Source organism: Helianthus annuus, chromosome 3 (genome assembly GCF_002127325.2).
Source record: "Helianthus annuus cultivar XRQ/B chromosome 3, HanXRQr2.0-SUNRISE, whole genome shotgun sequence".
Classification (NCBI taxonomy): Eukaryota; Viridiplantae; Streptophyta; class Magnoliopsida; order Asterales; family Asteraceae; genus Helianthus; species Helianthus annuus.
In genome coordinates, this window is record NC_035435.2 from 114,667,031 (window position 1) to 114,811,209 (window position 144,179).

Here is a 144,179-nt window from a genome sequence, read left to right on the forward strand (position 1 = left end):
GCACCCACGCGATGCTTAATGGATTTACATAAAGTTCCTAGTATATACAAGAGGAAAACAAAAAGGGGGCGCACTTGCCAACCTAAACCCTATTTCGTACCGCTGGTACCCGCGTCATCTCCAGCACCACCAGCGGGATCTTCCTCTTCTGCATCGGCATAGAGCATCCGCAGCCGGTCAACGTAGTCCGCAGCCTCTAAACAGTCGTCCAACTTCTCCACACAAGAGAGGGACGTATCATAAAAGGAGGCTACGGCCGCGTTCAGGCGACCTTCGGTATCCACGTCCCGAAAACCGGATCGCTCTTCGATAACACCGCCTATGGACATGACGTTCATATGGGAAATGCAACGACTATAACCAGCTTTAAAGCCAGCGTCACGAGCACGCTTCTTGACCAAGTCCAAACCAGCTGCGGTTTCAGGAGCATCCATAATGGCCTGAACAATCGCAAGACAAGGATAATAAAGTCAGCATATGGTCAACCTTTGGCTCAAACATCACAACATACTTACACGCGCGATGCCATGACTCCGCATCCACTCGCGATCAGCCTCCAGCTGGTTAAAAGAAGATGCCAAGGCATCCTTGGCCTCAACAGCAGTGTTAGCTCGCTCTTCTGCTGCAGTCATGCGGGCTGTGAGGTCAGTGACCGCGACCTCCCGGGTCTGAACCTCAGCCTGTCAAAGAGCAGGAAACAGTTTACTCAGTAAACATTCTCAAAAAGCAGGGAAGTATAAAACAAAGGTAACAAGTCATACCTGAAGGCTGGCAACAACCTTACCCAAGCGGGTACGCTCCGCGTTCGCCTCTTCTAGAGCCTTCGAAGTGCGGTTTTCCCTCTCTTTGGCCTCATCAAGGGCCTTCGCAGTACGGGCCCCCGTTTCCTTGGCCTCTTCCAGTGCCTTAACAGCCAGGGCCTCTGCTTGTTGCGCTTTAACCGCAATTGCCTCAGCTACAGCTTTCTCCTTGCCCAAGGCAACGTTCGCTGCCTTGGCATTCGTCAACTCCTGACGAGCACGAAACAGATTGTCATTCTGCTTCGCCCAAGATTCATTCCACTTCTTGTGCTCATTGGAATACTTTTCATTCCAACTCTTGCGTTCATCAGAAAGAAGTTTGGCAAGAGTACGAACCTGTTTCAGCTGAGCAGTGGCAGCCCACCCCGAGGTCTGCTTCTGCTTCTCAAAAGCAGCTCTATCCTTCTCAAGCTGCTCCGCACCCGCACGAGCAGCCTTGACCAACTCTTCCGCTTCGGCCCGCAAGCGAGCAGCTTCATCCTCTCTGCGGCCTAACACCTTGTAGTCTTCCAAAATAGCGTTAGCCACTATGGAACTTCCTACTACCAAGGTGGAGAGTTGATTGATGCGCAACTCACGGGGGGCGGCACGGGCACGTTCCACTTCAAAGGGGGTGCCCAAACCACCCAGAATCTCCTTACACACAGAAGGGTCGTTGGAAATATCATCCCCCTGCATAACAGTCCAGGGGGGTCGGTGATAAACAGTACTTCGAACCTGGGTATAGGTGCGGTAATAATACTCCAATTCAGACTCCCTAGGCTGAATTGGAGGCCCATCATACCCCACACCACCGGCAGACGAACCGGTACCCTTCTCACCAGCAGAAGACTTCTGCGGCTCAGCATCATGCTGCCGCACCTCAGCATCAGATTTCTGCTTACCACCATCTGAAAACCTCAAGTCCAATCCATCACCCTCATTAGGAGAGATCAGATTGTCAGAGGAATCCACAGTGTCGAATATCTGGTCAGAAGTCTTTTCCACCGTCTTCTCCACGGTGGGATCGCGAACCGGCCCAACAAAAGGGGCCGCAGGCTCCTTGGGCACAACAAGCTCCTTTGGTACACCCGCACCCGCAGCAGCGGTATGTAGGGGAGACGTAGGGAAGTCAAAGAAAGAATAACCTGCCTCTTGGGATTCTGCAACACAAAGAGCAACAATTGTTAATCCAACATATTGTACATCCAAAACAAGGAAAAGGGATACACTTACCAGCAGCAACCGCAGGTTTCTTTTGCGCCGGAGCAGCCCTTTTGGTCTGCAGTCTCCGACGCTTTGGTTCACCACCACCAGCAGCCTTCTGCTCTGGTCCTCTTTTCTCACCAACAATGGGGGGAACCGCAGCAGTTCCACCCGCAGCCGCACCACTACCTATAACACCCAAACCCTCAAGGGTGTCAGATACTACCACGTAATCGGTATATCCGCGATAACAAGATCGATAGGTACCTGCGGCTTCAGAAACTGAAGAAGGGGCAACTGAGCCTTCAGCCCTCCCCTTGCCACGACCCCGCGTGGTCTTCTTCACCGGTTTTTTCTCCGTATGCTTTTTGGGGATGCGCTTCTCAAAATTCCCCAAATCCGCAAGGACAGCTGCATTGAAACAATCAAGAAAACCAGTCAAAAAGATAAACTGGACAAACAGATGCAACTTACGACATACCTCTTGCGTCTCCCGGCACAGGGGCTTCCAGCATTGCGCGCGTCGGTACGCGGAAGTTGCTAACAATTTCTAGGTTGAAGCCTTTCTTCAGCTCAACCGCAACCAGCTCAACCCGGCCCTCGAAATCGGGCTCGAACATTCTCCACAAGCCAACCGCATCCACTGATACAACACATGCATGCAGGTTACTACAAGGCTTAGGAAATAAGAAAAACAACAGAGAGTAACAAACTTACCACCACTCTTTTCCCGCAAAACGGGCCTTGCCTTCCTATCCGGTCTAGTGAGCATCATCCGCAACACCCACAGCTGATTGTTATCCAACTTCTTGAGTTCAATAGGCCGCAGCCTAGAGAACCAATCCACAGTCTTTGCGGTGGCAACAGGAATATCTTCATCAGAAACTCTAACGTTGACATTCCTGAAAGACATGCTGGCATAGACCGCACAGGCTTTAACATAGAAGAATTTCTTCTTCCAGCCTGTCACACCCTTAGGAGGCGTCATCAACTTCAAGCTCCCATGCCGTTGAGTAAACGAGAAAAAACCAGTGTTCACCGTCAACTGGTAGAATCGCCGGAAATTTTCAACTGTAATGGGCAAGCCATGGGCACGGAATGTATATTCAAAGTTCCTGATTCGGAACATTCCAAAGGGACTAAGTTGGGAGATATGGAGATTATAATACTCCAACACCTCCGCAACGAACACCGTCACCGGCAACCTAAGGTTGCCGTCGTTGAAAAAATCAGCCCACAAAGTTATATAACCGGCCGGAGCATCGGCACCGGTATCCCCCTCTTGTGGGTAGGGGGCATCCCACTCGTCGGCCATCTGAACAATGGTCATCAGGGTTTTAAAACCACCTTTCGACCACTTCAACACCGGTAAGCCATGATGTGTGTAAAATGCAACATATAAAACACATCAATTAAGGCATAAAACTAACCCTTTTTAAGTACTAATGTTGGAAAAAGAGTGTTTTTGTCTTCCTTTTGTATTTTCAGGATGAAATGAGCTCAAAATCACAAAAGAAGCAAAAAGACCCCTAATTCTATCATAATTACAAGAAAAGGAACAAAAGCAAACTGCCCGGACCCTCAACGGCACCTCCCAAGACAAAGAGAAGAGAACAGAGCCTGAACACGCCCCGTGTCCAGTGAACACGGGGGCGTGCCCAGGAAGCAGCAGAAAAGACAAACCAGTAGAAGCTTCCATTGCTCACCACGGGGCCGTGCCCAGCGGACACGGGGGCGTGTTGAAAGTACAGCAGGCGCATTAATTGTAATTCGCAATTACAATTAATGAAGAGAGAGAATGTCAGACGGGCACGGGGCCGTGTTCAGCGAACACGGGGCCGTGTCCAGCGTTCTGTTCAGCCTATAAATAGAGGAGCTTGGCTTCATTCTCTCTCATCCCTTGGCACACCACCTCTCTCACACTTCATCCACCACCCACCACCACCATAACACCATCATCCACCACCATCATCCATTGTCCATCATAGAGTGTGTGAGTCGTCTCGGGATCCAAGATTGATCGTAAGAGTTCTTGACAATCAAGGCCATGTTTGCCTAAGTCTCTTACATCACTTGGTGAAGACAAGTGTTTAGTATAATACTTTTTATTTTTAACCTTTTGCACTTTTTATTTGGTTTTGTATTAATGACTTTAATAACTAGTTACTTATGTTGAAGGTGATCTTTCCTTATCGTTTGTCCGTGGTGTCTTGGCATTATTTTACTGTCTATATAAAATAAAAGATTTTCACCATTCATATCTCCACGGTCTATATGGAGGTATGTTGGCTACCTGGTCGGGGGTTAAGGGAACGGTTTGGTAAAGGTCTTGCCCTTGTTCAGCGTTTAGAGGTCCTGCTTGGGACCTGGGTCAAATTTAGTAGGATCTCCTTCAATGCCCATAGGTATTGGATGGCGGGGATCCAAACTCTTTGACCCCCTCATAAGCTAACTACTATTAATACTATAACCCGGCTATTTAGGACTGTATCCCTGCTGACTCAGACTACTTAGCCGAGGGTAACGTCACCGCCAAAAGCGGGGCCTACCATAATTTGCATTAATAACTTAATTCATTATCTTTCAATAATCCAACCCTTTAGGATTGTATCCTTGCTGACTCAAACTACTGGGTTGAGGGTAACGTCACCTCCGAAAAAGGGGCCTACTACAATAACTAAGATAATCTCTTAAACAAGTGCAAAAGTGCGAAAATAATCAAAGGTTATACTAATACACGTGTCGGATCCAAGTGATTCATCTTGTCTATCTGTTTTTATTTTATTTTATTTTTCAGCATTTAGTTAGTTTTTATTTTTCTTAGTTTAAAACATTTTTCTAACTTTTTGGTTTGATTAGACGTTGAGGATAAACCGGTATTAAAAGCTCTTGTGTCCTTGGACGACCTCGGTATCTTACCAACACTATACTACGTCCACGATGGGTGCACTTGCCCATATGTGTGTTTAGTGTTAGTAAATATCGTGTTTTATAAATTTAAAACTTGGCTAAAAGTGTAAAAAGGGCTTAAAAATATATCTAAAATTATATTACACTACACGCACATCAAGTTTTTGGCGCCGCTGCCGGGGACACAAGGATTTTAAGAAAGTTAGGAATCAACGGCCTAATCATCTTTTTATTTTTTTTTTCTTTTCTTTAATTTTTTTAGGATTTTTTTTAGATTTTTCAGCTTCTGCAGAGCTCAGCACGGGGCCGTGCCCGCTGAACACGCCCCCGTGCCCAATCATTGGAACTGGCAATCCTGTTTTATATCAGACAGTAGGCTGAACACGGGGCCGTGTCCACTCAACACGCCCCCGTGCCCAAGATTCAGTTGCTGAAAACAGAACCGTTTGATCCCGGCGGTTGGTAACTTCTGATACAAACATGAGTAATAGTGATTCTTTTTACTTTCGGCACTCTTATGGTTTGTGGTGTCAAATATGTGGAGGCGAACATGAGGAATTAAAATGTTTCTTCCTCACTTATAGGCCACACTATATAGACCCACCAATTCCTTGTAGCCTTAAGAGGGGCGAAAGTAAAAATAAACACTATTTCTCCCTCGAATGCGCCCAACCGGATATTCTAGGAGATATGCTCCTTGACGAGCTATTTCAACTAGAAGAACTACTTCTAAATTGGTCAAAAGAACTTAGGAAGGATTTCTTAGATCCATCCCAAGACGATGACCATGAGGAAATGTTGGAACCGCATTCTTACAACCTCGTTGCTCCCGAAAATACCTTTCTTCCTAGACAAGACGTGGACGATAGTCGTCCCTGTGCCGATTGTGCCGTGAAGGACTCCCCATCGACCTCGTTCGGTGCATACATAGACCTGAGCGATTCGGCATACACCTTCTTTAACGAGAGCCCGGGAAAGGGTTGGACTTGTCCACCTAGAATGAAAATAGGAATTACCCTCACCGACAACCTCTTGCGTTCTCGCCTTAGTATAGAACAATTAAGGTATCTTAGGCACTATGGGGTTGTTCCAACAAGTCAGGAGCCACCCGATAAGAAATAGCTCCTTAATAAAGACAAAACTTCATAAATCAGCTTTCCGACACGGGGCCGTGCTCGGCCAACACGCCCCCGTGTTCATCAAAAGATTCCCTTCTGATCATGACGTCAGAATACGGACAAACTGTGTCAGAATTTTCACTGCACACGGGGCCGTGTTCAGCGAACACGGGGCCGTGTCCAGCAGGCTGTCATTTTCTATAAATGCAGCCAAAAATCCTGCACATTTGGACCAACTTGGGACAGAGATTTGAAGGAATCTTCTCTCAAACAATCCTAGGTAAGTCTAAAAGAAGTTTCCAACAACTCATCTTGTCCTTTCCTCTTCTAGACATTTCCTTCTTCTTCATCTTTCTTCAAAAGCCACCATGAAAAGTTTGAATTTTCAATCTTTATGGTAGGAAACAAGGAGTTTTGATCATGGAATCTTGGTAAAAACATGTTATGTAACATTGTTTAGAGTTATTTACTGTCAAAAAGCGTGCACAAACTCAGAAAATAACTCGAAAGACCAAGGTTCCTTGCTCTAAAATTCTGCAGAAAGATGAACACGGGGCCGTGCTCAGTGAGCACGGGGCCGTGTCCAGAAACTGTTTCGTCTTATAAACTACTGTTGGTTTATTTTTCGTAGAATGGCGAGTGAAAACAGCGAAACATCATCCGTGCATTCCTCAAACAGCCGAAGGGGAAGGAGACCCTCCGTTGAAGCCACACTTGTGCACTACGTGATAGCACTAAGAGAGGCTCTCGACGAAATGACGTCCGTAGAGGAGGTCCTCATTGACCGTATCAACGATCTTACAATGGGATTGGAAAGCAGCTTCCAAGAGATTAACCTTTTGCACCAAAGGTTAAACATTTTGGTGGCACCTCCTATGGAACCAGTCCTTCCACAACAAGACTGGAACTTAGCACTCGGTGTTAACAACCCTATCGGGTGGGGAGACATACCCGCGGAACCTCCTATGGAAATCCCACAAGAAGTCCCGGCGGAAGTTGAAACTCCTCAAACAAATGCAAACGAGCCTTCCTTCCTCCTTCCAAGGGAGGTAGAGGAGTGGCTTGCCGACATATGAGGAGAAACACATCCGGAAGTTGGAGCTCTACAAAGCCTTGTCCAACCAGGATCAGTAGATTCTTGGAAATTTTGCTAAAATTAAAATAAAACATAGGGCTAGAACTCCATAAGCTTACTATTTATGTAACTTTTATCTTTATGTATTATCTCTCTCTATTAGCAATGTTATGATGGTTTTTATGATTTATGGACTCATGGTGGTAATGGATGAAAAAGGGAACGAGAAAAAATGGAACCATGCAGAAGAACAGAACAAACCGACAAAAATCTCAATAACAGAAGGCTCCACACGGGCCGTGCCCAACCAACACGGCCCCGTGCTGAGCCCCCTGCAGGAAATCACCCAGTTCAGGTAACTGGACACGGGCCGTGTTCAGCGAACACGCCCCCGTGTCCAGGCTTCTGTTTCAATTCTATAATTTTCGTTACTGGCACTTGACCACGGGGCCGTGCCCGGTCAACACGGGGCCGTGTCCAGAGTGCCAGTAACACAAATCTTTGTTTTTAAACACACTTTTACATATTCTAATCAACCAAAAACTCTATTTTTGGACACATTGTGGACAATGTGTAATTTAAGTGTGGGGGGGATGCTAAAACCTTGGAATTTTGCAAAATCCTAAAACAAGCCTTACACAAAACTCTATTGGAACCGCTAAACACCCCAAATTTTTTTCAAAAACTTTTTCATTTTTTTATTTATTTACTTGTCTTAGTTTAAGTTGGGAATAACAAGTTATAAAAGGGTTATATTTTTACAAACTTACAACCGATAGCGTCGTGATAAAAAGAACTAACATAAGAAAATTATGAAACGGTATAACAAGTCTAGCTAAAATTCGATTATATATGCTTGTTCACATTAAAAACCCATTCCCACAAAAAGTGAGTTTTGAGCCTTTATTGAGCATAAAAATACACATATTTTAGATTAAATGCTCATTTTTCGTTTCTTGTGTGAATAGCCGCTCGGTTTTTACAAATCTAGAACTTGCCACGACGATACATTCCCGGTCCTTACCAACTTAAACCCAAGTAAGTAAATGATGGAGGCATTAGGACTAACTATTTTTCTTTCAAAACCTTTATTTTTCATTTTTTTTTACCTACCCAAAATCCCCCTAGAAAACCCCTTTGAGCCTAAACCTTTCATTTCATTACCCCCAAAACAATTTTCTACCCATCAAAAACCTTTTCATTTTTTCACCTTTATTTTAGTAACATACTCGGTTTTTCATAAACATACCTTTACGTGATCAAAAAAAAAAAAAAAAAAAATTGTTGAAGTCAAAAACAAACATAAGCTACAAAAAGCTTGTTTGGAGAAATACTTCAAAAATAAATGTCACCAAAAATAAGGTATTTTACGAAAACCGACACTTGTTACGATTTTCGCCCTTTTTACTAACCACTAACCAACCACCCACCTTTAAACCCAAGCCTTCACCCCAAAAGACCTCTTGATATTTACAAAGGTAAAAAGTTAAAAAGGAGGAGGATTGATCGCTTGGCAAGCATATGGAAAATGTAAATCCGTGCCGCTCTCGAGCGATTCACTTAAATATACACCTTCGGCCGAGTGATTGAGTGATCTCCCGTGAGGTATGTGAACTTGTATATAAATGGAATTTTAATAAGGCATGCTATGCCAAATTAAGTAGTTTATCTTATGAAAAGTTCAAAATAAACCATGACGAATAAGATTGTAAATAAAATAAAAATAGAACCTATACAAACCTTGGATTCCCGACACTCTAGGACAAGTTAAAAAAAAAAAAAAAAAAAAAAAAAAAAAAAAAAAAAAAAACTTCTCTTCTACCTATTCCATTTGGGAGTGTAAGCCACATTAAAAGAGTTTTGCTTGAGGACAAGCAAAAGTTCAAGTGTGGGGGTATTTGATGTGTGTAAAATGCAACATATAAAACACATCAATTAAGGCATAAAACTAACCCTTTTTAAGTACTAATGTTGGAAAAAGAGTGTTTTTGTCTTCCTTTTGTATTTTCAGGATGAAATGAGCTCAAAATCACAAAAGAAGCAAAAAGACCCCTAATTCTATCATAATTACAAGAAAAGGAACAAAAGCAAACTGCCCGGACCCTCAACGGCACCTCCCAAGACAAAGAGAAGAGAACAGAGCCTGAACACGCCCCGTGTCCAGTGAACACGGGGGCGTGCCCAGGAAGCAGCAGAAAAGACAAACCAGTAGAAGCTTCCATTGCTCACCACGGGGCCGTGCCCAGCGGACACGGGGGCGTGTTGAAAGTACAGCAGGCGCATTAATTGTAATTCGCAATTACAATTAATGAAGAGAGAGAATGTCAGACGGGCACGGGGCCGTGTTCAGCGAACACGGGGCCGTGTCCAGCGTTCTGTTCAGCCTATAAATAGAGGAGCTTGGCTTCATTCTCTCTCATCCCTTGGCACACCACCTCTCTCACACTTCATCCACCACCCACCACCACCATAACACCATCATCCACCACCATCATCCATTGTCCATCATAGAGTGTGTGAGTCGTCTCGGGATCCAAGATTGATCGTAAGAGTTCTTGACAATCAAGGCCATGTTTGCCTAAGTCTCTTACATCACTTGGTGAAGACAAGTGTTTAGTATAATACTTTTTATTTTTAACCTTTTGCACTTTTTATTTGGTTTTGTATTAATGACTTTAATAACTAGTTACTTATGTTGAAGGTGATCTTTCCTTATCGTTTGTCCGTGGTGTCTTGGCATTATTTTACTGTCTATATAAAATAAAAGATTTTCACCATTCATATCTCCACGGTCTATATGGAGGTATGTTGGCTACCTGGTCGGGGGTTAAGGGAACGGTTTGGTAAAGGTCTTGCCCTTGTTCAGCGTTTAGAGGTCCTGCTTGGGACCTGGGTCAAATTTAGTAGGATCTCCTTCAATGCCCATAGGTATTGGATGGCGGGGATCCAAACTCTTTGACCCCCTCATAAGCTAACTACTATTAATACTATAACCCGGCTATTTAGGACTGTATCCCTGCTGACTCAGACTACTTAGCCGAGGGTAACGTCACCGCCAAAAGCGGGGCCTACCATAATTTGCATTAATAACTTAATTCATTATCTTTCAATAATCCAACCCTTTAGGATTGTATCCTTGCTGACTCAAACTACTGGGTTGAGGGTAACGTCACCTCCGAAAAAGGGGCCTACTACAATAACTAAGATAATCTCTTAAACAAGTGCAAAAGTGCGAAAATAATCAAAGGTTATACTAATACACGTGTCGGATCCAAGTGATTCATCTTGTCTATCTGTTTTTATTTTATTTTATTTTTCAGCATTTAGTTAGTTTTTATTTTTCTTAGTTTAAAACATTTTTCTAACTTTTTGGTTTGATTAGACGTTGAGGATAAACCGGTATTAAAAGCTCTTGTGTCCTTGGACGACCTCGGTATCTTACCAACACTATACTACGTCCACGATGGGTGCACTTGCCCATATGTGTGTTTAGTGTTAGTAAATATCGTGTTTTATAAATTTAAAACTTGGCTAAAAGTGTAAAAAGGGCTTAAAAATATATCTAAAATTATATTACACTACACGCACATCAGCCACCACCGGCAACATCCACGTCGTCCTCGTCATCTTCATCAGTATCCACTACAGGTTGTTCAGGGTTTTCACCCTCCACATTATGTGGATTTGACGGTTCAGCCATCAAGAATATAAAAGATGAACGCTAACAACCTCACCGGAATTTTCAACAAATATCGTCGGAGAAGACAAAGGAAAGGTTTCTCTCACCGGCAAATTTTTGAAATTTCGAACAAGTGAGGGGAAACCACGAACGGTTTCCCCTTATATACCCATCGCAATTAATGCGGAGGGAGAAAACGAATCATCACGTTCAAAAAGAACGAATTGCGCGACACCACGTGTCAAGCGCCGTTTTCGCTGACGGTTATCACGCGCGCGTGGCCGCCCATGCGCCTGACATAAGAGACGTTTACACTCTTTGCTACAGTGCATTTAATGCCTCGGGCAGTGCAAACGTCCTTTCATTTCAACACATGCCAGAAAGATCTCACCAACTTCCACCAACTCACACGTGAGATCAGCCACGTATGCAACAAAAAGCGACTACCTTATCCAATTACAAGCGGCATGCGGTTTCTCTGGTGTACCGCACCATAACCCATACCGCATATCGTTTTTTTTACATACCCCTAAAAATAGGCAAAAATATATGTCTTCACACTGTAAGGGGGTATAATACCTTTCCGCACTACCCACGAGCACACGTGGAATATGCGGAAATGACACACACGAGCCCGTTCAGGTGTGTCAGATACTCAGAACCAGCGTTGTTCTTTGGACTGAACCGCATCTCAGAAATAGGTAAACCGCATTGCCTTCATTCTCTTCAAGCTTCAAATCCCTCCTGTCCGGTTCACAACCGCAGAGGGTACATGAACACCTTCTTTAACTTGAAGAAGGAAGGGGATGTACGCACGCGCACATCAGCAACCCTGACTCCTGAACCTTCAAGAGCCACATCCGAGCAACACACCCGTTTCGAGCGAATATGGGAATGCAAAACCGCAGACACTCATGAGTCACTGCGGACATAACCATAGCTTCCGGAAATGGTTGCTACGGTGGAGCCACAACTAACTCCACATCGAGGGACGAAACTACTCCAAGGAAAACTCCTCGGTATTGGAGCGGGAAGGAAGGTGCCTAAGGAAGAGATGCGGACGAAATCCACAATAATCACACGAGCCCTTGTCGAACAACAAGCGGTCGAACAAGCGGTAACAAGTCTGATTATAACTTTGTTACCCTACTTGTACGTTGGATAGAATAAACAATGATAGGCATTACCATGCCTATGATCATGTTTATTTGACCGTTATCCAGAATCACATTGTTCGACCAAACATGGCCAACAATGACGCAAGTACCCAACGTTGCTCCCACAACCGTGGCCAACAATGTCAAGCAACGAGGTAACCGCAAAAGACGTGCGGTTACTTGAGAGCTAATGGGAAGAACATGAACACCCCACGAACGGAATCATCATTAGATATCCAATCATGGGAACAACATGCTCTCTTCTTCATTCACCACTTCAAAGGTTGGGTCGAAGTTTGTGCACACCTTCAACCACATCTCAAAGATTGGTTCGAAGTTTGTACACTTCCTCCAACTAATTCCTACAGTTGGTTCGGCACACCAACAGGTGGCAACCAGCCAAAGGCTGAGAATTTCGCATCAGACGAAACATTTTCACCGGTACGGAAGAGGCGTCAAATGACCCTTCCAAACCTCCAGCTTGATCTACAAACAGAAAAGACCATCCACATGGTCTAGGATCTTCTCCAGACTCCAAACTACCTTCTAAACACCATAGTCCAGTACTCCTCCCACATACAACTTGTATGTGGCAGCAACACTAGACTGGGGGGACTTGAAGGGGTATGGTCCCAGATCTCGCGTCAGCATCGACCGCGAGTGACCATTACCCTTATCAAAACCCCCACCAGTTAACAACCTACTTGTGCCCATGCGAGAACGCATCGACACAAGGGGTGAATCCAATCTATCTAGTAACGAAGGAGGACTTACATGGAACATGAGAACGGTAGAGTGATGCGACATAGCATCACATCTGGTGTATGAAAACGGAAGTATTCACAGCGATGCGGCCTCGCACCGCGTCCAGTGAACACTTCTATCAATACAAGGAAGCTGGATAACAGCAACAGTCACCACAGGCGACGATGCGGCCAGCACCGCATCTCGCGTATTTCTTGATCACTAGCAAGAGACGCGATAACATCAGATGTTACCGCAGACAGCGATGCGGCTAGCACCGCATCCTATACGCTCAACAAGTGGGACTGACACCACAGTGCAAGTGGAACCAATGGCAGTCACCTGTCAGATCTACGGAAGCGACAGACTGACGTGGCGTCGTCTCAACGGCCGACATGTCTGACACACCTGCAAAGGTGCAGCATGCCGTCAGTCTATCCATCCACCTCCTCCTTCACTCCTCGGCTATAAATACCAACCCCAAACCAGGTTTGAGGTATCTCTTCACAACTCCCTCACTACTACTACAATCTTACTTTGCTTCCCAAGCAAACTACTGATTCTCACGCCGGAGAGTGGTAACAAGGAGCACCCCCACCCCATCCTCCTTGTTACGAGTCACGGTTTGTTTCCTTGTGCAGGAGATCAACCCACCGGTGATCCAGCCAGCGATCCTCGAGAGGAAGGGATTAACCCTTCTTGACGAGACCAGTGAGTTAACCTTGCCCGGTTAACCATTGTTTCATCATACAATAACTAAGATAATCTCTTAAAAAGTGTATAAGTGCGGAAATAATCAAAGGTTACACGATACACGAGTCGGAGCCAAGTGATTCATCTTGTCTATCTGTTTTTATTTTTATTTTATTTTTCAGCATTTTACTTAGTTTTTATTTTTCTAGTTTAAACCTTTTTCTAAATTTTTGATTTGATTAGACGTTGAGGATAAACCGGTACTAAAAGCTCTTGTGTCCTTGGACGACCTCGGTATCTTGCCAACACTATACTACGCTCACGATGGGTGCACTTGAGCATATGTGTGTTTGGTGTTAATAAAATATCGTGATTTATAAATTTAAAACTTGACTAACGTGTAAAAAGGGCTTAAAATATACTTAAATCCATATACACACCAACCCGCATCAATCCCCATTTGTAGCCTAGTGGTAGAAAACTTAGGTTTTCCAATGGAGACTTAAGTTCAATTCCCACTTGTGTCATATTGGGGTAGATATTGGGCAATGATGGTGACAACCCACCGAGGGGGTTCGATCCTGAGCCGCACCCACGGTTTTCATCCAGTTGTTACTTCAGCGAAGCATCTCATGTGGAGGTAGTACGGTTTCCGAGAAAACACCGTAACCAAGTCAGACCAACCCAGCGTAAACCCAGTTAAAACATCGTAGTCTGAGCAGATCTTAGCTCTGACCACCGTTTAGACGATGTGACATTGAATTACTCAAAAATAAAGTCACCTTTAAAAAACTGAGAGAACTGGGGACATTACATTTGCTCCAAAATGAATGACAACAATTTATAAAAAGATATTTCTTTTTTCTAATATATGAGACCATTTTTCATTGCATACATTTCAATAAGATCATTTAATTATGATACGGGAAATGGGAATACGGTGAAGGAATAAAAAGAGGGTGTTTTATTCTAAATTTAGAAGTAGAATTATTAAATATATCTAATCATTACGAGAATCGAAGGTTATACCGAGAAACTTATAGATCGCTTTGCAGCGACAACAACTCGTTACAAATGGCTTATACAATTTTCTTTTGGTTTTTACACTATAACGACGTTGTGTCGTGGCGATAAGTTAGGCAGGATTCGCGTAAAAGTGTGCACCATTTTGTAACCATGTTGCATCGACTAGTCGTCGCAATAGAGTAAATTTATTTATTTGATTTTCTTTGTTTTTAAATATACCATAAATTAAACGACGCTGTTTGACTAGCTCCTGCTGAAACGACATCTCGTCGCGATAGGGTAACTATTTTTTTCCACTTAATCGTCATTGTAGTTTTTGTGGACCCTGTTATAATGACATGTCGTTGTAACAGTGTCACACCCCGTCTAGGTCGGGTTACCGTGGCTAATTGGTATAGGATATGTATAGCGGAATTAAACTTTATTTATTTACATGGCCTAAGGTTTTGATGTACAAGTCTAGACTAGACATATAAACATAGTCTACTAAATATAATACACATATAACTTCCATAAAAATTATTTTTTCTTCTTGGCCTTATATTCTCTATGCTCGCCACGACGCTCTATTATCGAACTCCCAATCTCTAACTACTTCTCTCCTAAGATGTGTGTTCAAAAATAAGATGAACTCAGTTTATACTAGTGAATTCATAAATTGATAAGGTTTAATCATACGCAATCACAAATTCTTTCCTTCCGTCCACTAAGGACAACCAACATAACCTAAAGCACACAAAGCACCTGAAGGTTTAAGACATATATATAGCCACCAACTTCTTTTTATGTTGCCGATTTCGAGATGTAGAGTCATTGGGGGATCTTCGGCCGAGGTTATGGAAGAAGAGCATGCGAGCTTAAACTTCGAAAAAGAAACTTCTAGTACGGTGGATCTCGGGATTCGTCTGGGGATAGGGGTGGAAGGTTTTGAAAACAATGTGAGAAAGTTGGTTCGAGGGGAGACGGAGACTACTCGTAATCAATGATTTTAGTTTCTTTCAATTTCTATGGGGTGTCGGATCTTCGGATTGCTTCGGTAGGGAGATCTGGGGGTTTGGTGTCGGTATGGGAGCCGGATGGAATTGGCTAGTTTTGCTTCCATAGGGCTGATTTAATTGCCTTTGTGTTTCTGTCGTTTTTTCTTTTTCTTGTTTTGTATCCCAGTTTCTAGCTGGCTCTTTATATATATATATAAAGTGATTTGCCGTTAAAAAAAATAAAAAATAAAAAAAATAATATCTGGGGACAACGTCCCTTGGGGATCAAACCCATAATAAATTATATCCAACCTCTAAAAATAATAAGCGGCAATTATATGTATATACATGCTTAATCATCTCGGAATTCGTACATCATCATATTTTTATCTATCACAATTATAATATATTTCAAGATGGCAACACGATATAAAACATTCCAATTTAAATACACACATCGTGTTTTGGAAATGTTTACAGGAACTCACCTTCCTAGATGCTTGTCCAAAATTTTTTATTTTTTTAATTGGGTTACACACTCCTTTTAAACTTGTGGATTTAAAACATCTATTAATCCTTAACTAGGATTTAGGATCCGCGCTTTACGGCAGGACTGTTATAAGGTAGACGTAAAAACGTTAAACCAAGTGCGTCGTGGCGTGTTAACTCGCAAAAAAAAGACCGAAATCTAAAACACAGAAAAGAATAACTAGGTCGACTTATGACCAGCGCGTTGAGAAGAACCCGTTAAAACCGTAAAACATATTGTGACAAAAGTTGAAAGTGGAAAAATGTTATGGTTAAAAATGAAAAATTACTTGGACAAATTTCTAAAAGTTAAAAAGTATAAGGGTTAAACATGAATAAATTCCTTGAGACACATTGTTAAAAGTTGAAAACTATAGAATTAGAAAGTAAAAAAAAAATGAATAGTGATTTTGTGAGTGATAAAAGGTTAGCAAATTATATATAGTCAATCAATTGATAATCAAACAATTTTTAAATACTACATTTAGTGCTTTTTTACAATATTTTTTCTACCAATATCCATACATTTATGAAATCATTTTTGATTCAATTTTCACTAATCGAATAGTTTTATTGTAAAAAGGTTTGAATAATAGTGACTATTATATCTTTACTACATTTAAGAAAGTACGTCATAGGATATTAAATCTAGGTGTTATACGGAAACATTAAGCTGCTGTTTGTTTTTTCTGCGGGAAAAGATCTGCAGTCTGCGAACCACATCTGCAGACATATGCAAGAGAAGAGGTGGACCAAATGTCTGCAGTCTGCAAGGAGAAGAGGGTTTGTTTTTTTTTTATACAAAAAGATCTTCACACACACTTCACACACAACACCACAGATCTCTCTCTCTCATCCCTCTGCCTTCATCTACCACCACCGTCACTACTACACCACCGTCACCACTACACCACCACCACCACCACCGTCACCACTACACCACAACCACCACCGTCACCTGCTTCACCGTCCACCTGCCACCACCACAACCAACAACCACCATCGTCACCACTACACCACCGTCACCACTACACCACCACCACCACCGTCACCACTACACCACAGCCACCACCGTCACCTGCTTCACCGTCCACCTGCCACCACCACAACCAACAACCACCACCGCCTTACACCACAACCAACAACCACCACCACGAACCAACAACCACGTCGGCTCTCCTTCTCTCTCTCTGATCTTGTCGCCGCTGCCAAACGAAGAGGGGGGTTGCAGGTGACGTGGGGGGTATGGGGGTTTCGTCGAGAGAAGAAAGGAGGTGGAGTGGTGGGGGGCTCGCCGGAGAAGAAGGGGAGCCGGCAACCGGCTCTGGTCACCGAACAGAGAGAGAAAGGAGGAGAAGCAAGGGGGTGCGGCTGGTTAGGTCTGATTAGGGTTTCCACAAGATGAGGGAGAAGAGGGAAAGATCTGGTGTGGTGACAGAGCAGGGGTGGGCGGTGGATGAGGTGGTGTCGGGGGTGGAGGTGGTGGCAGAGGAGGTGGTGTCGGCTGGAGAAGTGATGCAGGTCTGTGTTTTGGCAGAGAGAAGAAGTTGGAAGAGGTTGGGACATGTCTGCTTGGGGAAGAGGTGAGGCAGAGGTAAAAGGTCTGACAGATCTTCAAGAAAACAAACAAGCTGCAGGACCCAAAGGTCTGCGCGCGTCTGCGCGACGCAGACATAAGTGCTCAGAAGAGCTTTTGCCCGAAAAACAAACACCACCTAAATCAATTCTATATTTTATGAAATCTTCTAATTTATCCGAACATGCAACCAAACGTGACCGGGAATGTGATTTGTCCTATCGGTTTCACCTTTTTCCCCCAGTAAAGCCCCTGATAGGGGCCTGAATGGGCTTAAGGAGCGCCCGATCCTCTCTCTGCATGCGGTTGTAACAATGCTCGTAGATTATGTCTTTCGAGCTCCCCGTGTCAACCAAGATTCTTCTCATGTTATAATCTCCTACCGCCGTAGTGATTATGAGTGGATCCATGCAGATGTCAGTGTCCCGCTGTCGCGGACCAGCGTGGATGTCAACCGTCATCCATGGTTGAAGGATTTCGAACCCCCTCTTCGTTCCCCTTGTATCTTCGACATAGACCATGTTCATCTCGCGTTGTTTCTTGCTTGTCTTTCCATCTTCATCCTTTACTACCGGGGGACCTTGCTTGATATCCTTTACTAGGTGTGCCAGCTTTCCTGATTTAACATAATATTCAATTTGTTTCTTTAGTTGATAACAATCGTTAATATCATGCCCCCGCCCCTTGTGGTATTCGCAATACCTGGAAGAGTCTTTCCCAGCTGAATCCTTTAGGGGCCTAGGCGGGTTAAGCTTGAGGTTCTTGGATGCAAGGATCTCCGAGGGCGTTTTGCTCAGCGCGGGGAAATCAGATTTTGTTCCGCCTGAGTAATATTCACTTTTTGACGTCGTACTTCGGGGTCTGTTATATCTACCCTGAGATTAAGCGTGAGTTCCCCTGGAGAACCTTCCGCTTTGGCTTTTGATCTTGCTTCCGCGGCGGTCGGATTCTTCCGACGGCCGGTACGACTCCTTTTTCTTATTTGCTGCATGACTGGCTATTATGGATTTCTCCTGGCACACATAAATCTTAGTGATCCTCATGATCTCTTCTATAGTATCTGGAACCCCATTTCTATCGTGTAACTTTCTGAGGAGCTCGTCATCATTCACGCCTTGTAGGAAAGCGCCGCATGCCAACTCTTGAGTCAGCCCAGGGATGGCAAGGCTCTCCTTATTGAATATTGTTAGGAAGTTTTCCACTGTTTCATTGTCTCGTCGGTGTATGTGTAGGACTTCGTTTCTATCTTTGGTATGCCTTCGCTGTTGACTGAATTGTTGCAAAAACTTTGTTACCAACTCTTCGAAGCTATCTATTGCCCCGACTGGGAGGCTGTCCCACCACACGCGAGCCGATCCCACTAGGCTTTGCACGAACATATTGCACCACAAAGGCATTGGCCATAAGGCGACTTCCCCCGCGCTTCTATACAAATTAATGTGATCATCAGGATCACTAGTTCCATCGTACTTTCCCATAATAGGCGACATCTTTGGCTTTTTTTAATTGGAGCCTCCGCTATGCATTTGGAAAACTTTGACTTGAACGTGACCTCCACCGGCTTGTAAGGTCGAGTCAACTCATCTTCCTCTTCTTGGTCTACTGGTATTTGTAACAACCCTCAGAAAAGATCCATAAACAAAATCCGAAGGGTGCACGATAAAACTTCAAAACCTGATGGTTGATGAACCAACTGTAAGGACCTTCAAAAATGTCCCTAACCAACCTATAGATGTAAACCCGGACCCCTAAAACCCTACTGTACATGAAAAACCAAGAAAAACAAGAAAATTGGGTTTTAGGCGGGCCGCGTAAGGGATAGCTTAACCTCACGCGGGCCGCTATAACTTAATGATCAAACCGGATAAGTTTTATGGTTCTAGGCGGGCCGCGTAAAACTTAAAGGATGCTTACGCGGGCCGCGTAAAACCTAAAGGATGCTTACGCGGGCCGCGTCAACTTGAAATTCAACCGGATAAGTATCCGGGCCACGTATAACCCATCTGTCCAACCTAAGCCCATGACCCATCAACCCTACGCCTAGACTAGGAGGCCTCGAGGGCCGCGTAAGATATATGTGTGGGTTTACGCGGGCCGCGTAAAACCCAATTTCAGGCTATAAATAGCCTAGCTCAGGGGCTTTCATTCTGTGTCGACGAAACTTTCCAAAAACGAAGATATACTGTCCAAAATTATAATTTCATATAGTGAGGTGCTGCTATGATACCAGGTATTAACTCGATCGCTATTACGATTCAACATCCGATCGATTGAAACTATCCAACGAATGTTTAAGTGCTGCTCAAATTGGGTTTATACTTTGTCATTCGTCGTTAATTCGATGGATCTTTAAGTATCGCACTTTGTCATTTATTGTGAAGGTTTAATCTCGTGAATTGTCGTAAATGTTGTATTAGTTACTAACCCAGTTCGTGTGCATTGTCATTTAAATTAGGTTAAACAGGCTAATCAGTAGATTAAACTCTCCCCCGTATAAATCTGCAAGGTGAGTCATTCTCTTTTTATCAAATTATTTACAAAACTCTATTTATTTCAAAGTTATAATTACAGGGATTAAGTCTTTGTAATCCCCAAGTTACAACCGGTATGTGGGGTTTTGTATACATTACTTGATAACCGTCACCATTGGACAACGAGTTAGCCAAGGGGTGATATGACCATAGTCATAGACACCATTGGACTCCGAGGTTACCAATGGATGGTCGAGTGACAAATACTGTGGGTATATGGTTGATAAACAGAAACATTGTAATCGCTCTTAATACTGTAAATTATAACAAAATGCCGTTTTAACAAAAGAATGATTCACTCAGTATTTTCCGCTGACAAAACCTTTTTAAACATGTTTCAGGTGATCTGTTGTGATCTAAGAAAAGTGCCGTGAAGCACTACAAGCTTAAGGAAGTGGCTCAATATAAATAAATAAAGAAACATGTTTTGTGAAATAAGGATTTCCCAGTGAAATCACTTTATTGTAAATTACAAGGTTTTATCCCTAAATTATGTAATAAAGTAAACGGGCATTTTTAGTATTAAAAGATCCTGTATTAAAGACTTCCGCTGTCGCCTAAATTAAATACCACTGGGTTCCTGTCCCGCGGCTCTTGACCGGGTCAAACCGGGGATAGGGCCGTGACACCAACCCACACAAAAGTACCTTTATTAGACTCGCAATTATAAACCAAATCAACTGGAATGAAGACCCGAACATACGCAGCAAGTATCGACACGAAAATCGAGGAAAAATGCACGATTGGAAGAAAAAGCGGCCAAGGTCATGCGAAGACGACACGTGTCAGACCTACGTGGGACACGTGGCGACCAAAGCCAGGCCAACCATCCCCGCGCCACGCGTCAGGGACAAGGGAGGCCGGCGCGCCACACGAGGGGACCGAAAAATCAGCTATAAGAGGGCAGCAGTGGGACTGAAGTCTGTGCACCAGTTCGATCAAATTTTGACAAACTTACTCTCTCGTATCTCTGTTTCTTTGCACAACACCCCTAAACCCTAACTCGAATCACTGATATGATACCCTATCCGATCGATTAAAACTGATCCAACGGATGTTTAAGTACTGCCTGTATACGGCTATACTTTGTCATCCATTATGAGTTTTGATCTCGTGATTATCGTTAAAGTTGAGTTGAGTTGATACACTAATACGAGTTTCATTGTATCTAGAAATTAGATCTCATAACCAGGGAGCTGTTAAACCAGAATACTTAGTGATTAAGTAAACTTAGTAGTTAAGACAACTTAACAGTTAAGTAAACTTAGTAGTTAAGAAACCTTAACAGTTAAGTAAACTTAATGGTTAAGTAAACTCAATAGTTAAGTAAAATGGTTATGTAACACTTAGCAATTAAGAAAAGTTAGCGATTAAGAAACTTAATAGCTAAGGAAACTTAACAGGAAAGGAAACTTAGCAGTTAAGCATGCTAAGTAAGTTAATTAATCAGCTAATTATGTTATTTAATTAAACGACCAAGCAAATTAGTTGATTTAAACCGTTAAGGAAAATTAATCAAGTTAAGTATGATTAATTAATCAGTTAAGCAAGATTAATTAAGCTAAGAAAGATTAATTAAGCTAAGCAAATTAAGCTAAGTAAGATTAACTAAGTAAATTAAAAACCTAAATAGATATACATGAAAATAGGTATATATGGGGTAGGTATTATCTAAGGAAAATATGATCTAAGGAAAGTAATATATTGGGAAGGTTTTATCTAGGGAAGGTTCAACTGAGGAAGATAACACCTAGGGAAATTCTATATAGGGTAAGACTTATCCCCTTACCTATAAATAGGAAGCTTAGGATTCATTTTCCTTTGCTCATTTCTTCTATTCTTCTCTCTATACGTTGGTGTTCTAACCAATAATCACCGATGCGATATTCTGTCCGATCGATTCGGGAACCAACCAACGAATGCTAAAGTGTTGTCTAAATAAGACTATACTTTGTGAATTTCGTTCTGAAACGAATGCCAAAGTGCTGTCTAAATAAGACTATACTTTGTGAATTTCATTAAGGTTCTGATCTCGTGACCATCGTTAGGTTTGATATGGTTTTACACTAATACGTATTCCACTCAGTTAAACTATATGTTTAACTACCAGAAAACTCCAAACCATATACTTACAATCAAATAAGATGTTTAATCATCAGAAGATTCAGAACTATAAAAGTAGATGCTTATTTATCAGAAGATTTAGAATCAGGAGGCCTGTTAAATCAAGACTATAAGACCTACAAGGTGAGTCATTCTCTTTTTACCAAATTGTTTACAAAATCCTAAATGTTTTCCAGTTATACTTTACAGTGATTAAGTCTTTTCTAATCTTTAATTACTAGCAGTATGTGGGGGTTTTGTGCACACTACTACTAACGATTTATCACTTTAGGTGGGCGAGCCTAACTAGTGATATGTCCACAGTCATAGATTCAGTCGAGTGACAGCTGTACTAGTTAATTATAAGATAGGGGAAAATATAAAAACCCTTAATGCTGTAAATTGTAACAATGTGTCATTTTGTGCAAAATAAACGAACTCACCAGTATTTCTTGCTGACCAAATGTTTTTAAAACGCGTTTCAGGTGATTACAGTAGATTGGAATAAGAGTGATGATACAGCACCGAAAGGCTTAAAGAAGTGGCTTATTTTATCAATTAAATTAAATTAAGAATTCGGGTTTATCCCATATTAAAGCTACCTTTGTAAAATATGTGTTTATTCCCCTCTGTTTAATAAATAAAATCTGGTGTTTCAAAACTCTGGTATTTTCCTAACTCATGGTCCTGATGAAATTTTCCGCTGCAATATTTTCAAAACAACCACCGGTACCACTCGACTGCTCGCGGCTCCCGTCCAGGGTGTGGTCGGGGGTCGTGACAGAAGTGGTATCAGAGCCAAGCCACCGGTTTAAGCAATTAGGTGTTGTAATAATACCTAAGCTTAAACGAAAGAGTTAGGAAATTGTTATTTGGTAGCAACAAGGATAGTATTTAGACTTGAACTTGAGAAAGATACTTTAGTATTTACTTCGAGATAAGCTTGCATAAATAAAGTGTGATAGGTATTGGTATGCCGTGAGGATGATGACTAGAACGTTGCAAGTACGGTAGATAAGCAATAACACTTGGCCACTATTATTTCTTATTTATTGGTACTACTTGGTTCTAGAATATGATCCATCATGTGAATACTAATTACCTTGTTTTTTGATAAAAGCCCTAATAAAAGATTCATTTTAAATCATGAATTAAGAAGAGTCTATTTATGGGAAATACAAATTACCTCTCCGACGAGAACCGGGTAAGATGAGGTTACCTCTCCGGTGAGAACCGGGTAAGATGGGGTATATGAGACGTCAAACAAATAACAGAATTCCCTAAATAGTATCATGACCTAACGTCTGACTTGGTTTTGGAAATATGAATCTTTTAAATACATTAGAGGTTGTATATTATAGTATGTGAAATATATGATATGTATATCTATAAGGAAATCCAAAAACCATAAGGATTGATAATTTAAAATACATCACGAGCCTGTGTGTCAACAATAATTCTAGAATTCTTTATCAGGAATCTCTCGTATACATCTATAATTCCAATATCGAAAACTATTTCATTTGATCATCCGTCTCGTAACTCGTGCGACAAGATGAACGAGGTGAACCCTTTATGTTGGAATGCCATCAAAAGTATAAGAATTCCCTTTGCGTTACCTTAGATTATTAATGCATTAAGAAACCTGTAGTTGTGCTAGGCACAAAAACGTCTAAAAACCTACACTAATAAGAGACATTCTTCCTTCTTTAAGAACTCTTGCAAAAATAAAAGTAACCACGTCTAGATGCACTTACGAAGACTCTCTTCACCTATAATCCTTTTAAGATTACCAGTAATAAAAGAATTGTTGCAACAATACATGGGCTGCAAAGGACTAAAGTGGTCCACACCGTTAGTATATATGTTAAGAAGAATAAAGTAATGTATGCTTCAAAATTTAGACATTTAGATAGTGAGACCCGAGCTTCGAAACACATGGTCAAAACATATTCCATAAAGTGGAAAGAATGAAAAGAACTGACAGAAAGGAAATTCTGTTTGCTTCATAAAAAGGAACAAATGGCAACTGAGGTGATTGCTGAATTTGATTGAGATTTGCAAGCCAACAGGGAGAGTGACCACAATGAGACAAGACAGACCAACCGACAAAGTTCATCTCTATGATGAAAGCTGCGAGTTATGCACGAAAGTAAGACATAGCGTATATGGTCTCGGAGTTCATTAACACTGGGGACATGGAAATGAAAGAAATTCTGACCGACGTTCTCCCAGAGGATCTACTTAGACTATCACCCGAGCGTAAGGAGAAACTCAGAATTCATCTGCGACTAGGAACAACACCGATTGTTATATCACAAAGTTAAAACTAAGGTAGTAATTAATGCGTTAAGCCATAAGTTTCATAAGAAGCCAAATCAAGTACATGCTCTTAGACTAAAATTGTGGATAGATAGCAAGTTATGTCTCTAAGTACTTAATCTATTAGCAAGTTAAAGCCGAACATTAGAAACCTTTAGGTTGACTTCAATGATTAGACGTGTCAATATGGAAATAAGATGGATAACAATGGATATTGTTGCCAAAGTACCCAAAAAAAGAAACAACACAATCTGGATGTGTAACGCCCCAAAACTCGAATATTTAAGTTTGCTAGTGTGTTACCATGTTTGAAAGAAAGAAATATAATAACTAGGTTATTAAACCTAGTTAAATGCCTAGCAAAACAAATAAGAAATGAAATTTGGGTCAATCAAGATTAAGTAACAACTAGGAGGGCCAAGGTTACCAAACGTGAAAACTTGTATTTAAATTAAAATAAAAACCCAACACACACACACATTAGGTGTGTGTGTGTGTGTGTGTCGAGTAATACGACCAGGAGAAGAAGGAGAAGGGCCAAAACCCTAGTTCATGAAAATCTTCAAAATGAGGGAGGAATTTGGCTCAAAACTAATGCATGATCTGAGAATTATGATCAATCAAGTATTCTTCACATCAAGTAAGTTAAATTTTATGTTTTGGTGAATGTTGAAGAAGTGGGTTGTGTGCAATTCGTAATTATTTTATGGAATTGAACATGAATGTTAAATAATATCTATTGTAGAAGTTGTATTGTACTCAGTTTTGATCATATTAATGATTTGTGGTAAAACCCAATTGGAATTGTAGAATGGTGAAGATGTTAAATTGTGATTTTGTTGATACATGAGATGTTACATGATAGTTTTGATAGTTAGACATGATGTGGAAGTAATGACAATGTGATTTGTTTAAATGTAATGGTTCATGAGATGAATTTGGGACGAATATGCTTAGGTCACTTGTATATTATGCTTAGAAAGTGGTACGCACACCAAGTGTTTGATGAAATGCTTAAGTGAAAATGGTAAGTGGAATTGTATGCTAACAATGGATAAATATATGTAGAAAAGTGATAATGATATAATAGATAATAGATTTGCATAAGAACGTGTGTTAGATGAATTGCAAATGGGAAATTGGTTTGATAAGATAACATGGTAAGAAACATGAATTAGAATGTTGTAATTGATGATTGATTGTGATATGAATGATGATCATTGAGTTATGTAGATTTGGAACGAAGTGGTTGAATGAGTATTTTCATTATGAGTATACCATATGCTTGTGACTAATGAAAGCATTAACATGTGGGAGCATGTGTATGTGAATGCATATGTGACTATAGTTAGGTGACTGTGTGGTTGTAAGCCTATTACATCATGATTTTTGATATGTGTATAGTGATGTTTATATAGCCTCATATAGTGACACGAATAAACGAGGTTAAGTCGTAAGTTATATGTTAAAACTATTGACTTCTGAAAGTCAACTAAGCGTCTTTGCATAAGAAGCATGATTTGACTTATTGTCATAAAAGTAGGATTTTAGAGAGTTGTATGGAACATGTTAAATCAATACGTGTAGTATGAATGACATAACGAATTATAAGAATTTGAAAGAATGGGAATTTAGGTATATGTCTTACGCTTGTCAGATTTGACTAACGAGAGTCAAAAGTGAATTATGTGATCGGTATGATCGTTAACACTTACAATTGTTTATGCTAATAAGAATGTGATTTCGATGACATGGAAGTATAGGAATCATGTCTAGATGGAATCAAGCATGGAAGGCTAACGGGTCAAGAAGTGTCGAGGAAACGGATATGAACACGGATGCATGAGGTAAGTGATTTCCGCAATCACTTCTTAGTTGTTTACGTAGAGTTATGTGCTAGTTAATTAAGCATAATAATTGAGACAAATAATGGATGGGTTGTATGAAACCAATGATTTTCACTAAGTAGATGTAACGGGTCAAAAATGAGGTCTTGATGTTATAATGGAATGAAGAATAAGAAATGTCTACGGTATGATAACCGGGTAACGGGTAGGATTGCAAACCACTAAAAGTCTCTCTGTGTTTGGAAAGGAAAGTTAAGTCCAAGGAATGTCAAACCATTAAAGTAACTAAGCAAAGGAGACCAGTAACCTATCAGCTACATGGCAAGTATACATGATACATTTCATGAAATACTTAGAAATCTTTAGTTATACCTCTTCACGATATAGAAGTAAATGCAATCTTAATTGAAAGACCTTACAAGTCAAATATGAGAATTCCAAAGTATATGAGATTAGTTCTGGTCAAGGTGAAATAGGATTTAAAACGTGGACAAGAATATACTTGGGAATCGAAGATAAGACGGAAGTAACCACACTTGTTCCAACAAATCTTGAGGACGAGATTTAAAACAAGGTAGGAAGGATGTAACAACCCTCGGAAAAGATCCATAAACAAAATCCGAAGGGTGCACGATAAAGCTTCAAAACCTGATGCTTGATGAACCAACCCGCACAAAAGTACCTTTATTAGACTCGCAATTATAAACCAAATCAACGGGAATCAAGACCCGAACATACACAGTAAGTATCGGCACGAAAATCGAGGAAAAATGCACGATTGGACGAAAAAGCGGCCAAGGACATGCGTCATGCGAAGACGACACGTGTCAGACCTACGTGGGACACGTGGTGATCAAAGCCAGGCCAACCTTCCCCGCGCCACGCGCCAGCGACAAGGGAGGCCGGCGCGCCACGCAAGGGGACCGAAAAATCAGCTATAAGAGGGCAGCAGTGGGACTGAAGTCTGTGCACCAGTTCGATCAAATTTTGACGAACTTACTCTCTCGTATCTCTGTTTCTTTGCACAACACCCCTAAACCTAAAACTCTGCTCGTAATCAGAGTACTAACTCGAATCACTCATACGATACCCTATCCGATCGATTGAAACTGATCCAATGGATGTTTAAGTACTGCCTGTATACGGCTATACTTTGTCATTCGTTGTGAGTTTTGATCTCGTGATTATCGTTAAAGTTGAATTGAGTTGATACACTAATACGAGTTCCATTGTATCTAGAAATTAGAACTCATAACCAGGGAGTTGTTAAACCAGAATACTTAGGGATTAAGTAAACTTAGTAGTTAAGACAACTTAACAGTTAAGTAAACTTAGTAGTTAAGAAACCTTAATAATTAAGTAAACTTAATGGTTAAGTAAACTCAATAGTTAAGTAAAATGGTTATGTAACACTTAGCAATTAAGAAAACTTAGCGATAAAGAAACTTAATAGCTAAGGAAACTTAACAGGAAAGGAAACTTAGCAGTTAAGCAAGCTAAGTAAGTTAATTAATCAGCTAATTACGTTATTTAATTAACCGGCCACGCTAAGTAAGTTAATTAATCAAGTTAAATAAAATCTGGTGTTTCAAAGCTCTGGTATTTTCCTAACTCATGGTCCTGATGAAATTTTCCGCTACAATATTTTCAAAACAACCACCGGTACCACTCGACTGCTCGCGGCTCCCGTCCAGGGTGTGATCGGGGGTCGTGACAGTATTGCTGCAGGAGTCCCCTGAGTAGCGGGGGGTGTCGCCATTTGAGTTACTGAATGTGGTCCCATTTGACCATAATTTGGTTGTTGCACTTTATTAACTAGACCCCCGCCAGGTGCGGGCGCTACCGTATTTTGACTGGGCATAGCGTATGGGTCGTATCCCCCGTGCTAGAATGGAGGTTGTGGGTGTTGAAAACCCCACTGAGCCATCTGGTTCCCCTCATGTGGGGTTCCATATATCTGGGGAGGCGTGTACCCGTACGGCAGCATGTAATAGTAAGGCGAGATGTAAGCTTGATTTCCGGGAGTAATTGGGGCATTCAACATAGCCCTTGGCATTATCACCAGTTCATGAGGTGGAGTGGATATTGCTGTAGAGAGCGCTGCCGAGTATAATGGAGGGAATTGAAAGTTGTCACCCAGGGAGAAATATGATTTCGCTGTTCCCCCTGCAGTCGTGCAAACCGGTTGGACTGATCGGTAGTGGTAGTTTCTTGATCCTGAGGCCAGCGTAAACACCGGTGAACTGGTGCTCTGCGCAGTCCCTGCGTCGAAGCGGTCGGCACAGTTGTTGTTGTCACGGCGGAGAGCTGTGTACTTCTCGATCCTGGGAAGAGAAGTCCCATTCTGGAAGATGTGGTGTGAGCGTGTCTTCCTTCGTATCCCAGGGGCAACACGGCATCAAATTCGAGTGCCAAAGATCTGGTGATTGCTGGAGTCGAAATTGTAGTTTTGATGTTCGTTGTAGTTACACTTGTAACACCCTGTGTTCCGAAAGTCAAAGTCAAAGTCAAGATTGAAGTCAAAGGAAGAAAAGATTGCTAATTGCGATCTGTCATTCCTTGCTGAACTACTATTTTGACTTCTTTGACTTGTAATCGAATCTTTTATTTTGTTTTCTTTAGTTGTATTATGTGGAGTATCTGTGAATAATCAAGGCTTAATCGATGTTATCGCTTGTTTATCGCTTTATCGCTTATCGCATCGCAATCGCATTCGCAACCCGAATTATGCATTTTGGTTATTGTTTTACGTGTGTGTGCTATAATGTGTTACTTGTGCGTGTTTATTTATGTTTATGTTTGTGGTGACTAATCAAAACGCAAAACGCAACTCTATCGCAACCGAATCGCAAACGTTAAACGCCAGTTATTTATGATGATTGTATGTTAGATATAGTATTTATGGGTTTATTATTAATATATCGCATCGCTCGCCCGAAATGCATCGCAACGCTCAACACGCGAATCGAAAACGTAAAACTCAACATGCCGAACACCTGGCCAAACGATCGAGTGGTAATCCGATCGAGTTAACATCCGATCGGTGACCAATCCGATCCATGTGCACTTTCCTCTTTTGGAAACCCTATAAATACCCTCCTGTCACATCATTTGTGATGTGACAGCTCCTCCACTCGACCAGCTCGCTCAAGCACTCATTTCTCTCGATTACTCGCGATTCTTGTAAGTTTTCAACCTAAATCTTGTACTTCCATAATCTACACGCACTCCTTCTTCTTTTTCACCTTTAAATCTTAACTTTTAATCGTGAAATCAGTGGATTTGAGATGTTCTAGGGTGATGTCATCATGGAGTTCTTGTGAACTTCAAGTTTTGGCCTCATTCCACTAAGAACAACTCAGATCTGAAGGATTTCCACATGATTAAACAACGATTTCGCATAGATCTACACAAGTCCATGGTTAAAAGGATTGAAAGATGGTTTTCTAACTTTCTTTCAACTCTTTTACACTCAATGCACTCAAAACCGATAGAATCAGAGCTTTCTGACCTTCTACTCTTTCTTAGTAATGCGTCGGTTCAAGATCTATTTTCTATCAAAGAGACAACCGACTTCGGGTTAAGCACGAACCACCATCTCGAACAGTTGACCAACCGGACTAGGGTGATTCCTGTTCGATCGGATCACCTGGGTCTTGACGAGGTTCTATTGTTTAGTACGTTGTCAAACAATCTCGAACACACCGCAAACTTTCAAAACAATCAAGTGCCAAAGACGGTCAGGTCATTGGGACGAATTGCCGTGTTTAAACTTTTATTGTGTTCGATTGCCATCCGATCGAATAGCCAAAGCTGATCGGATGGCTGTTCAAAACAATCAAGCACCTGTCGCCATGTTTCAATGGTTCGATTCGATTGAAGTCACCCTGCGTCAAGCTGCAAAGACGTCAACCATCGAGGAAACTTTTCTACTCGCTGCTGAGATAAACGACAAGCGAGTCAAAGTTGGGTATTGGGATAAAGCTTCCAAGAATCTGCATCATGCTACCACTGATGCAACCGCTGAAACCGCCGCCGCTCCGCAGTCTTCAAAGTCCTCTCGTCGCAAGAGGAAGAACAACAACAACAGTAGCAAAAATTGCACTGTCACCACTGCTACCCCGCTCCAAGCTGTACCTGCTCAACAACATCCTCATCACCGCCAAGTAGCGGCACCGGTTACCCAAGCACCGCTGGTCAAGCGTGCTTACACTGGTCCTCATCCGGCTTGCCCTACTTGTACCTATCACCACCTAGTGGGAATCGCCTGCAGATAGTGTGTGCATTGCAACATGTACGGCCACTTCACCGCCAACTACCGTACAGGTCCACGTCAAGCTCCAGCTCCAGCTCAAGGTCAAGCTCCTGCTCAACAAGCTCTACTTCCTGCTCCTCAAGGCCAACAAGCGGCTCCTGCACCCGCGATCCATGCTAGAGCTTGCTTTGTGGGTGGTGATCCCAACCACTTCACAAACATGTGCCCGAATCGAGTGGTGAAGCAAGAGCCACAACAGCAGCAGCCCCAACAACAGCAACAGCAACAGCCAGCAGCCCGCGGACGTACATTCAACATCAATGTCCGCCAAGCTCAAGCCGATAACAATGTGGTTAATGGTACGTTCCTTGTGAATGGTATTTATGCTTCGTGTTTGTTTGATGCTGGAGACGATAACTGTTTTGTATCGTTTGAATTCGAAAAGCTCCTTAACCGTAAGCGCGCCCATCTCCCCTCGACGTTCGATGTTGAAGTTGCCACCGGAAGAACCGTCGCTATCAATTCTATTCTACGTGATTGTACTCTCGAACTCAACAATCATGTCTTTCCTATCGACCTTATTCCGATGCAGCTCAGTAGTTTTGACGTCAAAGTAGGCATGGACTTTCTTCACGAAAACCACACTGAAGTTGTTTGCTTTGATAAGATGATTCGCTTCTCGCTTGCTAATGGTGACCAATTGTGTGTTTACGGTGAAGTCGCGTCGAAGAAACTCCAACTCATGTCGTGTGTCCAGGCTAGCAAGTATCTCCGCAAGGAATACCAAGCTTTCTTGGCGCACATTGTAGTAGCGGAAAAAAAGGAAGTTAAGGAAATAGATAAGGTGCCTGTGGTTCGTGATTTTCCTCTTGTATTTCCTGACGAACTTCCTGGTTTACCCCCGAGTCGTGATATCGACTTTCGTATCGACCTCATTCCTGGAGCCAATCCTGTTGCAAGAGCTCCTTATCATCTCGCTCCATCCGAAATGCGCGAATTCTCGAGTCAGCTCCAGGAATTGCTTGATAAAGGCTTCATTCACCCTAGCACCTCTCCTTGGGGCGTACCAGTCCTTTTCGTCAAAAAGAAGGACGGGTCGTTCCGAATGTGCATCGACTACAGGGAATTGAATAAGCTGACCATCAAGAATCGCTATCCCCTGCCTCGAATCGATGATTTGTTTGATCAGTTACAAGGTGCTACGTGTTTCTCGAAGATCGATCTGCGCTCAGGCCATCACCAACTACGCATTCAAGAGGAGGATATACCGAAACCTCTTTTCGCACTCGATACGGCCACTATGAGTTTGTTGTTATGCCTTTTGGTTTAACCAACGTACCCGCGGTTTTCATGGATCTGATGAATCGCGTGTGTAAACCATTCCTTGACCGCTTCATTATCGTGTTCATCGATGATATCCTGATCTATTCCAAGTCGAAAAGCGAACACGCACAGCATCTACTTTTGGTTCTCGAGCTACTCCGAGGGAATCGACTCTATGCCAAGTTCTCTAAGTGCGAATTTTGGCTGGAAGAGGTTCAATTCCTCGGTCATATTGTCAATAGTCAACGTATTCACGTCGACCCCGCGAAGATCGAAGCTGTCAAGAGTTGGGTTACACCTAAGAACTCGTCTGAAGTTCGTTCTTGTCTTGGACTAGCGGGCTATTATCGCCGATTTATCGAAGGATTCTTTAAAATCGCCGTCCCTCTTACTTCTCTCACACATAAAGACAAGCCTTTTGTTTGGGGAACCAGACAAGAGACTGCCTTTCAAACTCTCAAGCATATGCTCTGCAATGCCCCCGTTCTCGCTTTACCCGACGGAAACGATGACTTCGAGGTCTATTGCAATGCCTCGAACCTTCGTCTTGGTTGTGTTCTCATGCAACGGGACAAGGTTATCGCTTACGCATCTTGTCAGCTCAAGATCCACGAGAAGAACTATACAACCCACGACCTTGAGCTAGGCGCAGTTGTTTTTACGTTGAAGATTTGGCGACACTACCTTTATGGTACCAAGTGTACGGTCTTCACGGACCATAGGAGCCTACAACACATCTTCAGCCAAAAAGAACTGAATATGCGTCAACGCCGATGGGTAGAAATTCTCAACGATTACGACTATGAGATTCGTTACCATCCTGGCAAAGCAAATGTCATTGCCGACGCCCTCAGCAGGCGAAGCTACTTGCATAGTGTTCGTAATGTTCACGCCCAGCATCATCTCGAAACTCTGATTCGCGAAGCCCAACATGCTTGTTTCACCGAATGCACTTTGAAGAAGGAAAGGATTCTCAACGATGGAGCCCAGCTAGTGAATAAGTCGAACGGGATATTCCATTATCTAGACCGAATTTGGATTCCCAAGCGTACCGACTTGCGGCAAATTCTGATGGATGAAGCCTACAAGTCCCAATATTCTATTCATCCCGGTGCCGTAAAATGTACCAGGACCTCTGCTACAAGTACTGGTGGTCGGGCATGAAGAAAGATATCGCTCTCTATGTTTCGAAGTGCCTGACTTGCTCGAAAGTCAAGGCCGAGCACCAAAGACCCTCTGGCTTACTCGTCCAACCCGAGATCCCCATGTGGAAATGGGAGAGTATAGCTATGGACTTCGTAACGAAACTTCCGCGCACGCCATCAAGTCACGACAGCATTTGGGTTGTCGTTGACCGCTTGACTAAATCCGCTCATTTTCTGCTAATACGAGAAGACTACAAGGTAGAAAAATTAGCCCGAATCTACACCAATGAGATCATTTGTCGACATTGGACGCCTCGCGACATCATCTCTGACCGCGATGGTCGGTTTACCTCGCGTCTTTGGGAAACGTTTCAATCTACTCTCGGTACTACGCTTAATCTAAGTACCGCTTTCCATCCCCAAACCGACGCTCAGACTGAAAGAACGATTCGTACCCTTGAAGACATGCTCCGTTCGTGTGTCATAGATTTCGGTGGTAATTGGGATGCATACTTACCTTTAGTTGAATTCTCGTACAATAACAGTTATCATTCCAGCATTCAAATGGCACCGTTTGAGGCATTATACGGAAGAAAATGTCGACCGCGTATTGTATGGCATGAGATCGGTGACTCGCAAATAACCGGTCCTAAGCTACTGCAAGAAACGACTGACAAAATCCTCCAAATACGAGACGATCTGCTGAAAGCTCAGAGTCGTCAGAATAGTTACGCCGATAGACGACGCAAGCCCCTTGAATTTGACGTTGGCGATCACGTACTCCTAAAGGTATCACCTTGGAAGGGTGTGGTCAGATTCGGCAAGAAAGGGAAACTCACGCCTCGATATGTTGGACCCCTTAAGATTCTGGAAAGGATCGGCAAAGTGGCCTGCAGACTCGAACTACCGGAAGAACTTAGCAACGTCCACCCGACTTTCCATGTTTCGAACCTCAGGAAGTGTCAAGCTGAGCATGATCTACAAGTTCCACTGGAGGATCTTCAAGTGGACGAAACATTACACTTCGTGGAGAAGCCTATCGAGATCATGGACCGAGAAACCAAGAAGCTTAGGCACTCGCGCATTCCCATTGTGAAGGTTCGCTGGGAAGGCAAACGAGGCGCAGAGTTCACCTGGGAACTCGAAAGCGACATGAAGGCGAAGTACCCACAGTTGTTTGTTACGGCTAAAGCCAAATTTCAGGATGAAATTCCCTTAACTAGGGGAGGCTGTAACACCCCGTGTTCCGAAAGTCAAAGTCAAAGTCAAAGTCAAGATTGAAGTCAAAGGAAGAAAAGATTGCTAATTGCGATCAGTCACTCCTTGCTCAACTACTGTTTTGACTTCTTTGACTTGTATTCGAATCTTTTATTTCATTTTCTTTAGTTGTATTATGTGGAGTATCTGTGAATAATCGAGGCTTAATCGATGTTATCGCTTGTTTATCGCTTTATCGCTTATCGCATCACAATCGCATTCACAACCCGAATTATGCATTCTGGTTATTGTTTTACGTGTGTGTGCTATAATGTGTTACTTGTGCGTGTTTATTTATGTTTATGTTTGTAGTGACTAATCGAAACGCAAAACGCAACTCTATCGCAACCGAATCGCAAACGTTAAACGCCAGTTATTTATGATGATTGTATGTTAGATATAGTATTTACGTGTTTATTATTAATCTATCGTATCGCTCGCCCAAAACGCATCGCAACGCTCAACACACGAATCGAAATGGCGAAACTCAACACGCCTGACACAAGGATCGAGTGGCCATCCGATCGGTGATCAATCCGATCCATGTGCACTTTCCTCTTTTGGAAACCTTATAAATACCCTCCTGTCACATCATTTGTGATGTGATAGCTCCTCCACTCGACCGGCTCGCTCAAGCACTAATTTCTCTCGATTTCTTGTGATTCTTGTAAGTTTTCAACCTAAATCTTGTACTTCCATAATCTACACGCACTGCTTCATCTTTTTCACCTTTAAATCTTAACTTTTAACCGTGAAATCAGTGGATTTGAGATGTTCTAGGGTGATGTCATCATGGAGTTCTAGTGAACTTCAAGTTTTGGCCTCATTCCACTAAGAACAACTCAGATCTGAAGGATTTCCACATGATTTAACAACAATTTCGCATAGATCTACACAAATCCATGGTTAAAAGGATTAAAAGATGGTTTTCTAACTTTCTTTCAACTCTTTTACACTCAATGCACTCAAAACTGATAGAATCGGTGCTTGTTCTGACCTTCTACTCTTTCTTAGTAATGCGTCGGTTCAAGATCTGTTTTCTATCAAAGAGACAACCGACTTCGGGTTAAGCATGAACCACCGTCTCGAACAGTTGACCAACCAGACTAGGGTGATTCCTGTTCGATCGGATCACCTGGGTCTTGACGAGGTTCTATTGTTTAGTACGTTGTCAAACCGTCTCGAACACACCGCAAACTTTCTAAACAATCAAGTGCCAAAGACGATCAGGTCATTGGGACAGATTGCCGTCCGATCGGATTGCCATCCGATCGAACAGCCATCCGATCGGCTTACACTTGGTTCCATACTTAAACTTTTATTTCAACTTTTCAAGGATCCAAACGTCGGACGGATTTCCGTCCGTTCGGATTGCCATCCGATCGAACGACCATCCGACCATGTGACATTTGGAACTTCAACACTTAAACAATTTTCAACATGTTCAATGCAAAGTCAGTAACCAACGGATTGCCACCCGATCGGATTGTTATCCGATCGAGTGACAAACCTGCTGTGAACTTGTTCTCACTAAGTGTCCTACTAATCGGATCACCATCCGATCGAACCGCCGTTCGATCGATCGACCTGAAGGGTAGAGATACTTCCCTGTTTTCAAAATACTGCAACGAAAACTTCAAAGCCATCATAAACAAACACATCCTTACCAAACAAGATGTCAATCCAATCGAATGGCGATCCGATCGGATGACCATCCGAATGGATTGACATCTGATCGACTGGCCATCCGATCGGATTACCATCCGATACTTAGACACTTTGCACTGTTTTACGCGCCGCTCATCGTTATGCTATCGTTAACTATTCAGGCTAATCTCTCTCAGCGCTCCCTTCAATCCAAGACAATGTTTACTTGTTAAACGCTATCTGTGAGTATACTCGATCCCTTTTTGATTTCCGCACTTTTGGGTGTTCCATACGTTACTTATTCAAATCACAATCGACACACAACGCAAACACTATTTTATACGCTGACCGTTATTGCATGCTACGTGTTATTTGATGAATGCTTGTATGTTATGTTAATACTGCGATTGTTGCTTGACACCTTAGCAACGATAGTACTATAGTTTGGACTCAACACCTGTCATGGACAGGGGTTGTTAATGTCACACCCCAACCGATGGCGGAAACATCGGGATGCAAGCACTAAACTTTGAGATTGCTCATGAGAATTCCATAACACTATTGTTTCAATAAAAGTTAATTGATTTCATGCAATAATCTAAACAACGTCATTACAAATATCACATTACAAACCAAATCATAAATTGTTCAAATTGTTCAAAAGACTAAATTAACTAGGCGACGTTTCTAAGCATCTCCAAGCTTGATTCCCATGTTCCATCGCAACCTATCAGCATGCAACATGTATTAAAATATCAATACAAAAGTATTGGCGAGTATACAAGTTTGATAATAGAATAATAGATTAAAACAACTCATATCCACAACGTAAGTATAAAAATAGTTTCAGCCGTGCTAGTGTCGCAGTCCACGCAGTGATAGCCCAAGTGTCCCGATGCTTCAGTTGTTTACCAAAGAATCAATAAGGTAAACTAGAATCCTCCTAATAATACCCCCCGAGAATAATGGGAGAGGTGCATCTCCTATAGCGCTACTATTGTTAAGGCGGAACTACACACTCTGGACTAAACGTCACATAGCACAAAGAGTCAAGAATCAAGAATCACAAGTTTCACGTACACATAGGATAGAGTTTAAGTTTCCAAAGATTCAAGTTTAAGTTTCATAGAATACATATTGCACCCCAAAAGTTTAAAGTAAAAGGGGATCGAGTATACTCACAGTGATTGCTTAACTGTCGCAACTGTTATTGGATCAAATGGAGCTCTTTTTAGAATTAGCCTGATTAGATTACAATAGGATAAGAGTCGGACAGAATAACGGGATCGCACAAAGTGTCAAATCAGTCATTGGATCGGATGGATGTCTGATCGGATGGCTATCTAATCGGATTTCCATTTGATCGGGTGACTTTGTTGGAAGTGGAATGAGTGGCAGTCCGATCGGATGGCTGTCCAATCGGGTGGTCACTCGATTCAAGTGTCTAGTGCCTTTGGGTTCCTCTGATCGTGCGGCTGTCCCATCGGGTGGTCACTCGTTCAAAAGTTCCAAGTTTCAAGTGCCTTGGTCATCTCAATCGGGTGGCTGCTCGATCGGGCAACTGTCCGATCGGGTTGCCACTCGATCAAGGTTTCCTAGTTTCAAAAGATTCTAAGTGTCTGAAAAGTTTCAAAGTTTCAAGACTAAAGGGCAAGTGTCACCTGATAGGTTGGCTGTCCGATCGGGTTACCGCTCGATCGGGCGACCCTTGTTCTTGTTACCATTTTGTAAATTTTCTAAGTTTCCAGCTTAATGGTGACGGCATGACACGTATTGAGACAACGGTAAACTTTTCAGTACACAGGCATCCTGATTGGGTGGGAATCACCCCTTTCTGATAAGTCGTCTGTCCCTAACGAGTTTATGTCGGAATCCGTTGTCATGCTCGTCTTCACCGGTAATAACTCGGATTCAAGCCGACTTTAGACTACTTATCAAGTCTACAGTTCATTTAGACCCGGTTTCCACCGAAAAAAGTAAAAGTTGAAGAAAAGATGAAGAAAACTTAAGTTTTATTATCAAAACTCTTAGATCTAGTTTAGATTTGATGAAAAACGTATGAAATCACTTAGATCTTAGCTAGATCTTTCAAAGAATGACATCATATAGTAGTTTATACAAACCACCATGATGACATCATCTTCAAGGTCTTAGATCCGAGAGATTTCACGGTGAAAAAGGTGATTTCAAAGGTGAATCATGTAGAGGATGAAGTGTAGATCAAGAAAGTACAACAATCTAGCCTAAAACGTACCGGAACCGTCAAGAAAATGGAGGAGAAAGGTGTTTGTGCGTCTGAGTCGAGCAGGGTTGTCACATCAGTGAAGGACTGATGTGACAGCTCCTATTTATAGTGTGAGGGTGAAGAGCAGAGGAGACGGTGCAACGGGTCGGGTGGCGTTCCGATCGAGTGGCCACTCGATTGGGTGGTCATCCGATAGGGTGGTAATCTGATCGGGTGGCAATCCGATCGGATTGCCACTCTGGCCAATCCAATCTTTCGGCGTTCCCATCTTTGATTCGCGAGTTAGGTTAAGCATTACGTTGCGTTGCGTATAGTTCGGGCAAAAGTGTCTCGCAACTAGATTACATCATAAATGTTTCATAGATTCCGCCAGTGACAAGACTCCAATCTCTCGCTTAACCAAGAATCAAGTTTCACGAGTCTAAGGAGTCAAGCACCAAATAAGTTTCAAGAGTCAAGAATCATAGTTTCTCAAGTATCAAGAATCAAGAGTCCAAGTATCAAGTATCAAGAATCAATCATAAAGAATCTAGCTTTCACAGTATTAAGGATCAAGTATCTAGTTTAATCATTAAGAATCAAGTGTCTAGATTAAGCATCAAGAGTCAAGTATCTAGATTAAGTGTCAAGTCTCGTAGTGTAAGTATCATGAATCAAGTATCTAGAATAAAGAATCAAGCACCATATTGTTAAGCATTAAGTATCAATAAGATTCACACCAAAACTACCAAAGTATCAACATCACATAACAACAGGGACCAAAATTTCCAACTAATAGAAGTTCAGGGACTGATCTTGCCAAGAGTCTAAAGTTTAGGGACGCTGGGCATTACAGTCTCCCCTCCTTTAGGAGATTTCGTCCCCGAAATCTTAGATGAAGACTGCTCGAAGAGCTGTGGATACTTGGCCTTCATATCACTTTTCAACTCCCAAGTGAATTCGGCACCACACTTTCCTTCCCATCGAACCTTAACAATGGGGATTTTGTTGCGCCTTAGACGCTTGACAGTTTGATCCATGATTTCGGCCGGTTTCTCCACAAATTGGACAGCTTCATTTATTTGCAAGTCTTTAAGAGGAACCTGCAGTTCCTCATCGGCTAGACATTGTCGTAGGTTAGACACGTGGAAAACTGGATGCACGTTGTTTAGTTCCTGTGGCAAATCGAGTTTGTACGCCACCTTGCCAATCCTTTCAAGTATTACAAAAGGACCCACATAGCGAGTGTTTTGGTCAAAAATTACCTAAGAAATTTAGTGATCAAATTAGTTAAGTGAGGTAGTGTGCTAAGAATGTGTGTTGAAAATATGCTGAGTCGGTTGTTTGCAAAAACAGTTTTCAGGATATGGCTCAGGATATCGAGCTGTATCTACAATCAATCAATGAGCAAAAATGTAATGGGTGACACAGGATATACGAGGAAAGCCCTTGATCAATCTAGATTGCCGGCACAAAACCTCGGGAGCTGACAATCGCAGCTGCCTTGTTCTTCTTATTACTTCAAATGTCAGGATACAGTGCAGGATATCGATCAGATCGCTACTAAGTGTTACAATGCTTTTTTAGAAAGTGAGAGTTGCGAGAGAGTTGAAGTGTTTTGAGAGCAGTGAGTGTTGTGTCCTATTCGATCTGATATATTCGTCTATTTATAGCTATGAAATGAAAACAAAATCTCCTACAAATGGGGGATGCCATCGGATATTCTTTAGTTAATGTTGGAGACCAAGTAAAGCGGCTTCAACGTCTTTCTTCGAACAACTTGGACCGAGACTTCAGGAGAAGAGGTCTTCATGAACGTTGCAAACTTGAGCTCGTACTCCTGCACATAATCCGTTAGTAATCCTCAGGATACCATACCAGGATGTTACCAATATCCCGAGTCAGCATCCTGAGTACGAATATTTATCATACAGTCAAGATATAATTCAAGATATCATTCAGGATATGGGCTCATAATTTCACCCATAACAATTATCCCAAAAAATGTTGCCGTTGAGGATCTTGAGACTAACGGTTGCATTTTTTCACGATAAACGAGGCAATTAAGAGATAAGACCTTGATGTGACTACTTGTAACCGTGCAGCCTATATTTACTCATTACTTCCCTATAACTTCTCATCCTCATCTTCATTTAACCCTCACCAAAGAGCATAAAAGGTAAAATCCTCTCTTTCCCCTTCATCTTCTTCTCTCTATTCTGCACAATATTCCGGCGATAATATGGCGAGACAAACCAGATCTAGCTCCGGCGACTCCGCTCCTTCATTTATTCACCAGAATATTCTCCAAGATCCGGAGAAAGAAAATGCACCTTTGACAGCGCTCACTTGTCGGCTCTCAAAACCTCCGGCATCTTTCCGAAAGGGACGGTGTTTCGGCCGTTCGATCGGGAAATCCGATCAGACATGATTTCCGATGAGTGGTTGTGCTTCAATGCTTTTCCTTTTACCTTAGGGCTACAATTCCCATTTCCTGACTTTATCCCCGAGTTTTTCAATATCACAAAAATCTGTTTTAGTCAAACAATGCCAATGCTTTGGCGAGTCTTGCTTGTTCTTGATCAAATCAAGAACAACCATATCCCTGATCTTTCTGTTCACGACCTTCCCCTAGCATACCGGCTTAGGTGCCATGGCTCTTGTCGATTCCTGTTCCACTCCACCTCTAGCGATCCACTGATACTCCGAGCCACCAGGAATGAAGAGGAATGGAAATCCAAGTTTTTCTTTGTAAAAAGAGATTCAATCCCTGGTGGAACGGATTATCCGGTGCAGTGGTTGAGAAAGGGTAGGACTTAGGGTTTTAGGATGATCTTGTCTTATATCTTGTTTCATATCTTGAACTAACTTCTTTATCTTCTTGTATACAGCTGACTTTAGAAAGCTTGCATCTCCTTTAGCCGACTCACAGAAGAGAATCAAAGCCATCAGACTCCTCCCAGAGGCTGAAAGAAGTTTCAATCTGTTTCCAGCATCTCCAAGTCCACTCTCCAGTTCAAACATGTCTGGTAAGGATCCTGCACAATATCCTGCATACATGTCTTTATTTGATATGTTTAGGAAAGAGTTTTAAGTTTACTCTTTGTATGCAGATTCCAGCAAAGTTTCAATCCTCTTGGAGCTTGATGAGCTCGATAGTTACTCCACTCCAATCAACGTCAAGAAGGAAACTCCTGCCACTACCAGCTCCAAACCGGTCCTGGTTCCTAAGCCCAACCCGAGAACTCGTGCCTCCACCGCCAAGAAGAGGAAACGTTCCGAGGTCAGCACTCCAGGCTCTGAAGGGTTCTCTTATGAAGAACTCAGCTTTACTGACTCCTTAGAGCCAATGACATCCTTCCTTAACAAGGTAGTATCCTGGTACCATATCCTGCGTATATATCCTGGTTAGCTAGTTTTTAACTTATACCTGAATCTTGACTTGCAGGGTCTCCAGCATCTGCTCCATCTCTACACTGATGCCTGCAGTACAACCAAATTTCAAGAAGCCAGGATCAAGCAGCTTGAGACCACTGTTGCTGATCAGGGCACCATTGCTGAAGCCAAGAGCCGGCACTACGAGGATAAGCTGAAGAAGGTCACTCAGGATGCTGAAATAAAGCTGGCAGCCGTCCAAGTGGAGCATGAACAGGCCATGGTCTCCTTCCGGGAAGGGATCAAAAATTCAGTTGTTGTCTCTCTGATACAAGCTCGCATCAAGATGGCTTATGAGGCCAAGGAGACAGGTCTTGAGTGCTCATCCTGGCCGGTTGATTCCTGGGTGGCAAAGCTGAAGGAGCTTGGAGGTAAACCTGTGCCATATCCTGCTAAAGCTGGGGCTGGTGAAAGTTCCAAGTCAGCAGAGGTGGTGGACAAGGCTGGAGAGAAGAAGGATGTTGGGACGGATGCTGGTGAAGATGCTGGAGAGGATGCTGCTCAGGATGTTGAAGCTGAGAAGACGGAGAAGGCTGGTGAAGATGCCGCTGTGTGAGGGCATTCTAGTGGGCGATGATGGATATTGATGCCTAGGCCGGAGCCCACTTTTTTTAAATTTGAATGTTGGTCTATAGTCCTAAAACAATTTACTTTCCCTGCATTTTACTTTTCCTGCACTTGAACAATTTATATTTCCTGCATGCTTTTTGAATAATATAACAGTTGGAGGTGGATGGATCTCGGTTTGAGATGAAACCTTCAATTGTTATGTAAATATGACTAGGAACTTATTGTGCTTTTGGTGGATGGATCTCAGTTTGAGATGAAACCAAAAGCACAAACTTTTGTTAATAATATAACTTTCTTTTGGCCTTGTCCATTATAGTTATATTTTTATTGCCTAAGTTTTATTTTGAAAACACTTTTCTTTGAACATCCTTGAAAATATTTTGAGAATATATCCTGAGAGTATCCTGAGAGATATCCTGGTCAGGATACTGCCACATAACTTAGAAAACTTAAGTTATCTAAAAAAGGAGAGATCATACCAAAGACTCTTAGAGAGTCAATTCCAATCTTCCATCTTCTGAATGTCCCCAGTGCATATTCAAGAATCTGAACCCATCCTTCGAATTGTATGTCCCCTGCGTTCAGCATATTCGAAGACTTAGGAATTCTTAATGCAAACATAGCCATAATTTGTTCGAAAACTGCTCTTCAAACTTTTAGTGTTTCTGAGGATAAACCCTGAACATCCTGGGGATAAACCCTTAATATGCTGGGGATAAACGCTGATTTTCATGTGCTACAGGCGGGAGTGTATAAACTCCAAGACTTAGAAAGGTGAAGACCTTTACACCTTAGAGAGTATGAAAATACCCTTTCGTGAGAGAGGGTGGTCAATCCTCATATACCTTGAGGATCCAGGATATAGCCAATAGTAACGAAATTGTCGGCCACTTTTACATGAACTGGTCCTGCTACCTTGAACTATCCCTGGATAACTTGCACTCCAGGCGGGGTGTTTAAACCCAATTCGTAAGAAAGGTGAATACCTTTAAACCTGTGAAGGGATCAGTATCCCTTAAACGTGAGAGAGGGGGCCAATCCTCTAATCTTTCGAAATATCCTGAGTACGTATCCTGGAGTTATATCCCGAAGCATATACTGCAAAACAACTGTAAACCAAGGTGGATGTTAGCCTGGCTAACACCCTTCCGATGCTTAAGTCAGTATTGGGTTCAAAAGAATAAATAATATCAAATATATTAAAAGAGATAGAATTCATACCATCCTAAGTTAGAAATCAAATTCTAAACTCACTTGAAATAGAGCTTTAAGTGTATAGCATTCCAGGATCTTGGTAGCATATCCCCTTCCATATTCTTGAGTCGGTATGCTCCTTTCCCAGATTCTGATTCAACCTCATATGGTTCTTCCCACTTTGGAGCTAACTTTCCATCGGCAGGATTAGTAGTATTCTGAAAAGCCTTTCTTAACACCCAATCCCCAACTTGAAACCTTCTAGTCCTTATATTTTTGTTATATGCTCTGGATATTCTCTGTTGATATGTTGCCATCCTCAGCTTTGCTGCATCTCTTGTCTCATCCACAATGTCCAATTCCTGGCACAAAGCTTCAGGATTCTACTCAGGATCCCGGAGGTTAGCTCTTGCTGTAGGTATCTGTGACAACCCTCACAATCACAGGTATCCGTACGATTAATTAATATTTATTTTGTGCTTAATGACTGTGCTTGATTACAACTGTGATTAAACTGCTTTCTGATTTCTGTTACATACATACATATGCATCACATTTCATACTGTCACTCCATTTATTTCACACAAACTTTAGTGACGAACTTGATGCACAAAGCACAGTTAGCACAGAGAGCGGATAACCCAGAAAACATGCTGACAATGCCAGCACCTAGACAGACAATGTTTTTGAGGCCAGTATGAGCAAGAGACAGGGTACCTCACTAGTAGGGAGTGTAGGGAAGTGAGGACCATAAAACTGCGTCACTAGGTAATAGTTATAGTGTCGGGAAGTGCCTAAAACACACTCTAAATGCAGAATTCTGCACTTAATAACAAAATTCAGCATTTAATTATGCTAGTAATGTGCAAAAACTTGACAAAATGGTCTTGTATACTTTCCAAAGTGTCGGGAATTAATTGTGACACAAAAACTAATATAAAAGACACATTACGGATTAATTAAGCACTTTAACGGAACAACAACCAACCGAACAACCGGACATTACCCGAAACACAAAAATATTGTTAAAAACATTGTTTTTATTTTTCTGAGATAGTTAGGGTCCCCGAACACCCTAACACACTATATATTTAATAACACACCATAAAGCACTAACTAACCATTTGTTCCCAACCAAATCACTAACTAAATACTTGAAACCCAACCCTATACCCCCCCCCCCATTGGCGACGGTTACCATGGGTGTCCCCACCCATGGATTTGTTTCAATATTAAAATGGATCATGTTGCTAGATTAGAGACATGTTACCCATAAGACAATGGTATGTTGAAGTCTATAAGTATTACCTACAAGTCCACCTTTCTCTCACTTCTCAACACACACTTCACTCAAACACTCTCCTTCCTCTCTTTGCTTGTTTCGGCCGAACACAAGGAGCACCACCATCACCATCATTCAAGCTCTTTCATGCAATCTCTAGTGATCCAAAGGTGTTAGAGATCATACAACTAAGCTCGGTGTGTTCAGAAGCTCAAGGACCTCTCTCATCTTCTTTTATCCACCACTTTTCATCACTTGAACTCCCCTAGCCTTGAGCTAGTAGTAAGAACTTAGATCCCTGCATTTTACATGTTGTTTAAGTGGTTAATGAAGTATAATGATCAAAATGTTAAGAACCCTAATGAATCTTATGAAGAAGTCTTGAACATAAACTAACTTGGTGATAAAGTATGGTTAAAATGATGAAGAAATCATGATATTCATATGTTGTGATGCTTGTTGATTATTCTTTGCTAGTAGAAATGATATGGATCATCATATGGTCTTGCTAGATCATGATTAAAAACATGATCTAGCAAGATGAGAAAATAGAAATGTTGTAGGATGATGGAATCATCCACACATAAACTATGAACTTGAATGAATGAATGTTTTCTTGAAAAATAAAGATCAAAGTAGATTATAATCTTGTAGATCTAAAGATCCATGAGTGGTTTTTCGAAAGAACCAAGTGAAAAATATAAGTTTCGTTAAAACTTGAATCTTACATAAACTAACCTCATTTTTGGTGGATAAACAAGTGTAGAAACACTTGTGTAATAAGAAAATTTCACAAAGAAATATTTTTAGAAAATATGATTGAAAGTTCTGAACACTTAAACTCTTTAAAAATAAAGTTTTTAAAGAACTAATCACATATTTAAAGGTAACAAGACTTACTAAGTATGCTAGTAAGTTACTACATACTTTTATAAATTTTCAAGTTCATAAGTTTATAGTTTATGGTTGATTTTGACAAGTTTGGTAAATAAAGATTGTATGTTGTTGATTGAGAATTGTTTGAATGAATTTTTGAAAAGAAAATGATATGCTAGTAAGCATGGACGCCTCCATTTACAAAGGAAACTCTGGCGAAATTTTTCTAAAATTCCAACACTTAGAAAATATTTTTCTAGTAAGTGTTTACAAACATATTTTTTACCTTGTTTTCAAAATAAACTTCGCCATGATTTTTATTACAAGAATACTAAGTACCGGAGGTTGATTTTTGTAAATAAAATTTGATAAATATATATTTAGAATATATATTTTCTACTAAAACTCTTGTGTGATTATTTGTTTATTTTGTGAACTAGTTATATTATTTTTAGGGTAAAAATAATATAACTTATGTATACCATGAAATTACGACTCCAAAATAATACCAAAACTCTCACGAAATAAATATTTAAGTTACGCAATTATTATTGCAATACGAAACGTTAAAACGTCACTTATGTATTTTTTTAGGAAATACTTTTACACGTATATTTTTGATAAAATATTATTCTGGAAAATTTATGAAGTCAAATATAATATTTTTGGGAAAAATATATATATTTGAATTAAGATGTTTTAGACAAGTAATTTAAATATATTTTTTTAAGTTGGACTTAAAATATATTTTTCGGAATTACAAGTGTACATGTATAAATACCCCGATCCTTGGGAAGGGAATACACATATAAAATACTTGAGAAGTGTGGATACGAAATAATTACCTAACTATTTTTCCTAACAACAAAAGTTAAGTTAAAATAATCATTATTATTTTAACAAGTAATCACAAAATTGGGATAATATCAAAGTAACGCAACTCAAAACACTAATCCCTGAATCAAGGCACGACCCGTTCGTCTAAGAGACATTAGTACGTGTAGGTCGTCGCATAGCAGACCGAGTTTGGATTGACGATTCTATTCAGGAGACGCACTTCTGAGAGTTCATATCCCCCTTTTCTCTTAACTGTTTTCAGTTTTATACTTCGGGGGTGAAATACATGTTACAAATTATTACAGACATTTATTTACATGGTATGGTTAGCGTAGGGAGGGTTTTTACTACTAGATCATGTGAGGGGTGGGTACAACACTTAAGGCCATCAATCCTCGTTGTTAGGACCGAGGGACATGAGTGATAGATCTATTTGGGTGTAGCGAGCCCACACCCATGAGGCCGGGGCGGCCCATAGAGGTGACTGTGTCTTACAGCCGAAGCCCGGTAACAAATTTACTAGGTTTGAGTCTTCCTGCACCTTTTCACACATACCAGTGGCTTTGCAACCCATTGGTGTTCTCTTTTTCCTTATTGCTACATACCAGGGACTTTTACTCATACTTTGAAGGTCTATACATACTCACTTTACATGAACTCGCTCAACTTTTGTTGATTTTTCAAACTACATGTATTTCAGGAAATTAATGGATCTGGCGAAGTGTGCAATTGTGTCAAGTTGCGTAGTGAATAACGATGTCATCCAGGTTTAGGAGGTGTAACCCTTACCTGGACGGGTTACATGTCTTTAAACCACGTTTTTATTTAAGTCTTTTGTTGTGTCATGTGAACACGCTTTAATCATGTCATGGTTGTAACTTGTTTAATGTGTCGAGTTTTAAACAATGATGTTGTGGTAACTTTAAACTTAATGAATGGATGATCATCATGTAACAACCCTCACTAAAAAATTAATATTTAGTATGATAATTATGCAATAAGGAAACCCTAATTAAGTTTAGTATGATTAATTAATCAGTTAATCAATATTAATTAAGCTAACAAGATTAATTAAGCTAAGTAAGGTCTATTAAAAATAGATATATATAAGGTCGTATAAGAACGTTTAATATTAATAATAAAATATATTATTTTTTTCCTTACTCCGTTTTTAATGAAACTTAGGTTAAAACGTAGATAAAAATATGCTCGTTCTAAAGACATATTCGTCGTTTTATAAAACGTTATATTTTAAAAGTTATACAAGAAAAACGAGTTAAGCAGCTGAAATAATATAACTAAGCTAGCTAGCTAGCACGTCAAGCTAGCTAGCAAGCACGTCACTTGAATCCCACATCGAACAGAAAAGGAATTGAGCTGCCTGCTTGCTTGCTATAAATAAGAAGCTTAGGATTCATTTTTCTTTGCTCATTTCTCTTCTTCTTCTCTCTATACGTTGGTGTTCTAACCAATAATCACTCGATCGCTATTACGATTCAGTTTCCGAGCGATCAATATATCCAAAGAATGTTTAAGTGCCGCCCACATTGGGTTATGCTTTGTCGTTGTCGATAATTCGATAATGAGTTGAAGCATTGTACTTTGTCGTTGTCGATAATTCGATAATGAGTTGAAGTACTATACTTTGTCGTTTGTCGTTAATACGATAAATGAGTTGAAGTATTGCACTTTGTCATTCATTGTGAGAATTTGATCTCGTGAGTTATCGTAAAAGCTGTATTGATCATTAACCCGGTTTTTGTGAAATTCGTTAAGGTTCGAATCTCATGACTACCGTTAAGGTTGATTTAGGTTTTACACCAATACGTATTCTATTCTGTTAAACCACCAAAAAACACTCCCAACTACACCCTTACAATCAAACAAACAATAAAATCATCAGAAGATCCAGAATAATAAAGTGCATGCCTAATTATCGAAAGAAGTAGAATCAGGAAGTTTGTTAACTCAAATCCTGCATGCTGATTTGTGAGTTATTCTTCTTTTATAAACTCTTTTCTCACAGTTTGTGAGTTGTTAACTGTTTACAATACTCCAAATTATTTTCAGAATTATAACTTACAGTGATTAAGTTTATGTAATCACCAAATTACAGCCGGTATGTGGGGTATTGTGCACATTACTTGATAATCTTCACCATTGGGGCAACCATTGGGTGATATGACCATAATCACAGACACCATTGGACGTATGGGCCAATGGGTCGAGTGGTAAAGTACTGTGGGTAGATTGGTTGATATCAGAAACATTGTAAAAGATCTTAACACTGTGAATTATAACAAATGTGTCGTTTTCAGTAAAATGAATAATTCACTCAGTATTTCCCGCTGACAAAATCTTTTTAAAACGCGTTTCAGGTAATTGCAATAGATTGGAGTAAGGATTGGATCCGACACTGAAGGACTTCAAGAAGTGGCTTATTTTCAAATTAAGAAATATTGTTTTTATTAAAAGCTACCTTTGTAAAACATGGAATTTATTCCATCCATTTAAATAAAATCCGGTGTTTCTAAACTCTGATATTTTTCCTAACTCACGGTCCTGATGAAATTTCCGCTGCAATGTTTTTCAAAATAATCACCGGTACCACTGGACTGCTCACGGCACCGATTCCGGCCAGGATGGGGTCGGGGGTCATGACAGAAGGTGGTATCAGAGCTAAGCCACTGCTTTAAGCCTATAAGTGTTGTGATAACAATACTTAAGCTTAAATATAAGAGTTAGGAAATTACTATTAACTTAACTGGTAGCACATCTGATAGTATTTAGACTTGAACATAAGAAAAGATGCCTTAGTATAAGCTAAGCCACTTGTTTACGCAAATAGGTGTTATAATAATACCTAAGCTTAAACGGAAAGTTAGAAACTTAATATTATTTGATAGCACTCTGAATGATATTTAGACTCGAACTTAAGAATTTTGTCTTAATATAAGCTTCAAGATAAAATTACTTATATGAGTATAAATAAGTATAATTGGTATTCAATAAGAATAACGACTAGCAGACAATAGCATTTAATTGCTATTTATTCTTGTTTATTGGTATTACTTGGTCAAGAGTAAAAATATATTATGGAAATATAAATTTCCTTGATTCTGGATTAAAGCCCTAATAAAAAGAGGCACTTTTTGAAAAAGATACTATTTATGGGAAATAGGAAATTTTCTCCGGCAAAACTGGGTATAGAGTAGCAGACTCTCCAGCTTGTCCGGATATACTGAAATTACCGCTCCGGCGCGAACCGGATAAGACGGGATAAATGGTATGTCAAACCAGTAACAAGATTTCCCTAAATAGTATCATGACCAAATATCTAACTGGTTTTTGGGAATATGAATCTATTATATACAATTAACCCTATAAAAGGTATGTATATTACAACATATGAAATATATAATATAGATATGTATATCTATAAGGAATTCCAAAAGTCAATTAAGAATAAAGCACAAGCATATGTATATAAATTTCTTTATTAGAAATCTTTCGCATATATCTTTAATTTTGATATCAAACATTCTTTCGTTTGATCATCTACCTCGTAACTCGTGCAACAAAATAATACTGGAAACCCATTAAGTTGGGACACCATCAAAAATATAAGAATTACCAAAACGTTATCATAAATTATTAACGCCATAAATTATGAACGCAAGTAAGAAACATGTCAAATTGTGCTAATGCACAAGAAAACACATGAAACTTAAATTATACATCCACAGATGTCGAAGTTTATCACACACGACTTCCAAAGGCAAGATCTTTGAAAAATATAAATTAGGCACGATGATACCTACACTAATTCCATCAGTAAAAGAACTCCTAAATCAAAAATCGGCACTTTGCCACATGATCTTACAAACGATCAAAATGTCGCTGAGGTACGTTGGAACAATATTTCACAAACATCGGTGCATAGTCTAACCTGAGTCATAATTATTAGCACTACAAAAGAAGTCATATATTTTTGCAAATCCCTGATTTCATTTCACTTCATTCGACATTCTCTGATAATGTTATTTAACAAATAGTTATCACACAAAATTTCAGATAAGAAGTTCTTATATTTCTTTCGTTGCAATTCTAACTTCTGCCTATAATAAGTTGACTTTCGTGTTCTTTGAATGGTCATCATACCATAAAGAATTCTTTCATAATAGCAAATATTGATCCATTTCGTTTCTTGGTAAATCCACACGATACACATGCACTATTTGTTGCGCATGTGGTTCATTTGAGTTATAAGACCCTAGGAAGGCATCCTTTCAATTTGTTGTTTTATCAAAAGTTCAAATATCGTTCCGTTATACTTGATCTTTGCATTGTAAACCGCGTTTTTACAAAGCAATGACTCTTTAATATCGAATCAATGAATTTATTGAAAAACTCGATTTTCTTTTGAAAGGGATACATGGTTTCTTTGTGATCATGTTTGAACTTTCTTATTAAAACTCGTTTTATCCAAACCCAGTTAACTTGCTCGCAATACGTACTCAATTCAAAGTCCCATATGATGGATTGAAACCATCATATTCAAAATAGTCCTAACAAGCACTTCAATTCTCTTAAACCATAATATGCTTGTTTAGTCTTCGAATTCATCAAATCATCTCTTTGATCACGATCACTTTGTGATGACATTTTCACAAAATTGAAGATTGCGCTAATCTAAGATTTAATTATTTATTTATATTGAATCCGCTTTATTGATTTATTTTATAAAAGCAATCTTAACACAATTATGTGCTAAGATAATGATCCACCATTTCATGTCCTAATTCCGTAGTCCTTACAACCAATCGAGCCTTTCGTGATATTTCTTACCTTTCATTAATCGAAAAACATTGTATAAACTTAATTGATTATATATAGAAACTTACAATATAGTATTTCTGTAATTAAAATTTTTGTTAAAATCATTAAGGTAAAGAAATTATATTTTTACGTATAAAATTTTGTTTAAAGTATATTCTCATTTAAGTTTATGCATTTATTATTGGTAATTAATATTAGTTTTATTATTAGCAATAATATGTTAATAATAATAGTGTTAATATTATTTTTAGATACTAGAGTTATTATCAGGGGCATGTATTGGATAGCCTAGCCTTAGTTAGGCATGGACTGGCCACCTATGCTTAAACAAGGCAGCACTAACCAATATCCAACCATGATAATAACTAGTTAATATATATAAATCATCATACCTATTTAGTAAATTTTAATTTTACTTTATACTAAAAAGAGAAGACATATTTTTAGAAAGACTAATAAAATTACATAAATAATTATGTATCACATATTTTGTAGTAATTATGTACTATAACACTCTAGCAAGAAAATAACCATATAAGAATAATATAGTAGTCAGCGACTACATTGGGTTAGAAGAACATTGTAATACATAAAGAATAGTCACCACAACATTTGTAACTACATTTTACAACGCTATATGGTTTCGAAATAAAAATAAGTAATCACATAGAATTGACCCAGTGTTATATAAAATATTTTACAAATACTTTTACCCCTTTTATTCACAACTTTCATTTAAACGTTATAAATAATAGTGATTCTTTTACAAAATCATAATACTAAAATATTTTGTAAATGTAATAACTTCACTATAGTATGTTGTAATCTATATTACATAATAAATATAAGTTATTTTACATAGTATAATAAATACTAAAATAATATTTATTTGAAAATGGTAACCATTTACACATAGTAAAAATGCGAAACAAATAATATATATTACATTGGCTTTACAAATATAATATAATGGTTAGTCATGTCAAAACAACTTATTTTTTTTATTATATTTTCATCTCTAGGACATAGCATGAAAAATATAGTCACTAATAGTGTACTATCACATTATTTCACCATTTAAAACAATTTGGAACTCTAATACACTAACTCTATTGTCCTTTGGTGTATCTTTGCAATTCACTCATCTCAACACATAGAATTTCTCATATCATAATTTACTGTTTGACAAATCAGTTTTCATGTTTTCATTTCATTTTGAACCGGTCAATCTTAAGTCTTCCTTAGGTACCAATCAAGGTAAGGTTCCTTCTGACAAAGAATTTTACTAATTCCAAAAAGTTCTTCACATTCATTTTAAGAATCTATAGATCATATATCTTTTTGCTTAAACCCAATCCCCTTGAAAAACTATACCATTTCATCTCATTCATTTGAACATTTCATCTTTTGAAATATCTAGATTCGCTTCCTTGAAACTCACAATTTCGAAAACGGTGAATTTATTCGGTCATCATTATTAAATTCTTTCAATCACTACAAACCCTTTGTAGCATCCGAATAGAGTTATAGCCTATGTTAAACCCTATTCATAAGTCATTCGTTTGATTTGTAATATTCTTGGTACAATTATGTACTCAGATTACAATACACTAAATCCTGTTGTCCAGTACCATTTAAGTAAACAATACTGATTTTCGGATAATCATTAACAAATCATTTTCCATACTCCCATTCACAAATAGATATTTATCAAATCGGAATCTCCCTCAATTGATTAAAGTAAGTTCATTTTGAATATTAAATCCAATTGTTTCTATAAATCATTTTTTTTAAATGTTCATACCCCTCAAAATATCTTTTGATTCCATTCCACGCTACATTATTCCTCTTAATTAAAAGAAGAAACATAACCCCAAGAAAATATCATAGTTCAAATCTCGAGGACGAGATTTTTATTAAGGTGGGGAGGATGTAACAACCCTCACTAAAAAATTAATATTTAGTATGATAATTATGCAATAAGGAAACCCTAATTAAGTTTAGTATGATTAATTAATCAGTTAATCAATATTAATTAAGCTAACAAGATTAATTAAGCTAAGTAAGGTCTATTAAAAATAGATATATATAAGGTTGTATAAGAACGTTTAATATTAATAATAAAATATATTATTTTTTTTCCTTACTCCGTTTTTAATGAAACTTAGGTTAAAACGTAGATAAAAATATGCTCGTTCTAAAGACATATTCGTCGTTTTATAAAACGTTATATTTTAAAAGTTATACAAGAAAAACGAGTTAAGCAGCTGAAATAATATAACTAAGCTAGCTAGCTAGCACGTCAAGCTTGCTAGCACGTCACTTGAATCCCACATCGAACAGAAAAGGAATTGAGCTGCCTGCTTGCTTGCTATAAATAAGAAGCTTAGGATTCATTTTTCTTTGCTCATTTCTCTTCTTCTTCTCTCTATACGTTGGTGTTCTAACCAATAATCACTCGATCGCTATTACGATTCAGTTTACGAGCGATCAATATATCCAAAGAATGTTTAAGTGCCGCCCACATTGGGTTATGCTTTGTCGTTGTCGATAATTCGATAACGAGTTGAAGCATTGTACTTTGTCGTTGTCGATAATTCGATAATGAGTTGAAGTACTATACTTTGTCGTTTGTCGTTAATACGATAAATGAGTTGAAGTATTGCACTTTGTCATTCATTGTGAGAATTTGATCTCGTGAGTTATCGTAAAAGCTGTATTGATCATTAACCCGGTTTTTGTGAAATTCGTTAAGGTTCGAATCTCATGACTACCGTTAAGGTTGATTTAGGTTTTACACCAATACGTATTCTATTCTGTTAAACCACCAAAAAACACTCCCAACTACACCCTTACAATCAAACAAACAATAAAATCATCAGAAGATCCAGAATAATAAAGTGCATGCCTAATTATCGAAAGAAGTAGAATCAGGAAGTTTGTTAACTCAAATCCTGCATGCTGATTTGTGAGTTATTCTTCTTTTATAAACTCTTTTCTCACAGTTTGTGAGTTGTTAACTGTTTACAATACTCCAAATTATTTTCAGAATTATAACTTACAGTGATTAAGTTTATGTAATCACCAAATTACAGCCGATATGTGGGGTATTGTGCACATTACTTGATAATCTTCACCATTGGGGCAGCCATTGGGTGATATGACCATAATCACAGACACCATTGGACGTATGGGCCAATGGGTCGAGTGGTAAAGTACTGTGGGTAGATTGGTTGATATCAGAAACATTGTAAAAGATCTTAACACTGTGAATTATAACAAATGTGTCGTTTTCAGTAAAATGAATAATTCACTCAGTATTTCCCGCTGACAAAATCTTTTTAAAACGCGTTTCAGGTAATTGCAATAGATTGGAGTAAGGATTGGATCCGACACTGAAGGACTTCAAGAAGTGGCTTATTTTCAAATTAAGAAATATTGTTTTTATTAAAAGCTACCTTTGTAAAACATGGAATTTATTCCATCCATTTAAATAAAATCCGGTGTTTCTAAACTCTGATATTTTTCCTAACTCACGGTCCTGATGAAATTTCCGCTGCAATGTTTTTCAAAATAATCACCGGTACCACTGGACTGCTCACGGCACCGATTCCGGCCAGGATGGGGTCGGGGGTCGTGACACATCATGTGTTTTATTTTCATATAGCATTGTTATGATTGTTGCTATGGTATTAAGAAATCACACCAAATTAAACCCACGCTTCCGCAAAAGCCAGGGTGTGACAGCTTGGTATCAGAGCCTCGATCATAGCGAACTAGGATTCCTTCTCGAGTCTAGACTGTGATCACTAGGGCTCTTACGAAAACATTTTTACACTGAATACACTAAACGTCCAGATCCAGGGTACAAAACATTTTTTTACAAACAAAAAGGCACAAATACACTTTTCAAAATTTATATTTCAGTCTTAGAGACTGAGGGAGTTCAGTCTTAGAGACTGAGGGAGTTTAGCCTTAGAGGCTGGGGAGGTTCAGTCTTAGAGACTGAGGGAGGTTCAGTCTTAGAGACTGAGCGGTTCAATCTTAGAGATTGGGGATGTTTAGTCTTAGAGACTGGGAGGTTGGTCTTAGAGACCAGGGAGTTAGTCTGAGAGGCTAGGGAGTTCAGTCTGAGAGGCTGGGAGGGGTAGTCTGTGAAGACTATGGGGATTACTTGTTTGCATTATTGTGACTTACATGTTTATTTGATTTCATGTTGATATATGTGCATATGTGTGGTTGTGTTACAGACACCATGCCATCATCTTCAGATACTGGAGTATCGGACACTTTGGATCCTGTAGCGATCGTGTCGGATGACGAGATTCTGTCAGAGAGTGAGGTTTACACATCAGACACTACTAGCACGGATGAGGATGACTTCCAGCCGTTTGCTCTTCCTGATTTTGGAGATGATATTCCTATTGCTGATGGCCCTTTCGGTGGGGACCTCCCTCTTCTTCAGGTCCCTGCTCCTCTACCACTTGCCGCAGTTCCTCTCGAGGATCTGCCTCATGATGAGTTCGCCGATGATGACATTGATCTGTTCCTAGAGGGTCCCCCGGAGGGTGACCAGGATGGTGTGGCCCTCGTGGATGCCGATGTCCCTTTTGCTGATGACCCTGTTGTCGACCCTGTTGTTCCCTTGGCTGAGATTCCTGCTGATGTGCCCATTGCCGAGCCTGTTGCTCCAGTCGAGGCTCCCATTGAGGAGGCTCCTTTTGATCCGTTTGGTCCATACTCCTTCGATTCTGTAGCGTCCGCTTCACTGCACGCCCAGGGCGTACAGCTCTATTCCTTTGATTCCGACTCAGACATGGCGATGTCTGTTGCGCCTCTCGTTTTCCTCGACGATGACCCAGAGCCAAAGGTTGAGTTTTTACCTGATGAGCCTGCTCCAGTTGATCCGTAGCCGATCGTTGCTCATGACCCCGTTGAGGCCCCAGCTGTTGCACATTTACCAGACCCTTTACCTGAGCCTGGTCATGTCGATATACCAGACATAGCACCACCTGTCTGATGTTCCTGTTATTGATGCACCCATTGTTGCACCTGTAGCACCTGTTTCGGCCCCTGTGCATGCTGACCAGGTACCGTTTGCCACTCACATTGATCCTCGTTATGCTGACACCCGTAACGGGTGGATCGAGGATGATGATGACTACCCACCGTTTGTGCTGCCCGTCACTCCTCCAGGACATTCCGCCATCTCGTCCTGGGGAGGGTTCAGCGAGGCAGCCGCTTCTTTTTGTTCCACCTGTACCGTCATCAGTTCCGTTCATGTCCCATTTCCCTCACACTACACCACCTTTCGTACCATCGGGCGAGCCGTTTCTGTGGGCTTCGCCCAATGTTATGCCATTATCAGACCCGTACCACCCTTATCATATGGGGTACACGACAGAGGACATACTCATCTCTCTACAGCTACAGTTGGACGCACTGAGTCGTCGCATTCAGGAGTTAGAGAGAGCTCCACGTACTCCGTGCCACTGTCAGACTCCTTTTGCCGCACCGCACACTCCCCTACCGTTTCCCCCTGATTCGGATGTTCGTTTCCTTACATCTGAGCAGCAGATTGCCTATTTGTTGCGCGTCATTCATGCCTTAGAGGAGGATTGGGTGCACATGCGCCGGTTGCTATTCTCTCATCTTCCTCCTCCTCCGCCATCAGCATAGATATTTTTGGTTTGATGCAGGTAGATCATTTTGGTGAGAAAGTCGCGATTGGGCCAGCTTACGAAGACTTTTTGGAAGACCACACTTTTGTACATGATTTGTGTAGACAGATTTGTATTTTTTGGGGTGATGCAACCCCATGATCTTATTTTGATATGTGATGTACTGTAAAACGTGTAAAAACAATATGGTGGTCATGATTAATGAAAGCCCAATGGCAACGTTCTCACTACATGCTTTGTTGAATTATTTGTTTTATATATTGTAACATGGGATGTTATGTGATTGATGGATGTTACTATATATGCGTATTTATTATACTTATATGACCTGACCAATATGATCATCTTTTAGAAGATGCCTCCACGACGCGACGCACGCATGCCTACTACTGAGGCGGAACTCCAGGGGATAATTGTCGCGGCTATAGCACAGTATGCGGCCTCCCAAGCAGAAACAAGCAGAAATATCTTGAACAACAACGGCAATAACAATCCACCCAATGGTAATGTTAAGTCGCTTGAGATATATTACGATACATTTGGATATTTCTAGCACATCCGCTAATACCATCTGTGAATTCTAACGTATGTGCAGGGTGCACCTACAAGCAATTCATTGACTGTAAGCCCGTAAATTTTGACGGCACTGGAGGTGCTGTTGCATTCGTCAGGTGGGCAGAAAAGACATATTCTGTCCTAAGGATGAGCAAGTGTACTCCTGAGCAACAAGTGACATACATCTCAGGGCTGTTTCTTGATGCCCTATCGTGGTGGAATCTGCAACTGCAAACTTTGGGAAAAGCGGCGGCTTATGCGCTAACCTGGAATGAGCTGAAGGAGCTCATGAGGAAGAAATACTGTTCGCGAGCTGAAATACAGAAGCTAGAAACTGAGTTCTGGCACCTAAAAATGGAGGGTCCTAAGATTGCAGAATATGTTCAAAGGTTTCATGATTTGTCCCATGTAGTGCCATACATGGTCACGCCCGAATTTAAACGCATTGAGCGCTTCATCTGGGTATTGGCACCCCAGATCATGAGCATGGTTACCACGTCCAAGCCTACAATGATTACGGAAGCCATCGATCTCAGTGTGGCACTTACTGAGGAAGCCATTAGATTAAACAAGTTTTCGGTTTCTGAACCAAAGAAGAATGAGACTCATGTGGAGTCGTCTGGTGAAAACAAACGGAAATTTTCCAACTTCAAGCAAGGTACCAGCAATGTGAGCAAGAAGGGTGAGTCAAGCACACCGGCTAGGGCCACAACCGGTGTCGAAAACAAAGGGAAGGGTTACATGGGCACTCTGCCCATGTGTGATACGTACCAGCGCCATCATTCTGGCCATTGCAGATTGAGGAAATGCGAGTCATGTGGGAAGAACGGACACTCGAAGGATACATGTTGGGCCGGAACTGGTACTGGACGTGGTGGTATTCGAGGCTATGGGAATGGTAATGGAAACCGCCAACAGGGAGGAAATGGCGGAAATGGAAACCGTGGAAATTTTGCGAACCAAGCTGGGAGTGGAAATCTCAACCAAAACAACACTCAATGTGGAAATGGAAATGGTAATGGTCGGGGACTGGGATGTTTCAACTGTGGAGACGTTGGGAACTTTAAGAGGGAATGCCCAAAACTGAATCAAGCTCGTGGGAGGGTGTTCAACATTGGCGCAAGGGAAGCGCGCCAGGATCCAAACGTTGTCACTGGTACGTTCCCTATAAACCAACGCTTTGCATCTGTCCTGTTTGATACTGGTGCCGATTATAGTTTCGTATCGTTAGAATTTAAGAAAATGCTTAGGTTAACTCCTAGTAAGTTAGACATTCCATACTCAATCGAACTGGCTAATGGGAAGCTAGTTGAAGCGAATGAAATCGTCCGAGGATGCGTAATAGAACTAGGAGGACACGAATTTACGCTAGACCTACTGCCAGTCGAGTTGGGAAGCTTCGACGTGGTGGTAGGGATGGATTGGTTATCGAGCAACAAAGCCGAGATTGTTTGCCACGAGAAGACCATCCGCATCCCAATGGCAGATGGAGAGACGATCATAGTTCATGGAGAAAAGCGTGATACGCCTCTGAGAATCATTAGCTGTCTGAAAGCTCGAAAATGTTTAAAGAAAGGATGTGTTGCCTTCTTGGCACATATCGTAGATAAAGAAGCCGCTGAGCCAAAGATCGAAGATATTCCAGTCGTAAAAGAATATCCTGAAGTCTTCCCAGAAGACTTGCCAGAATTACCGCCGCAAAGACAAGTCGAGTTCCATATTGACTTAGTCCCAGGCGCCGCGCCTATGGCCAAGGCACCCTACCGACTTGCGCCCTCGGAGATGCAGGAGTTGTCAACACAACTTCAGGAGTTGTTAGACAAGGGATTCATCAGGCCAAGCTTCTCACCTTGGGGAGCTCCAGTTTTTTTTGTTAAGAAGAAAGATGGTAGTTTCCGCATGTGTATCGACTACCGGGAACTGAACAAGTTGACAATCAAGATTAGATATCCTCTGCCGAGAATTGATGACCTATTCGATCAGTTGCAAGGTTCAAGTTTCTATTCAAAGATCGATCTACGATCAGGTTATCACCAGTTAAGGATACAAGAGGAAAGTATTCCCAAGACCGCTTTTAGAACTCGATATGGACATTACGAGTTCCTGGTTATGTCGTATGGGTTGACAAACACGCCAACAGTTTTTATGGTTTTAATGAACAGAGTTTGTAAGCCGTACCTCGACAAGTTCATGATTGTGTTCATCGATGACATTTTGATCTACTCGAAGACGAAGGATGAGCACGAACAGCATTTAAGTGCTATTTTGGAGCTACTTAAAAAGGAGAAATTGTATGCCAAGTTCTCGAAGTGCGAGTTCTGGTTACGCGAAGTCCAATTTCTTGGACATGTGGTTAATGGAAATGGAATCCATGTGGATCCCACAAAGATCGAAGCGATAAAGAACTGGGAAACTCCAAAGACGCCAACCGAGATTTGACAGTTCTTAGGTTTGGCTGGTTATTATCGAAGGTTCATTGAGGATTCTCAAAAATCGCTCAACCTTTGACTCCCCTCACGCAGAAAGACAAAAAGTTTGATTGGGGAGACAAACAAGAAGAAGCGTTTCAGTTGTTGAAAAACAAACTTTGTGATGCACCGATCTTATCGCTACCCAAAGGAACGAACGACTTCATGGTATATTGTGACGCCTCGCGTCAAGGATTGGGTTGCGTGTTGATGCAGCGACAGAAAGTTATAGCATATGCTTCTTGCCAGTTGAAGGTCCACGAGAAAAATTATACCATGCACGACTTGGAATTAGGCGCGGTGGTATTTGCGTTGAAGATCTGGCGACATTAGTTGTATGGCACGCGGTGTACAATCTTCACTGATCATAAGAGCCTGCAGCACATATTTGACCAAAAGGAGCTTAACATGAGGCAAAGACGTTGGGTAGAACTGTTGAACGACTACGATTGTGAGATCAAGTATCATCCAGGGAAGGCGAATGTGGTCGCCGATGCCCTAAGTCGGAAGGAAAGGATCAAGCCCATAAGGGTTAGGGCTTTGGAAATGATTGTCCAGACAGACCTCTCATTGCGCATTCGCGCCGCGCAGAGAGAAGCTCTGAAAGAAAGGAATACTGAGGATGAGTATCTCTGTGGGATGGAGAAGCAGTTGGTACCAAATGAGGAAGGAACTTTATGCTTCATGAAACGAATTTGGGTTCCTTTGTTTGGTGGATTGAGAAAGGTTATTTTCGATGAGGCTCACAAGTCACGATACTCGATTCATCCAGGAGCGGATAAAATGTACCAAGATCTTACGGATTTCTATTGGTGGCCAAGGATGAAAGGCGATGCTGCAATATATGTTAGCAAATGTTTAACGTGCGCCAAGGGGTAAAGGTCGAATATCAAAAGCCTTCAGGTCTTCTACAGCAACCTGAAATACCCAAATGGAAATGGGAACAGATTTCAACGGATTCATAACGAAACCGCCAACGACGCCCAAAGGCCACGATACAATTTGGGTAATAGTAGACCGTTTAACGAAATTTGCACTTCTTGCCAATCCGGGAAAAAGACAACACGAGTAAACTAGGTGAGATATACATGGGGGAGATCGTTGCACGACATGGAGTGCCTCTCTCAATCATCTCTGATAGATATGGGAGATTCGTGTCAAGGGTTTGGCAATCCTTTCAAGAAGCATTTGGTTCTCAGTTGAATCTAAGTACAGCGTTTCACCCGCAAACTGACGGACAGAGTGAACGAACAATTCAGATGTTAGAAGACATGCTGCGAGCTTGCGTAATGGATTTAGGTGGAAGTTGGGACACTCACCTACCATTGGTTGAGTTTTCATACAACAACAGTTACCATGCAAGTATTCAAGCCGCACCGTTTGAAGCTCTCTATGGACACAAATGTCGATCACCGATTTGTTGGGCTGACGCGGGTGATAGACAACTAGTTAGTCCAGAGTTAGTTCAAGAAACGACAGACAAGATTGCACAGATCCGAGAACGCATCAAAGCGGCTCGTGTCAAAAGTGTTATGCGGACCGAAGGAGGAAACCTCTGGAATTTGAGGTAGGAGATATGGTTTTATTGAAGGTTTCACCCTAAAAGGGTGTGGCACGCTTTGGGAAGCGTGGGAAGTTGAATCCACGTTACATTGGCCCATTCAGAATTCTACAAAGGATTGGGCTTGTAGCATACAAGTTGGACCTACCTGCTGAACTTAATGGCGTTCATGATACATTCCGTGTATCAAATTTGAAAAAGAGTCCAACACAAGAGACAGTTGTCATTCCTGCCGACGAAGTTCATATCGACGACACGCTCCACTTTATTGAAGAACCCGTCAAGGTTACTGATTGGAAGGTTAACAAAACACGCAGGAGTAGTGTCAAGCTCGTCAAAGTTCGATGGAATGCAAGACACGGCCCAGAATTCACGTGGGAACGTGAGGATCGTATGAAGGAGATATACCCACATTTGTTTCCCAAGACCCCTGCAACTAGAAGCAGAACCTAAAATTTCGGGACGAAATTTTCTTAAAGGGGGGAGAATGTGACAACCCTCACAATCACAGGTATCCGTACTATTAATTAATATTTATTTTGTGCTTAATGACTGTGCTTGATTACAACTGTGATTAAACTGCTTTCTGATTTCTGTTACATACATACATATGCATCACATTCATATTGTCACTCCATTTATTTCACACAAACTTTAGTGACGAACTTGATGCACAAAGCACAATTAGCACAGAGAGCGGATAACCCAGAAAACATGCTGACAATGCCAGCACCTAGACAGACAATGTTTTTGAGGCCAGTATGAGCCAGAGACAGGGTACTACACTAGTAGGGAGTGTAGGGAAGTGAGGACCATAAAACTGCGTCACTAGGTGATAGTTATAGTGTCGGGAAGTGCCTAAAGCACACTCTAAATGCAGAATTCTGCACTTAATAACAAAATTCAGCATTTAATTATGCTAGTAATGTGCAAAAACTTGACAAAATGGTCCTGTATACTTTCCAAAGTGTCGGGAATTAATTGTGACACAAAAAGTAATATAAAAGACACATTACGGATTAATTAAGCACTTTAACGGAACAACACCCAACCGAACAACCGGACATTACCCGAAACACAAAAATATTGTTAAACATATTGTTTTTATTTTTTTTGAGCTAGTTAGGGTCCCCGAACACCCTAACACACTATATATTTAATAACACACCATAAAGCACTAACTAACTATTTGTTCCCAACCAAATCACTAACTAAATACTTGAAACCCAACCCTATACCCCCCCTTGGCGATGGTTACCATGGGTGTCCCCACCCATGGATTTGTTTCAATATTAAAATGGATCATGTTGCTAGATTAGAGACATGTTACCCATAAGACAATGGTATGTTGAAGTCTATAAGTATTACCCACAAGTCCACCTTTCTCTCACTTCTCAACACACACTTCACTCAAACACTCTCCTTCCTCTCTTTGCTTGTTTCGGCCGAACATAAGGAGCACCACCATCACCATCATTTAAGCTCTTTCATGCAATCTCTAGTGATCCAAAGGTGTTAGAGATCATACAACTAAGCTCGGTGTGTTCGGAAGCTCAAGGACCTCTCTCATCTTCTTTTATCCACCACTTTTCATCACTTGAACTCCCCTAGCCTTGAGCTAGTGGTAAGAACTTAGATCCTTGCATTTTACATGTTGTTTAAGTGGTTAATGAAGTATAATGATCAAAACGTTAAGAACCCTAATGAATCTTATGAAGAAGTCTTGAACATAAACTAACTTGGTGATAAAGTATGGTTAAAATGATGAAGAAATCATGATATTCATATGTTGTGATGCTTGTTGATTATTGTTTTCTAGTAGAAATGATATGGATCATCATATGGTCTTGCTAGATCATGATTAAAAACATGATCTAGCAAGATGAGAAAATAGAAATGTTGTACGATGATGGAATCATCCACACATAAACTATGAACTTGAATGAATGAATGTTTTCCTGAAAAATAAAGATCAAAGTAGGTTATAATCTTGTAGATCTAAAGATCCATGAGTGGTTTTTCGAAAGAACCAAATGAAAAATATGAGTTTCCTTAAAACTTGAATCTTACATAAACTAACCTCATTTTTTGTGGATAAACAAGTGTAGGAACACTTGTGTAATAAGAAAATTTCACAAAGAAATATTTTTAGAAAATATGATTGGAAGTTGTGAACACTTAAACTCTATAAAAATAAAGTTTTAAAGAACTAATCACATTTTTAAAGGTAACAAGACTTACTAAGTATGCTAGTAAGTTACTACATACTTTTATAAATTTTCAAGTTCATAAGTTTATAGTTTATGCTTGATTTTGACAAGTTTGGTAAATAAAGATTGTATGTTGTTGATTGAGAATTGTTTGAATGAATTTTCGAAAAGAAAATGATATGCTAGTAAGCATGGACGCCTCCATTTACAAAGGAAACTCTAGCGAAATTTTTCTAAAATTCCAACACTTAGAAAATATTTTTCTAGTGTTTACAAACATATTTTTAACCTTGTTTTCAAAATAAACTTCGCCATGATTTTTATTTCAAGAATACTAAGTACCGGAGGTTGATTTTTGTAAATAAAATTTGATAAATATATATTTAGAATATATATTTTATACTAAAACTCTTGTGTGATTATTTGTTTATTTTGCGAACTAGTTATATTATTTTTATGGTAAAAATAATATAACTTTTTGTATACCATGAAATTTCGACTCCAAAATAATACCAAAACTCTCACAAAATAAATATTTAAGTTACGCAATTATTATTGCAATACGAAACGTTAAAACGTAACTTATGTAATTTTTCAGAAAATACTTTTACACGTATATTTTGGGTAAAATATTATTTTGGAAAATTTATGAAGTCAAATATAATATTTTTGGGAAAAATATATATATTTGAATTAAGATGTTTTAGACAAGTAATTTAAATATATTTTTCTAAGTGGGACTTAAAATATAATTTTCGGAATTACAAGTGTACATGTATAAATACCCCCATCCTTGGGAAGGGAATACACATATAAAATACTTGAGAAGTGTGGATAAGAAATAGTTGCCTAACTATTTTTCCTAAAAACAAAAGTTAAGTTAAAATAATCATTATTATTTTAACAAGTAGTCACAAACTTGGGATAATATCAAAGTAACGTAACTCAAAACACTAAACCCTGAATCAAGGCACCACCCATTCGTCTAAGAGACATTAGTACATGTAGGTCGTCGCGTAGCAGACTGAGTTTGGATTGACGATTCTATTCAGGAGACGCACTTCTGTGAGTTCATGCCCCCCTTTTCTCTTAATTGTTTTCAGTTTTATACTTCGGGGGAGAAATACATGTTACAAATTATTATAGACATTTATTTACATGGTATGGTTATCGTAGGGAGGGTTTTTACTACTAGATCATGTGAGGGGTGGGTACAACACTTAAGGCCATCAATCCACGTTGTTAGGACCGAGGGAAATGAGTGATAGATCTATTTGGGTGTAGCGAGCCCACACCCATGAGGCCGGGGCGGCCCATAGAGGTGACTGTGTCTTACAGCCGAAGCCCGGTAACAAATTTGCTAGGTTTGAGTCTTCCTGCACCTTTTCACACATACCAGTGGCTTTACAACCCATTGGTGATCTCTTTTTCCTTATTGCTACATACCAGGGACTTTTACTCATACTTTGAAGGTTTACACATACTCACTTTACATGAACTCGCTCAACTTTTGTTGATTTTTCAAACTACATGTATTTCAGGAAATTAATGGATCTGGTGAAGTGTGCAATTGTGTCAAGCTGCGTAGTGAATAATGATGTCATCCAGGTTTAGGAGGTGTAACCCTTACCTGGACGGGTTACATGTCTTTAAACCACGTTTTTATTTAAGTCTTTTGTTGTGTCATGTGAACACGCTTTAATCATGTCATGGTTGTAACTTGTTCTATATGTCGACGTTTTAAACAATGATGTTGTGGTAACTTTAAACTTAATGAAAGGATGATCATCATGTGTTTTATTTTCATATAGCATTGTTATGATTGTTGCTATGGTATTAAGAAGTCACACCAAATTAAACCCACGCTTTCGCAAAAGCCAGGGTGTGACAGTATCACCATTTCTGTTGGGATCACTGCTTCTGCTCCAAATACTAAGGAGAATGGAGTTTGACCAGTTGCATTCTTTATTGTTGTTCTATCAGCCCACAAGACAAAGGGTAATTCTTCTGCGCATCTTCCTTCTTAGCTCCTAGTCTCTTCTTCAAGTTGTTGACAATTATCTTGTTCAAGGATTCTGCTTGTCCATTTGCTTGAGGATGTACTGGAGTAGATGTGATCATTTTGATTCCCCAGCTCTTGTAAAAGTCAGTAGTCCTCTTACTTATAAACTGAGAACCATTGTCACAAATTATCTCGGCTGGTACCCCAAACTTGGTCAGGATATTCCTTTTTATGAAGGATACCACTTCTTGGTCTCTAACTTGGACAAATGCTTCAGCTTCAACCCATTTAGAAAAATAGTCAGTCATTGCCAGCATACAGACTTTTCCTCCTGGAGCTTTTGGCAATTTTCCTACTATGTCCATCCCCTACTTCATGAATGGCCAAGGAGAAGCAATAGGATAAAGTGGTTCAGCAGGTTGATGTAATATGTTATTATGCCTTTGACATGTGTCACATCTTCGAGCATATTCTGCAGCATCTTTCTTCATCGTCGACCAATAATATCTTGTTCTTAATACCTTTGAAAATAAGGATCTGCCCCTAGTGTGGTTACCACAATCCCCTTCGTGTATATCCTGAAGCACTTCTTTAGTTTTAGGATCCTCCAAGCACTTCAGGTATGATCCTGCAAGAGATTTCTTGTACAAAATATCATTTATAATAGTGAATCGTGATACCTTCATTCTAAAGGCCTTAGGATTTTCATCCTTTGGGATGTGTCCTTCCTTAAGATATTTCATGATTGGAGCCGTCCAGGACTTAGGATCCTCATCAGGATCATGATCAGGATCCTGAATGCTTGTTACCTCCTTATCTTGAGTCTTGAAAAGATCCACAGCAGGATGTAGGATGTGAAGTATTGGTATTTGGGTTCCTTCAGGTATCCTGACTGATGATCCTAGGTTCGCCAAGGCATCTGCTTCAGCATTATCCTCTCTCGGTACCTGTTCAAGTGTAAAAACATCGAAATATCCTGCTAATTTTTTGAGAATTTCGAGATACTCGATTAACTTCTCACCTTTAACTGCATAGGTTCCATTAAAATGATTAGTAATTAACAAGGAATCAACATATACTTGCAAACTCTTAATATTCATATTTCTAGCCAACTCTAATCCTGCGATCAAAGCTTCATATTCTGCTTCATTATTAGTGGCAGGAAATTCACATCTAATAGCCTGGGGTAATATGTGCCCTTGTGGCGATTTTAGTAGTATATCCAATCCTATACCTCTAACATTAGATGCACCATCAGTATATAATGTCCAGGATTCTGAGGTTTCTCCTAGTTGTTGAACTTCTAGGTTTACTTCATTTTGAATATCACTACTGAAATCAGCCACAAAGTCAGCTAGAGCCTGAGACTTTATGGCATTTCTAGGTTCATATACTAGATCATAGGCACTTAATTTTACTGACCATTTAGCCATTCTACCTAACATCTCAGGTTTCCTAAGCACATTTTTAACAGGATAATTGGTTTTAACATGAATCCTATGCGTTTCGAAATAATGTCTAAGTTTTGTTGATGCCATAACTAGGGCTAATATTAATTTTTCTAAATGAGAATATCTAGTTTCAGCATCTACTAAACTTTTACTAACATAATAGACAGGATACTGCTGACCTTCATGATCCTTTACAAGGACATCACTTACTGCATTCCCTCACACTGCAAGATACAGGGATAATGGTTCACCATCCTCAGGCTTCATCAATAGGGGTGCAGTTGAAAGATACTGCTTCAAATCCTGCAAGGCTACTTCATGCTTCTCTACCCATTCGAATTTCTTATTCTTCTTCAGGATATCATAAAATTCCTTGCATTTTTTCGAGGATCTTGAGATAAATCTGTTTAGTGCTGCTACTCGTCCGATCAGTCTTTTTACATCTTTCATGTTGGAAGGTGACTTGATATCCAAAATAGCTTTGATCTGTTCTGGGCTTACTTCTATCCCTCTTTTAGTCACCATATATCCTAAAAACTTTCCTGCCCCCACTCCAAAATGGCACTTGGCAGGATTTAGCTTCATGTTATATTGATCCAGAATATCAAATGTTTCCAAAATATCCTGGAGGTGATCCTCAGCCTTCTTAGATTTTACTACCATGTCACCGATGTATACCTCCATGGTGTCCCCCAGCTTGTCTTTGAACATCATGTTCACCAATCTTTGATACGTTGCACCTGCATTTTTCAAACCAAAGGGCATAGCAGTATGACAATAAATACGTGTTGGTGTCATGAAAGCAGTAACCTCTTGGTCCGAAGGTTCCATTTAGATTTGTTGGAATCCTAAGGATGCATCCATGAAGGTTAACATCTCGTGGCCAGCAGTAGCATCCACCATTGAATCAATATGAGGTAGAGGAAATGGGTCCTTGGGACAAGCTTTGTTCAAGTCTGCGTAATCCACACAGACTCACCATTTCCCGTTTTCTTTTGCACCACAACTACATTTGCCAGCCATTTGGGAAATTTCACTTCCCTAATCATCTTGCTCATTAATAATCTTTCAACTTCTTCCTGAATGATTGTGATCCGCTCTGGAGCAAACTTCCTTCGTTTCTGTTGGACAGGCTTGAAAGACCTATCAATTCCGAGCTTGTGAGTTATAATATCCTTGGAAATACATGTCATATCCTCGTGCTTCCACGCAAATGTTGACATCCTGCATTTCAAAAAGTTAGTCAATTGATCCTCAATATCCTGAGTGATATTGGTTCCAACGAGCACCGAGATATCTGGATTATCCTGATCCAGGATAATTTTCTTTACATCCGGCTCTGAAGCCTCCACGATATCCTGGGCTCGCATCTTTAATTTCTATGCTGCATTAGGCTTGGTTGAGGATTTCATCGAGGATGAGTAACACTCCTTTGCCTCCTGTTGATCATTATCCACCTTGACAACCCCCCATGGAGTAGGGATCTTGATGCATTGATGATAGGTTGACGACACAGCTTTCATATCATGGATCCAAGACCGACCCAATATAATATTATAGCAGGATAGGGAGTCCATCACACAAAAGCATTGCATTGAGTTGACCCCTTCAACAGTATCCCCTTCAACATATACTGGTAACTTTATCTCTCCCACAGTATTCCTAGCCTCTCCACTGAATCCAACAAGTACAGTTGTCACGGCCCCCGCCCCGGTTTTACCCGGTCAAGGAGCCGCGGGACAGAAACCCGTGGTATTTAAGTTTACAGCGGAAGTCTAGCAGGATTGTTTAAACTTGAAAATGCCCGATTATTTTATTTCATAATTTGGGACGGACCCCGTAATTTACAATAGAGAAATTTCACGAGGAAATTCCCTGTTTTACAAAACATGTTTATTTATTTAACTGAGCCACTACTTCAAGCTTTGTTTGTGCTCCGTAGCACTTTTCCTTCCTTCACAGTAGGTCACCTGAAACATGTTTTAAAATATTTTTGTCAGCAGGGAAATACTGGTGGGTCACTAAAATTTGATAAAACGACACATAGCTATTAATTACAGCATAAGAGCGATTACAATGGCTTTTATCTTATTTTTATCTGGCGCCGTGCCACCTCCTGGTGATGATGGTCATACCATTATTGGGTCCTTTCACCCAAGTAGTGATGATTATCACTGTTAGGATTTATTAGCCTAACCGTGAGAAATTAGTAATGTGCACAATACCCCACTTGCCAGTGATTTAAGATAACCACGACTTAATCCCTGTAATTATAACTCTTAAAAGTAATTTGAGATTTAGTAAAACCATTGATAAAAAGAGAATGACTCACATTGCAAGTTTAAACGGGCATAGTTTAGCCTACTAATATGCCTGATAACCTAATTTAAACAACAATGCACATGAACTAGGTCAGTAACTAATACAGCATTTACGATAACTCACGAGATTAAAACCTTCACAACAAATGACAAAGTGCAACACTTAAACATCCATCGAATTCACGACGAATGACAAAGTATAGCCCTAATGTGGGCAGCACTTAAACATCCATCGGATAGTTTTAATCGATCGGACATTGAATCGTAGCAGCGATCGAGTTAATACCCTGTATCGTAGCAGCGTCTCCCTAATGAAAATTATGATTTTGAGCAGCAAACTTCGTTTTTGAAAGAAAATTTCGAGCACAGACGAAAGCCCATGCATTGCTCAATTTATAGCAAAAATTTGGGTTTTACGCGGCCCGCGTAAACCCTCATAATAACTTACGCGGCCCGCGAGGGCGACCTAGGCGTAGACTAGGGCTAGCGTGTCATCGGTAGGCCTGCCACGTGTGCGACACGTGGCCTGGGACGCTTATCCGGTCAACACCACTTTGACGCGGCCCGCGTATGCCTATGCTTACTCTTACGCGGCCCGCGTGAAACCCAGAAATCTTGATTTCTTGGTTTTTCATGCACTTTAGGGTTTTAAGGGTCCGGGTTTTCACTTATGGGTCGTTTATGGACATTTTTGAAGGTCCTTACATCCTCCCAACCTTATTTAAAATCTCATCCTCTAGATTTGTAAGTCCCCGTAACACGTGCGGGTCGTAACAGAATCGTCGATCCAACCTAGAGTGCGGAATCCCCTAGATTAGATTTCACAGAAAACTAGTAGAACACGAATCACTTCAAACCTGATCTTTATTGATTATCTTCGTAACGATTACAATCAATCAAGATCCTAATTCGTCCAAGCCTTTGTCTTTCACGAATTCTCTCCAAGTGATTAAGGTGATTAGATGATTAACCTAAACCCTAATGCTAAGCTTTGTTTATATAGGACAAAGCTTTGCATGTGGGCTAGGTCTTGGGCTAGGCCCAATTCGCAAACCACTCCCCATATGTGGGTTTGGTTTGGCCCAATCACTCTTACTTCACTATTTACAAACTATTACAAAGCTAAACCCGCTAACTGTTTATTGTTTTACTAATTACAAGATATCCAAAGACCAAATCTAATCTGTTGTCACAAAACATGCACCAACAAACTCCCCCTTGACAATAGCTTGCAAAGGTAACTTCAGTCTTCAGAATCTTCAAGTCTTTTGGTCTTTGGATAGCTTCAGCTTTAACAGCTTCTGTCAGCAACAGACTCCCCCTAAGCTGATGCATCCAATCACCAAATCTTCAAAACATTAGCGCTTGAGTAAACTCCTGTTCAGCATTTGAATAGCAATCTTCAACTCTTCAACTTTGTCTGCAATGTAGAAAGGAGGTCCTACCATGCATCCAAGCAAACTCTCATCTTCACAGCAACTCTTCCGCAACATACAGCTTCAATCTATATACTATAAAACAAACATCTCGAGAAACCATAAGAAGTTTTCAACAAAAGTTGAACAAATTATTATTATTCAAGAGATTTTTTAAACTGTGTTACAGATTAAGCATTTTCCATTCAGCACCAACACGCACAAATTTCAAACAAAACACCCTATAACCTGCTGATTTGAAAATTTTTTAACTCACTTACTAACACCGTCTCCCCCTATCAGTAACAATTCCTCCATGAATAACAGTTTTCCGTACGTTAAGAATTTTAAACAGAAAAAGACACTATTTTTGTATTTTTGCATTTTCCTGAAAGCAAATAAATAACAAAAACAATAAACACTCTATTTTTGTGAGAATCACCGGTAAGAAGATCATATCAGCAAAATCAAACTGTTTCACACAATTAGTTAATTCTTTATGTAATGTTTTAGTGAAAAGCAGTTCAAGACGATTACCAGTATGTTTGTCCATCTAAACAAAATGCATGAACATTTCAAGTACCATTACCGTATGATATGTTAAGGTAATTTTATTATACCGAAATACAAGCGTGTCCCACTTCAGGATGTACCCCCGCGATCAAGGTATGCACAAAGATTCATCGTAGTAGGTGAGTATACTGAATTTATCCATTTTGTTTTTCAACGATAGATAATTGGTGAACAGGTCAGTACTTCCGTACAGCAGAGAGACCAAAATATCTTATCGAGGGCTAAGACAGATACCATTTTTGGTACGAATTGTGTATTTTGCACTTATTGAATGACTCTCTTTGAGAGCTCTTTCATTTTCAGGGTTTTGGCATATTTAGCTCTTTTAAGATATCCTGGGTGTGTCTAGGTCAGCATGTATCTGGATGCAGCAGAAGGACACCCATGATATCCCCGGATGAAATAACAGTATAAAGACCCAAAACTTCAGATTTTGGCAATCTATCAACACAAGAATTAAGGTCATTAAACCATACACCACTGATGTGTTCCCCACTCATACTCAGTGCTTTTAGGTTTATATCACTTTGGTAAGTTGATTATTTCATGCTTTTGCCTACTGGTACATCATATGATGAAGCTGCTATCACACTTAAGCAATGCTAGGTTCAATTTCAGTGTGACAGTCTAACTTGCTGATGTACTATCATTTCTCCTTTTTCACACAGTGAAAACTCATTTTTGATTTTCTATTTTTTATGTTTTTTATTTTTCAATGTTTTTGTATTTTTGATTTTTGAGAAAGCAGTAAACTATTTACAAAATTCTTATGAAAAACCAGTTATTCAGGATTCCTCATCCCGTTGAGTTCGACTAAGTGTTCAAAGCGAGCTCGATCAAAAGCTTTTGTGTAAAGATCAGCAAGGTTATCTTCTGTGTCGACTCGATGTAATTCAATTAGTCGTTTTTCAGCACAATCCCGTATAAAGTGATGACGTATGTCAATATGTTTAGTTCGACTGTGCTTTACGGGATTGTTTGTGATTGATATAGTGGCATTATTATCTATCATAATAGGAGTACGAGTGAAATCCAAACCGTAATCGCGCATCTGCTGTTGAATCCAGAGAACCTGAGAGCAACAACTACCCGCAGCAATATATTCAGCTTCACACGTAGAGGTAGACACACAGGATTGCTTCTTGCATTGCCAAGACACGATCCTGCCTCCTAAGAACTGACAACCACCTGTTGTAGACTTTCTGTTCGATTTGCATCCTCCAAAGTCTGAATCAGTGTAAGCAACGAACCTCAGATCACTATCAGTTGGATACCACAACCCAAGTTTAGGTTTCCCCTTCAAGTAACGAAGAATACGCTTCACTGCTTTCATATGTGACTCTTTCGGATTCGCCTGATATCTGGCACACAAGCATACGGCAAACATGATGTCAGGTCTTGAAGCAGTCAAGTACATTAGAGAACCAATCATCGCCCTGTAATGAGTAGGATCAACATCTTCAGTGCTTTCATGATCTGGGCCGAGATTGTGGTTTTCACAAATGGGTGTGTTGCAAGTAGTGCAATCATTCATTTTGAACCGATCCAAAATGTCATACACATACTTCGTTTGATGAATAAACATCCCATCCTCCTTCTGTTCAACTTGTAATCCCAGAAAGTAAGACAGCCCACCCATAGCACTCATTTCAAACTTGCTCTTCATCACCTGTTCAAATTCCTTACACATGTTCTCATCAGATGACCCAAAGATGATGTCATCTACGTATACCTGTACCAGCAGAAAATCTTCCTTCTTCCTCTTAATGAACAGTGTACTGTCAATCTGACCTCTTTCAAAACCATTCTTGAGCAGATGTGTAGACAGTGTCTCGTACCACGCCCTGGGAGCTTGATGTAACCCATACAAAGCCTTATCAAGTTTGTACACTCGATCTGGATAGTCTGGATCAACGAACCCTTCTGGTTGTGAGACATACACCAGTTCTTGGACTTTTCCGTAAAGAAATGCACTCTTCACGTCAAGTTGGTAAACTTTGAAGCCCTTGAATGAAGCGAAAGCCAGAAACAAACGAATTGCCTCCAACCTTGCCATTGGTGCAAACACTTCATTGTAATCAATCCCTTCTTGCTGATTAAACCCTTTAACAACTAACCGAGCCTTGTTGCACGTGACAATACCTCTTTCATCTTTCTTGCACCTAAATACCCATTTAGTGCCAATCTCCCTTTCACCTTTAGGAAGGTCCACTAACTCCCAAACCTTTAACTTCGCAAACTTGGCCAATTCCTCTTGCATAGCTTCAACCCATGAATTGTCTTTAAGAGCCATATGAATGTTCTTCGGCTCCTCTTGGGAAATAAAGCAACTATACAAGCATTCATTCACTATCCCAGTCTTCTCAATCGAAACAAATAACCCAGAATTCGCTGCAATGCTTCTTCTTGTCTGAACACCTGCAGTAGGATCTCCAAGAATCATGTCAACTGGATGATCTCTATTTGCTCGTGTAGTAGCAACAGCATAGACTTCCAGATTGTCACCCAGGTTTGATCCAACCTCCCCCTGAATATTTTGATTTGCAAATGGATTAATGAAATCCTCCCCCTGATTGGGTTTAGGTTCACTATCACTTGAATCAGGATCAGCAGCACCATGGGAAGTTTCCGGAGCATCTGACATATCAACATTCGATCTAGGCATGAACTCGCCTTCATCATCTTCACCAATCACTGTTTGAATCAGCTGAGAATCATCTGCATCAGAAACCTCAGGAATATTAAATGATTTAAAAACACTTTCATAATCATATAATATAGCAGGACCACTCGTTGATTGTTGAGGCTTGTAGGAAGTAATTTCCACATTAAAAACAACCTCAATTTTACCAGTTTTTAGATTAAAAACCCTTTTATTCGATGTGCCAGGCACATAGCCTAGAAAGTAGCCTTCGTCTGCCACCTCACCGAATTTTTGTTTATCTTTGTTTCGCACAATGGTGCAGGGTAATCCAAATGGTTCAAAGCCTGTTAAGTTTGGCTTTTCGTTAAACATCAACTCATGACAAGTTTTGTTAAAACGTTTAACGGTCAAAACTTTGTTTAGAACGTAGCAAGCTGTATTCACAGCTTCTCCCCAGAAAAGAACTGGTAGCTTTGAATCTGAAAGCATCGTCCTAGCGGCTTCAATCAACGTCCTGTTTTTCCTCTCAGCGACTCCATTTTGTTGAGGAGTATAAGGAGCAGAGTATTGATGTTCTATTCCCTTTCGAAGACAGTAGAGATCCAGAATATGATTCTTGAACTCCGTGCCATTATCACTCCTTATCCTCTTGATCCTTGCATCATGGACGTTTTCCAATTTTGTAAAAAGATCTATCAGCATCTCTGCTGTTTCATCCTTTGTACCTAAAAAGAAGACCCATGAATAACGTGAGTAATCATCAGTGACAACAAGACAGTAGTACTTTCCACCTATGCTCCTTACATTCACTGGACCGAATAAATCCATGTGAAGTAATTCATAAGGGGCATTAATGGAATTTACTGTTTTAGACTTATGAGGTTTCTTGTGTTGTTTTCCCTTTTGACATGGAAGACATTTATCTTCCACTTGAAACCTCAGCAATGGAACTCCTTTCACTAGCTCATTTTTGATAATGTAATTCATTTTGCGGTAGTGAATATGAGCCATACGTCTGTGCCACAGCATAGATTCAGCTTCAGATGCTTTTGACAGTAAACACGCCACCGCAGCAGTTGGATCTTTGGCACCCATGTCCATGACATAAGTATCATTTTTCCTTGGTGCACGCATCACTATCCAATCGTCCGGAATGACCAAACCCGGTTTCAACACCAACGCCTCAGTATTTGTAAAATGGACCGAGTGACCCTTGTCGCAGACTTGTGATACGCTCATCAGATTGTGTTTCAGCTGCTCAACATAGTTCACTTTGTCCAATGTGATCTTCCCATTCGTCACTTTTCCTCTTCCAGTAATCCTACCACCTTTAGCACCAGCAAAATTAACATGTCCACCATCATATTCTTCAAATTCAGAAAACAACCTCGCATCCCCCGTCATGTGCCTGGAGCAGCCACTATCAACATACCATAAGTTGATAATCCTCCTTAGCAGCTCCTGCACACACCAACCAAAAGATTAGTTAGAGTGGGGGACCCAAGCCTTGATGGTCTTGGGTCGTCCAGATTCATCAACTACAGGAACATCCATCCAATGTCCATCACTCCTGACTGGAGTCTTGGATCTTGGACCTGTTGATGGAAATGGGGTGTGATTTCCATAAGGTCTCTGGTCCTGTGGGTTCCTATAAGTGTTTGGACTATGTGACCTTTGAAATCTTGAGTTTTGATTCCAAGAAGCTTGATTGCTATAATTTCTAAAGCCATTGTTGTAAAAAGTTCGACCACCATTATTTTGGTATCGATTTTGATATTGACCTTGGCTTCTAAAATTATTTGAATTTTGGTTGTTCATTCTTGGTGAACTACTTCTAGATCTCTCATATCTGCCTGATGTAGATTCAGGCTGAAATCTTGGTTGATTTCTTTGAAAACGAGGAGCTTGAGGAGTTCCTTTTTCAGCCTTATCTACACCACTAGCAACACCCTGTTGTTGCTTTGGAGCAGATTTCTTTGGAGAGTTAGACTCTCTTTCCTTTTTATCACCATTCTTTTCTGGTGACTTCCCTCTTTGTTTTTCACTAACCTGTGCTTCAACCTTTTTATTAGGACAGCAGCTAGCTACATGTCCCTTTGTGTGACATTTGAAGCACGATCTCCTTTTCGAAGACTTCTCTCCTGAAGCCTTTGAACTAGATTCTGGTTCAGATGATGATGCTTTAGAATGATTTTGATCAGTTTGCTTAATTTCAGATTTTTCTATGTTTTTGTTTTTAGCAAACTCTACATTTGAGTCCTTTTCAATAACAGCTGTTTCGGTTTTCATATCACTTCCTTGAACAAAATTAACCTTTTTAACAAAAGTTTGATTATTGTTTTTAGAAGATGTATTTTTCTTTTTCAAAACAGGTTTGTTGTTATTTTCGTTCTTAGCATCATTATCTGCAAACACATCACCTTGACTGGAAGTGAAACTACTTGGTGATGTTGACAAAAAGTCTGTGAACTCATCTTCATCAGGTAAGAAAGAATAGTCATGACTAAGAGGAGGTGGGACTTCATTAAAGCCCTGGAATCCCACACTTGTCTTGTCATTACTTTTCTTTAACCCACCCATCATATGTTTCATAACAAAAGTAGAATCTCTGAATTGACCTAACTTCTTTTCAAGTTCAACAATTTTAAGTTGTGCATCTGACAACTCTTTGTTTTTATCAGAAATCTCTTTTGTTTTCTCAGCCATCATGTCATGAGCTAAGTCAATGACTTGAAGTTTTTCATTCAATTTGCAGGTTAAAGCTTCAATTTCAGCTTCATAGCCTTTTATCTTTTTCAAATATGATGACTCATTTCTTTTAGCAAAGAAATTTGATTCTTTTACGTTTGACATTTCGCTCACAAGACTTTTGTTTTGAGTTGACAATTTGTCAACTTCACCCTGTAGTTCATGACACTTTTAACAAACAGAAGTAGCAGAGTTACTTACCTCTCCTATCGCTTTGTCTGAGTTGGCCATGAGAGCAGCTAGTTGAGCTCCCATTCTTTTTATAATTTCATCTTTCTCAACAGCTTCCATTTCATGCTCAGACTCTGGCTTTTCCTCTTCAGCTTCAGTTGTCTGATCAACCTTCTTTACCTCAGCATCACTTTCTTTCTCAGCATCTGCTTTATTTTCTCTTTCTTCAACAGGCACGATCTCTGCCATAAATGCTTGTGTAACATTCTCATCTTTTTCCAAGTGAATGCTCCAGTCATACGAACCCTCTCTTGCAGTAGAGATCAACGCCCTTGAGTTAGAGTTGTTTGATGAATTTCTATTGTTTGAACTCTGGCTCGAAGTCTCATGCTTTTGTTTCTGACATTCCCTGGCGAAGTGACCATAACTCTGACAGTTAAAGCACCTGACTTTTGCCTTGTCAAAACCAACATTCTTCCCCACAAACTTCCTTCCAGTTCTGTTCATGAACCTCTTCACACGCCTCGAAATCATGGCCATTTGCCATTGTAAATCCATCTCTTCTAGATCATCAGGGTCAATCTGATCATAGTCTTCATCTAAGGTAGCAGGATCAGATATCTTCCCCTGAATATAGTTCTCATAAGAGGCAACAAAGGAAGCAAGTAGTTCAAGATGTTCTTCAGCAGACTTCACACTCATAGGCATTGACTTTACACTGCTTGTTTGCTTAGAAGCTGATTGTCTCTTAACTCCTGTTGATCCTCATGCAGCTGCAACAAAGCACACATCACCATCCTCATTCACTGTAACCTGCTCATTATCACACGAAAGGAAAGCAGTGGCAGAGTCGCTAGAAGCATCATGAGATGAAGAAGATGTAAGCCCATTGTAGATCCCTGGATCTTGAACCTGATCATATCCAGTGTCCTTCTTCTTCATGCTGAGCTCATAAGCTCTTAGCTTTCCAACAACTTCTTCCAGCTCCTTTGTTTCATAGTCAGCTTCTCCCTTTATCATGAGAGTGTAAATATCCCATTTAGCAGGCAGGGCATCTAGCAGCTTGTCATTTTTCTCTATGTCAGAATAGCAGTCTATATCATAATTATCCAGCTCTGACATCAGATGGTAGTATCGAGTGATGATGTCCTCAAGTGACTCATTCATCATGTATTTAAACACAGCAAACTGCTTCTTCAGAAGATCAACTTTGTTCTTCTTGACATCAGGATTTCCTTCATATATCTTCTCTAGAGCATCCCACATTTCCTTTGAAGTAGTGTACTTCTTAAAGGTATGTTTGATACTATCAGGTAGGGACATCTTGATGGCAGCCAGGGCTCTCTTTTCAGCCTCATACATCTTTTTCTCATTCTCCTGCATGTTCACATAGGCTGTGACACGAGGTCTGCCTTCAAAGTCATGTGTAGGGTTTGTGTACCCATCAGCAATACAGATCCACATGCGAGTGTCCTAATATTCAATGAAGGATTGAAACCTATCCTTCCAGGTCAAGTAGTTTTCCACCCTCATCATCTTAGGTGGTTTGTTGGTTGTGCCAACCTCATGCTCCATCCTTAAGAGTTCGTTCAATTTAGTCATGCTCGACATTTTAACGTAATCAGACTGGGAAAACCGTACAAATTGTGTCCGAAATCTGTTTATACTAAATTATACCGTTAGACTCGTCTCGAGATTACGATTCCAATGATATATAATGTCGAAAACCTTTTTTTTTTGTCCTAAAAATCCAACGAAACCAACGGTGCAAACGGTTTGTCCAAAGGAGTTACGGATAGTTCCCTAAACACAAAACAGTGAAATTTTTCTTACGCAAGCCAAGAAAAATTCCACCCCTTCCGAAATGATCAGAAAAGGTCCGAAATGGCCAGGAATGATGATGCTTATCCGGAATGATCCGAAATGAACACCTTTCTGTCCGAAATGCACTAGTCAGATCCGTAATGTATCACTCTGGTCTGAAATGAAACTGTCTGATCCGAAATCACACCTTCTGGTCCGAAATCAAGCAAATATGGTCCGAAATCAAGCCTAACTTGTCCGAAATTCAACTGATTAATCCGAAATGGAACAGTTCAATCCGTAATGCAAGCCTGATTATCCGAAATGCAGGTTTGAAAATCCGAAATGCAATCAGAAGATCCGTAATGGTCCGTAATTGCTTGTTTTCTGTCCGAAATTGAAGAAATCTGGTCCGAAATTGATCAGAAATGCAAGATTTCTATCAGTAATGGTCCGGAATGCAAGCCTTTTGATCAGTAATGATCCGAAATGCTTGTGTTTTATCCGAAATCAGCAGCAGATCACCGAAACAACCTCCAAAAACTCCAAAAACGCCGATTTTTCTGCAAAAACGATTCTGAACCAAGCCAATCAAGAGCCGAAAGCTCTGATACCAATTGTAAGTCCCCGTAACACGTGCGGATCGTAACAGAATCGTCGACCCAACCTAGAGTGCGAAATCCCCTAGATTAGATTTCACAGAAAACTAGTAGAACACGAATCACTTCAAACCTGATCTTTATTGATTATCTTCGTAACGATTACAATCAATCAAGATCCTAATTCGTCCAAGCCTTTGTCTTTCACGAATTCTCTCCAAGTGATTAAGGTGATTAGATGATTAACCTAAACCCTAATGCTAAGCTTTGTTTATATAGGACAAAGCTTTGCATGTGGGCTAGGTCTTGGGCTAGGCCCAATTCACAAACCACTCCCCATATGTGGGTTTGGTTTGGCCCAATCACTCTTACTTCACTATTACAAACTATTACAAAGCTAAACCCGCTAACTGTTTATTGTTTTACTAATTACAAGATATCCAAAGACCAAATCTAAGCTGTTGTCACAAAACATGCACCAACAAGATTTATTGGAATAAGTGCGGATACTTTCGCTTCATTTCTGATTCCAGTTCCCAGGTGTATTCGGGTCCTCTTTTCGACTCCCACTTGACTTTGACCAGTACGAGTCTTTTGTGTTTGAGAAACTTGACTTTTCGGTCTTCTATTTGAAGTGGTTTTTCAATGAACTTCAACCTTTCATTCACCTGTACGTCTTGAAGAGTTACTGCCAAGGATTCATCAGATAAACACTTTTTAAGGTTGGATACATGAAATACGTCATGTACTCCGGCTAACTCTTCTGGTAGTTGTAAGAGATAGGCAACTGGTCCTATGCGTTGGATTACTGGAAAGGGTCCTACATACCTTGGACTTAACTTTCCTTTCTTACCGAACCTAATTACTCCCTTCCAAGGAGAAACTTTCAAGAGTACTCTGTCTCCAACTTGGAATTCTAACGGCTTGCGTCGATTGTCTGCATAACTCTTCTGGCGATCTCGAGCCGTTTTCAGTCTTTCCTTGATTTGAGTGATCTTGTCAGTGGTCTCTTGCACAATTTCAGGACCTGATAATTGGCTTTCTCCTATTTCTGCCCAGCAAACTGGAGTTCTACACTTGCGTCCATACCGTGCTTCGAACGGGGCAGCTTCGATGCTTGAATGATAACTATTGTTATAGGAGAATTCAATTAAGGGTAGGTGGTTATCCCAGTTTCCACCAAAATCTATCACACATGCCCTGAGCATGTCTTCCAGGGTTTGGATCGTCCTTTCACTTTGTCCGTCTGTTTGGGGATGGTAGGCAGTACTCAAATAAAATCGGGTCCCCGTTGCTTCTTGAAAACTCGTCCAGAAATGTGAAGTGAAACGACTATCCCTATCCGATACAATGGAGATGGGATTCCATGTAAGGATACTACTTCGTCTACGTATAACTTGGCTAATCTTTCCATGCTAAAGGTTTCTTTCATTGGCAGAAAGTGAGCAGATTTGGTTGATCGATCCACAATCACCCAAATCGCGTCGTTACCTTTTCTGGTTTTGGGTAACTTAGTAACAAAATCCATTGTTATTAGTTCTCATTTCCACACAGGCATTTCTAATTGCTGGAGTAATCCTGAAGGTTTCTTGTTTTCTGCCATAACTTGTGAACAAGTTAGACACTTAGATACATATCTAGCTATGTCCTTTTTCATTCCTATCCACCAGAAATTATTTCTTAAATCTTGGTACATCTTATTGTTTCCTGGGTGCATGGTATACCTAGATTTATGAGCTTCCTCTAAAATCTTATTTCTTAAATTTCCTTGTTTAGGTACCCAAATTCTTTTCTTGTGGAATCTCCAAATTCCATCGGTAGCTTGCTCTAGCTCCTTTATTCTTCCTTTCATTCCTTCAGCATCATTCTTGATTGCTGTTTCTTGAACATTCTTTAATTGTTCCATTAAATCTATTTGAAGATTTAATCTAAGAGCATGGACTCGCTTTTGCTTTTCATGATACTTACGACTTAGAGCATCTGCGACTACATTTGCTTTTCCTTCGTGATATTGGATATCACAGTCGTAGTCACTTAGAATTTCCATCCATCTTCTTTGCCTCTTGTTTAATTCTTTTTGCGTAAATATGTACCTTAAACTCTTGTGATCCGTATAGACTGTAAACTTACTGCCATACAGATAGTGTCTCCAAATCTTAAGGGCAAAAATTATTGATCCTAATTTTAAATCATGAGTCGTATAGTTTTCTTCGTGCTTTTTCAATTGTCTTGAGGCATACGCAATTACCTTTTTGCGTTGCATTAGCATACATCCTAATCCTAATTTAGAGGCATCACAGTAAACTTCAAAATCTTCTGTTCCTTCTGGTAAGGCAAGAATCGGGGCGTTTGTTAATATTTGCTTTAAAATCTTGAATGCCTCTTCTTGCTTAAGCCCCCACTCAAATTTTACTGCTTTACAGGTTAGCTTAGTCAATGGCATAGCTATCTTAGAAAAATCCTTAATGAATCGTCTATAGTACCCAGCTAACCCTAGAAAGCTTCTAGCTTCCATAGCTGATTGTGGGACCTTCCATTTGGTGATTGCTTCTATTTTGGAGGGGTCTACGTGAATACCTTCGTGATTCACTATGTGCCCTAAAAATTGCACTTCCTGGAGCCAAAATTCACACTTGGAGAATTTGGCGTTGTAACACCTAGAAATTTTGTGTCCAATAATGCGTTGACACGTGTCATGAGTTTACACGTGGTATTAAATACTAAATAAAGGACTAAAGTTGACAAACCTTGAAAATATGTAAATTCGAGGATTAGAAATGTCAACGAGGGGTAAATATGCTGTATAGTAACCCTAAATGATGCTCGTACCTTCAAACGAATAAATCATGGATCGTACGGAGCGAAATGCGGGAGAAAGTGAGAGATTACAAGCTACAGGGGTTAATTGTGTCAACATGTTTAATTTATACCTCTGAGTGACCCTTTGACGAACCCGAGGCTTTGTAACAGTAAAATACGCTCACTAGAATATACGATATAAATTTCGCGAAGTTCCGTTTTAAAACGAGAAAGTTATGATCAAATTCGTATGCGAGGGGTTAAAAGCGTCAACAATTAAAGTTAAGGCTTTTCGGATAGTAATTAAACTAACCGGGGGCTTAACAATGCGGGTAAAAGTCACGAGGCCCTTAATTGTAAATAATCGAGGGCCGAATCGCAAAGTTACCCCTTCGAAACCGAAAGGTCAAGTTAATCATTACAAAAGATTTGAAAATCTTGGAAATCAACCCTCAGGCGGGCCGCGTTAAGGAAATGGTTGAGCTAATGCGGGTCGCGCGCCAGTTGAAAATTCGTTTACTGACTTATGGATTCAGGCGGCCCGCGTCTGTGTTGCATGAATCTTAATGCGGGCCGCGTACGAGTCCCAGATGCAGAATTCTTGGACAGATTCAATGTTTGAGCTTGTAAACGATCATTGATGCATTAATTGAAGCATGGGCGCCCTCTACATGCCCCCTAGCACCCAGGGACACCTGCTGATCATCCATGAACCATTGTAGGGTGAGTTGTAATGATCTCGTGTAAGAAATTTCACTATAAAAGGACATACATTGCACACAATTGAAACACACCTCAAACCTGCATTCTAGTTCATCTCTGGAGCTCTAAAGCATTCTTCTATCATCCCTAGTCGTGCACCAAGCTTCTGTAAGTATGCCTACCCTTTTGTAGCTTAGTTTATGCATAGTTAAGCTTAAAAGTCAATCCATCGTAATTAACGATTGACTTTGCGATAAATCAAAAATGGTCCAGTGGTTTGTTGAATCAAAGGTAGTTATAAGTTGGTAATCATGTGGGCTTTAAACCCCTAAAAGGGCACCCTCTGATTCCCACTCTAACTAGTCCGAATGTCGAGTCAAATGTGCTTAGAAAAAGTCAACAGAAATGCCATTTTGCGATTTAATGCATAATCAGTAATGTAGATGATGTGTAACCTGTTTAAACACTCATAAAACATGATAATAAGTATATTAACTAGTCTAAGCTTGTTTGATCCGACCATTTACTATTTTAACCCGGTTCGGAGCCGAAAGTCGCAAAACTTTGACTTTTTCTTTGACTTCAGTTCTGACCCGTTAAAGTATGATTTAGATATGCCTTAGGACTCTCTTAGGACCATGTTACATGATGGTATAACCCTCTGTGACCGGTTCGTTGTTTGTCCAAGTCTTTTACACATTTCCGTTAAATGCTTAAAAGTTGACCGTAACGCCCTTTTTAATTTAAAACGAGAATTTTGGACATGTGAAAGAACCATAACCTTAGTTACTGATTTCTAAGCATGTCCCTAAAATTTCACGTCAATCCGAGGTCCAGAATAGGAGTTATGCTAAATAGCGCAAATTGCGGAAACTTTAGTAATTAAATAGCGCAATTAGCATAACGCCTATCTAAACCCAGATTTCGACACCAAACCTTTTACACACTGATGTAAAATAATATTTTGGGATTTTTAAAGATTTTTAATTATTTTTAATCTGCTCATAACCTCCGGTTATGGAAACGGTTCGGTAAATACCGAATATACCCTTTTCGGCCATAACTTGAGTTCTACAAAGTCTTTTGACCCGATTCCAGTTGCTACTGGTTTTAAATAATAAATAAAGTATTTTAGACTTTATAAACTGTTCGGGAAACTCAGATTTCCCGTAGAACTCAGAAACCTCTTTTATGATCTTTAAAAAGACCGAAATACCCCTACGGGGCATAAAATCGATTTAAACTCGTACGGGCATTATGGAAGGTATCCTACTGATACCACAACCTCTTTAAAGTATATTGACTTAGGAAACCAGTGTAGGACTCTTACGGTTACCCGTTGCGCCTTTTGAGCGCATGGTTCGGCTTATGTAACTAGTTTACATAAACTAGCCGAAACGGGTCAAACCATATTGTTTTAACCCCAAAATACAGAGTGTGATTATTATACCCATATAAAACAAGGCTTCAAACTTGTTGGGTCAAAATCACATTCCATTCCCGGTTTTCGCCTTTCACGCGATTAAACCGTAACTATCCGTTGAAACTGACCGGTCTAAGCTACGGCTAAATTAAAGACCCGTTAGGATTCTAATAGGTTATTTTAAAACCTTCGTTCCAGAATAGGAGACCAGTAAAAGCTATCTGCAATTTATTCGATTAAGGATTTATACTTGCAAAGGTAAATACTTTTAACTTATTTTCCGTTATACGGGCTTGGGTTACGGTATATAGCATACCGCTTGATCGGGCGTCAAATTCTCCACCGTTGAGTGGGTAATTGAATAAATTTGATCGGCTCGTTTAAACAGTCTTGTTACTTAGAAGCCTTTGGGGGGTTAATGACCATGTCCCAGATATCCCTGGCATCATTTTACTAAATGGCCACGACCTAAGCGCGGAGTGTAGGCGTACACTCGTCAGTGCATAAATAGTCGATGTGGTGTGTCTATTGATCTTTAACCCGGACTTGATCCGGGCTACTGAACGCATAAGGAACATGTAATCCGTTAACAAGATTATAAATTTAAATAATTCTCCCAAGTTATAAAAGAGTTTGTGCCTTGTGCATTCAAATCAATTTTAATAAACATTTTACAAAAGTGTCGGTTGAATGTATTTACCAGTGTAAACTGACGTATTTTCCCAAAAAGATTAAATGCAGGTACTATGCGTAATTGGCTGGATATTCTCCTTAGCATCATAAAGAGTCTCGCAAGCTTAAGATGCCTACGTATGTTGAACAATACTTATATTTTTATTTGATCCCCTGTGGATACTTTTTGACTATTCGTAATACATTTGATATTACAAACAATGGTTGAAATATAATTATCTTTATGCTTCCGCTGTGCATTCATATATTGTGTGGTTTGACTATATTGTTGCCAACTACGTCACGGTAATCCCCCACCGGGCCCACCGGTGAGACACGTGGAAATCGGGGTGTGACAGGTTGGTATCAGAGCCAACGTTGAGTGAATTAAACACTATCCTTATGTGTTTAATCTCAATGACACAATTGCACATACTTGAGTCTAGACAAGAACATAGGACAAATTCGAATTGTTATTCCAGTTTGTCTTTTTATTGTTTATTGTGATTTAAAGTTTTGAAAGTAGGTAATATGCCACCAGCAATTAGAAGAGGAAGAGGAGGAAGAGGCAAGGGACAGATCATTACTCACAATGATCACGAGGCTGGACCTTCGAACATGGAGCTCCTTCCAGTACAAGGAGTGAAGAACCACAGAGACGAAGAAGGAACCTCTTTGAACCTGCAAGACATTCTACCTCGCACAGTTCGACACCTTCATACCGACATTCTTTTGGTCCAAACTCAGAAAATGAACCCAATAACCCTCAACCATCATTTATACCTCTCCAGTGATCTGCTTCGCACCGTTCTTATGGCGATCCTTCACCTTTCTTCGTAGGACAGTTTAACCCGGCGGATTATGTCCAAGAGCCAATAGAGTATAACCCTTTAGGAGCAGAGGATCACTTTTCTGAAGATAATGCAGTGGATATGGACAAGGATACAGATCCCGTCGAGCCTGCACGGGGTACTCCCAACCATCCAATCGAGATTTCTGATGGGTCATCCTTTCATGGAACACCCTATCAAGGTCCCGACAGTTACCAGGCGAGGTTTGACCAATGTAATTGGTACTTCACACCATCTCATCACTTCTCGCTTCATGACCAACAACAGCAACAGGATCCTTCTGAGGATTCGCGGTCCGTGGCAGTTACGCCACCGCCACCGCCACCAGTTCAACCAGTAATTCCAGATCCGCCAAGGCGTAGGAGATCAGGCGCACAGATGTCCACCCGAGGAGGGGAATTCCATTTCAGCACCCCTCGCCACTCGAGTGCGAGTCACTTTCCGTCAGTGCCTGAAGAACCACAATTAGGGGAACCTTCTGGTCACCCTGCAGAGGTGAATTCTGCACCAGTTGCACCACCTCCGCCACCTTTCGGATATGACAATCCGATACCAGCGTACGGCGGTTCTACCGCATATAATCCGTTTGAGCAGCCGACTCACACGCACTACAACTATAACTATGATGCCGATCCATACGTGGTAGCGGCTAATTACAATGCTCTCCATGGAACCTCTTGGAGACCAGATTACTTAGCTCATGGGTATCCAATACCTCCTAGACCTCTGGTTCAGCAGCCGTCGCAGCAGCCACGTTTTTCTCCACCAGAGCAAGAAGAAATACTCCACCGTCTAAACCGTGTGGAACGAGACTTCGAACAAGAACGTAAGAGTAATCGTGGATTTCTCAAGGGCTTAGAAAACCTACTAAAAGGGAGGAAGAAACGAGATCATTAGTCTCCTTATGTATTGTTGTATTTACTATTACAATTTAGTCCCTGCGTGGACAATTGCATTTCAGTCCCTACGTGGACTTATCTTTTAGTCCCTGCGCGGACATCTATCTTGTATTGGTCCCTGCGTGGACTTGTTTTTCTATAAACCTCTGCGTAGGTAATTACTTATTTAAAAGTCCCGTTTAGGGCAGCGTGTAATCATTACTATAAGTAATGGAATGTTATGTTATGAATTTCATTTTGTTATTATATATGAAATAGATCAAAAATCATTCCTTTTAAATTTAAATCTGCCTAAATAAAGAATCTTAAGAGTGAAACCTAGCCAGGTGTCTTTATAAGACCCGGCCAAGATGGTAAGACCTGATTTAAAAGATTAGGATTCCCAGTTAACCTATGTAAACATGTTAACGTTCATGGCAGATGTGATTCGTTAAAATCGCACGCGTCATTCTTATATAAGAATCCTTCTAAGGATTCCAAAGCCCAAATTAATGATTTATAAATCATGGGTTAAATTGTCAATAAAGATGATCACTTATTAAACATCCATTAGTGATATAGTGCCTACGGGCCAACTTATTAAACATCCATTAGCGATGTAGTGCCTACGGGCCAAACTTATTAAACATCCATTCGTGATGTAGTGCCTACGGGCCAAACTTATAGACATCCATTAGTGATGTAGTGCCTACGGGCCACAATTATTGCCATATAAGACAAAAGGCAGTGGTAGTCTATGACTCCCTGTCAGAAAAGGTAAAAGGACTACGGTTCAAACCTGCATGCCTTGATTCTCGGTAATCCCGGCTAATATTATAAAAACGTCCTCGTGACTAGGCTTTTATGCCACTAACAATATTGTTTGTAATTAGGATAAGTTATATTCAAATCCTAAATAAAAAGTGAGTAACAAATTAACCAGATATGGTCTGTGTTTACCATGGTTGATGAATTGCCATAAGAGACAATTCCATAATAAACTCCTAAATAAAACTTTTTCGTTATCTTCTGTAGCAGATTCAAGTTACAATGGTTGATCCAAATGAGGAGAATAGTCATTTGAAGGAAGATGAATACGATAACGCCCAGGTTTATTTGACGGGCGCAGAATTGAAAGCTCTTGTCGACGGTGCTGTTAAGGCAGCCCTGGATCGACAGTACGAAGAGTACACTGAGTCCCGGAGCAGAACCATATCTAAACCACACTCAAAGCCAAAAACCCACTCAAAATCTCACAGCAAACCACCGTCTAAGCCTAAAAAGGACGATGATAATCACTCATCCAATGAAAACAGTGTCCGTCCAGAAAAAGTGTATACTGATGCATCTCGCGCCAGGGGCTGCACCTACAAGTATTTCGTATCTTGCAAACCCCGAGATTTCACTGGGGAGAAGGGCGCGGTAGATTGTATGACGTGGTTAGATGAGATGGACACCGTGGTGGACATCAGCGGTTGCGTAGAGAAAGATGTGGTAAAGTTTGTTTCACAATCATTCAAGGGCGAGGCCCTGGCTTGGTGGAGGTCGTTGGTTCAGGCCTCGGGGAAGGCTGTTTTATACAGCATGACATGGGAGGAATTCATTTCTCTCATCAAGGAAAATTACTGCCCTCAACATGAGGTTGAAAAGATCGAGTCCGACTTCCTATCGTTGGTTATGACGAACCTTGACTGTCAAGCTTACTTCACGAGCTTCAACACGATGTCCCGGTTGGTTCCGTATCTGGTAACCCCGGAGCCAAAGAGAATAGCTCGTTTTATCGGCGGGTTAGCCCCCGAGATAAAGGCAAGTGTAAAGGCCTCTCGGCCAGCGACCTTTAGATCTGTAGCCGACATATCTTTGTCCCTCACTCTGGATGCGGTCCGACAAAGATCGCTGAGGAACAAAGAGGCTGAGAAGAGAAAGCGTGAAGATGATAGTTCACGAAGGTCGAACAAGAAGCACCGTGGAAACGGTGACAACAAGAGAGGGTCTGAGTCAAGGAAGGATGGGCAACAATCTGGTGAGAAGCCCAAGTGCAAGAATTGCAAGAGACATCACTTTGGAAAGTGTAGACTCGAATCGAACTCGCTGACTCAGTCGAAGTCATTTGCTTGCGGGATATGCAAGTCCAAGGACCACAAGACCTTGGATTGCAAAAAGATAAAGGATGCAACTTGCTACAGTTGCAACGAGAAGGGGCACATTAGAACCAACTGCCCTAAAAATGCCAAGAAGCCTGAAGAGGCCAAGAAGACCAATGCAAGAGTCTTCAGGATGGATGCGAAAGAAGAAGTGCTAGACGATAACGTGATCACAGGTACTTTCCTCGTAAATGATATCTTTGCAAGAGTACTTTTTGATTCGGGCGCTGATAAGTCTTTCGTAGATCATAAATTTTGCAAATTGCTGAATATGCCTGTCAAAACCTTAAATGTGAATTATGAGGTAGAGCTAGCAGATGGCACCATAGAAACCGTCTCCACTGTGTTAGATGGATGTGTGATATCCATTAAGAACCACTCTTTTCCTCTATCTCTACTTCCCTTTAAATTGTCCGGTTTTGACATAGTATTGGGTATGGACTGGTTATCTCACAACCAGGCCCAAATCGTCTGCAATAGAAAGCAAGTGGTGATAAAGACTCCGTCTGGTGAATCGCTTACCATTCGGGGAGATACCCAGTATGGATTGCCTGAGCAAGTGACTATGCTCAAGGCTTCAAAATGTCTAAAGAAGGGTTGTGTCATCTACATGGCACAGGTGATTATTGAAGAGCCAAAACTGAAGATAGAAGACATTCCCGTCATTTCTGAATACCCAGAAGTTTTCCCTGAAGATCTACCTGGTTTACCACCAGATAGGCAAGTGGAATTCAGGATCGATATCATCCCTGGAGCAGCACCTGTTGCTAGAGCACCTTACAGGTTGGCACCAACCGAAACGAAGGAGTTGAGAACCCAACTGGATGAACTGCTAGCTAAAGGTTTCATCAAACCTAGTTCGTCTCCTTGGGGAGCACCTGTCCTGTTTATCAAGAAGAAGGACGGATTGATACGTCTGTGCATCGATTATCGCGAGCTTAATAAGGTCACGATAAAGAATAGATATCCTTTGCCGAGGATCGACGATTTGTTCGATCAGTTACAAGGGGCAAGTTATTTCTCGAAGATTGACTTGAGGTCAGGCTACCATCAACTGAAAGTCAGAGATGAAGACGTACATAAAACTGCATTTAGGACTCGTTATGGTCATTATGAGTTCCTAGTGATGCCTTTTGGGCTCACTAATGCACCGTCCGCATTCATGGATCTCATGAATCGCGTTTGCAAGCCGTACTAAGACAAATTCGTCATCGTTTTCATCGACGACATTCTTATCTACTCTAAGAACCGAGCTGACCATGAGAAACACCTTCGCTGTATTCTCAAACTCCTGCATCATGAGAAACTCTATGCCAAATTCTCTAAGTGCGAATTCTGGCTTCGAGAAGTCCAATTCCTAGGACATGTTGTCAGCGAGCGTGGTATCCAAGTGGATCCCGCTAAAGTAGAAGCTGTCATGAATTGGCAGGAGCCAAAGACGCCTACAGAGATTCGTAGTTTCCTGGGGTTAGCAGGATATTACAGGCGTTTCATTGAAAATTTTTCAAGGATTGCTGCGCCCTTAACTTCCTTGACCAAGAAGAAAGTAAAGTTCGTTTGGGGCCCTAAGCAGCAAGAGTCCACTGATATTCTGAAGCAAAAGTTGAGCAATGCTCCTGTGCTGACATTACCTGAAGGTACCGAAGAGTTCGTAGTTTACTGCGACGTATCACACACTGGCATGGGGTGTGTACTTATGCAGAAAGGCAAAGTTATTGCCTATGCTTCAAGACAGTTAAAGGTGCACGAGAAGAATTACACCACCCATGACCTTGGACCTAGGTGTCGTTGTGTTCGCACTAAAACTGTGGAGGCATTATCTGTATGGTATCAAGTTCGTGATCTATTCTGATCATAAGAGCCTTCAACATCTGTTTAATCAGAAGGAATTAAACATGATGCAGCGCCGTTTGATGGAGACTTTAAATGATTATGATTGTGAAATCAAATATCATCCCGGCAAGGCGAACGTAGTCGCTGATGCCTTAAGTCATAAGGAAAGGGTGAAACCCATCCGAATCAATGCCAAGAGCATTGAAGTGAAGAATAATTTGATTGAAAGGTTGTTAGCTGCACAGAGGGAAGCTGTGTTGGAAGCTAACTATCCTAAAGAAAAGCTAGGGGTAACTGAGGAGCAGTTAACTCTTAGCAAGGATGGAATTTTACGATTAAATGGACGAATATGGGTTCCAATTTACGGAGGACTACGAGATGTTATCCTCCAGGAAGCCCATAGTTCCAAATATTCTGTTCACCCTGGAGCTAATAAGATGTATCAGGATCTAAAGGCAAATTATTGGTGGATAGGCTTGAAAAAGTCTGTAGCCGCTTATGTAGCCAAATGCTTGACTTGTGCGCAAGTCAAAGCTGAGCATCAAAAGCCGTCAGGCTTGCTACAACAGCCTGAACTTCCCGAATGGAAGTGGGAATGTGTAACTATGGATTTTATTACCAAGTTACCAAAGACGAGGAAAGGAAATGATACAATATGGGTTATAGTTGATAGACTGACTAAGTCAGCACATTTCCTACCCGTCAAGGAGACTTATAGCTCCGACATGTTAGCCCAGTTATACGTCGATAAGATTGTAGCCTTACATGGCATACCTGTGTCTATTATCTCTGACCGAGATAGTAGGTACACGTCTCATTTTTGGAAAAGCTTCCAGCAATATTTGGGCACACGTTTGAATTTTAGTACGGCTTACCATCCTCAGACAAACGGTCAGAGTGAGCGTACTATTCAGACGTTGGAAGACATGCTACGTGCGTGTGCTATCGATTTGGGTGGTAGTTGGGATAAGAACCTACCATTAATCGAATTCTCCTACAACAATAGCTACCATACCAGCATTAAGGTTGCGCCCTTCGAGGCATTATACGGTAGAAAGTGTAGATCGCCTGTTTGTTGGGCGGAAGTTGGAGATGTCCAATTATCAGGACCAGAGATAGTCTTCGAAACGACGGACAAGATTGTCCAGATACGAGACCGTCTCAAGGCTGCCCGAGATAGGCAGAAAAGTTACACAGATCCAAAGCGTAAAGATTTTCACTTCGAAGTAGGTGAAAAAGTGTTGCTTAAAGTATCACCCTGGAAGGGGGTGATGCGTTTCGGTAAGAAAGGCAAACTAAGCCCGAGATACATAGGACCTTTCGAGGTTATCGAACGTGTCGGGTCAGTTGCCTACAAGTTAAACTTACCAGAGGAGCTCAATGGAATTCACAATGTGTTCCACATCTGCAATCTAAAGAAGTGCTTCGCTGATGAATCACTGGTAATACCACATACAGATGTGCATATAGATGAGAGCTTAAAATTTGTGGAAAAACCTTTGTCGATTGAAGATCGACAGGTAAAGAAGCTTCGAAGGAAGCATGTACCTATTGTTAAGGTCAAATGGGATGCCCGTAGAGGTCCCGAATTCACGTGGGAGGTTGAATCCACGATGAAAGAAAAATACCCTTATTTATTTCAGTAAATCTCAGGTCGAGATTTATTTTAAGGGGGTGAGGATGTAACACCTCGAAATTTTGTATCCAATAATGTGTTGACACGTGTCATGAGTTTACACGTGGTATTAAATACTAAATAAAGGACTAAAGTTGACAAACCTTGAAAGTATGTAAATTCGAGGATTAGAAATGTCAACGAGGGGTAAATATACTGTATAGTAACCCTAAATGATGCTCGTACCTTCAAACGAATAAATCATGGATCGTACGGAGCGAAATGCGGGAGAAAGTGAGAGATTACAAGCTACAGGGGTTAATTGTGTCAACATGTTTAATTTATACCTCTGAGTGACCCTTTGACGAACCCGAGGCTTTGTAACAGTAAAATACGCTCACTAGAATATACGATATAAATTTCACGAAGTTCCGTTTTAAAACGAGAAAGTTATGATCAAATTCGTATGCGAGGGGTTAAAAGCGTCAACAATTAAAGTTAAGGCTTTTCGGATAGTAATTAAACTAACCGGGGGCTTAACAATGCGGGTAAAAGTCACGAGGCCCTTAATTGTAAATAATCGAGGGCCGAATCGCAAAGTTACCCCTTCGAAACCGAAAGGTCAGGTTAATCATTACAAAAGATTTGAAAATCTTGGAAATCAACCCTCAGGCGGGCCGCGTTAAGGAAATGGTTGAGCTAATGCGGGCGCCGCGCCAGTTGAAAATTCGTTTACTGACTTATGGATTCAGGCGGCCCGCGTCTGTGTTGCATGAATCTTAATGCGGGCCGCGTACGAGTCCCAGATGCAGAATTCTTGGACAGATTCAATGTTTGAGCTTGTAAACGATCATTGATGCATTAATTGAAGCATGGGCGCCCTCTACATGCCCCCTAGCACCCAGGGACACCTGTTGATCATCCATGAACCATTGTAGGGTGAGTTGTAATGATCTTGTGCAAGAAATTTCACTATAAAAGGACATACATTGCACACAATTGAAAAACACCTCAAACCTGCATTCTAGTTCATCTCTGGAGCTCTAAAGCATTCTTCTGTCATCCCTAGTCGTGCACCAAGCTTCTGTAAGTATGCCTACCCTTTTGTGGCTTAGTTTATGCATAGTTAAGCTTAAAAGTCAATCCATCGTAATTAAAGATTGACTTTGCGATAAATCAAAAATGGTCCAGTGGTTTGTCGAATCAAAGGTAGTTATAAGTTGGTAATCATGTGGGCTTTAAACCCCTAAAAGGGCACCCTCTGATTCCCACTCTAACTAGTCCGAATGTCGAGTCAAACGTGCTTAGAAAAAGTCAACAGAAATGCCATTTTGCGATTTAATGCATAATCAGTAATGTAGATGATGTGTAACCTGTTTAAACACTCATAAAACATGATAATAAGTATATTAACTAGTCTAAGCTTGTTTGATCCGACCATTTACTATTTTGACCCGGTTCGGAGCCGAAAGTCGCAAAACTTTGACTTTTTCTTTGACTTCAGTTCTGACCCGTTAAAGTATGATTTAGATATGCCTTAGGACTCTCTTAGGACCAGGTTACATGATGGTATAACCCTCTGTGACCGGTTCGTTGTTTGTCCAAGTCTTTTATACATTTCCGTTAAATGCTTAAAAGTTGACCGTAACGCCCTTTTTAATTTAAAACGAGAATTTCGGACATGTGAAAGAACCATAACCTTAGTTACTGATTTCTAAGCATGTCCCTAAAATTTCACGTCAATCCGAGGTCCAGAATAGGAGTTATGCTAAATAGCGCAAATTACGGAAACTTTAGTAATTAAATAGCGCAATTAGCATAACGCCTATCTAAACCCAGATTTCGACACCAAACCTTTTACACACTGATGTAAAATAATATTTTGGGACTTTTAAAGATTTTTAATTATTTTTAACCTGCTCATAACCTCTGGTTATGGAAACGGTTCGGTAAATACCGAATATACCCTTTTCGGCCATAACTTGAGTTCTACAAAGTCTTTTGACCCGATTCCAGTTGCTACTGGTTTTAAATAATAAATAAAGTATTTTTGACTTTATAAACTGTTCGGGAAACTCAGATTTCCTGTAGAACTCAGAAACCTCTTTTATGATCTTTAAAAAGACCGAAATACCCCTACGGGGCATAAAATCGATTTAAACTCGTACGGGCATTATGGAAGGTATCCTACTGATACCACAACCTCTTTAAAGTATATTGACTTAGGAAACCAGTGTAGGACTCTTACGGTTACCCGTTGCGCCTTTTGCGCGCATGGTTCGGCTTATGTAACTAGTTTACATAAACTAGCCGAAACGGGTCAAACCATATTGTTTTAACCCCAAAATCCAGAGTGTGATTATTATACCCATATAAAACAAGTCTTCAAACTTGTTGGGTCAAAATCACATTCCATTCCCGGTTTTCGCCTTTCACGCGATTAAACCGTAACTATCCGTTGAAACTGACCGGTCTAAGCTACGGCTAAATTAAAGACCCGTTAGGATTCTAATAGGTTATTTTAAAACCTTCGTTCCAGAATAGGAGACCAGTAAAAGCTATCTGCAATTTATTCGATTAAGGATTTATACTTGCAAAGGTAAATACTTTTAACTTATTTTCCGTTATACGGGCTTGGGTTACGGTATATAGCATACCGCTTGATCGGGCATCAAATTCTCCACCGTTGAGTGGGTAATTGAATAAATTTGATCGGCTCGTTTAAACAGTCTTGTTAGTTAGAAGCCTTTGGGGGGTTAATGACCATGTCCCGGATATCCCTGGCATCATTTTACTAAATGGCCACGACCTAAGCGCGGAGTGTAGGCGTACACTCGTCAGTGCATAAATAGTCGATGTGGTGTGTCTATTGATCTTTAACCCGGACTTGATCCGGGCTACTGAACGCATAAGGAACATGTAATCCGTTAACAAGATTATAAATTTAAATAATTCTCCCAAGTTATAAAAGAGTTTGTGCCTTGTGCATTCAAATCATTTTAATAAACATTTTACAAAAGTGTCGGTTGAATGTATTTACCAGTGTAAACTGACGTATTTTCCCAAAAAGACTAAATGCAGGTACTATGCGTAATTGGCTGGATATTCTCCTTAGCATCATAAAGAGTCTCGCAAGCTTAAGATGCCTACGTCTGTTGAACAATACTTATATTTTTATTTGATCCCCTGTGGATACTTTTCGACTATTCGTAATACATTTGATATTACAAACAATGGTTGAAATATAATTATCTTTATGCTTCTGCTGTGCATTCATATATTGTGTGGTTTGACTATATTGTTGCCAACTACGTCACGGTAATCCCCCACTGGGCCCACCGGTGAGACACGTGGAAATCGGGGTGTGACAGGCGTAAAGCTTCTCATATTCTTAACAAAGTTAAGAGGGCATGTAGATGTTCACAGTGCTCGTCCTGACTTTTGGAATAAATAAGTATATCGTCGATGAAGACAATTACAAATTTATCCAAATACGGTTTACAGATCCTATTCATCATATCCATAAATGCTGCAGGAGCATTTGTTAATCCAAAGGGCATAACCGTAAACTCGTAATGACCATACCTAGTTCTGAAAGCGGTTTTAGGTATGTCTTCTTCTGGTACCTTCAATTGATGGTATCTGGAGCGTAAATCTATCTTAGAGAAATATCTAGCTCCCTGAAGCTGATCAAAAAGATCATCAATCCTTGGTAATGGGTATCGATTCTTAATTGTAACTTTATTCAATTCCCTATAATCGATACACATTCGCATCGAACCATCTTTCACAAACAACACTGGTGTCCCCAAGGGGATGAACTAGGTTGTATAAACCCTTTGTTTAGTAATTCATCTAACTGCTTTTTCAATTCTAGCATTTCAGTGGGTGCTAACCGATAAGGTGCCTTGGCTATCGGTGTAGTTCCAGGAATTAGATGAATTCTAAATTCTACTTCCCTATCGGGTGGTAATCCAGGTAGGTCTTCTGGAAATACATCGGGGTATTCTGTTACTACTGGAATGTCCTTAAGTTCCTTACTTTTGGTATTAACAACTACCGAAACCATATATGCTATTCCTTGTTTTCTTGAATAACTGGCCAACTTCATCACTGAAATGAATTTCAACGACTTTCGTGGCTTATCTCCTGTAATCACCACTAATTCTCCTGTGGGTGTATGAATCTCTATGGAATTTTTATCACAGAGAATTCGAGCATGGTTGGCTACTAACCAATCCATTCCTTACACTACATCGAATCCAGCTAAATCCATAGGTAACAGGTTTGCAGAAAATTTATGACCTAAGAGCTCTATCTTTTCTTCTCGCAAAACCTTATCTAGTTTAAGAGTATTACCGTCTACCGTTTCAACTGTAAAAATCTGCCTAGGGTTGGTTAAGGGTAAGTTAAGAGCTTGGCAGAATGAAGTATTTATAAAACTTTGGTTTGCACCAGAGTCAAATAATACTTTCGCATAAACATTGTGAACTAGGAACGTACCAGCTATCATGTCAAGGATTAGCTCTGCTTCCTGAGTAGTCAACTGGAAGGCTCTTACGTTTTTCTTGGTAGTTCCTTCTGCAGGTTTGACTTTGTTATCAGCTGGTTTAACTAATTTCGGGCAGTCTGGCCTAAAATGTCCAGCTTCTCCGCAGTTGTAGTAGATTGTTGCTTTCTTCTTCCTGCAATCTTCTTCTTGATGTCCTGGAATTTTGCAGAAATTGCAATACCCTTTGCATTTTCCAAAATGCTTTCTTTTGCAGGTACCGCAGAATGGAGCAGTGGAAGATCGCCCAGTTCCCCTTTTCTTGAAATTGCTACTATTACCCACATGAAATCCTTGAGTAATCTTTTGGGCCACTTCCTTTTTTCTATTTTCTTCTCGCGTGCGCACCAGTCCGTCGGTCAAGGTGTTGGCTAATTCCACCGCATCGTCAATCGTGCGGGTTCTAACAGCTTTGACGATATCACGAATCTCGCTAATCAAACCCCAAATATAGCGAGAAATAAGTACCGGCTCTGGCGATGCCAGAGTTGGCACAATTCTGGCATACTCGAAGAATTTCAAAGTATACCCTCGACAGTCAACATCCACCATTCGGTGGCTCAGGAACTTGTTTGCCATTTGTTCTTTTTCATATTCGGGACAGAATTTTCTTTCCACCAATTGCCTAAATTCTTCCCAATTCATGGCATAAGCCATGTCACTTCCTTTGGCTTGCAATACCGTATTCCACCATTCTAATGCCTCTTCCTTGAAAAGGTGAGAAGCAGACATGACTTTGTCTTCCTCCGCGCATTTACTTATTTTAATTACTGCTTCAGTTTTTTCTAACCAACGTAGTGCGGCTATCGCCCCTTCATTGCCTGCAAATTCAGCTGGTTTACAGACAAGAAATTCCTTGTAAGTGCAACCAAGTGTTGCAGCTTTCATTCTCTTGAGTATTGGGGCCTGAATTAAATTGTTGTTATCGTCGCCTCCGTTAATACTATTGCTGAAATTATCGTCACGCGTGCGTTTACTGGGGTGAGCTTGTAAAGGCTCAACAGGGCTTTTAGCAGCAGCGACGATTGCTGGGATAGCATTGGTTATTCCCTGAGCGACGATGTTTTCTATATCTTGCCGATTTAGAAAGTGATCTTCCTTATTGTGTTCCGATTGAATAACTTCATTAACTGGTTCATTTACAGCGTGTTCCATCTGAATATTAATCAATTAGTAATTATCACCGGCTAATATTTAGTACAAACATTTAGGTACAACCGGATAAAAATATAAAGAACATTGCGACTTTTATATATATATATATATATATATATATATATATATATATGTCTTATTACAAATTACAACTGAAATTCAAAATATACTAAGGGTTGCATTTATTATTTTAGTCTAGCTAGGAATATTATGCTCAACATGCTTTTATATAAGGTTTATTCTTTTTACTTAGTTGTTTATCTAATGGGCAAAGTTTCTGGCTCATAGATGCTATGGGTGCTAGTACTGGGTCAGAGTGTTGAGATCTAATTTCATTGGTTGGTCCAGGTTTGGCAGTTTATCTTAATTAAGAGTCAAGATTTACTGCTGTAGTGGCTAACATAAAGAGATCTATGTGACAACTCGAACTTTAGACTCGCTTTGTGTAACGCTATGTGCATATGTGAACTAAGTTATATGTTTGGATTTAATAAATGTTTTATTATTGTATGCTTTGTGCGTATGTTAATAACTCGGATCGCACAACACTAAGTAACCCGAACGCACAACATTCACACTCGCACAAGCCCTTGGGCCGTTTAGCTTGTTTTCGGGACTCATAGGCAACCGAGTTGGGCTCGGCCCACTCCCCTCTCACGTGAACAAACAAATTGTAAGGGGTTTTGTTTCTCATTTTGTTACCAACACAAGAACACACACACAACCCTAGACTCTCTCTCTCTCTCTCTCGTTTGCTTGGAACCCGACGGCAAGAGCATCCCCTACTCGGATCACTCTCTTCTCTTTCTTTAAATCCGGTTAGTGATTATGTATTGATTGTGTGTTATTGTTTGTATGTTGATGATTGCTTGATACCGAAGGAGTCTTGTTAACATGTTGTGTATGATAATGTTAGATTGGATCGATGATAGATAATGTTCATGTAATTGGCTTGCTCATGAATCGGATATATGTGATTGTATGATTGTAATCGGCCATATGTATATGTGATTTAATCAGTTTGTAGCTGGTAAATGTGCTAAGTGAATCTGGTTAATTGATGTTTCTCGGCTGCATACGAATTACTAGATAATAGTTCATGTTATGATCTTGGAGTTCGTACAAATTCATGATGTAATTGCCTTATTGATCGATTTGGTGATAACTAATTGGTTGGGATTGTGTTAATGGATATGATAAGTATGGAAACTTTGAATGAATGTAACTGATTTGCTTAAATCATGGGAATTGGTTAATGAATCGCACAAGACTTCTTGGTTGAACAAGAAGTCCAATCGCACAAAAGAAACACACAAGCTCTCGGTCGTACAAGACTGGCCTGGTCGCACAAGTCAATCTGGGCCTACCTGTTGGGCCGGGTAGTCCAATTGTCCATTCGCACAAGTGAGCCATTATGCTGTTTGGGCCGGACAAGCCCAAAAGCTAGTCGCACAATCCAGCTCACTCGCACAAGGGTATTAGATCGCACAACATATCTTTAAGTTAGTCTGTTGGGCCGTAGACATCTGGGCTGGATAACAAAGCTGATCGCACAAGTCCATTGTAAACGCACAAGTTGACTGTTATGTTAATTGGGCCGTATATGTCAAGTTGTTACTTGTTTGTTGGATTAATATCTTTGGTCGCACAAGAATGTTATGTATTTGGTGTTTTGGGCCGTGAATGTTCAAACTGCTTATGTGTATGATGGGTCGGGTATAGATTGGGCTTAGTCATGTAATCGCACAAGATGGTTGGGCTCGCACAAGCTCTTTGGCCCAACCATCCGAATCGCACAAGTGGTGTAGTTAATGTGTTGACTGTTTACGTGCATACGTGATTGCCATGATGTATACGTGCACTATTTGAATCGAACCTGACTTGTGTGGTAACCCTGCTAGGACGTGGTTGACCACCCTTAGTTCAAGAGTCTTTTATTTGTGTATCTGCCGAGCAAACCAAGGTGAGTTCACACAGCCAAGGCATGGGATTCCCGGGTTGGGAATTGGGTTGGATATGTTGATATCGAAAGAGTTACTCGTACTTACGCATTCACTAGACTATAGACCATCGTCCTCAGGATAGTCAGGACACGTTACGTAAAGCCTACGTAACCCAGTATTTGCCATTTGTCTCCCGGGTCGGGAGGACACGTTACGTAAAGCCTACGTAACCCAATACCTTCTACTGTCTTCCGGGTCGGAAGGACACGCTGCGTAAAGCCTACGTAGCCCCCACGCGTACCACTGTCCTCGGGGAAGGGCACGTCACGTAAAGCCTACGTGACCCAGTACGTATTCCTGTTCTCGGTAAAGAAGAACACATGGTCGGAAGTTAGTCTAGTAAGTACCCCTAACGAGAAGCCCTCATTAGTAAGGATAAACGTGGGAAGCCCCCACCAGTAATATAAACACAAGGTTTGGGAAGCCCCCACCTTTAGTACACACTAGTATGGGAAGCCCCCACTAGTTAAACTTATACACTATGTTATGAACTTACTTTCTGTGAACTCGCTCAACTAGTTTGTTGATTATTTGCTGCATGCCTTGCAGGACCTTAGGTATACTTGGAGCTTGCACCAGCGGAGAAGCGGGTCGTTGTGGACAAGAACACGTGAATGCTTATTAAACACTTTTACATTCACACATTGATACTTATGTTTTGGGTTTTACATTTAATGCTTCCGCTACATATACAACGTTTGGTTTTGAACATCAGTCGTATCTATTATTATTATTAAATGCTATGTTTGATATGATTGATGGCTTGATCCTGGTCATGTCACGCCTCCAAGCGGTGGTACTCCGCGTGTGGATTTTGGGGGTGTGACAGATTGGTATCAGAGCCATTGGTTATAGAGAACTTGGTTTTAATATGGGAAAACGTTTTTATTAAAACCGGACTATAACCAGAACAGTGCTCTCAACGATCCACAACGACGCTTCGCTCCACGTGCAAGACTCGACATCCTAGGTAATAAGGTTGTGTCTATTGCCTGTTTGCTAGAACTGTTTAGAACTTTGCCCGCATTACGTTTAGATACACATGATACTATAGCATGAGAATCCCTACGTGCTTACTCTTTTCTGTCATCGCCCTATTCGCGAACCGCTCTCATTTACGTTACTTTTACTATGAAGATCATGCCTGGACGAATCAACATGACACAAGCCCAGCTAGAGGCTCTCGTTCAAGCTCAAGTTGCTGCGGCAGTTGCAGCAGCTCAAGCAGGTGGTATATCCTGCAGTATAGGCACACACTAGGATCTTTAGATCCTACATTAACTCTCGTATTTAACTTCGTCCTATTCGTACACAATAGGTCAACACGCGCAGCAGCCTGTCTGCACATTCAAGAACTTCATGGACTGTCGTCCAAATTCTTTCAGTGGCACCGAGGGGGCAGTGGGACTCCTCCATTGGTTTGAAAAGCTAGAATCAGTATTCGAAATGTGCGAGTGCCCTGAGGCTCGCAAGGTCAAGTTTGCCACTGGCACCTTGGAAGGAATCGCGCTAACCTGGTGGAACGCGCAGGTGCAAATTCTGGGGTTGGCAGCTGCTAACGCCACACCCTGGAACGATTTTAAGGAACTTATCAAGAGGGAGTATTGTACGCGTGAAGATATTCACAAGCTGGAAGACGAGCTGTATAATCTGAAAATGGTTGGGTCAGAGATCGAAGCGTATACTAAACGGTCGAATGAGCTGGCCGTATTGTGCCCAACTATGGTAGACCCTCCATACAAGCGCATCGAGATGTATCTCAAGGGGTTGGCACCAGAAATCCAGAGCCATGTTACTTCGGCTAATCTCGACAACATCCAGGAAATTCAGCGCCTCGCTCATCGCATCACCGACCAGGCAGTGGACCAGAATAAACTGCCTAAGCGTGTCAACGCTACTGCTACAGTCACTCCTTCAGCTACTCCTGCTACTACTAGCGAAAGCAAAAGAAAATGGGATGGAGATTCCAGCAGGGGTTCAGCGACTGTTCAGCCACAAGCTCAGCAGCAGAAGATCGACCACTACCAGAGTCCCAGTCAGCAATCCTCTGGTGGTCACAGACAGAGGAGATATCAGGGAAGTCAACCTAAGTGCCACAATTGCCACAGACATCACAATGGCCCGTGTAACAAGGGTCGTTGTCAAAGGTGTCTCAAGATGGGGCACGAGGCTAAAGACCGTAGGAGCCCTCGTCCTGCAAATCAGAACCAGCAACCTCAACTGCCAGCTCCACAGAATCCACAGAACCAGCAGCAGCAGCCACAGCGTGGAAACCGGGGATGTTTTCAGTGTGGGGCTGAAGGTCATTTCAAACGCGACTGCCCTCAGTTGAACCAGAACCAGAACCGCAACAACAACAACAACCAAGGCAATGGGCATAACAACGGCGGGAACAACAACAATAATGGCAACGAGGCAAGAGGTCGAGCTTTCGTTTTGGGAAGAGGAGACGCAGTGAACGATCCCAACGTAGTTATGGGTAAGTTTCTCCTCGACAATATTTATGTTACTGTTTTATTTGATTCGGGTGCGGATACAAGCTATATGTCTGTGAAAATGTATCAACTGCTAAAACGTGCACCAACACTTTTACCCACCAAACATGTAGTAGAGTTAGCTAACGGTAAAAGTCTAGAAGCCACGCACGTAGTTCAGGGTTGTAATCTTATCCTAGCTGGCCAAGCTTTCTCTATCGATCTCATTCCCATAGTTTTGGGTAGCTTCGACGTCGTGATTGGGATGGATTGGTTATCCCAACACCAGGCAGAAATCTTATGCAGTGAGAAGATTATTCGCATTCCACGTTCTGGTCAGGAACCTCTCGAAGTCCAAGGCGACAAGAGTGGTGCAGTGGTTGGCATCATCTCTTTCTTGAAGGCTCAGAAATGCTTACGTAAGGGTCACACTGCCATTCTGGCACTCGTTACGAACGCATCGGCAAAGGAAAAGAAAGTGGAGGATATTCCAATTGTACGTGATTACCCTCAGGTGTTTCCTGAAGACTTACCTGGCTTACCGCCTCATCGTCAGGTCGAATTTCAAATCGAGCTCGCTCCAGGAGCAGCACCCATAGCTCGCGCACCATATCGTCTAGCTCCATCAGAATTGGAGGAACTGTCAAAGCAGCTACAGGAGCTCTTGGAAAAGGGTTTCATACGTCCAAGCTCTTCGCCTTGGGGAGCTCCAGTACTTTTCGTGAAAAAGAAAGACGGTACGTTCAGGATGTGCATCGACTACCGTGAACTCAACAAGGTGACGGTGAAGAACCGTTATCCTCTTCCGCGCATTGACGACTTATTCGACCAGTTGCAAGGGTCGTGCTACTATTCGAAGATAGATTTGAGGTCGGGGTACCATCAGCTGAGAGTCCGGGATGAGGACGTCTCCAAAACTGCATTCAGAACTCGTTATGGCCACTACGAGTTTCTTGTCATGCCGTTTGGGTTAACGAACGCGCCTGCTGTATTTATGGATCTTATGAACAGGGTGTGCAAACCCTATCTCGACAAGTTCGTCATTGTTTTCATCGACGACATTCTAATCTACTCCAAGAGTCAGGAGGAGCACGAGCAGCATCTTCGTCTTATTTTGGAACTCCTTCGGAAGGAACAGCTGTACGCCAAGCTTTCTAAATGCGACTTCTGGCTTCGTGAAGTCCACTCCTTAGGCCACGTAGTAAACAAGGATGGGATCCATGTCGATCCATCCAAGGTAGATTCGATCAGAAACTGGCCTGCACCGCGTACGCCGACAGAAATACGCCAATTCTTGGGTTTGGCGGGTTACTACAGACGGTTTATCAAGGATTTCTCAAAGATTGCTCAGCCGCTTACGCTACTGACACGGAAGGGTGTTACCTATCGCTGGGGAGAGCCCCAGGAGACTGCTTTTCAGCACTTAAAGGATAGACTTTGCAGCGCACCTATCCTCTCATTGCCAGAGGGCACAGACGACTTCGTGGTTTATTGTGATGCATCCATTCGGGGACTTGGATGTGTGTTAATGCAGCGGGATAAAGTTATTGCCTACGCCTCTCGTCAACTCAAGGTTCACGAACGTAACTACACGACGCACGACTTAGAGCTGGGAGCTGTTGTTTTCGCGCTTAAGATATGGCGACACTACCTGTACGGTACCAGGTGCACGATTTACACCGATCACAGGAGTCTCGAGCATATCCTTAAGCAGAAGGATTTGAACATGCGTCAACGAAGATGGGTTAAATTACTGAATGACTATGAATGCGCCATCAAGTACCATCCAGGCAAAGCCAATGTTGTGGCTGACGCCCTTAGTCGAAAAGACACTTTACCGAAGCGCGTGCGAGCGCTACAGCTTACGATTCAGTCTAGCCTTCCTGCTCAGATACGAGCTGCTCAGACAGAAGCACTGAAGCCCGAAAACGTCAAGGCTGAAGCCTTACGCGGCTCACGACAACAGATGGAACAGAAGGCAGACGGCGCCTACTATGTAACGGGGCGTATTTGGGTCCCACTTTATGGCGGTCTACGCGAACTTGTAATGGATGAAGCTCACAAGTCTCGCTACTCGGTACATCCAGGGTCGGATAAAATGTACCACGACATCAGCACTACTTATTGGTAGCCTAGTATGAAGGCCCACATCGCTACGTACGTTGGAAAATGCTTGACCTGTGCAAGAGTCAAGGTTGAATATCAGAAACCAGCTGGCCTACTTCAGCAGCCTAAGATACCGCAATGGAAATGGGAAGAAATTTCCATGGATTTCGTTACAGGCCTACCTAGATCCCAGCGTGGGAATGATACCATATGGGTGATCGTGGATCGACTCACCAAGTCTGCACACTTCCTACCTATAAAGGAAACGGATAAGTTCTCCACTCTCGCAGACGTCTATCTTAAAGAAGTTGTCTCGAGGCACGGGGTGCCCACATCTATTATTTCGGATCGCGATGCACGATTCACGTCAGAGCTATGGCAAGCGATGCACAAGTCTTTCGGCTCACGGTTAGACATGAGCACAGCATATCATCCTCAGACGGATGGGCAGTCTGAGCGAACGATTCAAACACTTGAAGACATGCTTAGGGCATGCGTAATCGATTTCGGCAACTGCTGGGAAAAGCACCTCCCTTTGGTGGAGTTTTCATATAATAATAGTTATCACACCAACATCCAAGCCGCTCCATTCGAGGCATTGTACGGGCGTAAATGCCGGTCACCCCTCTGCTGGGCAGAGGTGGGGGATAGTCAGATTACGGGTCCAGAGATTGTAGTGGACGCCACAGAAAAGATTGCACAAATACGACAACGTATGGCGGCAGCACGCGACCGTCAGAAAGCCTACGCGGACAAGCGTAGAAAGCCTTTGGAATTTCAGGTCGGGGACCGGGTTTTATTGAAAGTCTCACCCTGGAAGGGTGTGGTACGTTTTGGCAAACGGGGCAAACTGAATCCGCGGTACGTCGGACCATTCGAAATCATAGAAAAGATTGGCAAAGTAGCATACAAGCTAAACCTACCAGCTGAACTCGGGGCAGTTCACAATGTCTTTCATGTGTCAAACCTAAAGAAGTGCCTATCAGATGAAACCCTCATCATTCCTTTTAAGGAACTCACTATCGACGAGCGGTTGCAGTTCGTCGAGGAACCAGTAGAAATCACGGACCGGGATGTGAAGGTCCTCAAACACAAGAGAATCCCTCTTGTTCGAGTTCGTTGGAACTCCAAACGTGGCCCAGAGTACACCTGGGAACGCGAAGATAGGATGACAGAAAAGTACCCCCAGTTATTCGAAACCAATACAACCACTACTGAGGCTGAAGCTACTACTTCGGAATTTCGGGACGAAATTCCAGATCAACGGGGGGAGGATGTGACACCCCAGGAAAATCAGTGAACAATACAGTTTACCTAGCTTCCTCAGTGAGTGCATACCAAATTTCGGGACGAAATTTCCAATTAGTTGGGGATAATGTGACAACTCGAACTTTAGACTCGCTTTGTGTAACGCTATGTGCATATGTGAACTAAGTTATATGTTTGGATTTAATAAATGTTTTATTATTGTATGCTTTGTGCGTATGTTAATAACTCGGATCGCACAACACTAAGTAACCCGAACGCACAACATTCACACTCGCACAAGCCCTTGGGCCGTTTAGCTTGTTTTCGGGACTCATAGGCAACCGAGTTGGGCTCGGCCCACTCCCCTCTCATGTGAACAAACAAATTGTAAGGGGTTTTGTTTCTCATTTTGTTACCAACACAAGAACACACACACAACCCTAGACTCTCTCTCTCTCTCTCGTTTGCTTGGAACCCGACGGCAAGAGCATCCCCTACTCGGATCACTCTCTTCTCTTTCTTTAAATCCGGTTAGTGATTATGTATTGATTGTGTGTTATTGTTTGTATGTTGATGATTGCTTGATACCGAAGGAGTCTTGTTAACATGTTGTGTATGATAATGTTAGATTGGATCGATGATAGATAATGTTCATGTAATTGGCTTGCTCATGAATCGGATATATGTGATTGTATGATTGTAATCGGCCATATGTATATGTGATTTAATCAGTTTGTAGCTGGTAAATGTGCTAAGTGAATCTGGTTAATTGATGTTTCTCGGCTGCATACGAATTACTAGATAATAGTTCATGTTATGATCTTGGAGTTCGTACAAATTCATGATGTAATTGCCTTATTGATCGATTTGGTGATAACTAATTGGTTGGGATTGTGTTAATGGATATGATAAGTATGGAAACTTTGAATGAATGTAACTGATTTGCTTAAATCATGGGAATTGGTTAATGAATCGCACAAGACTTCTTGGTTGAACAAGAAGTCCAATCGCACAAAAGAAACACACAAGCTCTCGGTCGTACAAGACTGGCCTGGTCGCACAAGTCAATCTGGGCCTACCTGTTGGGCCGGGTAGTCCAATTGTCCATTCGCACAAGTGAGCCATTATGCTGTTTGGGCCGGACAAGCCCAAAAGCTAGTCGCACAATCCAGCTCACTCGCACAAGGGTATTAGATCGCACAACATATCTTTAAGTTAGTCTGTTGGGCCGTAGACATCTGGGCTGGATAACAAAGCTGATCGCACAAGTCCATTGTAAACGCACAAGTTGACTGTTATGTTAATTGGGCCGTATATGTCAAGTTGTTACTTGTTTGTTGGATTAATATCTTTGGTCGCACAAGAATGTTATGTATTTGGTGTTTGGGCCGTGAATGTTCAAACTGCTTATGTGTATGATGGGCCGGGTATAGATTGGGCTTAGTCATGTAATCGCACAAGATGGTTGGGCTCGCACAAGCTCTTTGGCCCAACCATCCGAATCGCACAAGTGGTGTAGTTAATGTGTTGACTGTTTACGTGCATACGTGATTGCCATGATGTATACGTGCACTATTTGAATCGAACCTGACTTGTGTGGTAACCCTGCTAGGACGTGGTTGACCACCCTTAGTTCAAGAGTCTTTTATTTGTGTATCTGCCGAGCAAACCAAGGTGAGTTCACACAGCCAAGGCATGGGATTCCCGGGTTGGGAATTGGGTTGGATATGTTGATATCGAAAGAGTTACTCATACTTACGCATTCACTAGACTATAGACCATCGTCCTCAGGATAGTCAGGACACGTTACGTAAAGCCTACGTAACCCAGTATTTGCCATTTGTCTCCCGGGTCGGGAGGACACGTTACGTAAAGCCTACGTAACCCAATACCTTCTACTGTCTTCCGGGTCGGAAGGACACGCTGCGTAAAGCCTACGTAGCCGCCACGCGTACCACTGTCCTCGGGGAAGGGCACGTCACGTAAAGCCTACGTGACCCAGTACGTATTCCTGTTCTCGGTAAAGAAGAACACATGGTCGGAAGTTAGTCTAGTAAGTACCCCAAACGAGAAGCCCTCATTAGTAAGGATAAACGTGGGAAGCCCCCACCAGTAATATAAACACAAGGTTTGGGAAGCTCCCACCTTTAGTACACACTAGTATGGGAAGCCCCCACTAGTTAAACTTATACACTATGTTATGAACTTACTTTCTGTGAACTCGCTCAACTAGTTTGTTGATTATTTGCTGCATGTCTTGCAGGACCTTAGGTATACTTGGAGCTTGCACCAGCGGAGAAGCGGGTCGTTGTGGACAAGAACACGTGAATGCTTATTAAACACTTTTACATTCACACATTGATACTTATGTTTTGGGTTTTACATTTAATGCTTCCGCTACATATACAACGTTTGGTTTTGAACATCAGTCGTATCTATTATTATTATTAAATGCTATGTTTGATATGATTGATGGCTTGATCCTGGTCATGTCACGCCTCCAAGCGGTGGTACTCCGCGTGTGGATTTTGGGGGTGTGACAATCTACCCATTTTTCATCCAATTCATCTTCCCGTGGCAGTTTATTGCCTATTTCTTGAGTTTCCTAATTATCACTCCTTTTGATTGTGACTTCCCTATTTTCTCTGGACTTTTTTCTAGTAATCCAACTTCTTTTCTTAGCGGTAAGTGGTTTCTCAAACTGTGCTTTACGAATAAATATTCATTCCCTAGTATCTGTTGAGTATCTTGAGGAATTTGATTGAGAGGAGGTTCCCTTATCTTGTTAGGATCGGAGGCTGTCATGATTGTGCTTGTTTGTAAGAATTTGACAAATCAATGGATATAAAACAATGTAAAGTGTAGCGGAAATGGATACAAACTTTATAAACACAATCAAAGAAGAGAATAGTTTGATAAACACATGCTTTCTCATTAAGTTGAATGATTACAAGGAAAATAAAAAGATTACAAGCATGCTTACACAACTAAACTCCCCCTCAGCCTGATACCCCAAGGTTGGATTGCACAAGATGAAAGGATTGAATTGAGGAGAAGAACTCACTCAAAACGATCAAATGTAACAGTACAGAGTACTGTTACATTTATAGACAATCCAATGCTCTGAAGCATCTCAGCTGACGTCACCATGAAAGTGACATCTAACAACCTAACAAACTCTATCTACTGATCTATACAACTACTGCTTTGCTAACTACTGATATTGCATTACATTATATAGAAGAAACAAAAAACTGCTGCTGCATCATTCTACTGCTGTGAACCCAGCAGTACTTGTCATGATCAGCAGTGCTTGACTCAAGGCAGTAGATTGGGCAGCAGGGCTTTAGTTCTTCATCAATCTTTGACTTGATCAGTAGCTTCTAGGAACAGTAGTTGTTGATAAGGGCAGTACTTGGAGCATATCAGATGTTAGGATCACTTTCAAGGGAAAAGTTTAGTGTAAACTGCTGTTTATGATTAATCCACTGTTGTGAACCAGTTTTGGCTTTACATCATCTGTTCCTCTGGTAGGGTTCAATCCCAACAATCTCCCCCTGGAACAGATGATGCCAAAACACTTCATTATTCAGGATCTTTATTGCCTCATCAGAAGTTCCTTTACTTGACCTTTGAATTGTAATTCAAAGTTCATGGAATCCTTATCACCCTCACCCCTGCACAGTGTAAGCTCAAGGAGATCTTGTAAATCTTTTACACCCAGGCCAAGTGCTTTTTCCCTTGATATATGCTTTACCTCACCATTAGATCAGAGCAGAGTCAATACGTGGGTCTTTTGATCAGACATCCACTTTAGTATTTTTGAATTCAATGGGTTTCTTGGGAGAGGTTTATTTGAATGATGAGTTTGGAGATTGAGTCCTGGTAATGACAACTTTGAGCAGTGTCTTGAGATTTTGCTGTTTCTTGTTGTTCTGCTCTAAGTGTCTGAAGAACCATCTTTATGATATATTTCTCTGAAGCTTGGTCTTCTTTTGGTATTTTTTTTTCATCCATCTGCTTTGTTTCCTTCTTTGATAAAGGATGGCCGCAGGTGGTGTTTGTGATGATGATGATGATGATGTTTTAGATGTGGCAGTGGTTGATTTAGTGGAGATGGTAGTGGTTGTGGTGTGTGTTGATATGTTGTTAATGGTGGAGGTGTAAGTGATTTTGTGAGAACAGAAGTTGTGGTTAAAGTAGTAACTGGCTTAGTTTTAGAAGCTGTGGTGGTTGATTACCTTGTTTTTCTAACAAGACTCTTCTTTAATGAAGTACCAACCTCTTCTTTTTCTTTTTGCAGAACTATCTTTTTCTCAGCCAAAGTTCTGCTCTCATCCCTTACCCTTTTAATATCAGCAGTGGTTTTGGAACCAGCTGAATTGACTTGACTTTGAACGATCCTCATTTGTGTATCTTCGTCATCTGCTTGAATTTTCAGGGTTTCATCACCTCCCTTTTCCTTTTCTTTGACAGATGTTTCATCAGAAGTTACTGAGAGATTTTCCCAGAGTCATTTTCTCCCCCTTTTTGGCATCATCAACTCTTTCGAAGATAGGTGCAGGGGTTGAAATAAATTCCATAACTCATTTGTAGCAGTTGCTTGTGGTGGAGCAAGTGCTTGAGTTGGAACAGCAGTGGGTTGCACCATTTGTACTGTTAACAACTGTTGCAACATTTCTTTGATCTCTGCAACCGAAGTGTCCAGTTTTTCGACACGTTCCGTCAATTCCAGGTACTTTAAACCATCACCCAATTTAATGGGATCATTTGATTTCCCACTAGTAGTGGTTTTATCAGTGGTTTGAGGTAGGGAGTGTACTCCAAACATTAACCACTGATGCCCCTTTTTCTTGGTACTGGGGACTTCTTCATAATGAGAAACACTTTTTAGTGAACCAGTGAAGACTGGATACACACGAGTTCCCAGTGAAGAAATTGCCTTCAAGGAAGTCTTATTGATGAAACTACTGTCCAAACGCAAACCAGTGGGTTCAGCAATTGTAGTAGCTGCTTCACTTGAGCTACCACCAAGAGTTACTTGTAACTCAAGGGGTGTAACCTCCTCAGTTGTTGCTGGGACAGCAGAGGTATAAGCATCAGACTCGGTCACTTGTTGGAGTATACTCTCAGTGATAGGTGGTTGAGAGGAACTGATTTATGTCTGAGTTATATCCAAAGCATGCAACAATTTCATTTTTGATGGTGGGATTTGTGAAGTGAAGATATGGGATGAAATAGAATTTGCCCCGGGAGGAGGGCTGTGGAAGTTAGTTAGATTCAAGTGAATCCATTGCTTCATAAGATGGCGTCCCTGTGCTTACAACCTGTTCTTTTTGTGAAGAAGCAGGAGGAGCTTTAGGCATGGCTTGAGACCTTTCTACCATCTGCTGTGAGGAAGTAGCAGCAGTGGTTTCTAGTGACTTTTGTGTTGTCACTGGCAGTTGCTCTGGGATCTCATCTTCCAGAGTTACCTTTATTGCAGGTTTGGGGGGGGCTTTTGAATTTTCTTTTGTTTTGTTTTGGTCTTTTGGTGGATTTAGGTGTGGGTTTCACAGCAGTTGTGTTACTGCTGTGATCACCTTGAGTAGTGGGCTCAGCAGCAGATACCTGAGGAGCAGTGGTAGCTGCTAGAATCTGCTTAGGCACCTCTGCTTTTGTTTTGGAAATTTTTTGATAGCCTTGTGAATATTTCAGGTGTAAGGCCATTTATTTGAAAAAATGATCATGGCAACTGATGCACACAACTGTTGAATAACATCTGTCCACGTGTAACCTCTGTTGTAAATCAGTGTTTTGCACAAGCAGAGGATACACTTTGGCAATGGATAGATTTTACTATTTAATAGAGTTTTAATGCCATCAGTGCTTTGAACAGACTTTGAGGATTTATTGAAAAATTCAATTTTAAACTATTTTTTTAAGGTTATTTTTTATTTTTCTAAAAACATTTTTATGCTATTTACACATGGAACACAAGAAAGCTTGCTTTAATCCATGTTTAGCACTCCAATCATAGGGATCAAGTTTTTAACAGTAGATGAATCCAATTCATAAGTTTGTACATCTACCAACTGATCTTTAGGATGGACATGTTAAAGATGAAATCAAACCTTTTTATAGCAATCCCTCACAAAGTGATGTCTGATAATGAATGACGGTGAATCAATGAGATATTGAACTTTTGATGATATATTTCAGCTACTTGACTGCCCTGCATAAAAACAATCTTTTGAGCAACTATACCAAAATTCAATAACACATTTTGAAGTTACAAACAGTTGGACTTTTCAGTAACAGCAGCAGCATCATAATATTCTTCAATCAGTGGTTGGAAATATATGTTGCATGTGCACAGTCAATAACACTTTGATGTTTGTACTTGTTTTGAATTTGATAAAACTTGACAACCATGCTTCAACATATGCAATGTTCTTTGAGGACCCACTTGTTGCCATATAGATTCTCATCCTTTGGCTGTGGCACAAGTTTTACAGGCTTGTTGTCACTGAACTGCTGAAGCTCTTCTTAGAAGACAACTACCCAACTTTTTGCCTTTCAATGCTTTAGGCATTTTGACTTGTTGATGGAGTGGTAGAGAGTCAGCAAGAAGACACATGTTTTAGGATAGCCTTTTTTGAAAGAATCCTTTTCATTAATGTTGCCAAGAACATGGTGAAATGGTTGAGTTTTAAAGAGGATTGATGTTTTTAACGGGTGGAGCTGCAGATGTGAATCATCTGAGCTAACCACTGCTGGTGACTTTGATATCCAGCAGTGACTTGAAATGGATATGAAAGGATTTGAAGGAGGGGTTTGGCACACTGATAATTTTTTATCCATTTTTGATGAATATTTATCAACAATGGTTTGGTGAAGTAGTGGTAGAGAATTAGAAAGCAATTTGATCAAACACTGTTTGTACATCAGTGGATGAGCTTTAACAGCTGTTTTGTACATCTGCTGCTCTGATGATGGAAATGATTTTAGTATTATGTCCAAGATCTGTTGATGATGAATGTGGGTCACCTGCAGAACCAAATACTTGACAAACACATTTTAAATGCAAGTTTATCAAAATTAATCATAACAGCAGGGTTTACAGGAATTTTTTTTTAATGCAGAAAATTCACTTGTTTCAGCATTCAAGGTTTTACCACATGTTTGTTACAAGTTTTGAAGCTTTTATAGATTCCTGACAGTGGTTTAGTACCCCAGATAATGGAAACCTTTTTACTATGGCTACTCATTTTGTGTCATAATGTTTGAATTAGAACATGAGCATCCACGTATTATAAGGTCTGTTAGCAAACAATCTTTGATCAGTGTTAAAACAAACTTGAGTTTGACATGACCTTGACACTTGCACCATTTCCTTTTGTTCTATTTTCAAGGATAGTATCACCAAAAAAAAAAATAAGGGTTCTACATCCTGACAGGAGTTTGAACTTTTTCTATCAAAAACAAGTAAAAGTACAAAATATATCATTCTTAAGAAAAATAAAGAATAATATATCTTGTTTTATTTGAAGAAAACTTTACAGAGAAAAAGAGTAAACGTTTTCTGATAATAAAATCAATTAGATCTGGTATCACTTCATTCTCAAGCTTAGGACAATGGTCAGTGGTTTGAACCAAAGTCCTGTAACCACTGTTTGGTACCATTTCCTTGTCAGTTGATTGTTACCAAGAGGAGCCCGTTCACAAAGGTTTTGAAAGTTCTTTGTGAACCTTATTACCATGTGAATAATTTCTGAGAAATTTGGCCTATTCCTCTTTATTGAAAAATATCTGGAGATACTTTTGTTACCTGAACTTCCCTGAAACAATGATTGTGCATGGTTGATTGATGACATTATGTTTGACAAAAAATGCAGATCTATTTTTGGTTTTCCTTTTGTAGGATTAACCTGTGGACTCTTAAGTGTTTTGTGTTTATACTCTTTTCTTTTGAATTCAAAAGTTTTGAGATAAACACACTTTGAGTTTTTGTAATTTTTCTTCTTTCCCCCCTTTTTTTACCCTTTCCATAGAAAAGTATTGAAACTTTTACTTGAAGGTTTTCAAGGAAAGAATACTCAATCCAAAATCATTTTCAGCAATGCTTTGAGAGATTTGGACATTTTTGCACTTGCTTATGCCAAATTCCACATTACTCATGATCTGGATATTTTGACTGCTGATTTTCTTAATGTATTCTCAACATAGTTGATTTTTGGTCCTTTTAGAGATTTTCAACCTGTTTTTCAATACATAAGATCTGAATAGCTAAAATTTAATTTCCCTCTTTTTATGTTAACAAAAACACTAATGTTATCATCCGAACATAGATTTTCGTTGACATGAGGTAAACACCTTAGCAGCAGTCATGATAAAAACATCACAACCTTCATAACAACAATTGAAATCAATTTTGTAACATAAAGAGATTATACCATAGTTATCAGACATATTTTCAGATCTAAGCACTATAGGTGTTTTATGGATGATATCACTTGTTATGTGAAGTTTGTGTGTCATATGACATCTTGATTGTTTTACAAAATATCTGAATAATCATTTTGAACATGATTTCTCATTGCTCTGTTTTTCAACAACATACAATCAACCTTAGTATCAATGAATTTTGAGCTGAACTGTTATGTTAAATTGACTGTTAGATCGAATTTGACTGTCCGGGCTCTGATACCAATTGTTAGGATCGGAGGCTGTCATGATTGTGCTTGTTTGTAAGAATTTGACAAATCAATGGATATAAAACAATGTAAAGTGCAGCAGAAATGGATACAAACTTTATAAACACAATCAAAGAAGAGAATAGTTTGATAAACACATGCTTTCTCATTAAGTTGAATGATTACAAGGAAAATAAAAAGATTACAAGCATGCTTACACAACTAAACTCCCCCTCAGCCTGATACCCCAAGGTTGGATTGCACAAGATGAAAGGATTGAATTGAGGAGAAGAACTCACTCAAAACGATCAAATGTAACAGTACAGAGTACTGTTACATTTATAGACAATCCAATCCTCTGAAGCATCTCAGCTGACGTCACCATGAAAGTGACATCTAACAACCTAACAAACTCTATCTACTGATCTATACAACTACTGCTTTGCTAACTACTGATATTGCATTACATTACATAGAAGAAACAAAAAACTGTTGCTGCATCATTCTACTGCTGTGAACCCAGCAGTACTTGTCATGATCAGCAGTGCTTGACTCAAGGCAGTAGATTGGGCAGCAGGGCTTTAGTTCTTCATCAATCTTTGACTTGATCAGTAGCTTCTAGGAACAGTAGTTGTTGATAAGGGCAGTACTTGGAGCATATCAGATGTTAGGATCACTTTCAAGGGAAAAGTTTAGTGTAAACTGCTGTTTATGATTAATCCACTGTTGTGAACCAGTTTTGGCTTTACATCATCTGTTCCTCTGGTAGGGTTCAATCCCAACATATCTTTTGGTGAATTATCTAGTTGACGATAGATGTCCGAAATTCTCTGCTTACCCATACTGTAAATTAACAAATAGTTAAATAACACAAAACACATAATCACACTAACACGTATAGTCAAAATTGTCGACTTTGCGACTAGCAGATTTTATATATATTAATATGCCTCCGTACACACCCGTTATCTTACAAAAGTTTTATTTTAAGGTATTTTACAAGATTATATTATCTATTATTTTATTATTATTAAACACACATCCCTACAACCATATACGGTCCCCGTTAGCTGGCACTTCAGAAACCACGTTCCCTTTCGTCGTACTTCCAGGAGATCTGTTCTCCCATTTCTCAGATTCTATTTCCTGCGCCTACCAGCTCCTCGCCATAATGGCGGAGTTCAGCCAAGTTTTCATTACTCATTGGTGGGTTTGGTGCAGGCTCCGGGTCGAACTGAGGGAAAAAGGTATTAGGGTTATTTATAAGGTTCTGAAATTGCTAATCAATGGTCCACCATTCTTCCAGCTCTCCTGGTAGAGGTCGGGGGTGGACAATAGGATCTGGGATAGCAGGCTCTAGGTTAACTGGAAGTAGTGATTCAATTGGGTAATTGAAGAGGTTTTCATCGGCAGGTCCGATGAGATCACTAAGTACCAGTTTACGATCTAACTCCTCCCATGACGGCATTTCTTGGGCTTGTTTGGAACTTTCCCCAATCTCTATTTCTTTTCCCTTATCCTTGGGGTCTTCAGTTTTTACAACTTTCTGTACCGCTGGTCTCTTCCTACGCACACGCCTCCAGCGCACATTAGAGCCTTCTCCTCTTTTTCGCCTTTGGTTTTTCCGGCGGTTGTGCCTGGAACACCATCGGCTCTTCAACATCAGCCTGGTAGCCAGTGACAGTGTCGGTAGTATCCATATCTGTGCTATGGATAGTAAAATTTTGAAGAGCTTCTGATAGTTCATTCATGCTGTTAGCACACACGAAGACGCACACAATCTTAAGTTAAAATTTTGTAAATTAAAAATTTCACAAAAATCACAGAATGGCAATCAGAAAAATTAAGTATTTCTAAATACTTAATTGGCTTAAACCAGTGGCTCTGATACCACCTTTTTCTGTCACGGCCGCTGCCCAGGTTTTACCCGGTCAGAGAGCTGGAAGAATGGTGGACCACTGACTGGCAATTTCAGAACCTTATAAATATCCCTAATACCTTTTTCGCTCAGTTCGACCCGGGGCCTGCACCAAACCCACCAATGAGTAATGAAAACTTGGCTGAACTCCGCCATTATGGCGAGGAACTGGTAGGCGCAGGAAATAGAATCCGGGAAATGGGAGAACAGATCTCCTGGAAGTACAACGAGAGGGAACGTCGTTTCTAAAGTGCCAGCTAACGGGGATCGTATGTGGTTGTAGGGATGTGTGTTTAATAATAATAAAATAATAAATAATATAATCTTGTAAAATACCTTAAAATAAAACTTTTGTAAGATAACGGGTGTGTACGGAGACATATTAATATATATAAAATTTGATAGTCGCAAAGTCGACAATTTTGACTATACGTGTTAGTGTGATTATGTGTTTTGTGTTATTTAACTATTTGTTAATTTACAGTATGGGTAAGCAAAGAATTTCGGACATCTATGGTCAACTAGATAATTCACCAAAAGATAAGGGAACCTCCTCTCAATCAAATTCCTCAAGATACTCAGCAGATACTAGGGAAGGAATATTTATTCGTAAAGCACAGTTTGAGAAACCACTTACCGCTAAGAAAAGAAGTTGGATTATTAGAAAAAGTCAAGACAAAATAGGGAAGTCACAATCAAAAGGAGTGATAATTAATAAGGAAACTCAAGAAATAGACAATAAACCGCCATGGGAAGATGAATTGGATGAAAAAGGGCAGATCTCTTTATGTTAGCCACTACAGCAGTAAATCTTGACTCTTAATTAAGATAAACTACCAAACCTGGACAAACCAATGGAATTAGATCTCAACACCCTGACCCAGTACTAACACCCATATCATCTATGAGCCAGAAACTTTTCCCATTAGATAAACAACTTAGTAAAAAGAATAAACCTTATATAAAAGCATGTTGAGCATAATATTCCTAGCTAGACTAAAATAATAAATGCAACCCCTAGTATATTTTGAATTTCAGTTGTAATTTGTAATAAGACATATATATATATATATATATATATATATATATATATATATATATATATATATATATATATATATAAGTTGCAATGTTCTTTATATTTTTATCCGGTTGTACCTAAATGTTTGTACTAAATATTAGCCTGTGATAATTACTAATTGATTAATATTCAGATGGAACACGCTGTAGATGAACCGGTTAATGAAGTTAATCAATCAGAACACAATAATGAAGATCACTTTCTAAATCGGCAAGATATAGAAAACATCGTCGCTCAGGGAATAACCAATGCTATCCCAGCAATCGTCGCTGCTGCTAAAAGCCTTGTTGAGCCTTCACAAGCTCACCCCAGTAAACGCACGCGCGACGATAATTTCAGTAATAGTATTAACGGAGGCGGCGATAACGACAATTTAATTCAGGCCCCAATACTCAAGAGAATGAAAGCCGCAACACTTGGTTGCACTTACAAGGAATTTCTTGTCTGTAAACCAGCTGAATTTGCAGGCAATGAACGGGCGACAGCCGCACTACGTTGGTTAGAAAAAACTGAAGCAGTAATTAAAATAAGTAAATGCGCGGAGGAAGACAAAGTCATGTATACTTCTCACCTTTTCAAGGAAGAGGCCTTAGAATGGTGGAATACGGTATTGCAAGCCAAAGGAAGTGACATGGCTTATGCCAAGAATTGGGAAGAATTTAGGCAATTGGTGGAAAGAAAATTATGTCCCGAATATGAAAAAGAACAAATGGCAAACAAGTTCCTGTGTCACCGAATGGTGGATGTTGACTGTCGAGGGTATACTTCGAAATTCTTCGAGTATGCCAGAAATGTGCCAACTCTGGCATCGCCAGAGCCGGTACTTATTTCTCGCTATATTTGGGGTTTGATTAGCGAGATTTTGGTGGAAACTGGGATAACCACCTACCCTTAATTGAATTCTCCTATAACAATAGTTATCATTCAAGCATCGAAGCTGCCCCGTTTGAAGCACTGTATGGACGCAAGTGTAGAACTCCAGTTTGCTGGGCAGAAATAGGAGAAAGCCAATTATCAGGTCCTGAAATTGTGCAAGAGACCACTGACAAGATCACTCAAATCAAGGAAAGACTGAAAACGGCTCGAGATCACCAGAAGAGTTATGCAGACAATCGATGCAAGCCGTTAGAATTCCAAGTTAGAGACAGAGTACTCTTGAAAGTTTCTCCTTGGAAGGGAATAATTAGGTTCGGTAAGAAAGGAAAGTTAAGTCCAAGGTATGTAGGACCCTTTCCAGTAATCCAACGCATAGGACCAGTTGCCTATCGCTTACAACTACCAGAAGAGTTAGCCGGAGTACATGACGTATTTCATGTATCCAACCTTAAAAAAGTGTTTAGAGTAAATTACAAGTTGTGTCCTTTATGTTTGTCTCAAATTTCAGGCGCTGTCCTTTACCTTTAAAATTGATGAGTTTTGTCCTTAATGTTTGGAAATGTTGCACGTTATGTCCTTTAGGGCAAACCCAGTTATAATTTTCTGTTAAATTATGTCAAGTGCACTGCACATGAGGGTAGAACGGTCATTTCACCTCCACACTTGTGTCTCCCCTTTTAATACCCTGTTAACACCCCAATAATTATGGCTCAACATCACCCACCAAAAATCTGCTCTCTCTCACCTCTCCCCACCCCCAATTCAAAGTCATCGTCATAAAAACAAAATTTTCAATGCTTTTATGATTTCTTTAAATCATACACTCCACATCACAAACAACTTACATCACAATCAACTTTTAAGTTCAGATCATCACATTTAGATAAGAATCTTTTATTCCTCCTGTAATAGAGAGAGTAAAGATATAACCCCTCACTGATCCACCGGTAAATATCCACTTATCAAATTCAATCAAAATTTTCCTTAATATTGGAATGGTATATTCAAAAAATATACAGAAAATAATGATGAAGACGATTTCCTATCTGAATTCGACTATCTCGTATTCCAAGAAACACTAATTCTTGATCTAGAAGTGATCTCCAAAACATACCTCATCAAAGCTAACATCTTCTCAACTGATTCGAACGGAAACAAACATCCCCTCCGGCGTTGCGGCTCCTCCTCCGCCGCCGCAGCCGGTCACCGAAATCGTCAACATCCCGGCCACTCTCATCCATGGCGGCAGGTTCATCCAGTACAAAATCTTCGACGCTTACTACATCTTCTGGTGCGGTGATTCTGTTTTTCAGTTTTGAGTTGTTGAATATTGTTTGTGTTGTTGATTTTTTTCTTTTGGCAGTGTAAAGAGAAGATGACCCAGATGAGTAGCATGAGGTTTATGGGATTGTGAGGATGACCCATTATAGAACCCTCAAAAGGGTATCCGAAAAATCAAATCTTGGAGGAGTTGCTTAACAGATCTGTGTTTTGTGTTCTTGATTAGGGTTTTGTGGTGGGGTCGATGGGGTTGGGGAAGGCGGTGGTGCAGATGGGGTTGGTGATGGAGGTGGTGAAGGGGACAAGGTGAGGTGGTGGAAGGGGATGGCGGCGATGGTGGTGGGGAGTGGTGACATCAACTGTCGTTGTGGAGGTGACTGTGGTTTTTGTTGAGAGAGGGTAGAAAGAGAAAGATAGATATGTGTCTGAATGGTTGGTGTGATGATGGTGGGTGGGGTATTTGTTTTAAGTTAACTACACAAATTTCTTTAAAAAATGAAATTACAAAAATGCCCTCATGTGTCTTGCACATGTTAAGATTTAACAAAAAAAATTAACTTGGTTAGGGCTAGAGGACATAACGTGCAACATTTTCAAACATTAAGTAGAAAAGTCATCAATTATAAAGGTAAAGGACAGTGCCTGCAATTTGATACAAACATAAAGGACAAAACTTGTAATTTACTCAAGTGTTTATCTGACGAATCCTTGGTAGTACCTCTTCAAGACGTACAGGTGAATGAAAAGTTGAAGTTCATTGAAAAACCACTTCAAATAGAAGACCGAAAAGTCAAGTTTCTCAAACACAAAAGACTCGTACTGGTCAAAGTCAAGTGGGAGTCGAAAAGAGGACCCGAATACACCTCGGAACTGGAATCAGAAATGAAGCGAAAGTATCCGCACTTATTCCAATAAATCTCGAGGACGAGATTTTAAATAAGGTGGGGAGGATGTAAGGACCTTAAAAAAATGTCCATAAACGACCCGTAAGTGAAAACCCGGACCCTTAAAACCCTAAAGTGCATGAAAAACCAAGAAATCAAGATTTCTGGGTTTCACGCGGGCCGCGTAAGAGTAAGCATAGGCTTACGCGGGCCGCGTCAAAGTGGTGTTGACCGGATAAGCGTCCCAGGCCACGTGTCGCACACGTGGCAGGCCTACCGATGACACGCTAGCCCTAGTCTACGCCTAGGTGGCCCTCGCGGGCCGCGTAAGTTATTATGAGGGTTTACGCGGGCCGCGTAAAACCCAAATTTTTGCTATAAATTGAGCAATGCATGGGCTTTCGTCTGTGCTCGAAATTTTCTTTCAAAAACGAAGTTTGCTGCTCAAAATCATAATTTCCATTAGGGAGACGCTGCTACGATACAGGGTATTAACTCGATCGCTGCTACGATTCAATGTCCGATCGATTAAAACTATCCGATGGATGTTTAAGTGCTGCCCACATTAGGGCTATACTTTGTCATTCGTCGTGAATTCGATGGATGTTTAAGTGTTGCACTTTGTCATTTGTTGTGAAGGTTTTAATCTCGTGAGTTATCGTAAATGCTGTATTAGTTACTGACCTAGTTCATGTGCATTGTTGTTTAAATTAGGTTATCAGGCATATCAGTAGGCTAAACTATGCCCATTTAAACTTGCAATGTGAGTCATTCTCTTTTTATCAATGGTTTTACTAAATCTCAAATTACTTTCAAGAGTTATAATTACAGGGATTAAGTCGTGGTTATCTTAAATCACTGGCAAGTGGGGTATTGTGCACATTACTAATTTCTCATGGTTAGGTTAATAAATCCTAATAGTGATAATCATCACTACTTGGGTGAAAGGACCCAATAGTGGTATGACCATCGTCACCAGGAGGTGACACGGCGCCAGATAAAAATAAGATAAAAGCCATGGTAATCGCTCTTATGCTGTAATTAATAGCTATGTGTCGTTTTATCAAATTTGAGTGACCCACCAGTATTTCCCCGCTGACAAAAAATATTTTAAAACATGTTTCAGGTGACCTACTGTGAAGCAAGGAAAAATGCTAGGGAGCACTAACAATGCTTGAAATACTGGCTCAATTAAATAAATAAATATGTTTTGTAAAACAGGGAATTTCCTCGTGAAATCTCTCTATTGTAAATTACGGGGTTCGTCCCAAATTATGAAATAAAATAATCGGGCATTTTCAAGTTTAAACGATCCTGCTAGACTTCAGCTGTAAACTTAAATACCACGGGTTTTTGTCCCGCGGCTCCTTGACCGGGTAAAACCGGGGCGGGGGCCGTGACAAACAATATGGCCAAGAAACTGCACTTCATTAATCCAAAACTCACACTTAGAGAATTTAGCATATAGGAGTTCACCACGTAGAAGTTCAAGCATGAGACGTAGATGGCGAGCATGATCGGCTTTAGACTTAGAATAAATAAGAATATCATGAATAAAGACTATAGCAAAACGATCTAGATAAGGTTTACAAACACGGTTCATAAGGTCCATGAACACTGCAGGCGTGTTGGTCAAACCAAAAGGCATGACTACGAACTCGTAGTGTCCATATCGAGTATGAAACGCAGTTTTCGGAACATCATCTTCGAGGACACGTAGCTGATGATATCCAGAACGTAGGTCAATCTTCGAGAAACATGACGCGCCTTGTAGTTGGTCAAATAGGTCATCAATATGAGGTAAAGGGTAACGATTCTTCACGGTCAGCTTATTAAGCTCGCGGTAGTCTATACACATACGAAACGAACCATCCTTCTTCTTGACAAACAGAACGGGAGCACCCCAGGGAGAGGTACTCGGGCGAATAAAACCCTTATCGAGTAGTTCTTGTAGCTGGCTGGATAACTCTTGCATCTCGGAAGGTGCAAGACGGTAAGGAGCCCTGGCGACAGGAGTCACGCCAGGTACGAGATCAATACGAAAGTCGATAGTTCTAGGAGGAGGAGGACCATGTAGATCCTCAGGAAAGACGTTAGGGAAATCACACACAACTGGAACATCGTTTATGTTCTTCCCCTTGCCCTTTTGTTCCACCACGTGGGCCAAGAAGGCAGGGTTCTATTTACGTAAACTTCTGCTCGCTTGTGTGCATGACATTAGCCTTAGTCCTTTTGAGGGTCGGTCTCCATAAACATGCAAAAGATCACCAGACGGAAGAGGAAGACGAACAAGCTTCTCGTGACAAACAATCTCGGCATGGTTCTTACGCAACCAATCCATACCGATAATAACATCAAAACTACCCAAACGCATGGGTATGAGATCAATAGAGAAAATGTGATCATTAAGAATCAAGGAACAATCACGCATGATAGAATTCACAAGAATCGACTTACCATTGGCGATCTCAACAGAGAACGACTCAGGTAACTTAGAGCGTGTACAATTTATCAAAGACTCAAATTCTACGGACACAAAGCTTTTATCGGCACCAGTATCAAATAGGATCGAAGCATAGAGATTATTAACGAGGAACATACCATTCACCACGTCGTTGTTGTTGCAGGCCTGGTTAGCATTGAGATTAAACGCTCGTCCACGAGCGGCTGCCTGTTAGTCTTGGTTCAGCTGGGGGCAACGATTTCGAAGAGGAGTAGTATCCCCGCACTGAAAGCATGCACGAACGGCATTGGCTAGTCCTGGATTTTGTGGAGGAGCTGGAAGAGCTGCTTGAGCTGCCTGAACTGAGACTTGCTGAACTGGAGCAGGATTAGCTTGACGGCAATACGGGGTCGTGTGACCGTAGCGATTGCAGTTGGTGTACAAACGACATGCAGAGTTTGCCGGATGATGGTAGTTGCAAGTGGTACACTTCGGGTGAGACCCAGTGTACTGCTTCTTTGCTTCTGGGACAGCAGGGTTAGCAGCAGCAGTAGCAGGAGCAGGTTTTGCAGCAGGGTTAGCAGCAGGGAGAATAGCATCGCACCCCGAACCCTGAGACTTCCGTTTCTTGTTCTTGTTGCCACTTGGCTGCTGGGTAACATGGTTAGCAGACTTTGAAGGCACAGGGGTAGCAAACTATTTATCACGCACACGATTGTTGTTGAGACTAGCTGCGAGACGATAGACTTCCTCAATAGTTCCAAGCTGGGCTGCCTTGAGAGAATCACGCATAGCAGGAGGTAGGCCGTTGATGTACTTGGTTATCATTCGCTTAGGAGTCGAAAACAAGTGAGGAACGATAAAACTCAGTTGTTTGAATCTGGTAGTATACGCCAGATTATCATCACCAACTTGCTTCAGATGCCAGAATTCTTCTTCAAGCTTCAATTGTTCATGGGGAGGACAGAACTCGAGCATCATCAGTTCTCATACCTCGGCCCACGGAAGAGCATAAGTTTCTTCATTCGTACGGATGTTTCTCTCGTTCGACCACCACTCTAAAGCTCTACCTTGAAACATTCCCATCGCACTCCTAGTCTTCAACTGCTCTGGGCATTCACTGTTGATGAAAGTGACCTCGATGATGTCAAACCATTCTAGCATAGCAGTCACCCCATCACTGCCTGTGAAAGGCTTAGGGTTGCACGAGACGAAATGTTTGTAGTTGAACTTTACGGATGTCGACTTTTCCGTCTTGGAATCCACAGAAGACGGAGGAGTGTTTGATCCTTGAAGCTCAGAGACAATCTTTGGCACGACTCGAGCGATCTGGTCGACCATGAATGACATCATCTTTTTCTGAGACTTCTCCCTGATTTCCTGAGAGTGTTGGATAGCTTTCGAGATGACATCTACAAATCCAACATGAGGATCGTATGAGTCTAGATGTACGAAATCCTCACAATTAAAAGTTTACATATACGATAGATTTAAGGATCTAGATTCTATATAGATTCGACACCACAAAACGTACGACCTTCACATGGCATGTTGTACGAAGTTTGGTCAACATGTTAGAAACGCTTATATATAGGAAGTACCAGTGGCGTATCCACCACGCTTCGGACACATCGCCTTGCCTCACACTCGGTGTCATGTTACATGTCGCAATTACCAAACGTAACAATTCATTCATCATCATCATCATCATCATCATCATCATATACACAATAGATTGCCAAATAGTTCCGCATAGATTACACAAATAGATTTCATAGATTAGCTTGATAGATCACCATAGTCTAACTCAATAGTTTAACATAGATTAACTCGGTAGATTAACAAAATAGATTAACTTGGTAGTTTAATCACAATAGATTAACATAGATTAGCATAGATTAACATAGATTAATCTTGAGATCATGCTAGAGTGCACATAGTTCACACGTAGATTTCCCATAGAATACACGAATAGCTTTAGAGTTCACATAGATTCCCCATAGATTACGTAGACTTTCCATAGATTACATAGACATTCCATAGAGTTTCACTCTGGTCTGCAAACTCTAATCTTGTATGGCACTTGGTACGAAAGTTGGTAACATGCCGGAAGCACTTATATATAGGAAGTACCAGCGGCGTATCCACCATGCTTCGGACATGCCACTTCTATCTCGTACTTCCATGTCATCTTAGTGTTTCATACCCATAACAACTCATCATAACATAATAGTCGATCAAGATCACCACATAGATTACACATAGAATAAAGCTTTATAAATTTAGTTCGATCTGAGATTAGAATTAACGTTTTAGATTGCGGACAAAGTGTGATTTGTGTAAGAGTATACCAAAATAACGAAGAATCGAGTTTAAAACCACAAAAATAAAACCACATATAAGAAATCAAGATAACATAAAAGCAAGATAGGCTTATAAAACATAGGATTGTTCCGGGTAGAGGAACGACGACTAACCAAAGTGATTCGTCACTTCAACCATCAAACAAATGCCAAACCAATGAAATATTGTATTTCATACTTTGGACTTGTATAAATATGTGTATCGTTTGCACATATCAACTCTTGTTCGATTTCAAGCTCTACATCGCTTTCTGGGGAATTATACGCAAACTGGTGCGTAAACGTACTCAGTTTAATGCGAAAAATACTCCGGAACATCAACATATACTCAACATACCTTAAATAACATTTACATAACTTAGAAATAAGTTTTGAAGGCTTTGGTATGGCAAAAAACAAGTTAATTCGCTTACAGGGACTAAACTTGACAAACCGCGAAAGTATGCCAATTTGAACTGTAACAAACATTCCGGAACATGTTCATAAGTTAAACATACCTTAAATATCCTTTACATAGCTTATAAATAGGCTTTGAGGGGTTTGGTATGCTAAAACAAACTTTTGGATCATTCAGGGACTAAAAGTGTCAAAAAGTGCACAAGTTTGCACTTTCGCGCATAACTTACGTTCTGAATACATCCGGACACCCAAAAATTTATGTAAGCATCCTAATATTATGCTTTAGTGTTTGGCATGAGAAAAATCCATTCGTCGCGCATTTTGGATCGTTTTTCGCGCTTATGCGCATTCCGTCGTAATTAACCGAACATCGCATTCGTACGGCCAAACGAACCAACATCCGACATATGTTTGAGCATGTTTCATGTCCACAATGTTTAGGCATCATTTTAGGGCCTTAAATTTGGCTTTATGGGCCTTAGAAGTGTCGGAAATGGCTTAAATATGCAACAGGGACTAAAACATTAAGTAGAAAAGTCATCAATTTTAATGGTAAAGGACAGCGCCTGCAATTTGATACAAACATAAAGGACAAAACTTGTAATTTACTCAAGTGTTTATCTGACGAATCCTTGGTAGTACCTCTTCAAGACGTACAGGTGAATGAAAAGTTGAAGTTCATTGAAAAACCACTTCAAATAGAAGACCGAAAAGTCAAGTTTCTGAAACACAAAAGACTCGTACTGGTCAAAGTCAAGTGGGAGTCGAAAAGAGGACCCGAATACACCTCGGAACTGGAATCAGAAATGAAGCGAAAGTATCCGCACTTATTCCAATAAATCTCGAGGACGAGATTTTAAATAAGGTGGGGAGGATGTAAGGACCTTAAAAAATGTCCATAAACGACCCGTAAGTGAAAACCCGGACCCTTAAAACCCTAAAGTGCATGAAAAACCAAGAAATCAAGATTTCTGGGTTTCACGCGGGCCGCGTAAGAGTAAGCATAGGCTTACGCGGGCCGCGTCAAAGTGGTGTTGACCGGATAAGCGTCCCAGGCCACGTGTCGCACACGTGGCAGGCCTACCGATGACACGCTAGCCCTAGTCTACGCCTAGGTGGCCCTCGCGGGCCGCGTAAGTTATTATGAGGGTTTACGCGGGCCGCGTAAAACCCAAATTTTTGCTATAAATTGAGCAATGCATGGGCTTTCGTCTGTGCTCGAAATTTTCTTTCAAAAACGAAGTTTGCTGCTCAAAATCATAATTTCCATTAGGGAGACGCTGCTACGATACAGGGTATTAACTCGATCGCTGCTACGATTCAATGTCCGATCGATTAAAACTATCCGATGGATGTTTAAGTGCTGCCCACATTAGGGCTATACTTTGTCATTCGTCGTGAATTCGATGGATGTTTAAGTGTTGCACTTTGTCATTTGTTGTGAAGGTTTTAATCTCGTGAGTTATCGTAAATGCTGTATTAGTTACTGACCTAGTTCATGTGCATTGTTGTTTAAATTAGGTTATCAGGCATATCAGTAGGCTAAACTATGCCCGTTTAAACTTGCAATGTGAGTCATTCTCTTTTTATCAATGGTTTTACTAAATCTCAAATTACTTTCAAGAGTTATAATTACAGGGATTAAGTCGTGGTTATCTTAAATCACTGGCAAGTGGGGTATTGTGCACATTACTAATTTCTCATGGTTAGGCTAATAAATCCTAACAGTGATAATCATCACTACTTGGGTGAAAGGACCCAATAGTGGTATGACCATCGTCACCAGGAGGTGACACGGCGCCAGATAAAAATAAGATAAAAGCCATGGTAATCGCTCTTATGCTGTAATTAATAGCTATGTGTCGTTTTATCAAATTTGAGTGACCCACCAGTATTTCCCCGCTGACAAAAAATATTTTAAAACATGTTTCAGGTGACCTACTGTGAAGCAAGGAAAAATGCTAGGGAGCACTAACAATGCTTGAAATACTGGCTCAATTAAATAAATAAATATGTTTTGTAAAACAGGGAATTTCCTCGTGAAATCTCTCTATTGTAAATTACGGGGTTCGTCCCAAATTATGAAATAAAATAATCGGGCATTTTCAAGTTTAAACGATCCTGCTAGACTTCAGCTGTAAACTTAAATACCACGGGTTTTTGTCCCGCGGCTCCTTGACCGGGTAAAACCGGGGCGGGGGCCGTGACAAACAATATGGCCAAGAAACTGCACTTCATTAATCCAAAACTCACACTTAGAGAATTTAGCATATAGGAGTTCACCACGTAGAAGTTCAAGCATGAGACGTAGATGGCGAGCATGATCGGCTTTAGACTTAGAATAAATAAGAATATCATGAATAAAGACTATAGCAAAACGATCTAGATAAGGTTTACAAACACGGTTCATAAGGTCCATGAACACTGCAGGCGTGTTGGTCAAACCAAAAGGCATGACTACGAACTCGTAGTGTCCATATCGAGTATGAAACGCAGTTTTCGGAACATCATCTTCGAGGACACGTAGCTGATGATATCCAGAACGTAGGTCAATCTTCGAGAAACATGACGCGCCTTGTAGTTGGTCAAATAGGTCATCAATATGAGGTAAAGGGTAACGATTCTTCACGGTCAGCTTATTAAGCTCGCGGTAGTCTATACACATACGAAACGAACCATCCTTCTTCTTGACAAACAGAACGGGAGCACCCCAGGGAGAGGTACTCGGGCGAATAAAACCCTTATCGAGTAGTTCTTGTAGCTGGCTGGATAACTCTTGCATCTCGGAAGGTGCAAGACGGTAAGGAGCCCTGGCGACAGGAGTCACGCCAGGTACGAGATCAATACGAAAGTCGATAGTTCTAGGAGGAGGAGGACCATGTAGATCCTCAGGAAAGACGTTAGGGAAATCACACACAACTGGAACATCGTTTATGTTCTTCCCCTTGCCCTTTTGTTCCACCACGTGGGCCAAGAAGGCAGGGTTCTATTTACGTAAACTTCTGCTCGCTTGTGTGCATGACATTAGCCTTAGTCCTTTTGAGGGTCGGTCTCCATAAACATGCAAAAGATCACCAGACGGAAGAGGGAGACGAACAAGCTTCTCGTGACAAACAATCTCGGCATGGTTCTTACGCAACCAATCCATACCGATAATAACATCAAAACTACCCAAACGCATGGGTATGAGATCAATAGAGAAAATGTGATCATTAAGAATCAAGGAACAATCACGCATGATAGAATTCACAAGAATCGACTTACCATTGGCGATCTCAACAGAGAACGACTCAGGTAACTTAGAGCGTGTACAATTTATCAAAGACTCAAATTCTACGGACACAAAGCTTTTATCGGCACCAGTATCAAATAGGATCGAAGCATAGAGATTATTAACGAGGAACATACCATTCACCACGTCGTTGTTGTTGCGGGCCTGGTTAGCATTGAGATTAAACGCTCGTCCACGAGCGGCTGCCTGTTGGTCTTGGTTCAGCTAGGGGCAACGATTTCGAAGAGGAGTAGTATCCCCGCACTGAAAGCATGCACGAACGGCATTGGCTAGTCCTGGATTTTGTGGAGGAGCTGGAAGAGCTGCTTGAGCTGCCTGAACTGAGACTTGCTGAACTGGAGCAGGATTAGCTTGACGGCAATACGGGGTCGTGTGACCGTAGCGATTGCAGTTGGTGTACAAACGATATGCAGAGTTTGCCGGATGATGGTAGTTGCAAGTGGTACACTTCGGGTGAGACCCAGTGTACTGCTTCTTTGCTTCTGGGACAGCAGGGTTAGCAGCAGCAGTAGCAGGAGCAGGTTTTGCAGCAGGGTTAGCAGCAGGGAGAATAGCATCGCACCCCGAACCCTGAGACTTCCGTTTCTTGTTCTTGTTGCCACTTGGCTGCTGGGTAACTTGGTTAGCAGACTTTGAAGGCACAGGGGTAGCAAACTATTTATCACGCACACGATTGTTGTTGAGACTAGCTGCGAGACGATAGACTTCCTCAATAGTTCCAAGCTGGGCTGCCTTGAGAGAATCACGCATAGCGGGAGGTAGGCCGTTGATGTACTTGGTTATCATTCGCTTAGGAGTCGAAAACAAGTGAGGAACGATAAAACTCAGTTGTTTGAATCTGGTAGTATACGCCAGATTATCATCACCAACTTGCTTCAGATGCCAGAATTCTTCTTCAAGCTTCAATTGTTCATGGGGAGGACAGAACTCGAGCATCATCAGTTCTCATACCTCGGCCCACGGAAGAGCATAAGTTTCTTCATTCGTACGGATGTTTCTCTCGTTCGACCACCACTCTAAAGCTCTACCTTGAAACATTCCCATCGCACTCCTAGTCTTCAACTGCTCTGGGCATTCACTGTTGATGAAAGTGACCTCGATGATGTCAAACCATTCTAGCATAGCAGTCACCCCATCACTGCCTGTGAAAGGCTTAGGGTTGCACGAGACGAAATGTTTGTAGTTGAACTTTACGGATGTCGACTTTTCCGTCTTGGAATCCACAGAAGACGGAGGAGTGTTTGATCCTTGAAGCTCAGAGACAATCTTTGGCACGACTCGAGCGATCTGGTCGACCATGAATGACATCATCTTTTTCTGAGACTTCTCCCTGATTTCCTGAGAGTGTTGGATAGCTTTCGAGATGACATCTACAAATCCAACATGAGGATCGTATGAGTCTAGATGTACGAAATCCTCACAATTAAAAGTTTACATATACGATAGATTTAAGGATCTAGATTCTATATAGATTCGACACCACAAAACGTACGACCTTCACATGGCATGTTGTACGAAGTTTGGTCAACATGTTAGAAACGCTTATATATAGGAAGTACCAGTGGCGTATCCACCACGCTTCGGACACATCGCCTTGCCTCACACTCGGTGTCATGTTACATGTCGCAATTACCAAACGTAACAATTCATTCATCATCATCATCATCATCATCATCATCATCATCATCATCATCATCATCATCATATACACAATAGATTGCCAAATAGTTCCGCATAGATTACACAAATAGATTTCATAGATTAGCTTGATAGATCACCATAGTTTAACTCAATAGTTTAACATAGATTAACTCGGTAGATTAACAAAATAGATTAACTTGGTAGTTTAATCACAATAGATTAACATAGATTAGCATAGATTAACATAGATTAATCTTGAGATCATGCTAGAGTGCACATAGTTCACACGTAGATTTCCCATAGAATACACGAATAGCTTTAGAGTTCACATAGATTCCCCATAGATTACGTAGACTTTCCATAGATTACATAGACATTCCATAGAGTTTCACTCTGGTCTGCAAACTCTAATCTTGTATGGCACTTGGTACGAAAGTTGGTAACATGCCGGAAGCACTTATATATAGGAAGTACCAGCGGCGTATCCACCATGCTTCGGACATGCCACTTCTATCTCGTACTTCCATGTCATCTTAGTGTTTCATACCTATAACAACTCATCATAACATAATAGTCGATCAAGATCACCACATAGATTACACATAGAATAAAGCTTTATAAATTTAGTTCGATCTGAGATTAGAATTAACGTTTTAGATTGCGGACAAAGTGTGATTTGTGTAAGAGTATACCAAAATAACGAAGAATCGAGTTTAAAACCACAAAAATAAAACCACATATAAGAAATCAAGATAACATAAAAGCAAGATAGGCTTATAAAACATAGGATTGTTCCGGGTAGAGGAACGACGACTAACCAAAGTGATTCGTCACTTCAACCATCAAACAAATGCCAAACCAATGAAATATTGTATTTCATACTTTGGACTTGTATAAATATGTGTATCGTTTGCACATATCAACTCTTGTTCGATTTCAAGCTCTACATCGCTTTCTGGGGAATTATACGCAAACTGGTGCGTAAACGTACTCAGTTTAATGCGAAAAATACTCCGGAACATCAACATATACTCAACATACCTTAAATAACATTTACATAACTTAGAAATAAGTTTTGAAGGCTTTGGTATGGCAAAAAACAAGTTAATTCGCTTACAGGGACTAAACTTGACAAACCGCGAAAGTATGCCAATTTGAACTGTAACAAACATTCCGGAACATGTTCATAAGTTAAACATACCATAAATATCCTTTACATAGCTTATAAATAGGCTTTGAGGGGTTTGGTATGCTAAAACAAACTTTTGGATCATTCAGGGACTAAAAGTGTCTAAAAGTGCACAAGTTTGCACTTTCGCGCATAACATACGTTCTGAATACATCCGGACACCCAAAAATTTATGTAAGCATCCTAATATTATGCTTTAGTGTTTGGCATGAGAAAAATCCATTCGTCGCGCATTTTGGATCGTTTTTCGCGCTTATGCGCATTCCGTCGTAATTAACCGAACATCGCATTCGTACGGCCAAACGAACCAACATCCGACATATGTTTGAGCATGTTTCATGTCCACAATGTTTAGGCATCATTTTAGGGCCTTAAATTTGGCTTTATGGGCCTTAGAAGTGTCGGAAATGGCTTAAATATGCAACAGGGACTAAAACATTAAGTAGAAAAGTCATCAATTTTAAAGGTAAAGGACAGCGCCTGCAATTTGATACAAACATAAAGGACAAAACTTGTAATTTACTCAAGTGTTTATCTGACGAATCCTTGGTAGTACCTCTTCAAGACGTACAGGTGAATGAAAAGTTGAAGTTCATTGAAAAACCACTTCAAATAGAAGACCGAAAAGTCAAGTTTCTCAAACACAAAAGACTCGTACTGGTCAAAGTCAAGTGGGAGTCGAAAAGAGGACCCGAATACACCTCGGAACTGGAATCAGAAATGAAGCGAAAGTATCCGCACTTATTCCAATAAATCTCGAGGATGAGATTTTAAATAAGGTGGGGAGGATGTAAGGACCTTAAAAAATGTCCATAAACGACTCGTAAGTGAAAACCCGGACCCTTAAAACCCTAAAGTGCATGAAAAACCAAGAAATCAAGATTTCTGGGTTTCACGCGGGCCGCGTAAGAGTAAGCATAGGCTTACGCGGGCCGCGTCAAAGTGGTGTTGACCGGATAAGCGTCCCAGGCCACGTGTCGCACACGTGGCAGGCCTACCGATGACACGCTAGCCCTAGTCTACGCCTAGGTGGCCCTCGCGGGCCGCGTAAGTTATTATGAGGGTTTACGCGGGCCGCGTAAAACCCAAATTTTTGCTATAAATTGAGCAATGCATGGGCTTTCGTCTGTGCTCGAAATTTTCTTTCAAAAACGAAGTTTGCTGCTCAAAATCATAATTTCCATTAGGGAGACGCTGCTACGATACAGGGTATTAACTCGATCGCTGCTACGATTCAATGTCCGATCGATTAAAACTATCCGATGGATGTTTAAGTGCTGCCCACATTAGGGCTATACTTTGTCATTCGTCGTGAATTCGATGGATGTTTAAGTGTTGCACTTTGTCATTTGTTGTGAAGGTTTTAATCTCGTGAGTTATCGTAAATGCTGTATTAGTTACTGACCTAGTTCATGTGCATTGTTGTTTAAATTAGGTTATCAGGCATATCAGTAGGCTAAACTATGCCCGTTTAAACTTGCAATGTGAGTCATTCTCTTTTTATCAATGGTTTTACTAAATCTCAAATTACTTTCAAGAGTTATAATTACAGGGATTAAGTCGTGGTTATCTTAAATCACTGGCAAGTGGGGTATTGTGCACATTACTAATTTCTCATGGTTAGGCTAATAAATCCTAACAGTGATAATCATCACTACTTGGGTGAAAGGACCCAATAGTGGTATGACCATCGTCACCAGGAGGTGACACGGCGCCAGATAAAAATAAGATAAAAGCCATGGTAATCGCTCTTATGCTGTAATTAATAGCTATGTGTCGTTTTATCAAATTTGAGTGACCCACCAGTATTTCCCCGCTGACAAAAAATATTTTAAAACATGTTTCAGGTGACCTACTGTGAAGCAAGGAAAAATGCTAGGGAGCACTAACAATGCTTGAAATACTGGCTCAATTAAATAAATAAATATGTTTTGTAAAACAGGGAATTTCCTCGTGAAATCTCTCTATTGTAAATTACGGGGTTCGTCCCAAATTATGAAATAAAATAATCGGGCATTTTCAAGTTTAAACGATCCTGCTAGACTTCAGCTGTAAACTTAAATACCACGGGTTTTTGTCCCGCGGCTCCTTGACCGGGTAAAACCGGGGCGGGGGCCGTGACAAACAATATGGCCAAGAAACTGCACTTCATTAATCCAAAACTCACACTTAGAGAATTTAGCATATAGGAGTTCACCACGTAGAAGTTCAAGCATGAGACGTAGATGGCGAGCATGATCGGCTTTAGACTTAGAATAAATAAGAATATCATGAATAAAGACTATAGCAAAACGATCTAGATAAGGTTTACAAACACGGTTCATAAGGTCCATGAACACTGCAGGCGTGTTGGTCAAACCAAAAGGCATGACTACGAACTCGTAGTGTCCATATCGAGTATGAAACGCAGTTTTCGGAACATCATCTTCGAGGACACGTAGCTGATGATATCCAGAACGTAGGTCAATCTTCGAGAAACATGACGCGCCTTGTAGTTGGTCAAATAGGTCATCAATATGAGGTAAAGGGTAACGATTCTTCACGGTCAGCTTATTAAGCTCGCGGTAGTCTATACACATACGAAACGAACCATCCTTCTTCTTGACAAACAGAACGGGAGCACCCCAGGGAGAGGTACTCGGGCGAATAAAACCCTTATCGAGTAGTTCTTGTAGCTGGCTGGATAACTCTTGCATCTCGGAAGGTGCAAGACGGTAAGGAGCCCTGGCGACAGGAGTCACGCCAGGTACGAGATCAATACGAAAGTCGATAGTTCTAGGAGGAGGAGGACCATGTAGATCCTCAGGAAAGACGTTAGGGAAATCACACACAACTGGAACATCGTTTATGTTCTTCCCCTTGCCCTTTTGTTCCACCACGTGGGCCAAGAAGGCAGGGTTCTATTTACGTAAACTTCTGCTCGCTTGTGTGCATGACATTAGCCTTAGTCCTTTTGAGGGTCGGTCTCCATAAACATGCAAAAGATCACCAGACGGAAGAGGGAGACGAACAAGCTTCTCGTGACAAACAATCTCGGCATGGTTCTTACGCAACCAATCCATACCGATAATAACATCAAAACTACCCAAACGCATGGGTATGAGATCAATAGAGAAAATGTGATCATTAAGAATCAAGGAACAATCACGCATGATAGAATTCACAAGAATCGACTTACCATTGGCGATCTCAACAGAGAACGACTCAGGTAACTTAGAGCGTGTACAATTTATCAAAGACTCAAATTCTACGGACATAAAGCTTTTATCGGCACCAGTATTAAATAGGATCGAAGCATAGAGATTATTAACGAGGAACATACCATTCACCACGTCGTTGTTGTTGCGGGCCTGGTTAGCATTGAGATTAAACGCTCGTCCACGAGCGGCTGCCTGTTGGTCTTGGTTCAGCTAGGGGCAACGATTTCGAAGAGGAGTAGTATCCCCGCACTGAAAGCATGCACGAACGGCATTGGCTAGTCCTGGATTTTGTGGAGGAGCTGGAAGAGCTGCTTGAGCTGCCTGAACTGAGACTTGCTGAACTGGAGCAGGATTAGCTTGACGGCAATACGGGGTCGTGTGACCGTAGCGATTGCAGTTGGTGTACAAACGACATGCAGAGTTTGCCGGATGATGGTAGTTGCAAGTGGTACACTTCGGGTGAGACCCAGTGTACTGCTTCTTTGCTTCTGGGACAGCAGGGTTAGCAGCAGCAGTAGCAGGAGCAGGTTTTGCAGCAGGGTTAGCAGCAGGGAGAATAGCATCGCACCCCGAACCCTGAGACTTCCGTTTCTTGTTCTTGTTGCCACTTGGCTGCTGGGTAACTTGGTTAGCAGACTTTGAAGGCACAGGGGTAGCAAACTATTTATCACGCACACGATTGTTGTTGAGACTAGCTGCGAGACGATAGACTTCCTCAATAGTTCCAAGCTGGGCTGCCTTGAGAGAATCACGCATAGCAGGAGGTAGGCCGTTGATGTACTTGGTTATCATTCGCTTAGGAGTCGAAAACAAGTGAGGAACGATAAAACTCAGTTGTTTGAATCTGGTAGTATACGCCAGATTATCATCACCAACTTGCTTCAGATGCCAGAATTCTTCTTCAAGCTTCAATTGTTCATGGGGAGGACAGAACTCGAGCATCATCAGTTCTCATACCTCGGCCCACGGAAGAGCATAAGTTTCTTCATTCGTACGGATGTTTCTCTCGTTCGACCACCACTCTAAAGCTCTACCTTGAAACATTCCCATCGCACTCCTAGTCTTCAACTGCTCTGGGCATTCACTGTTGATGAAAGTGACCTCGATGATGTCAAACCATTCTAGCATAGCAGTCACCCCATCACTGCCTGTGAAAGGCTTAGGGTTGCACGAGACGAAATGTTTGTAGTTGAACTTTACGGATGTCGACTTTTCTGTCTTGGAATCCACAGAAGACGGAGGAGTGTTTGATCTTGAAGCTCAGAGACAATCTTTGGCACGACTCGAGCGATCTGGTCGACCATGAATGACATCATCTTTTTCTGAGACTTCTCCCTGATTTCCTGAGAGTGTTGGATAGCTTTCGAGATGACATCTACAAATCCAACATGAGGATCGTATGAGTCTAGATGTACGAAATCCTCACAATTAAAAGTTTACATATACGATAGATTTAAGGATCTAGATTCTATATAGATTCGACACCACAAAACGTACGACCTTCACATGGCATGTTGTACGAAGTTTGGTCAACATGTTAGAAACGCTTATATATAGGAAGTACCAGTGGCGTATCCACCACGCTTCGGACACATCGCCTTGCCTCACACTCGGTGTCATGTTACATGTCGCAATTACCAAACGTAACAATTCATTCATCATCATCATCATCATCATCATCATCATCATATACACAATAGATTGCCAAATAGTTCCGCATAGATTACACAAATAGATTTCATAGATTAGCTTGATAGATCACCATAGTTTAACTCAATAGTTTAACATAGATTAACTCGGTAGATTAACAAAATAGATTAACTTGGTAGTTTAATCACAATAGATTAACATAGATTAGCATAGATTAACATAGATTAATCTTGAGATCATGCTAGAGTGCACATAGTTCACACGTAGATTTCCCATAGAATACACGAATAGCTTTAGAGTTCACATAGATTCCCCATAGATTACGTAGACTTTCCATAGATTACATAGACATTCCATAGACTTTCACTCTGGTCTGCAAACTCTAATCTTGTATGGCACTTGGTACGAAAGTTGGTAACATGTCGGAAGCACTTATATATAGGAAGTACCAGCGGCGTATCCACCATGCTTCGGACATGCCACTTCTATCTCGTACTTCCATGTCATCTTAGTGTTTCATACCCATAACAACTCATCATAACATAATAGTCGATCAAGATCACCACATAGATTACACATAGAATAAAGCTTTATAAATTTAGTTCGATCTGAGATTAGAATTAACGTTTTAGATTGCGGACAAAGTGTGATTTGTGTAAGAGTATACCAAAATAACGAAGAATCGAGTTTAAAACCACAAAAATAAAACCACATATAAGAAATCAAGATAACATAAAAGCAAGATAGGCTTATAAAACATAGGATTGTTCCGGGTAGAGGAACGACGACTAACCAAAGTGATTCGTCACTTCAACCATCAAACAAATGCCAAACCAATGAAATATTGTATTTCATACTTTGGACTTGTATAAATATGTGTATCGTTTGCACATATCAACTCTTGTTCGATTTCAAGCTCTACATCGCTTTCTGGGGAATTATACGCAAACTGGTGCGTAAACGTACTCAGTTTAATGCGAAAAATACTCCGGAACATCAACATATACTCAACATACCTTAAATAACATTTACATAACTTAGAAATAAGTTTTGAAGGCTTTGGTACGGCAAAAAACAAGTTAATTCGCTTACAGGGACTAAACTTGACAAACCGCGAAAGTATGCCAATTTGAACTGTAACAAACATTCCGGAACATGTTCATAAGTTAAACATACCATAAATATCCTTTACATAGCTTATAAATAGGCTTTGAGGGGTTTGGTATGCTAAAACAAACTTTTGGATCATTCAGGGACTAAAAGTGTCAAAAAGTGCACAAGTTTGCACTTTCGCGCATAACTTACGTTCTGAATACATCCGGACACCCAAAAATTTATGTAAGCATCCTAATATTATGCTTTAGTGTTTGGCATGAGAAAAATCCATTCGTCGCGCATTTTGGATCGTTTTTCGCGCTTATGCGCATTCCGTCGTAATTAACCGAACATCGCATTCGTACGGCCAAACGAACCAACATCCGACATATGTTTGAGCATGTTTCATGTCCACAATGTTTAGGCATCATTTTAGGGCCTTAAATTTGGCTTTATGGGCCTTAGAAGTGTCGGAAATGGCTTAAATATGCAACAGGGACTAAAACTGTAAATTCTGAAACTTGTTGCCTGATCTGCACCTCCAGGCGGCCCGCCTGGGTTTTGTGCACATCCTAAAGCGGGCCGCATGGCCCCTTCAGTAACAAAATTTTGTCTTTCTTGCACAACTTGGCCTTTCAAACAACCCAAAGGGCAATGCCCTTTCACCAAATCAGGAGCCAAGGGTCACATTAAGCCACCACAACTTTGTGACAAGTGTACGGCTTGGATCGTGGCACGATATTCAAGAAACGATCCTAACGGCTCTACTTTTCCTATAAATACCCCCCCTCCCTTTGATGTAAAACCCGCACAAATCTGATCAAAATGCTCTAAGTTGATGCCATTGCTTCATACCTGAGCTCTTTGATCTAGATTAGCATTCGGGGACCCTCCGTAAGTACTCTTTCGTTCTTTTATTCGCTTTTCGAGTCTGAAAGTCAACGTTTTGTTGACTTTCTGCATTGACCAGCCTATGGTCAACACGAAGTTCATGGAACTTCATAACGTGAGCGTGATCACGATGGTTACAGTCCGTAGTGACTATACCTACTGATTTCCACGTTATCTAGGCTCAGTGACGAGTCGTAGTTTCGGCCAAAATGTGCATTCTTGCATATTTTGTAACCAAACTACTCGTGAGCATCAAAGCCGTTTGTTTTGGTGCCAAACCTGTTTTCTAAACTTAGTTAAGCATGTTCTAACATGCTTAGCTCGTCACTTTTAGATTAGTGCATATATAGGGTCGTAAGGTAAGCGATCTAAACCATCGCTTATACTTTCGAACCCGACCCATTTGGTCGATCATTAGGATCCGACCAAACACATTAGGTGACCATAGCTATAACCTTCCGAGGTTATGCCTTGTGGTCATGATGTTAGGCGTTCCAAACGCGTTCTACGCGAACGACGCGTTAAGGTAGCATAAGCTACCTAAACGGGTCGTGATGGGCCGTAAGCACTTAGGTTAGGTTTCATTTTAGTATGTAAGCTTTGTTAAACCATATTACACGAGTTTCCATACTCGTTTGGTTTACGAACCCGCATACTATCCGATCCTTCCGATTTTGGTCCGGTATATTAATATAGCTACCTATTAGGTGCCGTTTGATATCCCGTGATCTCTAGCATTGTGTGATTATTACACAAGGAATTCAAAGCAATCTCAGGTGAGTACACAGAACCCCATCTTTTACATGTTTTCGAGGAGTCAATGTGAGTACATTGAACCCCTCTTTTACTGTTTTCCAAACTGTTTTGGGGTGAAACACATGTGCCTATCTGTTACATTCATGCTTTCCATGTTTTCACATCACATGCCTGCTATGTTGTTAGTACATTATAGTACACGATTTCATTACATTTCATGCTATGTATGCCCATTGTGTGCGTACTTAGTACATTGATTTACATTACATTCCTGTTGCATATGTTTACTCAGCATATGGACACATTGATTTACATGAACATTTCTGTTGCATATGTTTACTCAGCATATGGACACATTGATTTACATGAACATTTCTGCTTCATATGTTTACTTAGCATACTTAGTACAATTGTTTACATCACATGCCTTCATTTTGTTATGACATTTGGTTTGTTTAACATGGGACAATGCATTCATTAACATTGATCACGCCGTTCGTTAGTAGGTAGTGGTACCATAGGAATTGACAACTCCCGTTCCTGAAATCCTGGGTTTGATAGGATTGTAAGGAATGACCGAATTCGATATACATAACTTAGATAAACCTTTAATTTGTTTAAGGGTTTATCGCCACAGTCTCAAGGCTTGGATGTATGCATATTTCACAATACCGCAAAAATGTTAATATCAATAGAGCATGCATTTTTCCACAGAACATAACGTTGATTTAAACCACGTTTTACTTCAACGACTTGTTTTGTGCATTTTACATATGGTTTAAGTTGATACATTTCGCTTACCATGCATGATACATTTTGGGATACACATTACATGATTTACATTGAACATAGACATTTCGACATGGTTTACACAATAACACTTGACATTTGGTTTATACATGAACAATTTACATGGTGGATGGTTTGGGTAAATGGTTGGTGTAACATGGCATATGTAAGATGATACAATCATGGTGGATACGCCGCTGGTACTTCCTATATATAAATGCTTGTATAGTATTACATATCGTAGCGTTATCCAAGTCATTTCAGTATAGATACATTACATTTTACACAAATAACATATTCTTCACAAGACATTGTTTTACAAACGACTTATCTTATACAAACTCATTTTACTTGGTTATTCATTTAACCATACAGTGTTCTCTTATTTATACATATCATCTGATCTTATCGTTTTTCAAATGATTTACAAGACAAAGCAAATTACAAGGTTCATGACTAAACATTTTCTCAAACATAAGTCATGAATTCCGTTTTCACAAAACCAATGTATCTCACATGCATTTTTATGCTGACGTACCTATTTTCACATGTGTTTTCAGGAGATGATGCATAGGACTTATCAAGATATACTTAGGCGGACCTGTGCCTTAGTGACTTAAAACGAGACAAGAACTAGTTAATTTATGTTATGTACTATTTGGTTCTTGTTTAAACAATGTAAACTTTCATGTTTGATCAATAAAACGGAACTTCAATTGCCATGGATTTGAAACAATTAATTCTGTTACAACACTCCCCGACATTTCCGCCACGTTTTGTATGTTCTACGTGGTCGGAGTGTGACAGATTAATCTTGAGATCATGCTAGAGTGCACATAGTTCACACGTAGATTTCCCATAGAATACACGAATAGCTTTAGAGTTCACATAGATTCCCCATAGATTACGTAGACTTCCCATAGATTACATAGACATTCCATAGACTTTCACTCTGGTCTGCAAACACTAATCTTGTATGGCACTTGGTACGAAAGTTGGTAACATGCCGGAAGCACTTATATATAGGAAGTACCAGCGGCGTATCCACCATGCTTCGGACATGCCACTTCTATCTCGTACTTCCATGTCATCTTAGTGTTTCATACCCATAACAACTCATCATAACATAATAGTCGATCAAGATCACCACATAGATTACACATAGAATAAAGCTTTATAAATTTAGTTCGATCTGAGATTAGAATTAACGTTTTAGATTGCGGACAAAGTGTGATTTGTGTAAGAGTATACCAAAATAACGAAGAATCGAGTTTAAAACCACAAAAATAAAACCACATATAAGAAATCGAGATAACATAAAAGCAAGATAGGCTTATAAAACATAGGATTGTTCCGGGTAGAGGAACGGCGACTAACCAAAGTGATTCGAACCCCTTTCGAATTGAGGTATCGTGTCTTGACTTACTTAGACAAATACGTCATCGACGTTAGGCCTACGATATTCGTCCTTTTGGTCATTTCACGTACTCAATTGATTGGTAGTTACGAGACTTTGGCGAGACATAAAATCATCAAGGAGTGGGACTAGTTATCAAGGTCTGAGTTTCACCTCTATCTTGACAACATCGTACCCTAAATAGCGTCGGTACTTATCCGCAGATAAGACCTACTAGATTATAATAAGGAAATTCTCTTCAAGGTTTGGATGTTACTCCTGTCTTGAAGATGAATTTCGTGCAAAACACAAACACTGATTAACAGCGTTTTCAAAGTATAACGTGTACATTGTATCAGCCTTAGGAAAGGCATGTAAGTTTAACAGGAATTTCTGTGCTGCTAGGAAGCAGATACGGTAGAATGTATAAGTCTTAAACAACAAATAAGAGTCAGAATTCCTAGAACTATAGACTAGGGCAAGTATTCCTACTTATCCTAATTCCCTATAGTTATGGCTCTGATACCAATCTGTCACACCCAACCGATGGTGGAAACATCAGGATGCGAGCACTAAGCGTTCAGATTGCTCATGAGAATTCCATAACACTATTGTTTCAATAAAAGTTAATTGATTTCATGCAATAATCTAAACAACATCATCACAAATATCACATTACAAACCAAATCATAAATTGTTCAGACTGTTCAAAAGACTAAACTAACTAGGCGACGTTTCTAAGCATCTCCTAGCTTGATTCCCATGTTCCATCACAACCTATCAGCCTGCAACATGTATTAAAATATCAATACAAAAGTATTGGCGAGTATACAAGTTTGATAATAGAATAATAGATTAAAACAACTCATATCCACAACGTAAGTATAAAAATAGTTTCAGCCGTGCTAGTGTCGCAGTCCACGTAGTGATAGCCCAAGTGTCCCGATGCTTTAGTTGTTTACCAAAGAATCAATGAGGTAAACTAGAATCCTCCTAACAATACCCCCCAGAATAATGGGAGAGGTGCATCTCCTATAGCGCTACTATTGTTAAGGCGGAACTACACACTCTGGATTAAACGTCACATAGCACAAAGAGTCAAGAATCAAGAATCACAAGTCTCACGTACACATAGGATAGAGTTTAAGTTTCCAAAGATTCAAGTTTAAGTTTCATAGAATACATATTGCACCCCAAAAGTTTAAAGTAAAAGGGGATCGAGTATACTCACAGTGATTGCTTAACAGTCGCAACTGTTATTGGATCAAAGGGAGCTCTTTTTAGAATTAGCCTGATTAGATTACAATAGGATAAGAGTCGGGCAGAATAACGGGATCGCACAAAGTGTCAAATCAGTCATTGGATCGAATGGCTGTCCGATCGGATGGCTATCGGATCGGATTGCCGGTTGATCGGGTGACTTTGTGGAAGTGGAACGAGTGGCAGTCCGATCAGATGGCTGTCCGATCGGGTGGTCACTCGATTCAAGTGTCTAGTGCCTTTGGGTTCCTCTGATCGGGCAGCTGCTCGATCGGACGGCTATCCGATCGGGTGGTCACTCGTTCAAAAGTTCCAAGTTTCAAGTGTCTTGGTCATCTCAATCGGGTGGCTGCTCGATCGGGCGGCTGTCCAATCGGGTTTCCCCTTAAGTCGAGAAGTCGGTTAGGCGACCTCTCCTATTTTATCGGAGATTATTCCCTACGTAGATTTGCATGGAGATCTCCTTCATATTTATTCATTGATTCGATGGTTACTATTCGACCCGGAATGATTGGGCCGGATCATTCCTCCACAATAAGCTTTACTATAGCTAGCCACGTCTTTAACAAAAATTTTACATCTCTCAAGTGTTATCATTTCTTAAAAACATATATAACTCCTCTTTTTCTCCATATCACTCACCGTAAAACTTAAAATTGACTTAAAATTGAGTAAATATTGAAAGGAAAAGTGTTCTGAAAGTCAACCACCAGTAAGTTTTCTTTTAATTCTCTAAATACCTACTATTTATTTCGGTTCATATTTTATTCCAACTATTATATAAGTTTTTATAACTACAATTCTAGTTTTTTATAATCTTACTTCATTCTCCCAAGCTGATGGATTTCCCTTTTTCAGTTTGATAGGGTGGTTCCTGAGGATCATATTCTATTGAGTGACTTGGTTCCTCACTCGGGTTTGATGCATTTATCCATCTATACCATTCCTTTTTGGAAAACAGTTTTGACAGCTGGTTGATTCACAAAGGGGTGTTGCTTAGAGTGTATAGAGGACCCAGTAGTATCGAAGAGCTTATTGTTTGTTTTTTATACTTCTAATCTAGATCATGTGGTTGTTCATACGTAAAAGCAGGTAATTGCTCAGGATGGGGTTCCCTGGCCATTGTCTCCACCCTTGAGGGTTTTGTGGGAGATTTTATACAAGTTGACGATTTTCTTCAGGCATAGGGTAAAAAGCATTAAAACCCATCGTTCCTGGATTTTGATTAGGCTTTTGAAGATATGGTTCATTTGGATTGTAAAATGGGTTTGGATTGTAGATTGGATCCACT

At 40.6% G+C, this 144,179-nt stretch overlaps 1 protein-coding gene across 1 annotated transcript; it reads right to left on the reverse strand.

Moving 5' to 3' along the window:
* Positions 1 to 18,349: 18,349 nt before the first annotated feature.
* On the reverse strand, positions 18,350 to 18,958 carry LOC110931717. The gene has a single exon (XM_022175099.1). It carries the CDS (start codon positions 18,956 to 18,958, stop codon positions 18,350 to 18,352), a length of 609 nt encoding a protein of 202 aa, XP_022030791.1.
* Positions 18,959 to 144,179: the final 125,221 nt, after the last annotated feature.

What these genes read in the sequence shown, in the direction of transcription:
- LOC110931717 (XM_022175099.1), bottom strand. Translation starts at nt 18,958, where the DNA reads ATGTCGCCTATTATGGGAAAGTACGATGGAACTAGTGATCCTGATGAT.